This window comes from Oreochromis niloticus, linkage group LG6, assembly GCF_001858045.2.
Source record: "Oreochromis niloticus isolate F11D_XX linkage group LG6, O_niloticus_UMD_NMBU, whole genome shotgun sequence".
Classification (NCBI taxonomy): Eukaryota; Metazoa; Chordata; class Actinopteri; order Cichliformes; family Cichlidae; genus Oreochromis; species Oreochromis niloticus.
The window spans coordinates 9,233,240-9,368,119 of record NC_031971.2 but is presented as its reverse complement, the minus strand read 5'-3'; the positions used below and the strand labels follow the sequence as shown (position 1 = coordinate 9,368,119).

Genomic DNA, 134,880 nt, shown 5'->3' with positions numbered 1-134,880 from the left:
AGTGACACTGCAATAGGCCTAGGTGGCAGCGAGTCTTTCTTCTTCAACACTATGTGTTTATACGCCACTCTGCATTTATTCATTGGTTATTATATATAATCTCTCCTCCTTTCCACAAGGAGTCTTTCACTTTGTTTCCCTCCCCTCATCCCCAACTGGTCACAGCAGATGGCCGCCCCTCCCTTAACCTGCTGGAGGTTTTTTCCTGTTAAAAGGGAGTTTTTCCTTCCCACTGTCACCAAGTACTTGCACAAAGGGGCCGTCTGATTGTTGGGGTTTTCTCTCTATTATTATGAGGCCTTTACATTACAGTTGAATTGAATAGAATTGAATTGAATCTTATAAATGGTGCTAACTGAAGTCTGGTGTGGATCTTTGGAAAGTTTCTTCATCGTTGTCGGATAGGCCACTACTGGATATTTCACATCAGATCTTCAGAAATACAGATCCACCATCTACACCATCTCTCGGCTCGTTACAGGCTTTAACACCACCACAAACATGGAAGTTGGATAAGCAGTGAATAAAATAGGACGGATAGACGAATAGATGGATGGAAGCTATCTTCTTGATGTTCTCAAGAAAATGTCACAAATTAATCTGGATCCAATGACTCATTCATTCCTGGTATGAAGGGAATTTTCAGTCTTATCAAAGATAAGCAGGCTGTGATTGTTGTTGTTTTTTGACAATATATCTCTAAAGACCATATTTCCTAATTACTTCCTACAAACAAATTTGCTTTTCTGAAGAAAAATAACATACAAAGGCTGCTTACAGGATATTAAATCCCTGACTAAACATGTAATACAGCAAGAAAAATAAATAAATAAAAGACAGCATTTCTGTCAAATCCAACCTGGTGGTAGAAAACATAAAATACAGAAAGGCTCTAAAGATCTGGTCAATGTGCAGACAAAAATATCCATCAACTCCAGGGTGTCAGGGGCCAAACATGCAGAGCAGACCTCTGATGAATGTTTGGCTGATTAACTTTCTAGATAACTTGATATAATACTTATGGTTAATTGAATAATAATTGCAAAATTAGCCTATTTTACCAAAACCATTTATTTCTATGCAAGTCAATGGCTGGCACTTTTTAGCAAAATATATATTGTGCATTTTTTTTATTCAAAAATTGGAGTGGGCAACACTGGAGCCTATCCCAGCTGTCTTAGGGCAAGAGGCAGGTATACCCTTGATAGGTTCCCAGTGAGTCACAGGCCAGACGTATGTAATAACTGCAATCATTTAATGTATTTACCGCATATGCACATTTGGCTTTCAATTTTTCTTTAAAAGAACAAGAAAAATATCAACCGAAGCTCAACAATGAGACAGACATCCGTCATAATTCTCTCATCCTTTAAATGTCCACTGCTAGAGTCAAAACAACGGCAAATTTGGAGTCCAAGTACAAAGGTAGAAGCGGAAATGTACCATAAACACACTGACATTTCTCTAAATAAACTCACACACACACACTGAAATACACACACGCATCCTCACCTCCACAGGAACTGTCTGTCCAATCTACTGACAAACAGGAACAGACGTGGCAGATTTCTTTGTCGCACACATACACGCATAAGAATAAACTGTTATCACCATAACATACCATCCCCACTCATCAAAATAACCGTCTTAAAAATATCCCCCCACACACACACATGCGTGCCCGTGCACACCCGCACATGGAAAGTGTTCAGACATGGGTGTGGGTCAGCTGGCCTCCTGTCCAGTGCAATACAGAATAGACCATTGTTAACAGTAAGTGACAGAGAAAGGAAAACAATTAGGAAAAGTCCCCCTGACACACACATGCACACACTTCTGATACGTCACTTTGGTGGAAAATGACACAACTCACTTATAAATTATGTGAAATAACTTTTCTGTGTTTTATTATTTTGGTCTTCTTTGTCTGGTCCACCAAACTTACTCACATTTACGCTACGCTCCTCAGATACGTATGCACACTCCACCACCCGTCCACCCTACATCCATCATTCTTATCAAGTTTCCATTTTTTGTTCATTCTTGTCTGTCACCTTGTCTCGCTACGCCATTTTTGTCTCCACTATTGTCTTCGTCCGATTCTTTTTTTTGCCAGCGCTTTCTAAATCCCGTTATCTCTCCGCCGTTTCCTCCTCAGCCTCACACTGCTCTCGCTGTGCTGGCATCTGAAACAAAGGGAAAAATGAAAGCCTTTGTACTCCAGTGACTTTGTATTTGATGTCAGAGCGGAAGCCTTTTCATCATGGTCCAAACTGTAATTAGGGTTTACCCGTACAAAGAGCTGCTGCCCTTGATGGGCCTTGTGTGGATATACAACTGACAAACTCACACCTTCAGTGTTGTTGGGGGTGGTTAAGTATCTGTGGCCCCTGACAGAGGTGTCTTTGAGCCGGTTTCTGTGGTTGCCTTGTTGTGACACAGCTGAGTCTTCGGCTTCTAGCTCTTTAATGTGTACACTGCTTTGTATCATGCTAAATGTTTTATGTGGTTAGTTGTGTTTGCTATTTTTAAAGAGATTTTCAGATAATGAAAATCAAATAAAAGGGACACAAATTAAAGAATTTTTTTTAAAATCAGAAAATTAAGTGCAGTGCAAGAAGTCATGTTCCTATATTCTATGTGTAAAAATGTCTAAATAGAAGCAACAAATTTAGTCAACACTAATTAGACCATCATCAGCATAGCCCACCTGTCCATCCATCACCTGCCACATCCCTTGCTGTCTTGGTCTGGGTTGCAGGTGTAATAGTTGCACAAGATATGACTCGACCTCCTTCTTCCAAGACACCTCCAACTCTTCTGAAGGGATACCAAGGCATTCCCATGACATCTAAGAGATGTAATCTCTTGGCTTGATTGGGTCTGCCCTGCACCAGTAGGAACACCTCGCCTATGAGGTGGCCAGGAGATGCCTGAATAACTATAACTGGGTCCTTTTCATGAATGACCGAGCTCCTCATCCTATTTCTCAGGGCGAACCCAGCTGCCCTTTGGAGAAAGCTAAAAAACCCAAACTGCCACTTTTATCTGTAATCTCATTCTTTCAGTCGCTACCGGTAGTTTGTGTCCAAACGTGAGGGTAGATCGACCTGTTAATCAACAGCTCTGCTTTCAGGCTCAGCTCTCTCTCTAGTCTTGTAGGGACTTGTTCATGAGTGAGGAGAAAGTTCAGCAGGAGAGTGACCCTCAAACAAACCACATGTTGATTGTGTTTCCCTAGAGTCAGGTTAAAATCAACATTCTGCCAATGAAATTCATCTGCATATACAGTCATCAGAGAAAATGAGCTGAATACTACTGCAGTAATGTAGGGCTTTACTATATAACCACTCAGGTCTCTCAGGGAACTAATGACTAAATTTTACAGAGTTTTGCATTTTACACATTCTGATGCTCACAAATACCGATTTAGTGAATAAAGCATAGTTGGTTTAGCATCTCTGCAGTTTAATACTACTGAACACTGAAGTGAGAAAGCTGTCACAAGTCAACGCTTGAACTAAGGTGTTGCAATTTTTCTTACTCTTTTCTCCTCTCTTCATATATAAGATATAAGATTTTAAAAAGTAATGTAAAAGCATTTTTAACTCATACAGGGGAGGGGGTCAATATGGGGATGGACGATATACAAACAAGCAATTTATTTTTATTTCCCAGTATACAGCAGGTTAAATGTAATTGTGTTTTTTTTAGTTTAGTTTTTTTAATGCTTTCCTAAATGTGTCTTTTGTGCTGCTAATGTACTGCAGCCAGTCTTCAGCACTTGTCGAGTACATTTGATTCTGTAAATTCCTGCGGTCACAGCCTTACTCTGCTGATCTTCTACTTGACCTTTACTTTAAACCCAACGTCTTCTCAGTCAGGCTGCGTGAGTGGCTCGTGGTGTAACTATACACTGTTTGTATGGCTGTGTTTAGACTGAGTCCTATTTCATTATGATCATGTTGCTGCAGCAAGGACTACTGATGAAAGAAAGGGTTGGTCACGCTCATGCTATGTTTCAGCGTTCAATGATTGCTGTTATTTGTATTTTGTAGAACAAGGAAAAATCTACTATTTCACATTAGTTATTTAAATGATTTTACACTGAGTTTACAGGCTGTTTCTGGGATTTGGATCTCTGTTTAATAAAATTTGTGACATTAGAAATCTTGGAGATCTCTAAACAAATCAGTCTAATGACATCTGTCAGAAATAGGTAAGTGGGAAATATGTCTTCTTTGTTATGGTGTATACAAGTGAACAGAAACCAGCAACTGCATGGAAAAGATATTCAACAGTCAGATGTCAATGCATACTTCTACAAGCTTTGAAAAAGTATTCCCAAGGAACTAAATACAGGCTCTTATTAAAGTGAAATATTGCTCTGCGGTTGTCACCAAAAAACAGTCAATTTTCTTCTCCTTATCTGGAAAGTGTAAAGCACTACAAGCTCTTTAAAACTGTCAGTTGCGGTTCAAGGAAAGGAGTCTCTGCTCCCACTTTCATGTGTGTTTTGTGTTTTGTCTTTGCCTACATTCAGCATGCAGCTGTGCCTGCACCAATTGCACATTTCCACTTTAAACAGCAACAGATGCAGGTTAGGATGCCGGCATGTTTGTGGGCATCAGTCTGAAAGTGTACCTGTACACACAAGAGCGAAGACAGAACGGGATCAACTTTCACTTTCAAAACATCCTGAAGAGGGAAACACACGCACAAATTCTAGTGATGCCCTCAGAGAGTGCACGAAGGATAGAAGTGAGCCAAAGTGCATTTATCCCCTATCAACAACTTGACTTGATGGGACGAGGATCCTCTTTCCCTCACAAACCACTACCACCACAGCTTTCAACACACTGAACGGTAGACACTGGTATAAAGGCCCTGCATATACAACCCCAGGAATTACCGGCTCTTTTGCTTTATAGCAAATAAACAAATCACATATTTGACATAGATTATTGTATCTATGTTAACATTTAGAAAAGTGTTGTTATTTGCATTTCTAAAACAAATACCGGCACAAATTGAATATCTTAATAGTTTCCAGTTTAAAAAAGAGTCTTTGCAGACCTTAATGAGCTGTTTCACCTGGCTGATTGAAAGGAAGCACGGCCCCAACGGCAGAACTGTCAGGTGAAACAATGGAGGGGATTGTAAAGCTGCAGTGAGAAAGAAATCCAACACAGAAAATGACAAAACATGGTGGTTGTTCTCAGTCAACTGTGTGCAAAGTCTGGAACGAGCACAAAAAATTAGGAAGGTTGTGAAAGAAAAACATACGGGTAAGTGGAAGACAAAGTCAAGTGTCAGGACAGAAAACTCAAAGCAAGATGCCTTCAAAATAGAAGATTCAGAGGAAATAAACACAGTTTAAAAGAGTCTGCATTCATTATAGAGCTGTAAGAAATAGGCTGGATGAAGCAGGATTTATGAGCCATAGAGGAAAGCTAAAAGTTAACCAGTATTAACTTCTAAATGGAAGAAAACAAGGTTACACTGGGCTAAAGAAAGGCAACCGTGGACTGTGCATTGGCCAAGGAGATAATGCTGAAACTTTAGTTTGATGCTGTTCAGTTATTTTTTTTTTTTAAATGACTGAATAAAAAGCAAGAAAAATTAATTTACGATACAAGGCTGCATGTCAGCTAAAGGAACAGATGTAGAGGTATACTCAGATTTTGAACACTGTTCTCATTTTGCTAAATAAGTTTGGTTATAATGATGCACCCTACCACAAGCGCAAACACTTAAGCTCTCACCCGAATGTCACAAAACATGGCATTATGGGCCATAAGACGTTGGGGCTGTGATGAGTGAATCCACACAAGAGATTTACTGAATAAAAGATATTTTATCAAACATAAATCAAACCCCCCGAAAAACTATTACAAAAAACCACAAACAGTAAAGAGGGTTGATCTCAGGTGGAGTGGAAGAGAGAGTGAGGAGTTCATTTGGATCAGCCTTTATAGCCTAAAGGTCCAGGTGAGCATCAGCTGACAACCCTCCAATGTCAACTACTACAGTAAGAGTAGGCCAGGACTCCCACAGGGACAGAGAAAGGGGCGTGACGCTGAGATTGAGTTGAGGCAGCCGGGCTCACCCTAAATCAATTATGTCAGTCACACATAGACCAAGCGCTGCTGTCTGGGTCCTGTATAGGTAAAGTCAATGTGGCGAGGATGGCGGACTGATAACACTTCTTCTCATGGTATAGTTTCACAAATGGGAAGAGCTGCCTAATTGGATATCATTGGCCTTATGATATGAGATACAATAGCGCAGTGTTTAGCATTGTTACCAGCCAGCTATGTGGAGTTTGTCCCTGTTGTACGGTTTCTTTTCAAGTCCTGTATTCCTCCTGCAGTTCAAAAACATGCAGGTTAGGTTCACTGGTGACTCTAACGTGGCGATAGGTGTGAATGTGAATATCAGAGGTTGTCTGTGTCTCTGTGTCAGCCCTGCAACTGCTGCCATGTGCAGAGGGTACACTCTGCATCTCACCCTGTGGCAGCTGGCATACACTCCAGCAGCCCCACAAAAACTGAAGTGGATAAGCAGAAGAAAATGGGTGGCTGGTCTAATGAGACTAATACGGTCAAATCCTTTTAAAGCACAGTTTATTAAAACCCTCTTCAACTTCCCTCTTCAGTTCTCACAACTGGTTTTCTTTTCAAAGACAGTAGCTTGCATGAAGTCACTTGGACGTCTGATGAGTTAGCCTGAAGTCGAGATTTTTTAAAGTCTCCAGCTGTCAAGTAAAGCATTCAACATACAACTCACTGCCTTTTTCTTCCAGCTCTGAATGTGAGCAGATATTATAGAATCTTATCATAATAGAGAGACTAAAATGCTCACTTCTCTCCCTGCTTATTGGCTTCATTCCTGCTTAATCTTGACAAATTCCACTCTGGGCTTTTAAACCTGCGTTTCAGACTCTGCAGTCATCTTATGAAACTGTGTTGACACACGGTGATAGGCAATCCTCATAAAAGCACTCTTTCCAACACTTGAAAAATAATAACTGTGATGACATTTTGATCCACTTTTGCATGTGTACATATCATTGTGTTTTCTATTGGATGAAAGATAACAGCACCTTGAAATAAATGGTAATCTGAGCTGTTGTTATAGGAGATGATAGTGGAAACAGAGCTATTACACCAGCTATCTGTTCCAATGGACTCGTAAAGCACAACAGCTTCCTTAAAAGAAGCGGTAAACATACCTTGTGCCGTTCATCGCCAAGCAGAATGTCTTTTGTGGCAAGAACATTAGACTTATTTTTAATTTATTTAAATAAACTGAAAAACATAGCAGAGACAAGATATCGCCTGCTATGAGCACTTAGATTACCACTAGAGTTCTTTGTTAGCGTGTAATTGCAATGTTGTCTAATAACTTATCCACAGAGCGTACAAGCTCAGACTTGAAGGGAAACATGCTCTCCTGAACTCTAAATCTCAACCGTGATCGTGCTCCATACAAATAAACAACTGCAACAACAACACCTGACGGTTAAACTATGAAGCAGGTTTAACATACTCAGGCTTTCCAGTCAACCCCTGCTTTTTGTTTCAGGCTCTGTGGATGCTCACATTAAAGTCACTATTTGACTCTTTTCCCACAAAAAATGGGTCAGTTGAGCACCGCCACACAATCAGAGTCATTATCAAAAGAAAAGGTGATAGAGAGCTATAAAGAGTATTAAAAAATATAACAAGATGTAACAAAATGGAGCCCTTTCAGTGCAAATAAAAGAAGACTAATGCTGTACAGAGTTGTTAATATTATTGTTTAATAGAGTGGAAAAAGGAGGAAAGCTGCGTTGAGGTAATTATACTTATTTTACTGCTCAATGGGCTGCATGTTACAGTTACAAATTACTGCTCTGAAACTTTAAAGTGTGAACATTACAGGATAACTCAGTGTGTTCGGGTCTGACTGTCCCACAGTCTGATAAAGTAGATGCAAAATCACTTCAAGGTGGAATTAAATGCACTGACTGAATATTATTGGTTATAATTAGCCTACAGACGTAACAGGGAGATCAATACCCATAACTTACTCCACATGAGGCACAGATGTTCCTGTATACAATCTCAGCCACTTAGTGTGTGTCATCACAGCTTGCTAATATATGTTGGATAGTCCTGTCAGGTCTAAGCCAGCCTTTTCTAGCCACTGGCAGGATTTCTTGATGTTAGCCACTTCCTTTTTTATTTTCTATATGTCGATGGCTCTTGTTTATTCAAGGGGCTTGAAAGTTTCTTTTCCTCTTCCTCATCGTCATCTGTCTTCAGCTGCCTGAGGCATTCTTGGAGCGGGTCATCTCAGGGGGCCATCTTCATTATATCCAAATTGCTCATTATTGTTGCCACTGTGCTGTAGTCTCCGGATCTACAGCTTCGGTAGTATCTATTGATGATATTGCACTGAGCTTCTAAGTGCTTCTTAGTAAGTGTAGCTCAACACGTGGTGTCGAGGAACCTCGGTGGTATGGCTCCAGTTATGTATCTCTCACTCCTATTCAGAGGTAGGCTTGGGTAGCACGGGGGTCCTAGCCTTGGGTTTTTTTAAAAGGTAATTGTAAATTACAAAATACAATAACCTTTAAAAAGAATGGAAGAAAACATGGATGGAAAGAAATTCAGATTCAATGATTACACAGGCACATTTGTACTCCTGGCTGCTTTCTCCAAAAAAACCCCAAAGACACAAAAGTGAGGAAGAAGAGCTCGTTTACTCAGTTCAAAGCTTTTTATGATGCTCTCAATGAGTCCTAACACCATCTGCAGTGTGTACGCCAGTGCGTGCTTGTGTATGCATGTGTGTTAGTGTACTGTCTTTGATGTGTACAGTAATAGGTCTGTGCATGTCTCCTGCTCTGTCTCTCCAATGACATCTGGATGGGTGTGAAACAGCTGTGCCTGCTGCAGTCCCTTTTGGGATTTATTGGCTATACACACACACAAATACTTCTTCACGTAACCCCTCATCCCTTATCTTTCCACAACATCCCACCTCACGCCATTCCCCGCCCTTACCCATCCTCTACCTCTCTGAGCCTGTTTGAAGGAAAGTATTTGGGGATTTTAAGATGCCTCTGGATATGATATCTTAACGTGTGTCTCTGTGACTGAGTCCATGTCTCTGTATCGGTGCATTTAAACATTTCCACAGAGACACAAAAACCCTAAAACTCCTTCCGTATCTTTTTAAAATGTGTATATGTGTGAGCACATGCATGTGGACATGCACAGTTTCATGTGCTCAGCACTCATGCACCCCCATGGCGAACATTCCTCAGCCTCTGATCTTCCTCGCGTCTCCTCCTTTCATCCCTGCCTTTCCCTCCTCCTCTGCTCATTCTCCTCAGGGCAGCCATTCATAATCAAGATCATTTTGGAAGAAAAGAGGTCTGTTGGGGGGAAAAATACTATTCTTTCATCTTTTGCCCTTTTCTCTTTCTGCCATTTGGATTAAAATCAGAGCTGAATAATTTGTTACAGGATTTATGGGATGAAATTGGCACGATGAATTTATTGTGTGAATATTAGTATATACAAAATATAACAAGTCTGATTAAAGAAACAGGGAAAATAATGTATATTTTGATTCAGTTGTGTAAGTTAGTAGCTGCATGGACCACGTGCACATGGATCTAAATTGTTCTGCCTCATTCTGCATTCACAGTACCATGAAACTATCTGGCAGAAACAACAATGACACAGCCACACCTCAACCACAAGTATTAAAACCAGTCAGGTTGATGTGATTAGCAGACGCTCTGTCTGTCCCCGACATCTCCTCCGTTACTTTGAAACTGTCCAGAACCAGCAGAACAAACCAAGCTTCCCCTTGGAAGGTTATCCCTTATCCACTTTCCAGATCTGTCCTCCCTTAACTTCTAATTCTTTTCATATGAGTGGACCAATAATGAGAAAATTTTACAGCATGGCTAATGCTATTCAAAGTTTTACTGCTTCATCCAACAGATGCTTAATGGAGTTCAATTCCTGGCCAATAAAAACTGCAATAAAAAAGAAGTGCAATAAACAGCAATAAAAACATTTTGCTGTTCCTGGAACAATATAGAGATCAAACATCTCTTGAACTGATGTGGGATCGTTTCAAAAACACATTTATTACTTCAACCCCAAATCACAGTGTTCTTTACAATCTGTAAAACATCATAAAAATGCATTCTGTAATATATGCACCACACCCTCAGTACAGATACACAAATAACTTTCTGTGGTCTTGTGCAATAATTCTGCAGGCTTTCTGAAGGTCCTTCGAAGTTTTCATTGGACATCGGCTGCTTTTTCACTCATTTATAGCATTCAGTCCTTCTACCTGAACATTTTCAGAGAAACACTGACCTGACTGGATGAACCGACCAGTGTTGTGTCTACACATAACAGATAACTTAGCAAAGAATCTATTTTAAACTGTATCTTTAGTGACTGACGAGCAGATTTACTGTTACTAGCAGCCTGATACAAAAACACATTATTTGTTCCAATTTTCATTTTAATCTCTGAAAAATGTCACTGTTTGACAGACATGACAGTGTGCTTGTACCAATTAGGTGATTCCAAAAGAGTTGTCAGGCACAAACTTGGCATATCTCAGCATGATGTGCAGTGAGACTTTAAAATATTTGAGGAAACTGGATGAATGGAGGACAAAAGAAGATGTGTCAAGCGTCAAAAACTATCAACAGCAGATGAACAGCATCTGAAGCTCTTTTAAAAACAACAAAGAAAACCAGAAAAGATTCAAGAGATGCATCTGACCCTCCATGGTTCATTTAAGGTTCACCAAAGCCGCATCAGAAATGGTGTAAAGGTGTAAAGGTGGCTGTCAAGAAGCCATTCTTAAGGAAATGAAAACGAGAGAAAAGGCTGAAGTATGCAAATTTATACAAGAACTGGGCTGAAAATCAGTGGCAACAGGTCTCAGAGATGAATGAATCCAAAAACCCCAGCAGTGGTGTTGATGGTGTTATGAAGACAGAAAAGTACCATCAGATTTGGATCCACCATCTAGAAATCATCTGATTGACAACACTTTCATTTTTCAGAAAGCCAATGATCTAAAAAAAACCTGCGTATGCAATAAAAGCATACCTGGGTAGAAAAACACATGGACCAGCCTCACCAGAGCCCGGACCTCAACATTATTGAAGCAGTGAAGCAAATTTTCAATTTCCTAATAAAAGATATAGTTACTTAGATATAGATATAGTTAATTGTTTAAATAAAGTCTAAGATATAATCGCTTTACAGTAATTCTTGTTCTTTAGGTGAACAAAAATAAAAACATTTTAAATACGTCCAAACTTCTGAACGTTAGTGAAACATTGGAATTTAAGAAACCGACAACACATCACACTTTTTTAAAGTTCATGCCAAACACATAAAACTGTTTTTGTCAAACCAAGACATGAGCTGTAACTGTAATATTTGTTACCATGGTGTTTTTGTTTTAGCCATAAAATCTGAATAATCTAATGTGCCACGCTGCGAGCAGACTACTTGAGTGAAACTCAGCGTCCTCATGTGAACCCCAACCTAAGCAGTTTTTTTCTATAAGCTGACTCTGAGTAGTTAATTGTCACATCCTTCTTAGTAAACACTTGATACTCTTAAAAGCCCGAGATGAGAGCCGTTTAGGAGATAATGGGGTCTCATTTTTCGTGAAGGTCACACTTTTTGTTTGTTTTATATTTTACCCATGAGCGCACATCTGCCTGACTTCCAGCACACACACCGTGATAATGTGATGCATGGCTCTTTGGGATGAAATTTTATGTTAAAGGTGGGAGGTACCTGACAAACTGCACACTATCGTGTACCGCAGTTTCTATGAAACAGCATTTCTGTACGAGCTAAACTTTTTATTATGTGATTCATGGGAACACAGTGTACTGAGGGAGAGAGGAAGTGAACGACTAATTAGAAGCCGGTGTGTGTGTGTGTGTGTGTGTGTGTGTGTGTGTGTGTGTGTGTGTGTGGTTTGTGTCTGATGGACTGCAGCTCCCGTTATAGTCCCAGTGCAGCGATTAGACTTGTCCGTGAGCTGATTAATATTCCCCAGAGACGTCGGGTGAGGTGAGGGAAATGATTATGGGATGGACAGATAATGGAAAGATAATGCCTCCATGGATCACACTGTCAGAGCAGAAAGAGAGTGAGGGAGGGAAGGAGCGAGGGATGCAGGTACAGCAGGCTAGCCAAATGGAGAAAAGACTTTTCAAAAGATTTTTAAAATGCTCTGTGAGAGGAGGACATGCTGAGGAGGGTGAAGAGGAAGCTCTGAGAAGATAAACAATGGTCTATATTATTTGCAGCTTTTGGATGTTTTTAACCCATTTTCTCTGTTTGTTGCAGAAGAACTTGATCAGCCTGCATAGGGTCCTAACTTTACTTACCATTTGCAGGCTGAATGCAAATGCCAAATAGAAACCACGCCCTGCTGTCCATTGGTGGACAACTTAATCAATTCTGTTGTTATCAAAAAAGTTCCAAATTACTGTGACAAACCTTGTGCATGAGGCTCTTAATCAGACTGAGTCTGACTGTTTGTCTTTCAGTCTTAATTCTGGGCACCTGGATCAATGATATCTCTTTGCTTTTCACTTTATACAAGCCATTAAAAAAGAAAAGAAAGAAATAAAAAGAAGAAATCCTATAAAGTAGACCAGGCTCCATCAAACACCTCTGGGCCTGATTAAAAAGACACAGTATAAACAGTTTTGCAGAAATCTGCCAGCACCGCTGACACTATAAACAACACATAATGTAGCACCTTTTATATTAGTAGCTGATGTGATACACTAATATCTCTATTAAAAATGACCATATGTTGTAAATACGCATTGACCAGTGTGTGGATATAATGCAGCAGATGTCAAATCCACACCAACACACTATTTCATATGTTCTATATGTATGTGCTGTGAGTGAGTGACACGTGGACGGGGAAAAGAAGAACAGAACTAGGGGAGAGGAAGCAGGAGGAGAAAAAAGGTGTTATAGCCGTCAAGGAAGATGAGGAAGGGAGGAAGTCGGCAGAGTGGGAGGAAAGAGGAGAAAAACTGGTGGAGATGAGGTCAAGAGGCGAGAAGTGGAGCATAAGATAATGGAAGAGAAGGGCCGCTGAAGAGACAGCGAAGGTGAAAGTGAGGGGGGGTTGGATGCAAGAGGAGGGTGGGAGAGGTACAAACACTGAGGTTGAGCAGCGAGAAGGGATGTGGAGAAACAAATGGGACTGCTCCGAAAGAGAGAGAGGAAAGATGAGAGGGGAGGAGGGCAGCTGCAAAGGAGTAAACCCAGCTGGTGTTTGGCCTGGCATAATCTATGCCAACATAATAACGTCAGCCGCAAGCCGGGCTGACAAACAACGGGGATGAGAGTGCAGAGAGGGGAGGAGAGAAAGGGCGGTGGAGTGAGAGATGGAAGACAAGAAAAAGGGTGAGTGAGGTGATGCGAGGGCACACAGAGGAGGAGGGAAGCTGTTTGATTAAAGCAGAGGGAGGTCAGAGCACAGCACCGAGGAACTGCAGAGGAACACAGCGGGTTTTGTGGTAAACGACATGTCATTAGACTTAAACGTTAGAAGAACGCAGTCGCTGTTAAGAACTGCTGGCAAAAATGTATCCTCAATGCACGCGCAGCCAAGTGGCTAAAAATATGCAGGTGTAAATGCATCAAAGACGCACCGAGAAACTGATCAGCCACAGCACACATGGATGAGCTCAGAAATGCACTGATGAGTCCAGCTGAAAGTGATTGCAAGCTGTCCACTGTTGTAAAAATAAGATGATTTCAGTCTTGTTTAATGCTGAAAAAAACTTCATTTTCAAAGCTCACGCTATAATACGCAGAATCCTTCTCTGAGAGCAGGGATGGAGTCAGGCTAATCATTTGAAACAAGTCCGTATAACATATTGTGTTTTGACGAGGCAGCAAAATCCAATCACAAGTGGTCATGGGATATTGAGTTTGAGAAGATAGCTGATGCCAGGAGTAAATGCAGTTGATTCTCAGTGAATACATTCATTAAAAGTTTGTTTCCTGCTTTTTTTTTCTTTATCCTTTTCTGGTGTTTTAACACAAATGTGCCATTCCTAATAAATACTATGAAGGTGACATAGTATAGAGGAGTTGTATACATATGGGGGTGGGGGGTGAATCGTATGTTTAATAAAAACTGTTCTTTTTTGCTTCCATGTATGTTCAATGTAAAGTGGTTTAGCATCACGGCTAAATGTGCACGTTTTGGAAACTACATGTTTCTTCTTAGGAACTAGGTTTTTTTGTTTAGTGAGTAAACAACTAGCTCGGTGTTGGCTATAACTGATGCTTATTTTTATTTGACCAGGAACTAAGGCTCTGACCAGGATCATTATCATAGCACATGACTTTCTAACACAAGCTAGCCAAGAATCTTATTGCCAGGAGCTCAAAGCACCAAACCCCTACAGCTCCTCCTCCTACAGTTGTTGGGCCCACAGGGGAGGTAACCCATGCGGGGTCTGGGTAGTGTCCAAAAGATCGAGGTCACAGATACAAGTAGAGGACATGAGTTTCATTCAAGGGCTGGCTGGGCTCTCCCTTAGAAATAGGATGAGGATTCGGCCATTTTAGCAGAGCTCCTTCACACTGACAGGAGATAGTTGAGGTGGTTCAGGAATTAGGATGCCTCCTGGACGTGTCCTAGGTGAAGTGTTTTTAGCATGTCCTACTAGGAGGAGGCGCCAAGACAGACCCTGAGAACTATTGAGGACTCAGAGATTATATCGCTCAGCTAGGTTGTAAACGTCTTGTTGTCCCCATGGATGGATTGAGGGAAGACTAGGTCACATGTCACATGTTATTAGATATTAAGAGTAATCAATGCTGCTGAAGAAAACCTGGGAAAACCTTAGCCTAGGTTCTAACACAAGAACTTCTTGCTTTGAGCTTAACAGTACTAACCGATGAGGTGGGATTTGTCGCTGGTCAAATGTGTTACATTTGCCTCTATTAACTGGACATTAAAAATGCCAACCCACAGATGATAGTGGTTATGTCTTTTTATACAAAACACAGCAAATGATGAGCCAGGGACAAATAAAGAACCATGATTTAAATGATCATTTCATTCAAAGTTTCCATTAAAGGATGAAACTTTACTTTTTCTGAAAATACATGTGAGACTGGGATCATTTCTGTTGATGTATTGTATTAGCACACTGGATTTATTATTACTGCAGGGCAGCAGTGACATTCCTGCTGCGACTGTTTCTGCAGATACAGTATGTGTGTATTCGCCCATATCTGCCATACTTGCCTTTTCTGTCTTCAGCTTCATAATTGACCTTTTGTCTGTGTCTAGTCATCTGTGTGACTCGAGCCCTCCAGTTTGAACATTTGTGTCTTTTTGGTGAGGCTGTGTGTGCTGCTCATTGTTCTCTGTCTTTCTGGCTCTTGCCCCATCATGCTGGCGTAAGAAAATGCTGGAATTTGAGGCACTCAGTTTGTACTTCCTGTATTTTCTTCATGTTGCTAAGGTAGCACTTCCTGTCTGGGAAGCTGGAAAACGTTGCTCCGATGCAAAACACATACATGCGCCCAAACAAGCATGCACATACATATTAGAGTTTGCCAGTGTGAGAACTTGAGAGATATTATTATTATTGTTATTGGATTTGTTCCAATTTAACAATGCAAGTTCATACACATTCAAATGTTTAACGACGTGCAAAAGATGTCCACCATGAATGACATCATTCATTAGTTAGTGAGTTCCTGTTATAAATACTTGCCATCACCATCTGGACTAGATGCCACGAATGAGGGTGGAGCTGACATCACACTAATACAGAAGCTTGTCAGTCACAAAGCAGGCTTCCACCAAAGCATGCCCTGCTTCACTGTTCCTTTTTAGGGATCATAATATACATAATTAACATCATGGTTTATTCAACAAGACTTTTGAATAGTGACTGAGAATAGAGGATATCAATATCAAAGATAGAAGATCTTCATTCATTTAAACCTTATAGCACATGTTTGTCTCCAAGAATAGAATAGAAATATCCTTTATTGCACTGACTTCATTTCATAGACTCCATTTGGTTCTAAGCATTTCAGTAAAAGAGCAAGAGTCGGTGGCATCAAAATGAAAAGCGCAGAGATAAAGGTTAAATTGCTTACAGTTGTTTGATGTGGTTTTGTTCAGTCTATATTTTCGGTGCCTCCACAGCTATAAATGCACACCACAAACACCACAGAGACAATAAAAGACATCAAAATCAGGTTGTTGATGGCACAGACGGATCGAGGCGAGAACACAATCTGAAAATAGCAGCAGAGCAAAAGGAGAAAACCTTGAAGGGGATTCAATTTGGTACAATTTTTGCAATTTTTTTGAACCTTTGGATTATATCTAGAACTGTAGCACTAAGATGGGTTAGTACAGTTTTAAAAGGACCATGCAATTCACTTTTAAAACATGTCTATGTCTATGATGCATTGCATTGCAGTAGTTCTAAATAATACTGCTTTTGGCTGCTCCCTGGTTCAGAGGGGGTAGCCAGAGCAAATAGCTTTGCATATTTGATTTGGCAGATCTTTATGCCAGAAGCCCTTCCTGACACAACCCCAACTGGGAATTTCGTCTCCTCCCAGGATCTAACTGAGGATCTTTTGCTTGTTAGGCGAATGTATAATCCACTGAATTATGAAGCCGTTCATTATAGCAGCTACAAATCTGATATTTACTCTTTGCTTTATAATAACACATTATTACTCGCTGAGATTTCCTTATTACTGTTCACACACATAGACCTAAAAAAACCCTCTTTCTGTGTTTTCTCTTGGACTCTTTTTTTTCTGACTGTCACACCAGGTTCATGCCCCCTATTTGGCCACAGCGGTAGACTGAGATATCGTCCTGCTGTCATTTTGTCAGACTCATCTTTCTCTCTCTCTCTCTGGCCCTGACAGCCTGTGACAGTACGGAGGGCGATGCTCACAGAGTCGCACACAGACTCACATTCTTTGTGTCTTAGTCACTTGCGCACAGAAAATGTCATTGTCAACATCCAGAGAAACAGACCGAGGGGGAGCGGTGGGACTGGGGGGGGGTGAGAGAAACAGAGGATGTTAAGTGTTGACTTGTGGTTTTGTGAAAAGCCTGCACTTGTGTTTTTAAGTTATCAGCAGAGAATGGACAAGGACAAGATAAGTATAGTGGTGAAGTGCTGAACAGCTGATAGTATGTTTGAAGTGAAGCGTGCAGTCCTGGTCAAATTGATGGAGAGACGACGTTTGGAAGATAAAGGGTCTGGAAAAAACAAAGCAAGAGAAGAAATTCTCTCTGGGCCTTAGGTTTGACCTCTTACAAGTGATCCTATTGCCACTAGAAGATTAGGATGTACTTTTTTCACAGTTACCCATGTTTCAAGGGGTCTTTGTCCATCTTGCTGCACTTCAGTAGTTTGAGGGATGGAAGGTGGTGTGGAAGGTAACGGGGATTACTTCTTAGGGCTATTCTCACACAAGAGGTAAGAGTATTGACACCAAAGCTGGTACTGGTATCAGATTAACACTGGATGATCAATACTGCTCTGTTTTATTTATAGCCTGTAGCATATTTAAACTCAGAAGTTGAAATTTGCAGTGTTGCACACAAGAAATTACAAAGTTTCATTATGATTACACTCGACTACTGTCGCTACTGTCTATTTTAATGTGCACCACTGAGTTTACAAATCCACCATAATGGTTATTCCCAGTAGAATATATCATCATGCATCATCACATTTGCTTCTTCTCTTCCCTTTTAAAGCACCACCCTGACAGGCGGTAAGAAGCAGCTGGACTCAGATATTAAAGAAAGCTGGGCATGCAACCACTGAAATGAAAAATTCAGCGCGTATACTTGTCCAAGTCTTTTTCTTGTCTTTTCTTTCTCATATTTCACACTAAAAGTTAAAGGTCCTCAGTTTGAGGCAGGGAGGAGAGCTTGAGTACTCCCACTGCTGATCCCCCGCCTGGATAAATAGGAGTGTTGGGCATCTGGCACAAAATCTGTGCCAAATCAGGTATGTGGATCTATCCATTGTGGCAGCCCATTGGGAAATAAGGGGGCAGCTGAAAGTACCTATAAGGCTAAATAAGTATGGTTTCTCTGTTAATAGATATTTGGTACGTTTGTAATCAGGGCAGCACTCATTTGTCAAATTTTACAAGGTTTTCATCACTTACTTTTTGCCCTGTGTGTTTGTGCCGTGTGTTATAAACAGATACACCTGGCTCCTTACATAAGCTAAAGCCTCCAAGGCTGCGGCACACCTCCACTGTCAGAATTTCCACTGCACTTGCCTCACATTGTTTATGCAGGCATGTGCATGTACACACAGGGGTACACAAACACATACACGTGCAAGTTCAGTACAAGGTTCATTAAAAAAAAAGTAACGACAATACACAATAACATGGGCTAAACACACACACACTCTTACTTACCTCTGTGAGTGGGTGGAGGTGTGTGTGGGTGTTTGTTTTGTTTGTGTTCTCTTGGTTTTCAGGTTGTGGATTTATATGAATTTGCTTATTAATGTGTGACTTCATAGTTGACGTTTTAACCAAGTCCACGTGCTAAATCAGCAGCGAGCACTCTTTAATCATCCAGAGAACCCAAACACACACAAAATGGGACATCACATGCACGCACACACACGTCCTATAAGGAAAGGGGCAGGACAGGGCAACTGAGCTACAACATAATAACCACTGGGCCAGAGAGGACAACGACGGATTAGAGAGTGACAGAGAGTGCAGAAGAGAGATCAGGGTCATTACAGAGTGACAGTGCTGAGAGTTAGCTAGAGCTGATAACAACACCAAAGAGTGAGTGATGATGAGGCTGGTGGTTACAAAAAACTGCAACACTGAGGGTTTGCTTTTTTTTGGAATGTAATCAACACTGATAATATGTTACTCATATTTGGACATGCAATAGCCACATGCATATGTACTTGATAATGTCATTCCCTTCCAAGCTAAACTAAGGCTACTTGAACAGCTTGAGTTTTTTGTTTTAAAGGATCCATTTCTACCATCTATCTGAGTCCAGGTTGTAAGGACAGTCAAGGCAGACATGTCAAGAAACCTCTGTCTCCAGCCATCTCTTCGAGCTCTTCTGAAGGAATGCCGTGACTTTTCTAAATCAGTAGAAAGACTTACAGTCTTGTGTAAAAGAAAGTTTTCACAGGAATCTCTGCAGTCCAGTGAAAAACTCACTGCTTCCAAAAGAATTAAAAGGAAAATTAGTAGCCAAGTGGTGCTAAACAAATAAACTTGACTAATTCATTATTACCAAGTAAACCACGGACTCTTCTGTATACCAAAGTATTCTAGAGTCAAATGTGAAACCCTCTCTCTGCCAGCCAAAGCTTGGCCAAAATTGAGTCGTGCAGCAACTAGAGTGGGTCTAAAATCCTCCACGTTGATATCAAAGACTGACAAAGTCATACAGAAAACAGTGTATGCTGTATGCAGTATATCAGCAAAGGTGCACTGGGTATAAAGTATCTTCAGTATGGTGATGTGAAAAAAAGAATTAAAATTGGCTACCTTTGCATGATTAATGAGGCTAAAGACTGATATCAAGCAATATGTTTTTTCCACAGTCAGAAAATGTGGTTCTACAAGTTGCGTATTATGGAGTGAACTTAGTTATTCACAGCACTGCATAGAGTCTTATGGTGAAAACTTTCTCTTTCACTTGCCTGTAACTCAGAAACTCAGTCCAAAACTGCACCAAAACAAACACGAGCACGTGAATGTTGTCATGTGGAAGCAAGAACCGTCCTTCCCCAATTCTTTGTACAAAGTTGAAAATCGAACTGCTGTCAAAAATAGAATAATTATTATTTTTGTAGATATTTTTCTTTATTAGAGAAGCATGGTTTTACTTAATCCAATCCTTAGTTTGAAAAGATCAGAATTGCCCTTTACAAGAAACCATATAAGAGACCATATAATTACATAATATCATACAAATATACAGAAATTCAGTTATGTTTTGATGTGCTTTGCAGTGAAAAACTGTCACCACCAAGAATGCCACCACCTCTCTGCAACTTTTCCAGCTGGCATCGGCGAAAACGTGTGCAATAATCGTGTGCAATAATCGTGTGCAATAATCGTGTGCAATAATCATGTGCAATAATCATGTGGTCATAATGAGGATTTAAAATTTTAAATGATATAATGCAGTAAAAGATCATTTTTAATGCATTTATAGGAAACAACAGAATAGATGTTAGTTTCAAACAAATATGTTTACTTGGTGGAGACTTTCTTTTTTAAAACAGTACATACAAATACTTGTACATGTAGAAACCTGGCAAGAAAAAAATGTGACAATATTTTCCCATAAAGGTTGTTTTTCACGTTAGTTGATTTGGTTCCTTTTTTTCACTATTAAGTAATCTTCATGTGACTTTTTGAAGATGCACTGTCACAAAAATTGACCGGTTTTCTTTAGAAGCAATTGAGCAAAATAATTTTGAGGTTACTGTCGGATATTCAGGAATTTAAAATTTTCAATGGTTCGATTTCTGCACAATAAGCCATAAGGAAACGTATGTGTGGGTTTTGAGGATGTGAATACAAGCAGCGTGTTGCAATGAGGGTACCACATTACAACACCTTTCCCCAAGAAACCAGATACAAATATAGTTCTGGTTAGAAAGAACAATTCCTCATTTTAAGTTACTTCCCTTCCAATTTCATGAGAAGGGCAAGTGCACAGCAGCATCTTGAGAAGGCTGTGATAAAAAAGAGGGAATGGAGGCAAATTGAAATGGATTTTAGCATGTCTCAGAGAAAAACAGGACAGGGAGAAGAAATGGAAGAGCAAGCACTTCATGTTTCACTTCTGCAAACCTCACTGGATATCTGGAAATGAGATAATGCCTAGTTACTGTAACTAAGAGCCCAGGGACAAATAAACTGGTTCTTAAAATACTTCTAGCTATCATGGGGATCTGCTGGCTCCAGTACAACTCCAGCTTTTTTTTTTTCTTTCCAAGGACTGAAAATCAGGGTTAATGAACAACTGACTTAATGTCCCGGAGCAAATAAACTCTCCAAAACCATTTTCACTCCAAGCATGAGGACACAGCCGATACCCTGTCCAGACCCTGTGAACTGAGTTCTCTGTGCAGGAAAGTTAATTTCTCTGTGGACCAAGGGGGAAAAAAAGACACCTTATACATCCACCCTGAAATGACTGATTTGTGCAGACATGATGTAGAAGAGAACAGCGATTTTGAAATGGACAGACAGATGGTGGAGAAAACACTCTTACTCTATTGATTTTCTCACAGATATGTACAGTCCTGTAAGTATGACTTCAGCTCTTTGTAAGATAATAACAGGAAACTGCGCAAGAGGATGTGCGGGAAAACCGAATACCAAGCCATTGTATAAAGAATTAGAATGATGACAAATATGGAGCATAAGATTTTGGACATATTTGTGCAATCTTTGGGAGGGCCTGATATTTTGAGTTTGTACATTTTTAAAAAGTGAGGTCATTTGGGCGCTGCCTGCTACAAAAGGATGTTGAATTAATAGTCTGTTCCAAAGTATTGGTTAGAATTGAGCTTTTTATCATATCACAAACGTGAAATTTCCTGTGTTAATTTGGTCTTAATTGTGACCCTAAACACAGATATGTAATTTGTTGACTTACAGCTGCTGTTTTGGATAAGATGGATTTTTCCAAGGATACGTTACTTCATTATTAGTAAGCTGTAACTAAAGATGCTGTAGTTCTCTTATAGGCCTAGCTAGCGGCCTATCCCCAATCCCTTATAGCGGGGGTGTCGAACTCCAGGCCTCGAGGGCCAGTGTCCTGCAGGTTTTAGATATCACCTTGTTTCAGCACACCTGTATCAAATGATTAGTTCATTACCAGGCTTCTGGAGAACTTCAAGATATGTTGAGTAGGTAATTTAGCCATTTAAATCAGCTGTGTTGGATCAAAGACACAATGAAACCTGCAGGACACCGGCCCTCGAGGCCTGGAGTTCCACACCTGCGCCTTATAGCCTACGTTATCCAGGAGTTGATTGGGTCATTTGGTGGGCACCATGCTTCATAGGTGTTTTGATGATAGGCCCACAATACCTCCAGAGTGCTCATTAGCAACATCTGGTGTCCCAGGTGTGTCCAACCAACTCCCACACCCACACCCACACCCACACTTTACCTCCCTTTATTTGCCTTGTTGTTATGGTTATTGCCATTAATTTGGGGTCCAGGTGGTGTCTCCAAAGTCAACGAATAGGCTGTTCTGCAAATTTAGTTGGAGGTTTACCACTCAGCTTTTCCTTGAATGCCCACGTCCTTCATCAGCCTAATAGTTGAATTGCCCTCAAGTCCTCTGCTGCCAACCTGAAATGGACAAATTCTGGCTTTCCACCCACTTTGCTCTGCATCAGCTACTGGTTCAGCATATTTCAGGCTCTTGTATTCCTGGGCCTCTTCAACTGCTTCCTCCCAGGTCATAGTCAGCTCTACCAAGCAGGAAGTTTTAAGAAGGATGTTCAAAGTACGTGATCAGGTCTAAGGCTTGTCATGATCTTTGTTGGGATCATGACACTGTTGGTTCTGTCCTGTGTGGATGTTTCAGCCTTGCTCAGCTCTGTTTAAAACCCAACCAGGAATGTTTATGTCAAGAGTTAGAATGACACACTTACAACACTTGGGCTGGGCTGGATGTCTGTGCAACCTGACTGTCTTACACCTTACACCACTAAAAGCACAGGAGCTCAATTTTACCTGGTAAGACTTGGAACTAAATTAATAAGTATTTAAAAATGTGGGGCTAATTGTTGTTTAGTGGCTGCAGTTTAACAACTGAAAGTCAGACTGGAAACTTCACTTTCAAAAGACATGAAAATCCCCTTAACAGGAAGCTTGGCACAATGCAAATAACTGGAATGATTAAAACTGGGGAAGATTATGTGTTGGGGCTTTCCTCCAGTCAAATTCAGCTCCTCAGTTTGTGTCCATAGCAAAGCCAGGACGTGTTTTGTTGTCTTGTTAAACTTAAAAATGCATTTTCAGAATAATGTGCACATTGATGTGCACGTGTGTGGTCTCAGACAGAGGGTGGACTGAGGACAAAGTGTGTGTGTGGGTGGTTGGCTGGTGGTGTTAGACAAGGCCGCACATGGAGCCACAACACCCTCACAGCAAACAACAAGGAGACCAAACTACCAGCCCAGCCCATACAAACTCACTCTCCCCACTTGACAACACTATTGTGGCAGAGGGAAGAAGGAGTGTGTGTGTGTGTGTGTGTGTGTGTGCGTGTGCAGACTCTGGGGTGGGGTGGTCATCTGGATTTCCTCCACAGAGTGAAACAAACGGATTGAGGGAGATTCACTTCCCCATTGGGACAGACAGATAATATTGACACAGTCTGTCACAATGAGAGGCAGACTGAGCAAAAATTTCTGACCTGCCGTTTACTGAAAATCTGCCTGACGAACAAACTAAATCAGAGTTCTTATGACCCATCACCCACAGGATGTGTTTTGCAAGTAAACAATGCAAATTCAAAACAGCACCCAATTAACTGCTGTTACATCATTGTGAGCAGATGACATCTCCTCATTCTTCTTCCCTGAAATCCTGACATCTGTCTGCTGCTAAAAACCCAAATCACTGCCGGGATGTAGGAGAAACAGTGTATCAAGCACTCCTTCACATTACTTCTGCTGTCATTCCTGTAATTCTTGCTATTCATCCTTTAGAGATAATGAACTGCTTAAGCTTTAAATCCTCAAATGCACCTTTACCTGTTTTGTGCAGGACATTTTAGATTTTAATTTCAGTTGTTTGAGTTTATTTTCAATACACTGGCATGACTAAAAGTGTAATTTTATTGCTGCCAGCTTAAATAAAGCTTGATAATTTGGCAAACTGCATGAATTTCAAAGGTCAGACGCTGCTATTCAGTCAGATGCTGCTGTCATCACAGAGACAAACGGAAGATGTACCTTTGTAATGGTACCTTGATGAAGGTACCATTACAAATATGATATACAAATATCAATAAAGGGAACCACAAAGACGCCACAGTGCAACAGCAGAAAACTACCCATGCCTCCTCCAAGGGGACTAGAAATCTGCCGTCCACAGCTGTCCACGTGCATGTGCACAAGATAGTATAATCCCATGCTTATGGCTGATTTAGACTTCTGCAGTAAATCTTTGTAGAGCCCATCATATGATCTACGCAAGTGGCCAATGCACTTGCCAGGAGTCATGCTTTGGCATTATGCAAGTTTTTTATATGCGATGCTAGCCACAATAGAATCAAAGAAAATGCTGGGAGTTTTTTTCCTCCTGGGTCCCCACTACTTGTTATAGTCTTTTTGTGGCAAACTAATTTCTCAAATGTTTTCACTACTTTCTCTCACATCCATTCTGATGGTTTCAGCAATTTCTCTCCAGGAATTTGCTGGCATGTGTTAGTACTTGTATTGAGCAATGGTCATTATTTTTTCTATTCTTAAACTGTTGTGAAAAATTTAACTGGGTGAGTTTAGGAGGGACTGATGGTACTGGATAGGCCAATCACTAAGCGCAATGTGTAGTGACATTTCCAAGGAGGTGCACGTCAGGTTACAAAGTGGGGTCTCAAGCACAATTTACATCATCAAAGATCCTGACAGCACAGATGACATGCTCTAACTTTGCTCTTCTCTGTGGCTGGCTGATGGACCAACAACAACACAAGCAAGAGTGCCCCACAGACTAGTTATACCACATATTTTGTACACTGCCCCAGAGCTGTCTGCACACAGACATCCCTGGACTGCTGTCTGCTAGCATAAAGTATAGAGGATAATATAAACCCTGTGTCAGAGTGATAATGGTCGTGACAAAATTGGTATCACAAGAATGTCACCCAAGAGACTGTTTCACCTGCTGTTTCACTCTCTTCACTACTTAGGTTTAGATGCTAAAAACTAGGTTTGGTTTGCCTTGTGCATATTTAGGAAATGCCAGCAGCTTTGACAAAACAGCAGCCTTTGACTTCATGGGAATGAAAATATCATGTGAAACTTCAGAGATCATGGGAGCGTAGTTCTTACTGTCCTGAATTTTGGTCAGGCACAGATGATTGCAGAGGAGAGTGACCCAGATAATCAGCATCATGTATTTACGTTCATCATGTAAAAGTTGCATAACGTGTTTGTTTATACTCCACATTCTGAATAAAATTACACACAGCTACCCTTTTCCACAGCCCACAGATATTTACTGTTAATCCTACTGCAAGCAAGCAGACTCCCTGATGTACTGGTTTGCATATTACCCTCATTCAACCTGTGTATTTCAGGTGTGTTTCTTTAAAAAAAAAAAAAAAAAAAGCTGATTTATTTTGTTAGTTTTTTTGTGTGTGTCTTTAATTTCTCCTCTCCTCGCGCTACAGATATTTATACACTCCTACCTGGCGTCCACATATGTGGACATCACATTTTGTGTTGTCTAGACCAAAATTTTGCTCTACAAGGACCTGATATCCGCTTACGAGGACGTTATACTGACACTGTTCTACCGAAATTTAAAGCGAATATCCTCATATGTGGATCTCATTTTTCTCAGAAATAAAAATCAGGTTAAAAAAAATCACGTAATTCTTTGTTTTTACATTCATCAGGTTCCAATCAGCCCAAATAGCAAAGGGAAATTAAAATGCATGCCATGAAAGAGTTCGGGTCTTAGAAGGTTAAACACTCTTCGTGTAGATATTTATACAGAAACAAATGTGTGTAAATGTTTCTAGCAAGTGCAGTCAGCTGGGATAGATTCTCTGTGAGTCACATGCAATGAAACCTGCTGTCTGTGTCTCTCCTCGCCTCAGATACAGTGATGGCGCACACAACACAAACACACATAGTGGTGCGTCAGGAAGGTGTGTCTACTCGTGTGTATACTGTCTGCATGTAATCATCTGTGCATGTTTATCTGCTAAAACTGTGCCCTAACCACCGTGACCTCTAGATAAAGTGTGTGTGTGCGTGCGCGCATCTTGTCAGGAGCGTGTCAAATGTGGGAGTGACCGCTGCGCTGTTTACACACGACGCCTTGGTGCGACCTCGGAGGTTGCCAGTGACCGTGATTGGCTGCCAGCTACCAGCTCATTAAGCCGCTAGCATGGGGACATCGTGCGAGGAGACACACTCTCCATTTGTTTCACAACACATGAACATAGTCACACAGAGCCGTCACAGGGACACCACAGGCATGGCAGGCGGCCACACGCACATGCCCGGTCCTGCATGTGCGTACACACATCAGAGCGCACCGGTAGCAGAGAGTCTATCTGGCCCCGGTGACCCGGCTGAACTTTGGCTCACCCTCACTGGTTCTCTCCACCACACAACCTCACACCTAGATGCCTGTTGGCTGCTGGACCAAACCACGGGGTCATGACTTAGAGAAGAGAACAGAACAGAACTAAATAATTACAACAAAACTGGAAATGTCATGTTTAAGAAGGAAGAAGAGGTGAAGTAAATGTATGTAGTTTGGTGAAAGTCATTAAAAAATGGGAACTTTAGCAGAACTAAGAAAAAAAATGAAAAATGTTTTATCCTGATGACCATGTCTTTTCTTGACACCATCCAGTGGGTGTTGAAAGAGTGCTGTCAGCAAAACCACTGAGAAACTGTTGTCCATAAAAGATCACCTCAGGACAGGAGAATGAGAGGCAATCAATGAGTCTGAAGGACGGGTCCTGCCTGTTAGAACACAGGGCTTATTTTCATTCCTGTCACTAACAATATCACTGTACTCACCAAGTGAAATTACAAACTTTGAGAGCATGGCATCGTGGTGTCCTTTCTAACTGTCTGACTGCTTTTGCTGCTCCCACTGTTGATTTTCTGCCACTGATTCTGAGAACAGAGCAGTTACCTTGGAAAGTAGAGCGACAGCCGATAAAAGTTTTAGTCCACATTATATAAATTAATATCAAGGTGCAACCCAATGCAAGTATTATCCTGTAAGAAAAGAGCAAACCTTATAACCAACATGACTGATTTCCGAGCAGAATAAAACTTTATTTGTTTCCGAGTCATAGTCCACAACATGTTTATCTGAATTTGTAAGAATGAAGGAGTATTAGCACATAAATAATGGCACCTTGCACCTTTTTATTTATGTTTGCTTGAGCCACATTTTTTTTTTTCTGCTTTGTTATTTTGTTTGCTTGTTCTCACAGGTTGTTTTGAACACGATGGGTGGATGGGAGAACATCAGCATCCACAACTCCTTGTCTGTTTCTCAGAAAAACCATTGTCTTCATTTTACTCGCCTCAGTCGAGGAACAAACATGCCATTGCTTCTGCTCAGTGCAGCCTTTGCTGTCTATGGCCCACATCCAAACAAGGCCCTACACCATCTCACTCCTCCACATTTACATGGCAAGTCTGCCACATTAAGTAACCTACTAGCCTTGAATGGGAGTGAGTTATAAAGCCTGAGCCTTTATTGATTTGATGGCTGTTTACTAATGATGTTCTTTGAAGGTGTAACACCTGGTTTTTGTCCACTACTAATAAATCTTACGAGAACCTGGCCAATTAAGAAGCATAAGTCCATCAATCAATCAGCAAGAGGTGGTACAGGTGGCGACCACAGACCATTGCAAGAGAATAGGGCAGCAGTAACAGACTAGCAAGATTGGTGTTCTGGCAAATCTCAGTCGATCGGCATGGTGCTTCTGTTCCTCATTACACAAAGGAGTAGATGCATTAAATGCAGCACAAATATATTTAAATATACATAGCAATTTTTGCTGTTCTTATAAGGATTGCTACGAAATAGTAAGAAAGGTGAAAAGAAAACGTGAGAATGAAATTGAAACTGAACAGATGTGTTTTCCCTTAGATCAATGGAGATCCATCTTCTAGTTGTATAATACTGCAGGAGACACTGACTGGGTTTCTGTTTCTGTCAGAGAAAGTGAAGGCTTGTGTTGTTTCGCCCTGCTCCTTACCTAAGAGACCCTCCAAAGCCACAAGTGTGAAACCAGAGAGTTACACTACATTATTGAGTGGGAGGTATGTAGGAGCCAGTCTGGAAGTGGGCCTTTGTGTTGGAATTCAATTAAGAACTTTCCTGGTTACAATGACTGAGGTACACCCTCTGGTTTATGTGGGAATGTTCTAGAGGAAGTGCAAAGACTCTTTTGCCTTTCTCCCTTGATTTTACTTTTTTTGTGTTGAAAACATGCAATATCTTGTTTATTACTATACTAAATACAGCTAAACACAGTAATCTTCAAACTTAGATTTGCAGCCCATGTCCAAGGCAAATTTGCCACATGTAGGCTATTATGAAGTGTTTATACATGTCAGGTCCTGGTAAAGCACATGCTGAGTCATCGTCCTTAAAGAAGAGAATTTGCTGACCGAATTAGCTTTCCAAGGGGAAACCCCTGTTACACAAGAGAATGACATTTAAACTGCTTCTCTTTCTTAAATCATCTTTATAACAAGTCTCCATGTTGCCGTCTCTACTTGCTATAGTTTCACAACTGTATACTTCAATGAGTTGATTATTTTACTACTCAAATTTCCTTTTTTTCCTGTTTGGATTCCAGCTCTTTCTCTCTTCTTGTTTTTTCTCTGATGCCATTTCTGCTCCACTCCACCCCCAGCTGAGCCCTCACCCGCTCCCTCCCTTGTCGTTCATCTTCTGGCCATTCCTGCACTGACACCCTCCCTCCCTCGTCTCTCTTTCACCATACGATACTCCTCTGTTGACATGGCCGTCCACGAGTTGCTATAGCAACCAGACATTTCTGCTGACCCCTACCTTGCTTTGCATGACAGAGCTGCAGGAGGTGCAGTCATAGGGTGAAGATTAGACGTTCGGTCTGATTTATTAGCGCACGCACACAGCTGAACATGCACGTGAACGTGCACTTGTATTAGGCATGCATTCACGTCCTTTTAGAAACACATGCATGCATGAACAGTCAAATGAAAACAAAATATTCCTTCAATATTTTTATTTTATATTAAAAATAACATTCATTACAGTGACAGTTGTACAACCAATAATTATAATCTCAAACAACAATAATTACACTTGAGAACCAGAGGATTTCACATCCCCCCTTTTTTAAATAAGTTAAGAAATAAAAGTTTTCTTTTTCCCCGTGGAGATCATTTTCTAAAAGCATTTATACAATACAGTGTTGGCTATAACTGGCTCACAGCGATCTCTAACAGGCCAGGTCTTTAATGTGGATATTCATAGCAGGTTATCTAAGCAGGCATTTAGCTGTTATTCCATTCCATTTTGATCTGGCAGTAGTACAAAATGAGCAGGTTATCGATATTTTCCAGTACATTTAGCTACAGTACACGGTAGAGCACTTCTCTAAAGTCAGTGTTGTATGGTCAGTGTATGGCTACTCCAGTGTTAGATAACATCAGACATTTTAGGATAACAGTAAGGTTTGGCATTGAGGCCTGAGCTGCACTCTGCAGTTTCCAGTTGTCACCCCAGTGTAGAAATCCAGTTCTCCACGTCTCCAGTTTCAAATTGAGACCCATACACATAACTTGCAAGTCCAAGTCGGGTTCTCCATCTGATGAACCACAAGATAGAAGTATAAGGTGTTACAGTCGCCAATCAATGGCTGCAAACTGCAAAAAGAGATCGCCAGTCGAGTCTGTTTCAGCACCTCACACACTTCCACTCATCAGTCCAGATCAGCTGGACTTGTGGTTCAACCAAATGAAATCCAGTGTGTCAAACACCCTCTGGTCCACAGAGTTCATATGATTGCACTTTTATAAAATCCTTAACGCTGGATGGGCTGCGGCATCTCTGGAGCGGGTGACTCCGTGTGAAGCCGTCCATTGAAAACAGCAGCACTGTTTGCACCCTCAGCTCTGTCCACACAGTCTGGACTGTCCAACGTTTAAGAAACCCATTCTTCTGGTGTTTCCACATTCCTTTGGAGCAATGTTTCTGGCTGAAATCTTCCTGTTAGAAAAGCAAAAGAACAGTCGGATAAGTCACATACGTTCATTGTCAACTTTTTGTCTACACTGATATAGTATTTACCTAATAACTCTCGGGGGTACAGTGTACGTTGCATATCCCTACATCACAGGTTTGCCCTTACTTTTACCAAATTTCTGTTTTGTTATATCTGCTTATTAGCTTTTGAAGTCTGCTGCTGGTTTAAATGCTGGCTGCCACAAAACTCTGAAGACTAAATATGGATAAATTCCTGTATTACTAATTATTGACAGAACCCAGCAGTGGCAGATGGATTTCAGAATTTTTATATTTATCGTTTTATCGAACAAAATATTAACACTAGTAATTAAAATAACGGCTCAATTATTTTATCAGCGATCCCAGCACCCAGTCAGCCGATAAGAATTCCAAGTACCAATGCACAGACTACCACCCTCACGTTAAACAATATTGTCCTTTCTACAAAGCTTTACATTCACCTCTCTCTTAACCCTCTGTCTGTCTCCTTGATCTTACCTCGCAGGTTTACATGATCATAACTCTCATGGCTGCTTTGCTGATGCGTTTGCGGTGCTTCCTCCTGCGGCGTGGCGAGGCGGGACGAAACGGAGCCTTACGGGCTGAAGGTGAAATAGGAGCCGCCGTAGAGGAAGCTGGAAGAGATAAAACAGGCAGTAGAAACAAAATGAGTCAACTTTTTTCTGCAGTTGTTTAGCCAAGTTTGTTACAAGTTTTATTGTACAATTAAGTGAAGCAAATACAAGGTGTAGAACTTGTGCAGTGGCTCCAATTGTACCCTGAAGGGCACCAGATAACTTTGAAGCCTGTGTAACAAAGCCTGTGGCTGCCTGCAGGTTTTCCCACAGTCAGAAGTTCAGCCTTCTGACTGCAGAGCTCTCAGGGGATTGAGGAAGAATGGCAGGACACATGTGGCCATGTTGTTTAGTCATACATGTACTCTGAGCTGCTTCCTGCCTGGGAACGCGCACGAGGCAAAACTTACAGCGGAGTTGTGTGACAGGTGGCATTTGTTTGTTTGACTGTCAAATTGCATGCAACTTGCTGGAGTGGTGGAACACGAGTAAAGAAAGAGCCGACTAGATTTTAATGTGGATCCTGATCCATGTTTATTAAAGGTGCAAAATATGAAAAAACAGAGCACTGGCCACCAAGATATGTCTTTCCAGTAAAAACTAAAATGATTGTTAACACTGAGTACAATCCACACATCCAGGGTGGTGGTGTGTATCCAAAGATCTGTCCAGCAGTGTGTTTGCTTTTCACACCTTTCACTTAAAAATGTATTAAAAAAAACACTTTGGTTTTTGAATTCAGTTTTCAAAAATGCTGTTTACACACACACACACACACACACACACACACACATTTGAACAGTACCTGTTTTAAATGTAGTTGGCTTTGGTCTCTGGTGAGGATGAAGCGGATGAGTCTGCTCATTCGGTTCTCTCTGTACCAGCTCCAGAAGTTTCTGCCTCCTTTCTGCCTCTGTTAAGTGACCGTCCTCACCGGTCACATTAGAGTCTTTTTTCTTCCCCTGATTGGCCAGCTCTGCGGTGGCCGAGTCCCCGCTGTTGGCTGAGCCACTTTCCTCCCTCTCGTTCCCTTCTTTTTGACTGGCTGTTTCAGTCTCAGCCTGTTTGTGATTTGTGACCTCTATACTTTTTTGGCTGGTCACAAAGTCTTTCTGAATGGTTGTTAATGGAAGGGTGGTGGTTTCTTCAAATTTGGGTGGCTCGGTTTGGCTGGCAGGGGGTGAGGCACTGTCTGACTGGGGAGCGTTGAGGCGATACTGCGTCCTCAGCTCTCGGTCCTCCGTTGCTCCGTGGTTGTACTGCTGTGGATAATGTGACTGGTGATGATGCTGATACTGCTGCCTTTGCTGATGCTCTAACAACTGTTGCTGCCTCTTTGTGTGATCGGGGTGATGCACTTGGCCCCCACTGTTTGATGTATGCACACCGCTTTCCTCCCTGCTCCCTTCAAACCCACTCCCGTGCCCCACTTGCTGTGTACTTCCCATGACACTGTGCTCCGCCCTCGCTTCAGATGGCCAGCTGCTGACCGGCCTGAGCAACCCAGGTTGGGGTATCTGATGCACCCTGGGCTGGGTCAGGTGTACAAGCTGGGTGTAACTGCCATGCTGCCACTGCCTCACCGCCGGCTCACGCTCTTCAGGACCGTAATGCTGCTGGTTGTACTTTAGGTCATCGTGGCGATGGAGGTCGGCCTTGGAGGTCTGAGTCTTGGGTGAAGGGGGCTGAACGGGCCGGGGAACGTGGGAGGAAGGTGGCGGCTGTTGTGGGGGAGGTGGAGGAGGAATGGGGTTAGAGGGAACAGATGAGGAGGAAAAGGAGGACAGGCTCTGGCACCTGCAGCTGACGTGATCTTCCACTGAGATGATGGCTTTTTCATAATGGGCCTTCCTGTTAATGTATTGAATCTTTATCACCTGGCAAAAAAAGGTGGAAAAAGATCAAAAAATTAGCACAACTGATTGTGATTAAAAAAAAATCAGAAATACAGAACCTAAACTATGAAATTATTTCTGTATTTGTAATGAGGAAGTTTTTGAATGAGCTCTAACTGCTGTTGACACTTTCAGACACGTTAGCATTTCCAGGCTATTTGATGGATCCTAGTCAAGACTTGTTTTCTCTTTTTAAAAAGGAAAAAATGTTGATTTACCTGTTCTTTAAGCGTCATGCATAGACTCAGGTTGCAAATGTAAATTAACAATGTCAGTCTAAGTTACTTCAGACAATCATATAAAAATCACAACACAGACCTTAGGGCAGCTTTTAGCCTTTGTACTCCTTTAAACTGGCTAATATGTTATATAATTCTGTAAATGTGCATCCAAAACCATATATTAGACAATATTAACCACTCGTGACTTGAAGTAGGTAAACTCAGTTACTCCCTGAAGTCATTAACGGCAGCTGCCTGATCTGCATACCTGTAGGTATCTGGTGGAGGTGACTGTAGGGACACACTCCATCCGTGGACTGTTGCAGCAGCCTGAACATCGCTGCACCTCCACACATGGCGGCCACAATAGGAAGTTGGCATTGCGGCGATCTAGCATAGACCTCGTTACTTCCATCACCTCTGTTCGCACTTTACAGGCCGCCTGCTGGGCTGGCTGCGCCTCCACTGTTAGGAGAGAAGAGAGGCAAAGGCAAGGATGAATGTGTGACTTATAGTAGAACTAGCATACGAGGTAAAAAAAAATTATTTTGAGGGATAAAAAGGTAGATGCAGAAACTTACCAAGACTTCTAATATAGCGACCATGGGTGCGGTTTGGGATTATATCATGCACGTCCTCTTCCTCTTCTAGAAGAGAAGAAAGGAGAGGGGATCAAAAGATGAGAGTTAGCAGTGAACTTAAAAGCAATCTTGGGTAAAATTAAGCAAGCACTTTCACAGGCAACAGAAAGCCTGTATAACACGCAAGTCCGTTAGGGCAGTTTTTAGCCAAACGCATTGTTCACTACACAAAGGAAGCCATTTTTTTCCTCCACTAAAACAATTAGGCTATTTTCTGCTACAATTTGTCTCGCTGCTGTCAAGAATACTGTTGAGGCGAGATATGAGTAGTTAAATATAGCTCATGCATGGAACTGTGAGCGTATGTTTGCACTCTCACGTATGTCGTCATTTCACACTCTACCCTCTAAGCCCTAATTATATCCCTGGGTATAGATTGCATGTGGCTACTCCGTGTGTCTACGTGCAGTACATTAATGTATGAAGTGCTATTTGGCAGCACAAATTAATTGCCTGGTTCAGACAGAGAGCAGATCGTTATGTTCTCAGAAGCTAATTTCTCATTTTATCTGAATATTTGTCTGTTTCTAATTGGATTGGAGAGCTGAATCTTGTTGTCCTCATTCATATATTAATATCTGACTCATTTAATTTTTGCTAGCCGGCTAGCCAGCAGGCTGTATAGCTCATTCTGCTAAGTCTGATAGCATTTTATGTCATGTTAAATCTCTTTCTGAGGGCCAAGACTTTCATGTTTTTATTAAAGTGAGTACATATATTTACACAGCGATACCAAGAAACTCTTCTGCAGAGAAAATGGAAAATGCAAAACTGAGAAAAATATATTTCTGAGCATAGCATAATGCTAATGAACGTGTGCCTAAATGCTAACAGTAACAATACTAGCCTTGCTAGCATTTTAGCTAACAAAAAGAATGGTAACAATAGCATTTCACATGATGGTGTTTACGCCAGTTTCGCATCATAAAGCAGTCAGTGAAAACGTTTTTCAACTCTTTGCCTCATTGATTTTAAACACAGCATTATTGTTTATTATTGTGTATTGTATTTATCAATACACAGTAAAAGTTTATTGGATAATTTGCATTAAATACAAAGTACAGCTCCGGCTTACGTCACTCATTCTGAAGATGTCAAACAACTTTTGTACCCTATTTGTGCAGGAAAAAGCCCAAACGTTAACCATTTGGTAGTACCAGACAAAAATTCAGTGATTCAAGTTTGGAACAAAGCAAACTTAAATAAGATAGACCAAAGCAGAGTTCCAACATCCACTGAGTCATGACAGAATTTAAGATGCTGAACAATTAAATTTGAACACTCGCATTGCTTAAAAAATTTAAAAAAAAATAAGCAGTAAAATGATTCATTCGTACTTCGTCATCTCAGAATCTTGATAAAACTAAAACTCAAAAAATAACTGGCTTCAGCCAAAAAAGGGAAAAAATAGTTTGATCTACCATAAAAACAAACTTTGAGTCACTTCCTTGTGTCCTGTTTCTGAGCATCCTTCCCATTGCTGGTTCCTCTCTGTGGTTTACGTTATGTCACTGCTTTATTTATGTATTATGGAATGATCAAAGATCCGTCTATTAATATATGTATCTGTGACTTGAGTCCTCTAAAGGGGTAAGACTATAATTAATTTTTTAATCACCCGCTGGTGCGCATTTGTGGGCAACTTAGTTTGGACTCTGTTTGAGGGTGGAGGCATAGCGGGGGGAGGTCTGTGTCTGTTATACAAACATCCATAACTCAAAACCAGGAGAGGAATCCAGAGCAGGAGAACAATGTAGTGACCTTGTGTTGAAGGCTTCTCTCTCTCTCTCCTTTTCAGTTTGTCAAACACACAAGGTCACTGCTACTCTCTCCTCCCATCTTTCCTCTTGTCATCAAACTGCTCTGTGAGTACACCCAAATGCTTACCTCCTCCACGTCAGTCTTATTGCTTTCTGTATATGTGCGTGTGTGCATATGTGAGTTGTGGTCATTAGTACCTATTGCATCGGTCTCCTCCTGCAGAAGCAGCTTCAGGTCTTCCACAGAGGAGATGGGAGAGTTCCTCACCAGGTCGACCAGAGATGAAGGGAGTGGATCCCCCTGTTGAGACAAACACAGTCATTTGTAATATATCATAACAATTTGTTTGGAAACAACTTCTATTGTGAGGTAAGCCCTACGCCAAATGGAACACGCATGGATACATGGAGGAGGTTTTTGAATTTCAGCATCTTTCTCAAAGTGACTTTGATACGCAAGATTTCCAAACCGCTAATCAAAGTGATAATGAATTCTATTCAATTCAAACCCTAAAGAGAGACAAAACCTCAACAACAGATATCCCCCCCAGTGAGCAGGTACTTTGTGACAGTGGGAAGGAAAAAATCCCTTTTAACAGGAAGAAACCTCTGGCAGAACCATGGAGAGCCAGAGATGAATGATAAAAAAAAACTAATGACTAAATGCAGAGTAGTGTATAAACTCACGGAGAATGAAAAGAGGTGAGTCAAGAAGATACACTCAGTGCATCATGGGAAGCTTAACTGATGTGTATCCCAAATCAGGACTTCTACACCAAATACATCGTCCTTCTTGTCACATACTTTGCTAAAGGTTGAGGCATGTTTAGGTAAGGGAAATGACTTGAGGTGCTTCATATGTTCATATAAAGATATATAAAGAAGTACTGCCTGGGATCTGTAAACAATGATATCTGCTTTAAGGCAGTTTTTTCTCACTTTGCATGTTTGCCTATCAGGAGATAGCTCTACAAGTCAAACCTAAACTGCCCTTTCTTTCCTTCTCAATTAGCAGCTTGGCTATTTTGCTAGTGAAACAAAGCTGGTGTCAAATGCTTTGTCACAAAACCTGCACGACTCCAACACCAGCACAAGAACTTTATTGGCTGTTCAAGGGCTAAACTCAATCTTGAATTGCAATTAGCTGGATGTCTTGTTTGGGAAGGAAATGCAGGTCTAGTCTGGGCTTCAAGTCCAAGAGCCTGACCCTGAACTGTGGCACAGTTATTATTTTACACAGGAGGCAGGGAGTGTCCTCTTTGTAGAGGAAAGAATGCACTCATGGGAAAACAGCACCACACATATACACCATGAATACACGGGCTCGCTGTGCTTTAAAGATTTCGGATCGTCGATTAATTTGGGTGATTATTTCCCACAATGCCAAACGAGCAAGAGGATTGACGTGCATGAAACAGCAGAAGTCAGTTGCAAATGTGTCACAACAGTTACACAACTAGACAGAATTGTGCACTGGCGGATTGAGAGAGACACGAGGGCTGGCGTACAATATCTCACTCCTTGATCTCCAGTCGAAATTTGCTCCACTTTCGCTTCCTCCATCAAAGGAAATGATGGTTGTGATTGGTGTTTGTTGCTCCGTCCTTGGCCGTTCACCCACAAGGACTATTTTCCTCTTTTCTCTGAATCAGTCCTGACCATTTTTGTTCTTTTAGTTCAGTTGCAGTCCACCAGCCTAAACCATGAAGTTTGTGTTATAAAACAACACAAAAAGGAATGAAAAATATCCTTCAAGTTACGCAAGAAATCTCATTATCACTCAAAAAAATAAAAAATAAAGAGAGAGAGAAGTCATGTAATAATGAATGAAGTTTTAATGAAAAGTACTGCACGATGTCATTACGGATTCAGCGTGGCTGTTTTTAAACCCTTGTGGTTTCTTTATCGAGATCAAAGGCGGATGACTCAGAAGTCATTGGCACATTTTGCTTTGGTTGGCTCTAAGTTCGCGCTATCTCCAAGCAGTTGCAATAACACTTCATAGTGTCACATGCCAGAAAAATGCCAAAACAAATCAGGCAGTGTTACGAGCATGTGGATAACTCTCAGAGAGAGGCGGGAAAATGAAAGCAACAAAGTAGATACTATCGCTTTAATGATGATGAAAAAATGTGTGGCCGTAAACGTGTTTATATTATCCGTTTTATCTCCCGTGAACACTTCAACTGCAGCAGTGATCAGGATCAGGATCTCTCCTGACAGCTAGTCAGGTGAGTTTTATGTAAAACCAGACTTGTGTCTTTACAGATTTACTGTCCAATTTCTCAATGTGTTTCCTATGGTTTTGTGAACCTTATTTGCAAATGCAAAGGTCCCCAAACTTGAGATGTTTCTTGTGATTTTAACAGTAAACCGATCTTTCTGATGAGGTGGACTCGAGGGGCATCATCAGTGTGCACCCTCTCTGCTTTAATAAATGCTTTATTCCTTTCTACCTTTCAAAGCAGCCGTTTTCAGTTAAAATTCTGCACCATAATAGAACAGAAGCATCATTAATGTTGTTAGGAGCACCCGTGTTAGGTTTTTACACACACACAAGTGCAAAGATTAAGATCTCTTCACTCTGATTATATTTGATTTGCGATACAATTTGAACAGGGCTTAAACTCAGACTGACAGCTGTAAGTCTGGAACAGCTGTGTTAATGCTGCAGACATCTAGAAGAGGGAGAGCAGCTCATCTGTTAATTAGAAGGTTGGTGGTTCGACTGGCTCCTCCAGTCAACGTGCTAAAGTATCCTTGGGCAAGATCCTGAGTTGTTCACCAGAGTGTGAATGTTTAATAGAAAGCACTTGGACACAGACAAAGAATCCTTGTATGAATGTGTGTGTTTATGAGAGACGTTGTACAAAAGAGTAGAAGAGCACCACACAAGAATCAGTCCACATTTACCATCACAATAAAGAACCTTCCATCTCCATATTTCACCTTCTAAGCCTTTCCCACCAGACACCAAAGGGTGTTACACTTGCTTCATGCAGGCTAAAAATAAGTCAATACGGACTTAACAAGCAATTGAAACCCTACCCTCCCAGGTAAGGCCCTGCTGGGCTGCTGAACCTGCATTTAGCCAAATCCAAGTTCACCATCAGTGGACAAGATTTTCTAAAGCTTCAAAACAAAGCTAAGAGGCAGTGCAGCGGCCTAGTTCCTTCTCGAACTACCTGATGACAGTAGGCTCAGTGATCACTGTGGTTTTTATTTGTTTGCCTGTTTGTTGCCAAAAAGGTTCTCCATCACTTTTTTTGTCATGAATATACCAAAACTGTCTCTCAGACGAGCTGACAGATATGACTGTATACACTATGAGACTAAACAAATTAGTCAGTGTCACAGCTCCTTCTCCTCACCCCCCAACCGGTCACAGCAGGTGGCTTCCCCTCTCTGAGCTGGGATCTGCAACATGCTTCTTCCTGTTAAAAAGGAGTTTTTCCTTCCCACTGTCACCAAGTGCTTCATAATAGGGGGTTTTCTCTGTATTATTGTAGGGTCTTTACAATATAAAGCTCCCTGAGGAGACTTCTGTTGTGATTTGGCGTTATATAAATAAAACTGAATTCAAATTAAAATCAATGTTTTCCTAAGGATGATCACCTGTTTAAAATCTATCCTCTGTCTGATCCAGAATGATTTCTTTTATCATCATTTCTTAGCCTCCTATATGTTCATTTCCCCAACTAGCTTTCTGTTCTTTTGTCTCCTTCTGTCTGCTTTGTGGGCATTGATGTCTCAGGACACCTGGATGACTTTCACGAGCCATTGGCTGACCTAGTTAAGCAAACACACATACACACACTCACAGTCTCTTACACACACAACCTCGCCCCCTCTTTTCCCGTTTATGTACAGATGCTTAACCACTTAACTGTCTGCCAAATTTGTCCAGCGAGCCCTGCCACGCACTTGCACTCACACAGGCTGTTTCCACCATGCAAGAAGCTATCATTACAGCCCTAGTGCTAATTGCAAATGCACACAAACACATGCAGGCACAAACACTCACAGAGAAATTAGAGAGCAGAGCAGCGAGACAGGGAATAGTTTCTCACTTGGACATGCAACAACCAACCCCCTGGTTAAAAAATAAAGAATACGAATGAGAGGACAAGTTAAAAACAGTGGTTTGAGCAGAAAATCGCTCAAAATTCTCACCACAATAAATAACTATCCTGTCTTATACAAATCTATTTTCTGTTGAGTGTGTGTGGCAGAGCGTATGGGTTAAAATAAGCGTATATAGAATGTCATGGTCCACGAGGAGGTCATACACACATTCATGATAACACACTGCATGGGAGGAAGCCTGGAAGGCAAAGAGTCTGCATGGAATGTTTGAGGAGAAAGGCGAAGTGTAATGGAATGTAATTATGGAGCCAGCTGACTGCTCTCTCACACACACACACGCACACACACGCAATCAGAAGCACAGACCCTGGAAAAAAATAAACACAAAATAACAGCAAATCTATATCTGTGACTACTGACTCATAATCACGCCGTGGTATCACAACACATGCCTCCTTTTATCAAAGATGAGGCAGACTGCCAACTTACTACCGCATAAACTGATAGACTTGAAGAGACCAGTGGGAACTCTCTCACTTAGGCACAAATATACAAACAAGCCAAATACAAAGATCACGACCGCCACCCAACACCCACACACAATCCAACCGTGACTGCAGAGATGAGGGTACAGATGATGGATGGAGAGCCAACATGAGGACAAAGGGGAGCGGACGGGCGGGAGAAGAGATGAGCTGAGATGGGAAGAATAAGAAGGAGGAGGAGATGTGAACAAAGTGACTGCAGCTACACAAGTCTGATCATTACAGCAAGTGCCACTTCTATAATTTGGTGGTTTTTAAGTGAATCTTGTGTTTGCACGTTGCGCAATAAATTAATCAAAGTGCACTGAAAACTCAAGGGAGTTCTTCTACAGACACATTATTCGCACAGTAACCAAAAGGAGGAAATAATAACTTAATTAGCTATTTAATCACTTGTCAAACAGAATTGAGAGATAGTCTTTCCTCTCAGCTCCTCACTTGTCAGCTGCTGCTTCTCTTTGTCTCAGTAGTCTTGTTTGGATTTTGTCCTGGCAGTTCTGCCCAAGCAGTTTTAAACATTTCACTGCGAATACAGTTGAATTAATGATAAAATAATAATAATAGACTTCAACAGCATAAATAGCTCCACTGCTCAGGATAAGTCTTCACTATGTAAGGGGCTAGTAACCTGTTTCAAAGTAAAAGCCTGACTGCTACTTTATTAACTTTTTTTTTATCCTTATGGGATAGCTCAGTAGGTAGAGTAGTGGCCCCATGATTGGAAGGTCGGGGAGCTGAATCCACTGAACAGCTACCCCGAGGTATCCCTGAGCAAGGTACCGTCCCTACACACTGCTCCCCGGGTGCTAGATTGGTGGCTGCCCACTGCTTCACTGAGTGAATAGGTGAAATACAGAGAGGAATTTCCCCACGGGGATCAATATATCATTATTATTATTATTATTGTTGTTATTATTATTACGGTGGCCCTGAGAGGTCAAAAACACTGTAACTTAAGAAAACATCACCAAATGGAAAAATACTGCAAAAATAAACTGAACTATATTAGAGGTGGTTTTAATGCAATCATCTTAAAAAACTAGAAGTGAACCCTCCAATGGTAGCCCACAAAACGTGTTACCGCCATCTTTTATATACAGTCTACAATATTTCCATTGTTTTTCATTTTCATTCTGCATTACATAAAATTCTGTGAAGTCTGTGTTTTTTCTCTAAAAGTGAACTGCACAGGCTTACAAACAAATACTCTTATGTGCCACTGCACTTTTTCTATTTGACACACATGCACTCACTCAGAGGCATAACCCCTCTGCAGTACACACAAATACAAAAAAACCAAAAAAACACAAGCGCATATGTCCGCTAACACATACACAGCTACGCCCGGTCACGTATCCAGATGTGCACACACACACACACACACACAGAAATACACACACCGCTACACGGCACACAAAGTCCATGAAATCCCTGGCAGATTAGTTGTTGTTCTTATGTAAAATGGATCAAGCCGACAGGCAGCAGCAGCAAATCATCCCCGCTCGCCCGCAGAGACAATAGACAACAACCTGTTCAGGAGCCACCAATCAGCATCTGTGATTTGAACAGCAGAAGATGAAAGAATTAAGGTCTGACCTGATGCGTGGGGGCTTTTGTGTATTTGACTCCAGTTCCATTTAAGTGGATTTAAAAAAAAAATGAAATGTAACAACTCTGTGTGTGCATTCACACTTGTACCTGTTTGATGCATGATGATGCAAAAGAAGTGACAGTTTGACTGCATTACCCTCAACAGCAAGCAGAAAAACAATTCTTGCCACATAAATTAAAATAAAGATTTCGTGTTTTACTGATGACATCAACCTGCAGTGTCACGATGTAGCTGGATTACCTGCGTGTGAGTGAAGTGTTTTCCACCGACAGATGTGACCAAACTAAGACAGCCAAAGATGTCCTTTTGCAACGAGTGGGCCAAACACTGAGAGATACACTGACTTAACAAGTAAATTCATAATGCTAATTAACCCGAGTGTGCTAATGCTTATAATGACTGGCCTACAAACTAGGGGCCACAAATTTAACTCCCACTGTACTCGGGTTCAACACAGTGAAGTTACTAAACCCCTGAAGCAGTAGCACACTGTCAAAGGTGAACTGTGCAGCGTTGAAGGCTTCGTTTTCAGAGTATGAGATAAAATGTTCTAAGTGTATAAAGGAAGACTCCATTTGTTGGTTCCAACTCTTACAGGATGATGTGCTTTTGAGGAAGAGAACCTGCGATTGGTAAAAAGGAGATAACACAAAATTTCAGGTCAACTAAGGTCTACTCACACTTTCATTCACCTCAACGGTATTACAACGCATATGATATATATACTGCATATATGCATGTACTGAGTTGCCTTGGACAGAGCTAACCATGTAGGAGGCTATCCTGAATAGAAGTGTTAACACGACTAAGTGTGACATTCATGCAACACTGGGCTAGATCTTTTGGCATGGTAACTGTGACACTATATTTCTTGCATCAACTTAATCGTTGAGTTTAAGCACAGCTAAAAATGTAGCTTGACCTTAATCAAATAACACTCACGGGGTGTTTTGAAGGTGCCAACATTTTTTGTGATTTAGATGTGAATTCTTTTTTTCCAGGGCTCCAGGGAAACAAATGACGCTGCGAAACACTTGTGTACCAAATCCCAGCAGGTTAAATATTCTTCTGATCATGATTATGTGCTAAAGTGGTCCACAGCAAGTCCAAATGATTACAACTACTATATATGTATAAGATATTTACACATTATGTTTGTTTTTTACTGTAATTATACATGTACAGTGTTTATTTGGCCAACTATACGTTTCTGTTCGCAGATATATATATAGCAGCTGGAAAAATGGGTATCCTTAAAGAATCAATTCCATAGAAAGATGATTTTAAAGGTGTGGCGACATAAGCCCTTGGTGCAATTGCCGTGACAACAAAAACAACAGCCATGTTGATGGACGGATTTTGGCTCCAGCTCCTTAGACTGGTATAACTCCTGATGCTGGGCCACTAGCCAAGGCCCACCCTCAACATGGCTTTCCCGCTCTCTCTGTGACACTGTTACTCTCAATACATCTGGAATATGACCTTCTCGAAACGTTACAGAGAGAGAAGCAGATATTGCACAAGCTGCAGAGGCACTGAGAGATAATTGAACAGACTCATGCACAGGTTCTCCCACATAAACACACAAACTGTACATTTTCTCTTTTACTTGGCCCATAATGTGTAACAGAAAACATCCACCCACCATTCATAGAATCACCTCAGGGAATAATATATGTCAAACACTTACTCACAAGTCAAGAATTCACATTGGCTCACTATGTGATATATCTAAGTCTGAACATGAACTCACAACCGTGTTGACTGTTGTGTTCACTGATATTAGATCCTACCTTTGGAAAACTGTATTCTCAGGTTAGTAACGATCAGAATAGGAAAGATATCCCTGCCAGTCCCATCCAAAACATCTACGTGCTAATGGTTTCAAACTCATGACCTTTTGCAGGCTTCTCAGTGTGTCCTGGATGTCTCACGGGGGCCCTAAAGCCAACCATTTTTCCCACGCAGACAGAAATGTTTAAGCCATTAAATTAAAAAAAAAACAAAAAAAACTGACAAAAGTTTTGCTACTAATCAAAATACTAATCTTAAATCAAGATTCATTTTGTTGCGGTTGCTTTTCTAGACAGATCACCTCGGTCTTACTACCTCCATCATCCTTAAATCAACAGTGCGACTATATTGATTCTTAACCCGTGTCCTCTCGTAAATATTTACCGGCACGTCCCAAAGTCTTACCTCAGCGCTGCCGAGCCGGAGACGGGCCGCTAAAAGCGCAGCCACCAGCAGCACCAGGACCAAGGACCTCATGTTTCCGCCCAGCCAGAGGAGCCGCAAGCGACCGGCTGGGCATTTAGCACTTCGGTGTCCAATCCCCCGGCTGCACCGAGCGTCCTCCCGGTGTCGTGTGCTGACCTCTGGTGCAAAGCACGCACTGTTAAATATCCCCAATGTGTCACTGCCTACAAGCGCCAAATGTCCAAATGTTTGCTCACGGTGACTCACGCGCAGGCTAGACGTCTGACTCTGTCCATACCGCTTTTTTGGAAAACTCGGAATACGTCAAGGGTACCTTACAGTGCGATAAGTGCGTAACGTTGGGAAACAACAAAAAATGCAGCTACACAGTTCCTGTTATATCAGCATGTAATGCAAAAGACAGTCCAAAAAACGTCCTCCAAATATGCAAATAAAAAGATTGGTGCGCGTGTGCCAAGGTGTTCGATTCGTCCACTTTCTGGATAAGAAAAAAAAAAATCCAGTAAAACTGATTAAATCGCAAGTTCTCGCTCCAAAACTGCAGTTAAATGTAACAATGATGCAACTTCATAGTTACATTTTGAGTCCCACATCTCCAAAGGTCCGTGCGTAAAAGTTGGTTCACCTTGGACTTGCGTCGTGCGTAATTCTCTGGACTCTGCTGTGAAATAAAAGTCAGATTATTCTCATCCCAGCGAGGTTTATCTAACTGCAAAACCCGAGCGTATTTCTCGTTGATAGCGGCTCTTTTATGTCTCGTGCTTGGCTGCGTGTCTGTTCCTCCTCCGGGCGCTCGCACGCTCGTTCATCCGCTGGATCAGGTTGTTCTCTCCCTTCGTGCCTCTCTCCTCTCTGATTGCGACTCGAGCGGCGAGTAGCTTTTCCAAATCGAAACAGCTTGAAGTTTAATAATCAAGCTGGGCTGATGGAGTGAACACGTACCGGAAAGAATCTGATTTGAAATTTTAAAAATAAACTATTCGTGTTTTAATAGTCATTCAGCCTCGTATTTATCATGATATAGCGATATTCTACGTGGGAATCCACTCAAATCACGAATTTCCACAAAATTCTAGGACACAGCGTTTCATTTATTAATATATATGACGCGGGAAAGTTTTATTTTGAAAGCTTCTCTGCGGAAGTCTGTGTCCTTATGTTGCCATGTTGCGATTGACGCAAAAGTCGTGAAATTTTCTCCGGGGGTTCGGTTTTCTCTTCTTGCCACCTTCTTATTAGTCGCAAGGAAACCCAAGAGCCTGTGGGTGCACTTAAAGGGAAAGTCTGTACTTTAATCTCCAAAAGTTGAATCTGTTCATCTGGACGTAGCGTTTTGTGGGAGAAACGTTTCGTCACTCATCCAAGTGACTTCTTCAGTCTCAGCTGACTGCAGGTTTCCCCAAACCTTATAAACAGTACATTTGCATAATGACTGAAACCAGCCCACTGAAGGAACAATGGGCTGTGAGGTCAGTTCCTTAATCATAATTATGCAAATTCCCATGACCATTGATCAACAATCACTGACCAAAACCCACTGATCAAAGACCACTGATCAATGGCCATGAGTACCATTCACAGAGAGTTGGGGAATGGCTGCAATCACAGCGTTGTAAGATGTACTATAATAGATCAAATATTATTTTCCATCTGCATAAATCTCAGTCAAAGATGTCAGCTCTGTTCATAATGTCAAACTGTCATATTTGGTGACAAACTTTTTATGCCATATATTAAAATGCAGCTGTGTGGTTCAGATGGGAAATTTTCCCTTTCATCTCAGTTATAATCCTCTGCGGCACTTTTAGAATATGAGAAAGAAAAGAGAGATTTGTCCCCTGTAGTGAAAAAAAACCTACTAACTGTGTTGCATCATCAGCAAATTCAGCCCACTTTATAAAGTTAAGAGTCAGAGCTCAAACAAATAGTTTCACTAAAAAGTCTAAGCATTTGCTGTAATCTGGTTGGATTATAGTTTAGATTGAACGACTGAGGGTGGGGGTTAGCAAACAGCACAAAACAAACAGAAGCAGAAAGTCCAGACAATCCCTTGATTGCATTTTGAAAGCACTTCACTGGCTGCACTGCTTCAGTTGTTTAGACAAGGTGAACTCCACCTGTTACCAAGATAGAGATGGATTCTGTCAGACACATTAAAAAAACTACAAATTCAGGTTTCTTGCTCTACCGAGAATGTCAGAATGTGCAAAATATGCAAAACGGCTTGGTTTGTCCTCACACACTGCTGCAGCATCACGACAAGCTGATTCTTATCATGTTTGTTTCACATGTTTTCAAAAGGACTGCAGGCAAATTATTTTCATCCTGCTGAGATAAGCCGTCAGCACTTTGAATATCTAAAAGTACTAGTAAGATTTACATTATCCTCTGGTACAGAACTTTACCTACAAGACTTAAAAAAGGGCATCAAAGGGCTTTATTTTATTGGCCTTTAAAAAGTCATCCTGCTCTATTGGGGGGAAAAAACTATGTTTTGTTTTGAACTGAGAAGCTCGGCGACTTGAAGATAAATGCACTCTCGCTGTAGACAGTGAATGTTTTCCAGGAAGCTCATTTTGGGGTCATGGCTGGATGGACCACTATGGAAGCCGGGGGTCACGTTAGATTCTTCCTCACTGCTGAGGGAAGACAGAGGAAGCAGGCATCCCTCTTTAGCTATTCTTGGAACGCAGGCACACACATACACGTACTCACACACTAGCAAATTGGCAGACTTTGGGATCACTCTGCTGTCAATGACAGGATGAAGTGTGACCTCTCAAATGTAATAATGAAAGCTTGGTGCATATACAGTTTGTGTGCATGTGGCAACTTGAAAGCATATCAGGTTTACAGTGCTGCTTGCTGTCAGTTCTGAAGGTTCATCATAAAATTCCTGGTATGTCAGACAGGAAGGATACAAACCACACACATGCACATGTGTTTGAGCAGGTGAACTACTGCAGAACAGCTTGCACAGCTGTCTGTGACACTGGGAGACACAGATGTGCGAATACAGCCTCTGTTTTTTGTGTCATCTCAAAGCCAGGGGAGGCACAAACTCACCTGCAAAGTCATTTTGATAAGACAGTGTAACAAAAGCAACAGAGCTGTTAATAGCTGCACTGAAATGTACTCAATTCAATTCTATTTTATTCAGTTTTATTTATATAGTGCCAAATTACAACAGTCACCTCAAAATCTCTGAAAGAAGTCTCAAGTGGACATTCAAGGTACTGCAGCTTGTTGACATTTTGTGTGTTCATTATGAATTGGAAATAAATGTGTTCACAGGAGGATCCACATTCACGTGGTTGCAAAAATAAGATCAGACCAAAGAAAACCCCTCAAAAACTGAATAAGGACAAAAATACTAATTCGTTTCCTCTGACCAGAGGCAACAAAGAAGTAATCGAAGGAGGTTTCAGCCTCAAATTTCGTAGCTGAAGTTGGTTTAATTCAAACAGCATATCTGGGTTGTACCACATGGTTGTCGTACTATTCGTTTGCTTTCACTCTCACACTCTCTTTCTTTTTTTAAACCTTGCTGCACATGTGAGTCTGTGTAAGAGCGTTAATTAACTTCCTGTCTAATATCCTTATCTAATTAAAAGGGGAAATTTCATCCCCTCTCTCCTCTCGCTGACTTCCTCTTTCCCCACAGCCAGTTGTAGAATGAAGAAAACAAATGCTGTGCTCCTACCAAAGTTCAAGCTCGTGTCAAAGATTTAACACACGACATTGGAAACTTGTCCTGCTGCTGCCTCGGTGGGCTGACTCATTTAGGGCTTATTGAATCTTAACCAAGATGATTTTCCTGCTCTATCCTAGAGGATCAAAAGTTGAGAAGTTTTGTTGGGATAAACGAGTTATCGTTAAAAATCTGTTGCTTTGTTTGAAGCAACAGCTCACCCCAGTGAGGTCACAATGAAGAAAAATGGGCAAAGCTAAACCCTGAAGTAGGCATTTAAGGATCACTGAAGACTTATAATAATTTATTTTCATCCCTAATATCTGCTCTGTTTTTCACTCCATAAACTCATCCTGTGCAGTGAAATATTCTGATGTATTTCCATTCAAGTTTTCTTGTTGAAGATGAATTCAGTGACAAAGACTCTAGTAAATAAAATGTTATAATTATTGTTATGATGAAATGATGCATTCAGATGGTGTTACATTAGCCAGAGGACTGCGTTATAGGATGAAAATGGAAGAAAATTAGAAATGTCACAAAGTGGACTTCAGCGAATGAAACATAAAAGGCTTTCACCTTAAGCTTTTACGTTTTATACAGAGTAGTACAGACATCAGCTTTGGTCTCTTTGTCTAATTTTTCCTGCATGTCAGCTGTCTTTGGGGAAAAAATTACAATAATTTGCGGTCTTAGGGGTACGGTTGATATAAGCGACAGGTGGCTGCTAATAGCTCTCTACTAGACATTGTTTTAGCTAATTGTTGTCACTGAAAAAGAGCTCTCACCCATGTTTGTGGTATTTGTGCCTTGTGAAGCATTTTTAATTCAATTATCCTTCCAATAATATAGCGAGTCATTATCATTGTGTGATTAATTAGCAGTGAATGATTGTAAGTCAGAAGTGTTAGCATTGCTAACACTAAACTTCCCAGAGAACTAAGCTAGCTAGTGTTAAATCTACCTCACGCACTCTTGTGCGGTGAGTATGAGTCACATCTGGTATTTTTTTCCAGGTTTTCATGAGGAAGAAAAGGAAAATGTTTTATTTTGGGTCCCTACTTTGTATTGGAATTGGTGTTAATCAAATACTAAGTGTGCTCTGGAAAAAAAAAAAAGCGTACCCATTGACATTGTCACGGCTCTGTGAATCACTTTACAATTTTTTTTCTCAAACCAAGCTTTGATGAGATCGAAAGCGAATGAGAGACCACTGAGTCAAAGCAAGGGAAGAAGGAAAAGGCAGGGGGATGCTGAGAGGAGAGGAAAGGAGAGGGCGGGCAGCTGCCTCACAGCTGTATTGTTGTGTGTGTTTTCCCAACATCAACAGCAGGGGAAGTGGAACAGAGCAGCTAAATATGCAAACGGCACAATGAGGCAGCGAGTGTGAAGCAGCTGTGGAGCACAGCCGTCGCCAGGTCCATGAGTATGAAATGCTGTGGACCGCCTTCGCTTTGTACAGGAAGAGCTGACAGAGCGTACACCCTGCTTTTCAGACAACAACCCCACACAGATAACATTGTTCCTAATCTGAGCATCTCTTTTACCGAGGGAATATTGTGTTAACGAGACTTTGTGAATCTTTTGGTCTTTGTACAGCCAAGAAACAACACATATAACCCAGTCCTGTGCAGGTAACACTGAAATCTCACCAACAAAACTCATATTTGGCTCAGATGCCTTTGAAGATGAGCCTAAATAGTTGAATTTTTGGGAAATTTACTCGAGATTGTTCCTTCCTGCCAGGCTGCATACGTGAGGGGGTATAGCTCAGTGGAAGAGCATTTGACTGCAGATCAAGAGGTCCCCAGTTCAAATCTGGGTGCCCCCTGACAGGCTGTAGCCTTGTGTGGTTTTCTGTGATTGACACACTTTGATCCCACATTTAGATGTTACAGGGATGATAGTTCCTCAAATCAAGGTATAAAAGTTATGTTTCTCTCTGAGACACTCCGTTTTCTGTTGCACAGCCTACCAGTCTATCACAGGGAGACAGAAACCAGCCGCTCAGACACCCACAGCTAATTTAGAATCACCAATTAATTTAATGAGTGTGGCTTTGGACTGTAGCAGAGAACCCACACAGGCATAGGGACATGCAAACTCCACTCAAGAAGGCTTCACGCAGCCAGGAAATTCAGATCATGATGCTGTGATGTGACAGAACTAATGACCGTGCTTCCAAGCAGCATATCTGACATTCAAACCAGATGGATCATTATTAGCATATTTGTTTGTTATCAGACATCTGTGAGTTCGGGGAAACAAGTCTGCAAGTAGTGCATACGTGACAGTTCATCTCTGCCAAATGTCCCTTATAAAAACAGCAACAACAGTAACAATAATACAATCAGCCCCTACCTTAGATTGCTTGCCACCATTAGTATGTGAGTAAACTGGTGAATTTTATTTACCACATGTTGTGTACTTAATCTAACGTGTAAATACGTAACACTAGTACATAATTCATTGTGTGTGTCTCTTCATGTGATAATTGGTCGCCTTGGCTAATGCAAAAACAAAACAAAAAAAGGAAAGCACGCAGTAGATATTTTTTCTTCATTACCTTAGCAACAACGAATGCAGTTGTCTGTAGGGGTTTTTTTTTCTTAGTGTTTATTTTTAGACTTGTTGTGTTACCTGATAAGTGATAAACTTGTGACATATCTATTGACACATATGTGCCGCTTGCTTTTATTTGCAGCGCCTGATGGCAGCAACGTGTGATTTCCTGTAGAAATGGTCCGTGTCATCACCATCATCACTGCTGTCATTATTGTTGTCATTGTTTTTTTTTAACCTACATCCTCCATACCAGCTTTTCGTTATGTTCCTCTTTCCTTCTCCTCCTCCTCTTTGCAGCGTTATTATAAAACAATAGTTTCCACCAACGGTTTCCTGCCTATCCATATGTTCCACCTCAGTCTCTCTTTCTAATCCCATAATAACAGTGAAAACCTCGTGTTTGCCGTGTAATCATCTGAGGCCAGCTGAATTGCTTGAAAGGTCTGATCAAATGTGCTGCTTCAGTCCTCTCCCTGATTTTTATGAGTGAAAACACTCGCTGTGTTCCCAAACACAGCTGCCTGCCGAGTGAACGACTCTCAGCAAGATGATCAGACACCAGCGCTCAGTTTATTCATCACTGCTGATGTTTCTGCTGTTTCTGGTTAATGAAGCACTGTGCCGGTCCTGCCTCACCAGCTGTGCCGGTTTGCTCCAAGGCGTGCCAGTTAAATAGAATTATGCAGGTTAAACTTACGAGAGTGTGCTTTCAATATTTAATAGCGTCGTGTGTTTGCTTTGTGTTTTTATCGCAGTTATCTTTCTTGGGCAAAGAAAAAAAGAACAGTAAATAATATACATATGGTTTAAGAAGGTCATACTCTTTTTCTTGGCTCGGCTTGCAAACCAAGAGAAAAGTTCTTTGTTCTTCTAGTATAAACAGTATTACAACAACAAATGAAAAGTAAATAAATAAAAGTACAGTAATGAACAGATTTAAATTCGTTCGTTCGATCGTTTTGTTTGTTTGTTTGAGGTAAATTTCTGAATAAATCAATTAAGTATAGCTCAGTGACCTTGGACTACGTTTTTACTGCTCCAAAACTACAAATGTGGCAACTTTGCTTTACTCTTAATTGCATGTTGCCACTCTGATCCCAACAGTATATGAAAACATAGGATTAAAAAGTTGACTGATTGCTTCCTTTGCAAAATAATGATCTGAAATCTGCTGACTGCAGTTCCTTCATATCAGTCAGGTATTATATTAAACATGGTGCTTACATAACAGTCTTCTACTCTAACTGAGCTCTCCTCATGTTTTTTTTAACTATAAACAGGTCACACGCATTCATCGCAGTGTTTTCTTCTATACCTGAGCATCTCATCTAGCATTCACACACACTCACATGCTGATGACATCAGCGATCCACTGAGCTACCTGCTGACAGTCACTAAGTATGACGAGGTTTAGTTCAGTGGTTTTACTGCTTATCCTATATTGTATTGCGGCTATAGTGTGGGAGTATATTCAAAGTGATAAAGTGACTTGAAGAGTAAATATGAGTAGTTTGACAGAGTTAATGTGCCTGATGGTCATGGTTGGGGGTATAGCTCAGTGGTAGAGCAATTGACTGCAGATCAAAAGGTCCCCAGTTCAAATCTGGGTGCTCCCTAAACCACCTCAGTGTAGGAAAAATAATTGTTCAGAATGCTTAGAAACAGCTCCCGATAACACTTTTCTCCAATGACTTGAGTGCGTGCAATTATTTGAGTATCGAATGTTTATAACCTCATACTTGGGTGATGGGTTGTGGTTTTATTGCTCAGGAAAAAGTAACAACGGTTCACCACATAAGACCTGTGCTTGAATTAAGAGGGAAAAAATATTCTAATTTTAAGTGAAATTAACTGTTCTCATGTTGTGCTGTAGTTAAATATCTCTTCACAGGGGAATCTTTGTTATATTGTTGAATCTGCAATGGCTGAGCAAGCACTGATCTTAGACAGACTGTAAGGCTGCTCAGAGAAGCGCCATGCAACAGTCATCTGACTAATGTTAAAACAGATATTTTTCTCTTCTCCTTCTGAGTAAAACCATCTACCTCATGGTTTGAGTGAGTGAATGTCTAAAAGCATTGTTCTGCAGCATCAGCCACTGTCTGCATCTGTTGGCTGCTGTGTGGTCATCTTAATGCAGTCTGAACATTTAAGAAAACGTTCAGATGATGGAGTCAAATTCATGACCGTTTTGCTGTGAGGGAACAGTGCTAACCACTGCAGCACCGCACCCTTGTTGCCGCTCACGCCACCAGTGACGTTTAAATATACTGAGCAAAATAAAACAGAAGCAGAGTGTGTGAAGATCAGCAGGGTAAACTGTAACAAACTGCTCTGTTGAGGTGCTCATCGGGGAGTGGAAAGTGGTGATAACACTCGTGAGTCTTGTTACATTGAGCTGAAGTTGGCTGTTAATTGTTATAAAAAGGGTTTCAACAGAAAGTTCAATTGTAATTAATCTGTTACAATCTGTTGACTTCACATTTTCTGAGCTCTTTTATGAGACTTTTCTGCTACTTCTGCAGGGTTCCACTGACTACAATGTGGTGCTCACACTGAACATAAACAGTAGAGCACTAATGCAATGTTCTTATGCGCTCTATTTTACACAGTATGATGGCATTGGTGGAGTCCGCCTGACCAAATCTAGCCACAGCCCCACCTTATATACCCAAGATATCTTGTGAGTACTGACAAGTGGTCAACATTTAGCTCACCCAACATTTGCCGGTACACTGACTGAGTCACTAATGTCAAAAATGCCAGGATTTAGCCCTAATGTGTGTCTGCTATTTTAGTTGGTGCAGCTGTACCAATGGAACAAAAGGAGAAGCTGGAAAATGTTACCAGCAACAACTTTCAGGTTTCTAATATAGCACCTGCTGTGATAGAATGCGATACAATATAAAAAGAAATTCACATTTCAAATTGTGTGACCACTCAATTACGTTCAGTTCAGTGTTATTTTTATAGCATCTGACAGGTTGGAGGTGTAGGGAGGGAGAATGGGGAGGAAAAAAAACTCAGACCCTTTTGAGTTTAAGGTTTTTTTCTCCCCATGCTAGATTTTGGCATTAAAAGCATCTTGGTTAAGGTTAGAATTATTGTGCATTTGGGTTAAAACAAGTTAGTTGACAAATGACCATCACTCTCACATATAGTATAATCCAGTGTAAAATACATCTTGAAAATAAATCAGCCAGATGAGCAGCTTTGTTTTTACAAGAACAGGGTAGAGCTGAATTATGGTTATGGCAGATGGAGGCCCCGCCCCTGAGCCTGGTTCTGGGGTTTTCTCCGTATTATTTTACGGTCTTTACCTTACAGTACAAAGCGCCTTGAGGTAACTGCTGTTTATAATTGGTGCTATATAAATAAAATTTAGTATCCCATTGTTTTGGGTCTGCTTGTCAAAGGTGCAACATGATGGTGTCTGTTTCCCACAGTGTATACGGCCCTTATTATTCCACACCTTTAAGCTTTTTTCTAATAACCTTCTAAGGTGCTGATGCTCCAGACGCAGGTGCAGAACTGGCTTCATGCACACAGACACACACAAACGCACACACACATAGACACTTTGATCTGAGAGGTGGATGTTCAATTGGTGGGAATTTCCCCTTATATCGCTGTAGGAGGCTCTTCTTCCTTTACCTTCCAAGAAAGTAAAACATCTTCTATTCTTGCTTTCGTCTTCCAGCTCTTCTGAAGCTCAGTGAGATTGCCCTTTGGGGTTGGAAGCCTTTCACACTGCATATTCAATTTTTTTCTCCTTCTTCTTCTTCTCCTCCCTTTTGCAGACATGCTCAATCCAGTCGTTGTTCGTAGTCCTGTGATCCTTTCTCAGTGAAGCCAATGAGTGTTTTCCATAGGTCTCCTATAAGGTCTTGGTGTCACACTTCAAACAGCCACTTTAAGCACTTCCACGACACTTTGTTGCTGACAAGTGCTTATAGGATGAAGTGGAGCTGCCAGCTGTGAATGAGGCTCCCTGTCTTTCACCAGAGTAATGAATGTGAGGTTTTCATTCGAGCAGTGCTTACAGCACCTCATCTACAAATTAGCCCTGTGACAATTTGACGTGATTTTTTTGTTGTAAAGACAAAATGATGGTCTTGAAAGAGGGCGCCATTCTTCCCCCCGTCTCCCCTCAGGTGGAGAATTTCCTCCCCGAAGGCAAAATTGGGAACTTGAGAACAACAAAATTAGATTTAGCAAAGATTTCACACGCTCTAGCTGCAGTGGCCTCCCGTCTTTTCAAATTAAAATAAATACTTAACTAGTATCCAGTTTTCAAAATCACATTTGCACTAATTAGATCTCGTCGAATGTTCTCACTGAACCTCACCGAACAAAGACAGCGTTTGTGCAAAGATGAATTAAGAAATTTCAACCTATACTATATCATGATTGAATGGCTGCGTTGTGAAACATCATGCCCTTACATAGCAAGAGTCAGGTTTAAGTTAAGGTCGCTAAGGTTGTGGTTAAAGAGACTGTTGTATAACTGAAATGTCACAGGTGCAATCTGTGCAGCAGCCACGCAGAACCAACTGTCCTGATAAAAGCTCCTGCAGCAGAGTCGCTTTCTTTCCTCTCCTTATTCTTCATTCATTGAAACATAGTTAAAAATGAGAAGCAGACTGTACCGACATCTGAAATATCTCAAAATTTTCCTGCACCTGCGTTTCCCATGTTTCCAGCAGTTAACCTTTTTATTCTTTTTCTTTTTTTTTCTTATGATGAACGACTCTCAGTGAGGCACGACCGCAGTTCTTTCCAGCTAGGAGTTATTTTGCCATCACGAGGTCAAAAAAAAAGCAACAAAAAAAAACCTCTGACTCAAGTTGTCAATTTTTAAGGAAAGCGTCATGAGTGCAAGAGAAATAGCACAAGCTGGTGTGAAAGATGAACACACAGTGTATGAAAAGTGCGCACACAAGATGCAAATAAATATGACACACACCTCGAAGGGAAGCCACTTCCCTGAAAGTTGCCATCTGGGGAAGTTCTCGTGGTTTTTCTGTGTAAATTTACACAGTTGTGGCTTTTACAGAGTTGCTAAAAAAAAATCTGAACTGAGATGTGGAGCAGAGGAAATGCGTCAGCACAGGAGAAATGCTAACCTCTCAGTACAAGCTCATCCATTCACGCACTTGCATATGGGGCCTGTGTGTGTAAGGGTGTGTACGACCCTGTATAGTTAGGGTCATTGTCTTAACAGGCTGACTCTCATCTGGTCAAACAAGTGAATACTATAAAAGCTGTTATGCAACTCTTTTTAGGTTAAGGTTGTGCTAAGCCACTTTTTTGTTCTGTTTATTCAGAGCGTTTTTTTTAAAGATTTGTTTGATTTGGTCAAAGCAAAGATCCATGATAGATTTCAGTGTTAAGCCAAGAAGGCAAACACAAGCAGTAACGTGCTGCCCCAGACATCTGAACCACACTACTTGATTTAAGACACAAAATCAAATAAACTCAGGTTCGGGCAGGTCTTGCATATTGAATTATCAAGACTTGGAAAGGACATAATGCAAGATATTAAAAACACTGTCATAAAGAAGAAAGTAAATATAGTTTTAGAGCTGAAGAGCTGCTCCCTGGCTTATTTTAATGCAATTCAAAGATGACCTGAAGGAACTGAGAATGGACTTGGGAGTGTATTTGATTGCTTTTGCAAACCCGGTGTAGGGTAAGTGCAGTCTCTTTTTCCATGTGCATTGCATGGATTCATTCACTTAACCCCAATTTGATTTATTTTTCCATATATAGGCGTGTATCAGTCATATCTTTATTAACATGCCTTATCCTGTGCAGGACACTTCCAAAATCCAAATGTGCAAGACTGTTTTCAAAGGTAAAAAAGGACTATTGTCATCCTCAATAATTCAACAGGTTAGCATGGTTTTCACTTTCATACAGCCTTACAATAGTTAGAAGTCTTCTGATTCCCAGAAGAGAATCAAAGGTTGGAAGTGGAAGGCAGGTGATGTGGATGATGAAAGATGCAGAGGTAGGAAGAAACAGAGATAGAGAAACTAAAGGAGAAAATGACTGTGAGATGAAAGTATCTGTGGTATGCACCTTCACCTAAAGTCTAACCAGACAACACACACACACACACACACACACACACACACACACACACACACACACACACACAACCTAGCTCATTTCTGCAGTATATGATAAGGTAATAGGAGCATTAGGTTTCCACGCTTTTCCCCACAAACATTATCTGATTTAGGGGGCTTCCTGCTTACTCTCGCCTCCCTGCTCCCTTCACTCTTTGATATTTATACTTCACAGTGCATGCTGCTGCGTGCTGCTGCACATGTGTCCATGCCAAAAGCAATATACACCTTATAAAAGTCAGTCCGGCGCTAAGGTGTGTCAGTGAGCCGGGTGTGTGCATTTCTGTAAAGGTGTTTGTGCATTTTAAGATTCGCACGCATGTTGCAGGGATGACTTGCTTTATTTATAGATAGATAGATAGATGTAAGTCAGCATTGGATAACAATTTATGATCTACACAATTTTTGTTCTTACAAATTATGCATACCATTATGGGGTGATCGTGGCTCAAGAGTTGGCAGTTCGTCTTGTAATCGGAAGGTTGCCGGTTCGAGCCCCGGCTCCGACAGTCTCAGTCGTTGTGGGCAAGACACTTCACCCGTTGCCTACTGGTGGTGGTCAGAGGGCCCGGTGGCGCCAGTGTCCAGCAGCCTCACCTCTGTCAGTGAATCCCAAGGGCAGTTGTGGCTACAATGTAGCTTGCCATCACCAGTGTGTGAATGTGTGTGGGGATGACTGAATGTAGTGTAAAGCGCTTTGGGGTCCTTAGGGACTAAGTAAAGCGCTATACAAATACAGGCAATTTACCATTCACCTGATCATCTACATCAGCATTCTTTATGAAGGGGGAGATCTGCAAAGTCTTGAACTGCAGTGATGCCCCGGGGCTGCTATATGTGACATTCTGCTAAAGCCTTGATATGAAGGTCATCTCTGAAGAAACGCTACTCACAGCTTGTTGGCTTTGCAGCTGATCTTGCAGCTGCTACAGTGGAGCAGCCACACTTTTATGTGAAAAGATCAATCCAGCAGCATGAACCTCATTCACATGCATCACAGTTAGAGCAGATGCTGCTGTATTAAAGTAATCTAGAGAGTGTATTGTGCAAAGTTCTTTAGACACCCCTCATTTTGTTATATTTTCCTAGAAAAAATGGCAAATAGGTGCTGCAACTTAATGAAACATGGGGCAAAAACAGAGCCTGTACAATTCAAACAAGCTTGTATTATTAGTATGACCTTTATTCTTCAACACACCCTGAAGCTTTATTGTTAGTTCTTCGAGTAATCTCAAAGAATAATTCTCAAAGCTTCATAAAGGACGTTCAAAGCTTTTCTTTGGATGTTGGTTGCTTTGTTCTCTGTCAAGATGACCCCAGTGCTTCAATAACCTTATAGAGTTCCACTGTGTGTTTGTCTATCCAGGTATGTTTTTACCAGTCTGCCAGTGTGTTTGTGATTTTGTTGTAATTATTGTTGTGCTGAAAAATGCAGCCATTGCAAATCCCACACTTTTGGTGGAATCTGATAGAAATGTCCACCAGTTTTGTCACAATCCCCAACACCACCTCCCCACTGGCTGAAACGCAAGCACAAACTATGACATATCCTCTGCTCTGTTTTACACATAGAGCCACACTCACGGTTGTGCATGTCTCCTGACCACTTTCATACATATATACAACTGGAACCACTATATCAGACCTGTTGCCACTGATTTTCAGTCCAGTCCCTGTCTCTCTTCCTTAAGAATGTGCTCTATACAACTATATACTGTTTGTCTATAATGGTGGAATAGCATCATAAGAAATAGCATGTGAAGAGTTCAAATTTCAGTCAAGTTGTATTTTCAGGCTGGATGTAGTTCTGTGTAGGTGTGTGTTTAAAATTGGATTGACTTCCACTTCCTCCGTTCCTGTCATATCCACTGTCCTCACTCTTTCCTGTTTACATGAGGCGACTTCCGCCTGAACATCGGTAGGACCTCTCTTCTCTCTTTCTCTTTAGATCCAGATAAGTCCCTTAATAATAATGAAGGTTGATTACAGTAAGAAGGCTGTTCTCTGCCTCTTTTGTCCCCCTGAGAGAATTGATCAATGAGCAGGAAGTTGAAAGTTAAAGCAGCTCAAATGGCCAAATTTTCTTTCATCTAGCTTCCTTTCAAAATGGTTTAGTGCGTAATGCACATAAACACACACACACGCTATTATGAGAGCCTTCTAATGTCCTGCCATGCAGGTGTGTGTTAATCTTCTAAATCCAATAATAATGGCAGTCCTGATCTTCATATGAGCCTATCGGGATCAGTGGAGCAGCTGTACAGTGTGTGTTTACACATTAATAGGCACACAAAGGTATAAAAAAGTACTGTAATACAGTACTTTATATGTGTGCGCTCCATCTTAGAAAGAGTATGTTAGAAAGAGAGGTGGGGCCTTTTTTTCTTCATAATCTGTTAATTGTAAGACAATTTAGCTCCTTTTATACTGGAACTTATATTGCAGGCTATTTAGTGTTTCAGTAAACTGTCTCACATTAGCAGAAGACTCCTTTTTTAATAATAACTTTTCTGTGATAGTATTATACTAATAGCAATAATATCATCAGTTAATGTGCACTTCTAAAATGACTGACCAGTACAATGAACAAAAGTTTTGTAAAGCTTCTGTATTAAACTAGAATCCCCTCCCAAGACTGAAGGTCATCTTTAGCTGTATTTTTAGATCTAAAACGCTTCCAGCAGATAACCCACGCTGCTTCACAAGAAGCTGGATCTTTTTTATGTGAATAATTCTCTATGAAGGTGAGATCTGCAAAAAATACGAACAAAGTGAAATAAAAAACAGCTTCTTACACCATCAGTATCATTGCTGTTCTATAAAGTCACAAGCAACGCTACAAGGACATTTATGCTGCACACCTACTGTATCACTATGCATATTTCAGAAAACACACACACACACACACACACACACACACACACACACACACACACACACACACGAGTTTCCATCTGGTGAACTTTTTAATCATCACTTTTGGGGACCACCCTTTCTCTAGAAGCCTTTTGTCCCCATAATGTCATGATTACCAGAACACAGACACGCACACACAATTGTAATGGCCCACTGTATGGAAAGGACTATTTGTTCATAATAGATGGGGGGAATTTACAGCACTGAGACAATGGAAGAAAAGGTGAGAATCAGAGGCAGTGACATCACTTGCTAAACCTCATAAATATATCAACGTGTGAAAGAAAGAGGGAAGATGAAACAAAGAAGAATGATATCATACATCTCACAGGAAAAATATAATAATATATTTATTATAAAGAGAAAATAATGGAAACTGGGAGGACAGTGATAAGAATATCAGCAAAACGACTGAGTGACATTACAAAGTACAGAGTGAGAAAATAGTGCTGATTAAACCAGGATAGGACAAGGGAATGGTTAAACAGAAGACAAGGGTTACAGTAGATGTGATGGAGAGATGATAAAACATGACAAAGAAGTCAATAAAATCAGTTAAATATTATTTATATAGCACTAAATCACACCAACAGGTGTGTTATATTCCTATATTACTACTATGGTAAAGACCCTACAATTAGAGCAATAAAGGAAGGTGGACATTACTAAAGGAAAAGAGAGATCAAAGAGTGAAGTAATGATAAATGATGCATTAAAATGCATAAAAAATAGTGTGTATATCCAGTGTATAGTGTGTACTGGAAGAATGACAATGTTTAGCAATTCATTTTTTACATCTGTGAATCAAACATCATCTCAACCTGTTTGAGTACAGGAGCAGCTTTTACAATAACGTGCTGGTCTTCATGATCTGATCAGTGACCATACAGGAGTGCAGTGCCTTGGAGATGTTTGCCTGTGTGGTCATCAATTCAAACTGCTCCAGTCTGTTTGTCGACATCCTGCCTCTAAGTCTGCTTTCATATTGAATTTGTGCTTTGAGAACAATTCTTCACAGGAAATCAGAGTCAGGGAAAAGGTCAGCAGAAACATGTGCGCATCTCTTTTTGGGGTTAGAGTTTTTGAAGCTTCTCAACTACTTGACAACTTACAAAAAGGAGCAACTTAGCAAATTAAGTTCAGCAAAGCAGGGATAATTTGTTTTATTACACTGCTACAATGTTTTTTAATGGATTTCTTAATAATCCGAGTTGCATAGTCTATCATCATGTCTCTGTCCTGGTAGTCAGCAGCCAAGTTCCTATATGATTGTTCTCGGCCCTTTTAATGAACATCATACATTTCTATATGTCCAGTACATATAATCATTAAGAACACTGTTCTAACATCTAACCAGCTCAGTAGGTTATTGTCATCTAAGGCATTCAGTAAGAATATATGATACAGGAGACACTAGGGTTGTGGGAATAAGTGGGAGTAAAACTCTAGTGGTAATAGTCAAGGTAAGCTAGCAAATGGAGCCAAAGGTTGAGTTCTAGTAACAGTTGAGTACAAAGGATGGGTGCTGAAATGTCACAGCTGAGCTTTGGTTTCCAAATGTTTGAACACACCATCCATTACTTCTGCTCAGCAGGTCTCAGTGGGCAGCATTCAATGAAGAGATTACTTGCTAGTGACAGGAGGAGGACGCAATGTACTGGTAATATGTACTGATAAAATAATAATGGCCACTCTGTGTGCTGATAAGACTTGAAACAGGAGGGTCTACACTCTCTTTACTCTCATTCTCATCTGTCTTGTTCTTAAAATCCAACTTAGCCATCACCAAATAGTGATGCCAGTCCAAAAGGCACAGTCCCACTCTACCTGTCAGTCCTTCCATGGTTATGTACAATGACTTCTCTGCAACTCTTAGCAGCCTTCCCTGCATAGCTTTGCAAAGACGTATGTCTCAGCAAACACAACTGCTTCTCAAAGATGGAAAAGTTGGTAAAAGGAAAGAAGAGTAAAGAGAAGAGAGGAAAGGAAGCAGGCCATAAAGGATATAGGGAGGGAAAAAAGAATCCAATTAAATGGAGGGAGGGAGCGAAAAAGTGGGAAAAACAAGCTGCTCATTAAGTGAAGGCAGAGAAAGTAACACCGCAGCTCTTTCAGCGGTGCTTTGGTGTGCGTTTCCGTGTGTAAACGTGTGCATATCTCTGTAGCTGCATGCCTGATGTTACGTGTATTTGGTCACAGCCCGAAGGCATGACTGGGAGAGTGACTAATTGTGCCGTCTGCTTAGCATAACACGCATACATGCACACACAACGAGATTATGCAATCGCCATCAGGATAATCTCTGTGGCCTGGTATTTTTCCCCACCAGAGGATGACTATCGACACGTCTAGATTACTCGCTCGTCTAAAAATCCTTCTCTCTTTTTCCCTAATCCCTGACCTCACTTACATTACACCATCCATCCGCGTATCCATGCCTTCTCAGTCCATTCCCATGCTCATCCAGCTCAGAATAACTAACCTGACACTTAGTGGAAAATGTCTATTTCATCCACCATGGGAAAACTATTTGTCCAGCAAGGTGTTAACTCACAGCTGTCATCTTGTGGTGCAATATTCAAAAGAACTTTGATGTAGCCTCTTTTCTTTTGTTTTCTTCTGCAACAGCTTAGTTTCATTATGGGGATCATTAAAGTGTTATCTTACCTCTGATGTCACAAATAAAAGCTTTATATAGTTTGCTGACTCCTCTGTTTAATGTGGAGTGAAACTCTTATCATTAGTCACACAACGCCAAGTTTGGAGGGAACAATATCTGATTGCTATCGATTTCAAGGAAGAGCATGAAACATAGCAGGAGTACACATGAACTATATTGCTAAAATAAAAAAGATTAGGGGTTTTTAATCAGGTAAGCCCCTAAAAATATTTCTGAAATGTTGAGTTTGATGTTATGATGTCTGTTTTCATCTTGCATTTTTCACATCACGGCAATTTCCTGCAACACCATCACCTGCATCTCCTGGCTTCACACTGTTACCTTTCTGTTCCACCTATTTTCTAAAGAAATTAGCAAAACAGTGATGGTCCTGGTTATGTGACATTGGTGGGGTTAGGGGTTGGAATTAGGTACAGTTGAGGGGTTAAGATTGAACATCGAGTTGTTATGCTTAAAGTAGTAATGTTTGAAGTTTTCCTTGAGGGTGGGTTTAGAGAAAAGGCTATGTAATCATCAAATAAAGTACACTAATTAACATTACACTTAGCCAGAACTGGACTTTACAGTACCCACAGCGTGGTTGTTCATTTTACACCACATACTGCTTGTTCTTCTCACACTTATCAACCTTTGTGTCATGAGTCAGCAAAAAATGTTCTCAGCACAGTTTTGGATGGTCAAGGTGTTCACTGGAAAGGATCAATATTCATGTAATTTGAATCTGAATCACAAATTTAAATGAGTCTGCAGTACTGAAAATGCATATATGCCAATAAAACACAACAATTCTGAATCAGCACCTGATCGTGCGCCTGCATCAGCCAATCACAGCTGTTCCCTGCACCGTGCAGTGTGAATGTTTCGGGACTAGTGTGGACAATTAAAGTGAGGAGCTTCTCCCTTGAAGTTGATCTTCATCCATTGTTTGGAAATACTTTGGATTTAGTGCAGGCGACTTTAAACAAGAAGAAATCATATGCAAAGAGTTTTGTGTGTTTGCAACACAAGGCAACACAATTTAATTATTCAAACAAGTGAGTTGCACCATGATGCTACTTCTTACATTACTTTTGTGTTACTCCGTAAAATCAACCTCTTATAATTATCAGAACTTTAAAAACCTGAAGCTGCAGTCCCACACACTGATAAATCTCCACCCTAATGACCATACATAAGAGTTTTCTTTCAGTACTACATACAAACTCAAAGTGGACAACACAAAGCAAAGATGAAAAGAACACAAAGAGACTTTAAAGCGATTGCCATGATTCTACTTCAGAAACATGAACACTGACTGCTCATTGCTGCTTTTGTTACCTGTTCAGGATCAGGGTCTGGCTGCTGGGCTGGGGTCTGCATTCATTTAGCTTCATCACCACTCTGGGTTCTTGGCTCGCTTTGTGTAAGCATGCTGTCTGTGCAGATGCTTGCAAAAAGGCAAAGTTGCACTACTAGTATAATATGGTTGTTTCTGTCCTATTGGCAATTTACTCTTTAAAAACAAACTCTTACTGTTTTGTGGAATAAGAATATTAGTAGTGTCCGTATATCTACTCCTCAAAACTTGAAGACCACATCAGCATTTTTGTAATTCATATACAGGAACTAAAATTAGCTGAGTGCAATGGCGCATCGACACATGTTTAACTTTTTTTTTTAATTCTATCTGCCTGTTGTGTGGACAATTGAAGAGCCTTTATAACACAAGCAACAACATAATCGTAACTTAAATGTGACTGAACAACTGAACAACTGTACAATAATGTGTTACATTACTGCGTTACTGCAAAATGTGTAGTGGAGTTAAAAAACAACAAAGAGGCAAGACAGTGTCATATTTAGAGAATACACATTTAAAGAGAAACTAAAATACAAATACAGATTCCTCTAATCATTCCTTGGGGTTGAGATACTCATAAGTTTCAAATTCAATTTATTTTTGATTAAAAAAAACTTAGAGTGAGCTCAGCGAGCTCAAAGTTAGAGAAGGGGTCACTGCAAGTCGATCTGAATGATCACCTTTCTCCTCTGATGAAATGTTCCTTCCAGATGGGAGCGGTCTGATCGAGGATGTCCCTATCCGTAGGACAAAAAGGGGTCACTGGGTAAATATGCTATCATCTTAACAGTCACAAGATCTCAACCCAACGGAAAACACATGAGAGATTTTGTGCCACATATTAGACAGCGCTCTCTATCAACAAGAGTGTTTAAGGTTAGGGTAAGGGTTACTGTGTGAGTGTGCATGTGTATGTGCTGTCCTTGAGGTGTGAGATAAAAGAGTGTCAGCCACAGTTCAGGTAACACTGAAGAACAGAGCAACAAGGGAAAATCAAAACACTGGCAGGTGGTCCCACACACGGAGCGGGCAGTTTACTGTGGAAGAGTTAGCACGGACAATTGGAAACTGCAAAGCAGTGCAGATGAGATAGATTTGAGGAGGTGACAGACTGGACAGGAACAAACAGGAGGTACAAAAAGAGTTCAGTGACTAAATGCACCTATTCGTCTCTCTGCTAGTGCTGTGCGATACTGCAAATGTCAGTATCGATCCTATGCCAAGTAAATACAGGGCCAGTACTGATACTTTTGAACTTACAAAGGCAGCTTATGTAGGGCAGGGCAGTGTGGAATGACTTATGAGATGAGTCATCAGCTTATAAAACCCCTCAGATTTTCATGTATTTTGAAAGTTTTGAACTTTTCTCTAAAGCACTTTGGGTCTACTGATGTTGTTTAAATGTGCTATAAAAAGATGTGACAGTCAACACAATGATTTAGACATTGTTATACTTCATGTTTGAGGTAGATTTCTTTCATTCACAGTAAGAGAACTTATTTAACACAATTCAATGGTCTGAATATGTTATTTGAATGAATATAGCCTATAGATAGTACGTCTGCCAAAGTAAACTAGGATGATACTTTATCCTTATCAATAATTAATGTTAAAGTGGGACTGCGTGAGAGGAGCTGTGTTTCCACACACTTAAGACTAAGATGACAGAAACAAACTAAAGTATCGATCCTATTATGCTCATATCTATCTGATACCAATACCAGCATTGGGATCAATACAGCCTTTAGTGTCTGCAGCTCAGTGTTTCCCACTTAAGACGGGAGGCGTGAAGGAGTCATGACAACAGACATTTAACAAAATAAGGCTCGTTTTCTTGTGAGCTGTCATTTTAAAGAGGCAAATTCGGGGGTGGGGCACTGCTACATCATTCTCTTCCAGCTGCTACAGCTGTGCTTTGCGATCTTTGTCAGAGGAGCAGAAATAACTTTTATGATCAGTAATGTGGATGATAGACCAGCTATGCTAATGTGTTCTGCCTCATTGCTCCTCCAACCAACCCTCTCTGTCCCGTGCTCTAGATTTAAAGTGAGACATCCTTCAACATGTCATGCTGACATGCACTTCTTCAGATCAGACGTATAAGAAGGAAGACAGGATAATAGCTGACATTTTTTCTTTTATAAGGAAATAATGTCAGCCATGTTCTACATTCAAGTTAGTGCAACGTGCAATGGGCTTCTCACAGAGTGATTCCTGTAATGAGCAACATGAATGCTTCAGAAAATGCTGACAGTCTAAGGTTTGTGATAATGAATCAAAACACTGAAGGCTGTTTCCATGGCTTTGACTGTGTGGTTTTATGCCATTTAAAGTTGTAATTTAAAGAGACTAAATTAAGGAATTGTTAAAAGTGGTGTCAAGATAATGAAAGTCAGCCAAATATTTTAAGTAGCAGCAAAACATGTGAACAATGTTTGGAGGTCAAACTCTCTCTGAGGTCGTGACCCAGGCAAACATGAATGTCTGGCCCTTGCTTCACACTCTACATCTGGAGGATTTGTTCTCGTAAATCTTTTCCCCTCACATACTCAGACACTCGCGCCCTCTCATAGTCTCCCTCCATCAGTCGTGGCCTTTCATGTATCAATGGCTCCATTGATAGGCCTGCATGAGTGTCTCTGGGTGGATCCTGCTTTTTGGGATTTTAGTCCTCTGTTAGACATCCTTACCTAATGTTTCCACACACAGACACACACTGTCCCTCTGTTTATCTACCAAAATCAACGACTGCTCTTTACAGTCACTGGGTTTAATTCAAGTGCACACTTTTGGGGTCCAAAAGATAAAACCAAGTCATAAAACCTGCAGTTCCTTAAATGGCCACACGAGGTTTGAGTCAGTCCCTTTGGACTCCTTTGTTAAAAAGCCAAACTCTACAGTAGAAATGAACACATTTCCTGACAAATTTAAATATCAATAGTTATACACAAAAATAGCATGAAATCTTTGCTGCAGTTTGGGAAGTGAAACTGTCGTGTTTTGCTTTTACATTACTTTGCACTCATTAGTAGCTATCTCTATGTAAATCAACACAGTTTATTAATGTGCTTGGCTAACCAAGTTAGCTAGCATTTACTGATAATTTAATACTCCACCTTCATCCATATATGGTCATTTCTGCCTCCAAAAAACTAAAATGTTAATAGACAAAATACTAAACTTCGGTCCACAAAGCAATGGGTAATGACATCATGGTGGTTACTTTCATCCTTTATAAACAGTTAATAACTAAATTTTTTGATACAGTTGAGAAGTTAGAAAAACTGCAAACATTGTTACAAGAATCACAAACAATGAATACATATGTTTATGATTCTTTACGATGAGCCTTTTGATTTATTTTTATTTTTATTTTTGTTGCAAATGATTCTTATAAATACAAACAGTGTTGCTGTTCTATCCCTTTATCGGGCAGGCTGTGGCAGAACTCCAGACATGAGCTCATAAGGAGACTCCCTTTGTTGTGGTGGTAAGGTGAGAGGTGAAGATTTGTGGTGTCTGCAGCACCCAGGTGGAGATGCACAGTTTAATAACTTGTATACCGTCGTGACGCTCAGAAACACACCCACCGGGGTCTATGCGTGCATGCACTTGCACATGTGCATTCATCCGTAAACTAGTACTTCATGTGTGCAAAGGTAACTCAAACACAGTGAAAAGTGCAGGAAAGTTTGGTGACCCGAATGCTGACCATTCAAAAGGAATGTGTGTCGTGAATAGACAATATTTTCCACTTTCCCAAACACACATTCGGCAAAAGCCCCAAAAACCTGCAGCTGCCCAGTTTCCAACAGCAAGCTTGTGGTGTTCGTAGGTAAATTCCAGGTAGAATCCAGTTTATACTCCCTCAAGTCATTATGGTTAAAAAAAATAATAAATCGTCTCCTCTTAGTCATACACTCTCTCATGCAATCATCAGACATATGTCAAATTTTCCCTGGGCATTGTCTCAACACATTTTACAACCCACTCTTCCCCTTGATGTTTCTAAATCGCTGTGTCTGTGTATGTTTACTGATGCGGTCGTGTCTGTCATTAGGGTACATCTTACTCCAGCTATTCGTAGATTAGAAGAGGCTTATTGTGATGCACCCCGTGTTCCTTGTTCACACCCCGTCTTTATTTGCAGTGAATCATGGAGTTGTGCAAGTATGAATCTGAAGATGACTTTTACCTACTGTATACAGGAGGTGAGTGACAGGCTTATGCAGTGTGCAGTTTTCTTTTTCCTCTTTTATCCAAAAGTCAATCTTGCAGAAGAAGAACTCTGAAAGAAACTAATGATACCCCACGAAACAACAGAAGCAATGCAAACCAAATAGGCTGAGGGTATGTGTAACACAGTGAGCTAATATTGGCTTTAAATGGTACATTTTCTCAGTTTACAAACTTGATATTATGAATAAAATATGGGTTTATGAGTTTTACATGTCATTGCCTTTTCCTTTCTCCTTTCTCTGTATTTTCCATTTTTCACCTTCTTTTTTTTCGTGAACAAAACCCTCAAAAAAATTCATTAGCTCTAAATGATGATTTACTGTGACATTGATGGTGCAATTACTTAAATGTTTAAGCCATTCTTGACGGCGTAGCTTGCAGATACATACGTGTAGCGGCTTGTAAAATAAGTCAAACTGAGAGGAAATGCTTACACCTTCTCCCTCAGTTTAAAAAAAAAATGAAGCTAATTATTTTCACAGTCAGTGACTTTGAAATAACACCGAGGTGACCTGTACTTTTCTTCCGGTCTACTCATCCTGAGGACAATCTGAGGAAGCGGAGATGGTGTTTCTTAACGGGGGTAGGTCCAAACAAATAACAACACTGATCTCCTTTTAAGGATTCTTTCCTCTTATTGCCTGAAACCCTCTGTGCCGCTTTTTTGTCACGGTCCGTCCACTACCTGTGACGTCGGTGATAAAGAAAATTCCCCACTGGTGAGATAGCAGGGAGGCTCCGGTTAATAAGTGACAGTATCTGGAAAGGACTTACTGGCCCCCTGTAACACAAAAACACACAAACAGACAGTGTCTCGTTTTTCTCATTCGCTGAAGGCTGTCTTACTTAGACACATAAAATCACACACATAACAGTGAGTAATGTCTTTCCTCATTGCTCATTAGACCTTTTTAAAGCAGTAAAGGTAACACTGACACATTCATAAAGACCATCATAAAGTTGTGTGTCATACAAGTTTCACTCAGCAGACTGGGGTTAGACTCCATTATGGAACCATTGTTTTTTTGTTTTTCCTCCTGGTTTCAAACATTTTATTTTCACTCTTTATTTAGTTCATTTGCTGCTTTATTTAGGAACTAAAATCACTTAGCTGGGTGAACAGGAAGGTCATAGTTTGGGCTAGCGTAGAGCTTTTCACTATGTTAACCACATTAAAAGCCTACCAGAAGTACTGAATCCAACACTGTCTACATCAGCGGTCCCCAAACTTTTTTGCACCACGGACCCGTCTAATGTCAGACAATATTTTCACGGACCAGACTTTAAGGTATCGCAGTATAACTTTATTAGCAACGTCCTCCTGAAACAACAAAATTGAGAGTAACATCCTCCTCTCTGCCCCTTAATGCTCTCTGGTCGCTGTGGTAACATGTAAATATTTCTTTCAGAATAAGACACACAACTACAACATGGGAAAAGACCCAGGGAAACTGAGTTAACGATAAAAACCCTGAAAACCATAAATTTCACACCCGAGCCTCAACTCCCGCGGCCCGGTACCAAACAACTCACGGACCGGTACCGGTCCATGGCCCGGGGGTTGGGGACCGCTGGTCTACATGTACCATGGTCCTAGGGTTTTATGTTGCTTTTTTACCTCCGCTAAGGGACCTTTGTTTTTGATAGCGCTTGCATAACGATACCTTGAAAAGTTCAAATCTGATCAAACTTTGTAGGGGTCATGTTAACAATCCACAGAAATTTGGTCAAGGTCAGTTTATTGGTCAAAAATTGATCAATTGATCAAATAGAAACTATGATTCTTAAAAGTGCAGTGTGTTGGGAACATTTAGAAAGAACCATATGAAGATTTAAAATAACACATTTGACCTTTGACCTCTCCTTAGAGGCCATTAGATTGATCTGAAGGTTAAAAGATGACAATGCAACTGGAAATGAAAGCTATTTGCTGTTTCTTTCTGCCACTGTTTGCATTGATAGCACAGAGGTATATATGAGGATTCTAAATATCACGTTACTTTTGACCTTTTTCCTCTTCTTCAAGGTCAAATAAGGCCAAACTTTCATAAAATGTCTTTTATATTTAAAACTGTGTTAAAAATTCTACTGTTTTTGTGTTGGCAACATTTAGGAAATGATAGTGTTATATGGGGATTCTATTGACCTCTGACCTCAATTTTACATTTCTCATCTGCCTGTTTTTCACGTTGACCCCAAAATGCTTTATATCTTTAAAGAAAGTACAGTCAAGAGAAAGAGCTGGTTAGAAAAAGTACAGAAATTGCATAATAAGCTCAACTTATTCATTCCCCCTTATTTACTGCCTTTTCCGTGTTTGCTTTTTTGGGCCTCAGTTTGGTTTTAATTTATATTATATTATGAGCTTTGTTATACCCATTGTGTGCTTCTTCTTCTTGTTATTCAGCAGAGCTCCTTGTCTTCTCATTTTTGGCTAGAGAAACGGCCAAAATAGATTTTTAGATTTCGAATAGTCCACTAAAGAAAAACTATAAAGTAAAGATGCTCTGTAAAACCAACTCTGAGGAACTTATTTGATCCATTTTGATATAAAAGCACAGATTATTTCAGGTCAACCAGAAAACAAGAGACCTTGTTAATCCTGTACCATCCATCTGTCCCCAGATGGAAAGTAAGTCCTTTACCTTAACACTGCTCCTCCTCCTCCTCCCTGGCCGTCATTACTCTCAGACTTGTCTGACTCACCTTGATGACATCACCGCAGTGAGGTCAGTGTCCTGCTAGGCTGGGAGCGGATTAAATTGGTGGCCTGTGGCTGTTGTCGCACAGGTCTCAGGGTAGCTTAAGTGTGACTACATGCGGTCACTCTGTGAGGCTCAGCAGATTAAAATGTGTGCCACGCTGCTGGTGATGTCATGAATCTGAGCCCTGCACCTGACCCACACCACCTAACATCCTTTTTCTTTACTTTTTGCACAGTTTCCAAAGTCGTCTGTTTAAAAAAAAAAAAAAAAACAACAAAAAACTGATTTTTAAGAAAAGATCTTAGTTAAAGTCTTTCATATGAAAATAAGGGTCAGTGTTATTTTGCAGTTTTGCATTACTGTGTGTCCCCATTACATAATGTGCTGTCAACACCTTTAATTTGAACAACTTCAAATGAAAACACACAGCGAGGTAAACAACCACTATGTGTAAGTGAGTTGTTTTTGGGTATGGGGTGGGGAGAAGGGATCCCTTTAAGTGAGAACTGCTTGTTGGCTGCTATGAAAAGAAAATCCATCCTGTTTTTGCACATTCCAAAAATTCCAAAGGTCATACTTGGTCATTATGCTCACAGAAAAACAGATCGGGAGATGGAAATGCCCCTTGGTTTTCTCAGGAAAGACCATACAAGGGAAAAAAAGAAGAAAATAGCAGACGCTAACATGGCAACACTAGCAACAATGCATCGGATTTTTCTTTTTATGTTTCGTTGTTTGTTCCATCAGGGAAACTCCACCGATGTTTCATGGTCATCATCACGGACGCAGGAGATGAAGCAGTTTCGGCAAGTCATCGGACAGGACAGGAAAAAATATTGCTATCATGTTAATTTATCATCGTGTTTATTTCTGATAGCATTCCATGCAAGTGCGGTAGTCGGCTGCTTTTAATTCCTCTGATAATGAAGTAAACATAACTTCAAAGAGAACATCACTGTTTGGCTGAATTCTGGATAATTTTTCTAAATTTGACTTTTTTTTTCATATGTGCTAGAAAAAAGAAAAAAAAACAGCCAAAAAAGTCTGTTGGGAAGTTTATATTATCTTAATTATATGTGTGCAGTCAGTGCTGCAAATTCTTACTCCAGCATTGCAAACGCTGCCACACAGGTGGGATCCAAAGAGGTCTAGATTCAATCCCAAATCTAACCATCTAAATTTAAGTGTCTCACCAGACTCTGTGCCATGAAATATTTACTGAATGTGACCCAGAATAAATGGAGCAAAGCCAGTGAGCCAGTTCAGGCAGACAGTGAGCTGCAGACACTCACATGACTGTTCCACTGCAACGTACGTCCAAAGCACATTTTCAGCAAAGGTGTCCTCAATCAGCTGTGCTCAGACACTGCTGGGTACAAGCTGCAGTCCCTCTTCAGTTCGCCTTCAATTTCAAAATGATGCCCCACTCCCTTACTTCATATAGGCAGGTTTCTAAATCATCTATATTTGTAGGTGTGCTGTACTGTGCCAAACTGCAAACGGGCATCAGAGATCATTCAGGGTGCTAAGATCCCTCCTATAGGTGGCTCAAATGAGGTGCCTCAGGTGAGTCCAGGTGGGAAGAGGCCTCAGCACAGACCCGGGACATGCTGAAAAGTTTATGATTATTTTGGTAAATGCCCCTGAAAGACCAGGAGGGAGTGCAAGGAGAGAGGGAGGTCTGGGCGTCACTGTATAAGTGCCAGAAGAGATGGATATCAAAAGCATTGCAGAAATAGATATTTTGCCCTGGGTTGAAGGTATAACAAGTCCACAAACGTGTGTAGTAAGTTTCATGTTTTGGTAAAAATAGCAGTCATCACACACAACATGTAATCAGCATCACAATACAGAGTACAGTCTGTGCATCCAATGCCCTGTAATGGATTTAATGCCCGGATCTAGATAAGAAGTTGTGGTGATGACTCAGACTGTGTGTGTGTGTGTGTGTCTGTGTGTCTGTGTGTGTCTGTGTGTGTGTGTGTGTCTGTGTGTGTGTGTGTAGGTGTGTGTGTGTGTGTGTGTATGTGTGTGTGTGTGTGTCACCGTCTATAGGTGTGCCCCAAGTCTGTTTAAAGATTTCACTCTCTCTTTCCCTTTTTGGCTCTGCCCATGTGACGCCCCCTCCCAGATCTTCCCTCCACCATGTCCCCCTTTTCTCTCGTTGTCATCCCGCTATCACTCTCGTGCTCTTGAAAACAAACCCACCCTACACACACACACACACACACACACACACACACATTTCACTCACTCTATTTCTGATTGCATTCCAACTCAGTGACTTCAGCTAGAAGTGTGTGTGTGTGTGTGTGTGTGTGTGTGCCCATGACGTCAGCTGTTTGTTTGCGTACTGTGGTTGTGTCTGGGGCACCAGCTTGGTAGATAAGCAGGGTGGGAGTGTGTGTGTGTGTGCGTGTGTGTGTGTGTGTGTGGGGGGGGGGGGGGGGGGGGCAGGGTATTGGAGGAAAGAGGGAAATGCCAGACATGAAAGTGTGCATAAAAAAGGTTTTGTTTAAAGTCAGTGGGGCTGGCCTCAGGAGTGATGGGCTTGTCAACTTTTATGGACTCTTCATTGTTGAGCGACTGATGATTGAGTGTATTCCCGTGTCTCTGTCTCTCCTGCTCTCTCACCCCGGCCAAAGGAAACTGCTGCATAATGAGAACACACTCTGAGACAATGGGTTCAACTGGCATAAATACACGCGCGTGTGCACACCCATGCACGACGCGTAAACATGCGCCATAACTGCCAGAGCTCAAGGGTCAGGGGTCGGGCCTGTGCTGCTGATAGTCTCCAGACCTTCTGAAATTATTTATCAAATATGGAACAATCCGGACATACCAGCAGCATTTCTGAGCTTTTTTTTTTTTTTGGTCACTTTTCCTTAGGTGACTGTTGGAATAAAGAATTATCCCTCTCCCACCTTCCCTCCCCTGCCTGGACCTGGTCTGCCCAGTGATAAGGTCAGATTAGATTTATTTTTGGGCTGCTTGCAGTATTGCAAAGAGTATCAGAGCCCTGAGGGTTTCGCTTAAAAGCATTTTGTTGTGTTTTTGGGGAATTTTTGCCCGTCACGTGTGATGAAGACACTCAGAGGGGAAAAAAAGAAAAGAAAAATAAAAAAAATGGCCTATTTTTCTGAGTAGTTTGACCTTGATCTGGTTGCATTACCTGTTCCTGGGGCTGCAGTTTTTCTCTCATATTTTCTTTTAGTCTTCTGTGCGTACATTTTAAAAGAAATGAACAAAACAGAAGCTGCATAATTAAATCAAGAGCAGTAATACCAATTAGTGTCACATATCCAGTAAGCAGTTCTAACTATACCAGCAGCCATTCTAAACTGAATTGGTATAAAGCTGAATTTATTATTCTAAGGCAGGGGAAATAGACGCAGTGATGCAAGATTACAAATGGATAATAGATAAGTGTTATCAAATGTTTGAATTGCCCTCACACCTAACCAAAACAAATAAAGAGGCTGTGATAGGCAATCAAAGAGTTTAGTGTTCTTCTAAATAAGCTGTAATAAAACATGAAAGAATATTTTGGAGATTAAAGATTTCACAGAGAGTCGTGTGTGCTTATGAGTAGTTTGTCGACGTTCTCACTTGAGTGGAAATCTGGATTCCATGTGTCTTCTTTCTTTTTAAACTCAGCTTTCAGTCTGCTATTTAATGTCCATACGTCAAAAGCATAATGCATGATACAGTATAGATTTAAATGCTGTTCTAAACGCTGCAAACTGCAACATGACGGTGCAACAGAGACATTAACTTGTGGCAGGCCTGCTCAGCACGCAAGTTACTCGCGGAGAACTGGCGCCACCGTGTGGCAGCAGGTCTGAATAGCAGCTTATGGAAAAATAGTCCCGAAGGAGCACACTTGTCGCCGCTAGATGGAGCCATTCGTGTATCTGATGTTTGCTACCGCTGGAACGAAACCGGAAACGGTTTCAAAGCGTGCCGCATCATAGCTGCGGTCGTGTACAGAAAATAAAATAAATAAATAAAAAGCTTTAAAAAGGCACTCTCTGAACAAATTTCCGGTCAAAATATCTCTTTAATCTTGCCATGTTTCTTTTTAAAAAATAATTGAAACAACAAAAGGAAGAAACACGACTTTGGGTTAATTATTATTAATTTTAGAACATAAATGATCATATGCATGCAATAGAATAATATGTCTCTCAATTTCGAGAGAACTAGACGGATGTGGTGTCTATTATTCAAAACACACTTTAAATGGAGTTCATTGTTTAGCCCACGGTCAAATTTATATTCCCTTCCGGAAGTTATATATGCAGAAAAAAATGAATTTACATTTGTTTTCGTTGTTCAACTGCGAGGATCGCGTGGGCGACCGCTATTTTGCAAACCCTTACCGGAAGTACTTCTCTTCTTCGCTCTAGCTTGACTCAGCTGCTGTCAACGTTTGTTGCGGTGAAACCTCCGAGCTGTCACAGCAAGCGTCGGTTGATCCCACAGTCATGCCATCTAGGTTTAGACTTTACTTGTGGAATTCCTCATGCACCAGGCTGCTATTTTGGGATTAACTGAACAGAGTTGAACAAAACGGGCATGTTTGTTTAAGTCCAGTCTCCGTGCGGATTAATATTTCTGGTTAACCGTCTTTGCTGTTCGTTGGCGTGTTTTTTTTATATTATTATTTATCTGCGACGGACTTCACAGTTTAACGAGGTAAGTTAAGGGCATGGGGTTAAGAAGTCCAAGTGGTGATTAATTCGTGTTTGTTCGGTTTCTTAAGGTTCAATTTTGGACTTTTCGTGTCTCCCTGCATCTCAGCTGCGCTTCAGGATGCTTTTGTCCGTTGGCTGCTCGTTGAGTTTAGTGACTACAGTTTATTGTCAACATTAGCTGCCTGCAGATCCTGCTCACTCTGAAAGCATGTGGGGTTAGCTGTCTGCTGGAAATGTGTGTTAATTTAGCGATGAATGTAGTTAAACAGCGAAGTTAAATGTCAGCGTGTTATATGTAAGCGGAACTGGTTTGTTGTAAAGGGTGGAGTAGCTGAATTAACGGTTTCTTTAAACTAGGTTATTAGCGCATGTTGATTAACTAACCTGCCATAATTTTCCGCATAGGCTGCGCTGCTAGTCACCATAACACCACCAGTTAACAAGTTTATGAGGGAGTGTTTATGTCTTATTACCATTTTGTAATAATAATAATAATAATTAATATTATTATTATCATTATTATTATTATTATTATCATTATTATTATTATTAGTTGCCATATATTACTTAAGTAGCATTTAGTCTTATTTGTCCACAGCAATACATGACATGAGCCATATTGAGCTTGGTGCAGGTGCACAAAAGGGTAAACTGCACAAAAAGCAATTCTTTTTCTGTTTAACAAAGGGCATGCTGCGACCACCGGGGAATATTTAAGGCCCTCAGAGGCTGGGTCAAAGAAAGGGAAGTGCAACTTGGCCAAACTGGCGATAACTGTTTTGTTGTAAATAACACGTTTTAACCTTATTGCCACATCAAGTGTATTGTGTAGGGAAGCATTGTTACATGTACTGGCTAAACAGGTGCCTGCAGGTATTTGGACTAGCAGACTGTAGTTAGACTATGAGCAAATAAGCAGTGAATTGAAGGCTGACATTTACCAGTGGGGGTGACTGATGTTTATCTTTTGTCTCACATCAACCACATCACAACACCAGAAAGAAAAAAACTACTGGGATTGTCTGTCGTTATGGTGTCATATTATTTTCTCTCAATATGTAACCACATTTTATTTATTTATTTATTTTTTGTAAAGGTTTACTTTTAGGTATTGCAAAACCTAATGTGGTGCATAAATCATCCCTGTGGGATTTTCTTTTTGTTTTTGTTTATTTCATGTAAGGATCATAGACTGTATGTAAAAGGTAGATGTAAACTCTATTTAGACTAAGTTAGACGGGACTAGTGAGGGCTTGATCCGACAGAGCAATCAAGGGACCATTCACTCTACTAGGGTAGCAACCCCTCAATCTTTGAAGCACACCCTGCTTCATCATCCTCTGACTTTTAACTAGAGTGTAGTTTAGAAAATGAATATCGTGTTGTATTCAAAAAGTCCCCAAACTGCAGATTGAGATCATAAATATATGCGTGTAGTGTTTACTGAGGTCGCATCTTTGAGATATGTTTACCATAGACTTTCCCACAGTCTTATTTCTTTTTACTGTCAGAGCTGTTGTCCCCTGCTGGAATTTAAGAAGAGTGCTTCAAAATGAGTTAGCATTTTCTACTTCTGGTTTCCTTAGCCTGAAGTTAACATTTTTAAATTTTTTTTAGATGCTTTAATATGTTGATCTATAGGATGTATTTCAATAAATACACAATCATGAATGTTGAAGCCTTAAGTGTTCCTGTAAAGGCAACTAACAAAGGACCATGGAGACATTGAGCACAGGGTCGCAGTGAAGTCATACAATTGTCATGTAGTAATTTTCTAACCTAACATTGGTCTTTTACTTTGGGGATTGCAATTATGTGTTAAAAATCAGAGTAGGCTAGAAAAACACATCATTGCTGTAGCGGTCTATATTACGGATAAATGCTACTATTAAATGGGGGGAAATTTTGGCAACATTGTATCAATAATCAATACAGGGACACCAAATATTAATATTTTATTAAATAAATATAAATACTCTGGGAATACTATGAACAGGGGTCATCTAACCATCCTGAGATAACAATAATTCGGCTTAACCAAAATAGTCATCCAGCACTGGACACAAGTAAAAACAGAGCAGCAGGAAAATTCTGTAAACGGTTGCAGCCTGATTTGGACGAATTTGGATCAGAGCAGTTCATGTAATCCAGCTGTTGTTCAGTGTAAGGGAAGTTAGCCTTTTTTAACAATTAAAATTGTGATTTTTTTTATGCAATAAAGGGCTTGATTTGGAAATATTAGTATGGAAATGGAAGGAGATTAATTCAGAAAATCTTTAAAATAAAGATTGTTTCAACACACTACTTGAAATAAATGAGTTTTCTGTGAGGCTGGAGGAAAGCAGATGGGCCTGCCTGAGAGTCTCGGGCAGGGATGGTAAAACAGCTTCGCAGCCCTGACAACAAAGTTTCTTTCATGCAGCAGACTATTCAGAGAGACACTGAGAGAATGAACAGACCTGGTTAGGTAGCAACTTAGCTAAAAAACTGTGCTTAATTATTTTCTCCCCTTAAACTTTACAAAGAGATTGCGGTCCTTTTGTTAGAAGGCAGTGCACACTGATGACTCACCCACTCTCTGTGAGTGAGTCATATTTCACTGGCACGGTACTAATGTTAGCCACAAACCATGTGCCAGGCCGGTTTGGTTTGATGAAAACTAATTCTCGGCATTCCTTTCTTCCCCCACTCCTTCTTACCGTACCATTTTCCCTTCATTTCTACACTTTTTTCTTCTTCTTCTTCTTTTTTCTGAATTGTTTCAGTCATTCATAAAAGTATGAAATCATAAAAGTGATTTCACACCTTCTCCACCACCAGCCAAGCTTTCATCTTTGTTGGTCTGCACGCTCTGTCTCTTCTTTTCTCTCCAGTGTCTCAGTGTCTTTGTCTGTCTGCATCGGCTCTTACTCTTCCTTTCACTCTCTACATCTCTGTTGTTACAGGCCGTGTCAGCTTTCCTTCTTTGTCGGTGTCCTGGCAGTGAAACAGTGCCCCTCTTTGCCCAGCCCTGAGCAAACAATGCTACTACATCTCAATCTCCGCTCTTTGATTTTATCCAATAGAGATTCCTGCCATCAGCTTTAAGGGCTCACATGTGTTTTTACATGTGCTTGTGCTTGGGCTGTAATGGTCCTGAACCATTTGGCTTGCACAGTTCAGTTTGGTATGAAGTTTCCTCCCTTTTATACAGCCTGTGAGTCATACTGTTACCGAAATATAGAAGTCTATTTTTGCTGGCATACTTGGGTTTCTGGAACTGACATTTGAGGCTTTATCTGTAATCATCTGTTATCAGCTGCTGATAGACAGCCTTAGCATGCTAACAGGGGTGGTTGTGAAAGCTGGACAGTACTTCCACTTTTACTAAACATTTATGCCTTCATTTACACACAAACAAGTTTGGTGTGTGTGTTTGGACCTGTCCCACTTCAGAAGCTGAAAAAGTTCATGCAACACACTGATTATTGATTATGAACAACAAAAAAATACACTTTACTTAAATAAAGGTGCATCTCACCAGTGCAGCAGCATCAGGAAACTCTTGGTTAAAAACTAATTTTAGCTGCTTCTTTATTCACCAGAGGTCTCCACAAAAAGTAGTTCAGCATGTTTAATTTTGACACCAAATGTCCTTCCTGACGCAATCGCAGAGTGATTTGTGTCTCCTCATACTGGGGATTTTATACTTGTTAGATTTGTAAACCGCTTCACCATGGACCCATCAGCAAACCTGTGATTCATTTCCCTCAAAAACATTAATTTACCTTAGTTTCACTCATATTTTTCACCTGGCTGTCCTTACCGGACCTATGGTGGCTCCATGCTACACCATGTTTGCCTGTGCCACAGTTTGAGAACCACTGACTAGCTTAGAGTCCTTTCTTATAAACAGTAGGCTTGTTATGATAAACTAAATACCTGCACCCAAGACAATACTTGATATTTAAAAAAAGGGTCATTAGTGTCTCCATAGTGTAGTGGTTAAAACATTGGCTTAGTGGAGTGAAAGGTTAGTGATATTTTATAAATGAGTAATTATTTCTCCTAGGTCGTGCCAAAAACAGCAACAATATTTGAGGTTGTCTGAGGTCATGCAGTGCCTCCGATGACTTGGAACCATTGCAGATTAAATAGTGATGGGAAGGTAGACATGGCACTGACTGTGTTAACATTTACAATAACTGTTTAATACTTCTGTGCTGATGTAACAGGAGATTTACTGGCCTCTTCAAATTCCTCTTTAAGAGTTGTTCAGTGTTGTGAACGTCAGCTGGTTCAACTGTTAGCGAGGGAGGGGCTGTGTGTCTGCAGCAGTACCGTGTCAAGTCTGCTGCTATCAGTGATGTCGCAAATGGGTGTCTAACCTGATAATAATTCTTAGTATTGATTAGTATCGGAGCCTGTTTTAATAGAAAGTAACAGCTTTTTTTGGCCTTAGCGTTACAGGAAGAACTGCAGTAGCGAACTGTGGTGAAAACGGGATCCCAAAACTGAAGCACATACCAAAAGGGTTTTTGTTGTTGTTGTTGTTCTTTTTTTTTTTTGCTTGTGTGATTATTACAGCTTAATCAATATACTGGCCTATTACAGATGTAATAGTTTTCCCGTATCCAGGAAACCACATTTTCATCTATTGAACCAGATGTTTGCTGACCCTGGTATATTTTTACATCCCAGATCTTAATTGTATTTACTGCTCAGATGTCTCTTTTAGTTAAAACTGTGAAAGCGAAAATGCTCATATTGTTGAGCCCTGCTTACTATCATCAAATCCTGTGTTATGTTTTCCACAACACTGTTGCCCTGAGGAACACTATAAAGATATAATTAATTCATTATCAAACCCTTTATCAGTCCGCATGACACTGTCTCCGCTACATGTAGCACAGCAGGCATCATAGCCGAGCAGGGCGATGTTGTGGCGAGGCGACGTGAGACCTTTGTTCCAGTAAATTTTCTTCTTCTTCTGCTTCTTTTGGCTGCTTACTAGTTTGTTTTACACTATAAGAGACTACACTAATTACTAATTACTCTGACATTCTGACATTTTTGAATTATTTTTGTTGGCGTTGAATCTAAAACATCTAAAACAAATTCTTGTTATAGTTGTTTATAAATGATTCCAGTACAGTAAATCATGTGATGGGATGTGGATCCAAATGGATAACTGGTGGATTTCCACACTGTTCAGGAGACTCTCTCATTTCACTTTTTCATCTTTCATTTTGACTAAATGGCTGAATGTGATGCACTTGTCACTGTTGTCCTTCTTCATGATTGAGACAGATTTATTTCTGTGGGAGCTGTGCAGTTTTTGCTGCCTATTCTTGATGAAAAGCAGCTTTTGTGTCTTTCTGCACATGATTCCCACAGGACCTGAATCAGGCTTCTCTGTCTCTGACGGGGGGGATGTTCTCATCCTCACATTTGCACATTATTGGATTCCATACTGCACATTCTCGTGGAGGAATCATACCTCAATGACACATCCTGTGTGCAGTGCAAGGGTGACCAAGGCAGAACATGTTTTCTCAGCAGTTCTATAGAAGAGAGATGCTTAGAAATTAAATGAAAGGCCTCAAATCAGTCATGCGGGCATTCCAGGACAAAAACAGCTCTTTCAGTTTACAGCATGAACAGACTATTGTAAGATGTAATTTGGTTTTAGATCAAGCGGATTGGACGACAAGCCCCGAATAAGGAAAGTAAACCTACACAAGAATGTGGGACGCAGTCAAACACAGTGGAATTCAGTGGAATGAGCAAAAGAGGAGGGACACCTTGGTGCAGCAGTGTCCTCTGTGTGGGGTGGGGGTCAGTGATGTTCAGGAGGAGAAATGTGCTGAGCTTGGCTCCACTGAGATGCCACTTAAAGTGTAAGGGAGGCCTTGAGGGAATTAAGTCCAAAATGCTCCCCCTCTCTCTACGCTCTTAGCTTAAGCCTCTTGACGTATTTGGAAGAAAGAAATACTTAATGTGTGTTTCCTCAGCAGCAGGTCCAGGCTGCTTGCACTGTGTAGTCTAAATAAATGTGACCCTTGTTTGTCTGCTTTGTTCTAATGATGGGATCTGCAGATTAGATTGTTAGACATGATGGGATTAAAAAGAAAGCTCTTGCCTGCCACATGCTACAAGAGCCCCTCCATCTAATTTAAATTTAAACAACCTGGTTGTTTGATAGAGAGAAGAAGGTGCAAGTTACAAAAAAATAAAGAGATTTAATATGCATCTTCATAGTAAAGATGTATTGGAAACGTAGCTGTCTCTGCAACAGAGCAGTTTCAGTATGATGGTGTGTTTTCCTTATTCACAGTAAACAGAACAGGCTGTCTGTAGCAACCACTGCAGGGGCTGCAGGGCGTCGTCAAGTACAGTGTTGCTGTTATTAGCTGTTTACATCAAAACGGTGCGGCTGCTGATATTTACTCTTTTCTCTCTTTCAGTCTTTCACCCCCTCGAGTCTTGAATCAACAGACAAGCAGAGGGTGACAAAACTAGAGGAAAAGTATGTAAAGAGTTTGTGTGGTGTTGTTGAGCGTGTTTGCAAGTTTGTTTGTAAAGCATGGTCATGATCTATAAGTAATTATATTAAATATCTAACAAGACAATCACCCATTTTTTTAAAGTGAGGGTTTCGGCGCGCATGTGTCCTCGTGCATCAGCTTCCTGTCTGTTAGATGCACAGACGCAGCTTCCCTTTTTGTCATCTTCTGCCGCTCATTTCAGTTGCACAAGTCTGTGGTGATCGCATCCCCGGCTAATGACATCAAGGCTTTTATTGGATGTCAGCTCTGATTGCGTTAAAACTTCAGAGACAGGAAGGCTGCTTTCATGAGAACAGTCAGAAGCTAAAAGAAAGGATCGCAGAGAGAATCTAAAGGCTGGTAGATTTCCTGGGGGCCTCTACTTGTCACCGAGCTGAGAAACGCCCCGTGCAGCTAGCATTTCTAACTTTCAGCGTCCTGTTACTGTCGAATGCCTGACTTTATTCAAGGCATTGTCTGGCACTGTAGCTGCAGGTATGTACTCGAGCTCTTCATTTGGTCTTATCAGTGATGTGCAGCAGGAAAGAGGGTTAATGTGGAGTTGAATGTTTTGGCCCCATCGTCAGAGCACTGCTTGTGTTTTGTGTTTCTGTAATGAATTAAATGTGTACCAATAAACTTGCTGCAGGAGCTGACAGGCAGTAAAGCTGCTGCTAATTATCCACACTGTAAGAGCACATCTTGGACCAATGGGATCATTTAGCTTAAGATGCTTGTTACATAATCTTTGCGATGGCTGCAGTGCTGAAAGTTAACCTCGTAGATGTTTTGCAACAACGTAGAGCTGTTCAGACCCGATCCTTCTTGCTACCTGTGATAGTCTCTGAAGATTTTCTGAACTTTAAGTATGCGGGGTCTGTTAAGGTATGCAGAATGTGCATGTGTGTCTGCATGTGTGTGTGTGTATCATGTATTCTATACTGTAAATGTGTCTGCATTGTAGCGCAATGAAAGTGTATGTCCTTGTCTTTTAAGCTTTGCATGTACAAATGCATTCATGGCGTTTTGGGGGTTTATATTTACTCTGTAAATCTTGGTGTTGTCGAGTGTTTGTGCAGCAGGACTGATTAGCTGGATTACAGGCAACCAAGATTAACCAAAAGAGCATCTGTCAGTGACATACTACTAATATTACTTCTACCACACCTACCGCATCCCTATTACTGCTACTGTGTGTTTCACTGTGCTGCTGCTTTACTGTTTTATTGTAATAATGACTGCACATTCTTAAAGGTGAACATATCGTCTTATTTATTTAATGTGATTACAGGAAATATCATTACTAAAACATGCAAGCCCTAAAAGATGCATTGAGCTGCCAGTTTGACTTCCTGGGGTCACCAGTTCTTGACTCCCCGTAGAAATATTTATGAAATGAACAAGAGAAAAGTTGATGTGAAAATGAAGAAATGTGACAGAGGCAACAAAATAAAAAAAAGAAAACACATTGCTCAGACATAGTAGATGGAAATAGTCACTGCAGTCATTCACTGGTTGTGAAGTCCCATTTTGAATTTGAATTGGCATTATAGTAGTCACTCTCTGTGTGTTCTGCAGCTAGAATTGAGTGTATTTGAATAAGAGGGTGAGTTTATCAGCAAGCTTCATTAGTAAGCTGTGCCCAGAGCCTTATTGGAGTAAAGATTATTTGATGGTTACCACGCAGCAAGTTGTTTGTCAGAAAGTTGAATTAAAAATGCTCCAAAGGGCAACAACACCACAGACTTCTGTGGGAGGTCCAATTCAGTGGCTCAGAATTGGACCTCCCACCTCAGGGTCACAGTCACCGGAGGTGGGAGGTGACTCCTAGCAGAAAGCTACTAGCCCTCTACTACATCACTGTTTTATATGTCTGTCATATTTGAAACTGTCTTTAATTCTTGAAACGGTTTGATTGTGCTTCACTCTACACCTTCACATATGACACTGAAGTCTTGTTCCACAGTATCTGTACATTGACAGTAACAGTTTATCTTATCTCATCTTTTTCTTGCAGATGATTTCTCATTTTTAATCCAAGCATATTAAGTTGTATAGAAAAGGCACAATTACTAATTCTATTATGGGCAGTTTCTTTGTTGGCAATGGTGTATTCACTCTATCTAAATTAAGCTGGCACATGAGGTTACTGTAGCTGAAAACTGCAGTTTTATGTAGGCCTAAGGATTATGTATTAAGAGTAGCTGAAAACAGTCTAAACACAGTGCAGCAGTGTTTGCTGTGTTTGTCACAAATCACCACACTGAAATCCTAATCCACTGCTCTGACTAGGTCCTGCTGATTACAGGGATTATCCAATTTCAGTAACTCTGTTATGTATATAAATTGAGACTTACTATTTTTCCCTGTCTGTGTGTTTCAGTCATGTCTCGCAGAAGTTCTCGCCTGGTTTCTGGTGGCTACTATAACTCAGATGAAGAATCTGACTCAAGCAGCGTGACCAATATATCCATATCGTACCGTGAAAACCCTGTTAAGTAAGTTACTGGTTTCTGTGCCAGTGCGCCCTTGTGCTTAAATTTTTTTTCTACATTCTGATGGTCAGTCTGTAATGTAACACCTTTCTCTCTTACCAACTTTTTCTTCTTCAGGGTTTTCAAGAAGAAGGCCGGGACCCGCAAGCCCACCTCCCGTACCTCCAGCAGAGCCAACAGCAATGCTAGCTCTGCTGCCCCTGACACACCTGTCACTCCAGGTCAGTATGCTGTGACGGTGCATGAGTGGTAATGACATAATATCACAATCTGAAAGTTTTCAGAGTAGGTTAAAGAGAAGGGTTCCAAACTGTTGCATATAACAAAGCTCTGGCTTATTTCTAACCCCTCATAGGTATTTTACTGACTGTGAATTATTTAGTTACTCTTTGTAATAATGGACACAGATGGACTAAATACCACTTAATAATGCCACATGCATAAGTATGCCACCAAGTATTGGTGTAAGGAACCTAATTTATTTATCTCATTTTCTGCTTCTTTCTCTCATCTGGCTCTTAGTCCCATCTCCATTAAGCATTGAGAGCCAACCTACCATGAGGACCGTACCTTTCACCCCATCTACAGCCACCCCGCGGCCTGCCCTGACCCCATCATCATCATCAACCCCGAGGCAGACACCCCCTCGTTGCCACTTAGCATCTCCAGGAAACAGCTCTCCTGCAGGGCACTGCAGCTCTAGCACGCCAGGATTACACTTTAGACCCAGCCATAAGGAGCTGAGTCAGAGTGGCGTGGACAGCTCAGGGTACTCGTCCTCTGAGGGTACTTACAGGAAGCCCATGGCCGCCCCCTGCAGCACTGGTAGAGTCAGCAGTAACACTGGGGATCCCAATACTGGATACAGAAGCAGAATCAAAAGTGCCTTCAACAGCCTGAGCGGTGAGTGCTGAAGTTTGCTTGTGTTTGTGTGTCTTTGTGCTGCCATGCAATAATCTCTTTGTTCCTGTTTGTTCTTTTGGCAGACTCAGCCCTGATGCTCGGTGCGACAGTATGTGCAAAAACCCATGATGTGGCAGTGTTAGGTATGGTGTTTGTATTTGATCATTCTTCCTGCTTGTAGCTGAAGCTCAGTATGCATCTACGTGTGCTCGTGCATTATATACAGATCCCACATACTTGAGTTTTTTCTCAGTTGCTGCATGTGATTTGGCTCTAGCTTATCAAAATCCCTGCAAATCAACTTTCCTTCTCTTCCCCGCAGCTAATTCTCTAATCAGCAGTCGCATGAAGAAGGCTTGTGGTTTGGCTCTCCTGCTACTCCTCATCTTACTTTTATGTAAGTAACATAAACATAATTGAATATATTCTGTGTTTTCAGAAAGCCGCTGTATTTTCTGGTTGATCTACTTTCCTGAAGACAGTACAGTAATTTTCTATGAGCTCGGGGTTTCCCCTCAAAAGTAGAAGGTGTGGTAGGTTCTGCCACAGAGGGTTCTTAGACTTGCAAAGCAGCACTGCTTAGTCTGCTCCCTGCTCATGTGGTGGGGTTTTACTCCCTTCTCCACCTTGTTGTGACTGTATGAGTCACTGTAAATGTCAGTCACTACGACAGGCTTTCATTGTTGAGTATTAGAGTTGGGTGATCTTTTTTTTTTTTTTTTTGCTTTGCGTGCTTCTGAGTGCTGTTGTTCAGGAACTATCCCTTCTGTTTTCTCCAGGTCTTTGGTTGTTCCTTCCCTTGCTCACCTCTTTCATCTCCCGCATGAATGTCACAAAGAGCCCATCGCAGACACAGCCTGTTGTCCCTGCTACTCCTCCTCCTCCTCAACCCAACAACATCTATTCCAAACCTGTGGTGGTAAGTCTCTGCAACTGACTGTTTTTCTTGCTGGTTAGATTGATGAGTGCTGGATCAAGCTAACTGTCTCAGTGACTAAGTAGATTGATTAATTACAAATGACAAGCTTTTATAATAGTGCTCAAGCTCAAATCTTCAAGGCCTGCACTAGGGGTTATTTAACAATGCCAAACCACAGCAACAGTCATCTCAAGGTGTAAAGTACAGATCCTACAATAATACAGAGAGAACTCCAACGATCAGACGACCCCCTATGAGCAAGTACTTGGCGATAGGGGGAAAGAAAAACTGCCTTTTAACAGGAAGAAAGCTCCAACAGAGGCAGAGGTAGCCATTTGCTCCTAATACAATAAATATATTTTTAAAATTAAATCTTGATATTGTTTACATAATGGTAATAATGATATAAATAATTGTGTTGTTGTTTGTTTATATGCAATTGACAGTCCTGTCTCACTACATCCGTGCACTTGTATTTTGAATTTTATTCATTTATCCAAAAAAAAGCAGACAGTGAGTTAAAGATGAATTTGACTGTTAGCAGTCATGGTTGTTTTCTTCAGTGTAATCTGGTATTATGGCGGCCCAAGCTTGAGATTTGTTAGTGTAGTATTTTCCCAGCACACATTTGTGCATTTTTAAAGGTTCACAGAGTCTGTTTTCTTCATAATGCTCCACTGTGGGTGGTTTACAAATTGAAAGTGAAAGATCAGCAGTTTGATCCTGAGAGGAGACACAAATCCCTTGGGGGATGTTTTAGAACGGCGTAAAAATCAGCCAGCAAAGCTACCTGCTGTGGTGGCGATGCCTTTGTAATAAGGGAGCTGCTGAAAGGCGCTTTTTACTATATTTTATTTATTTATTCTCAGTTAAAAGAGTTACAGTTTGAGAACAGTGTCACTCTCATCAATGTCATTTCTCTCTTACCAAGCTACCTTTGGTTGTTCTCTTATTCACAAGGGGTTGCAACAGCAGGTAGTGCCACATGTTTGATTCACAGGATATTTTGCACCAGATACCCGTCCTGACACAAACCCAAATGCAACCACCTGCAAATATGTAAAGCACTACACTTTGGAGCCCCACTGTTCACTTACCAGCTAAACAAAGTCAACACGGGATGGGATTTATGATGTTTATGATGAAAACTTTGAGACTTAGTTGTAAGTCCTTCAAGAAGTTCACCGGTTCAGGGACCTCTCAGTCAATTCTGAAGCATTTTTAAAGGTCACAAATATATTTAATGTAATAGCTGTTCTGATTAAGCTTGCTGTAATGAGGCTCTTATGATGTTCGTATGAAAATTTGGGGGTTTTTTTGTTGCAGTAATAGTTTGTTGTTTTTGTATTCTCAAACAGGATCCTACCATTGTGTCTGCTGTAGTAGATGAAAAGATGCAACGTCTTCTGGTAACAAACCATTTCCTTGCAGTCAGAAGTAAAAAATTCGGCGCCCTCCCTCCACACACGCACATGCACAAACAAAAATTAAGCTGCCTAACCATATCAGAGTAAAACAAAGGAAAACTAAAATAAATGCATTGGTGTTACTCTGAGACCTTGCATGTTGATCTGTTTTGAGGTGAAAGTGACGTGTTGCATGTGTTACAGGTGGAGCTGCAGATGAAGCAGGAGCTGCTTCTCTCCCAGGTGAGAGAACCTCTTTCTGGTTAACCCTGTGGGTGGTAAAGCTTCTGCCCACGGATGTGAGAAAGCAACACAGGCTAATAGTAACAGGGTCAAAACTCAGGTATGCTAGAGTGACATCTAGTGGTTGACATCTAGAGCAAATGCAGAGGTTTGTTTACTAACCTACAAGCTCTCAGGAAGTGCAGTTGCTGAATAATTCCCCAAAGGCATAATTTCTGATTTGAAGATAATTTATTTTAAAGAAATTTTAATTTGATTTAAGGTGAAGAAACAACAAAAAGGCTTTCTGATAAACTGTTAACCATGGTTAGCTTTTAGGATGAACATATACGACTTAAAAACCTGGCTTTAAAACGTGAGATCTAAAGTGTATGAAAGAGACAGTCTGGTATCTATGAGCTCACTTCACCTATCAGCACGTCGTGTTTTTCCTTCACTCTGAATAAAAGTCCACTCGACTTGGTTTTTCTAACAGATGAAGGAGAAACTCCAGCTAGAAATGCGCGATATGAAGGCCAAACTTGAGGCCACAGACTCCGACGGTCAGCAGCATCTGGAGCAGGAGGTCGCAGGGTTGAGCAGGCGGATGGCAGATTATCAGTCAGACAGCAGCACTGCTGCTGCCAGCCTCAGCCTCAGAATCCAAGCTTTAGAGGATCAGAATAATAAGGTAAAAGTCCTGATAGGTTCAACTTATCTATTATTAAAACAGCCGCAGGTTAATGAATGCAGCCTGGTTTGAATGAATAGTCTTTTCTCTTGCAGCTGGCCCAGGAGTTGTCATCCATCCAGGTGATGCCTCCTCCAGCCCCCTGCCCTGATCCTACCAACACACCCATACACAATCACCTTACACCTGAGCTCCAACAGGCCATGGAGAAGTGGCTCACTGACCGCATCAAGGTAACTAGTAGTAACTGTATGTGTGTGTTGGCTTATGCTGCTAGATACGAGTTGTTACACCCATCAGTACTTAATAGTATACTCTGTGAATGTGAATAAGGAGCAGGATGCGATCAGGCTCAGCAACACTGGAAGCTGCGCAGACTGTGGACGTCCCATGGCTGATAAAGTGGCTGACTTTGCCCTGGAGACTCAAGGTCAGGAATGTTTGGATAAAGACCAAATTATTTTTGCTAAAATTCAGTGTGTGCATGTGTGTGTTTGCTGTTTTTGCACCCAAAAAACACTTTTTATCATAAATATTTAGTTATTGGTTGTTTAATTTATTTGCCTGTTGATTTGTCTTCTGTAATTAGTCATCAGCAAAGATTGTTGTCATTTAATGTTACACTCTATAACGTATAGAAGATTTAACAAACCATTTCTTAACTCTTATTGCCCTTTGTGTGTGTGTGTGTGTGTGTGTGTGTGTGTGTGTGTGTGTTTGTGTGTGTGTGTGTGTGTGTGTGTGTGTGTGTGTGTGTGTGTGTGTGTGTGTGTAGGTGCCAGTGTGATCAGTACCAGGTGCTCAGAGACGTACCGTATTCGTTCAGCATGTGTGACCCTGTTTGGTTTCCCTCTCTGGTATCCATCTGAAAGCCCACGCACTGTCATTCAGGTATAATGGTCATCAGTTTGCTTATCTGTCCCCTTATTGTCATTTTACCCTCCAGGGCTTTTCACTTTAGACTGTTAGCCTTGTCATTTTTACTAACTACATCTCCCACCGTCTTCCTCCCCAGGGTTACCCAGTGCTGCTTCCAGGGAAATGCTGGGCGTTTCATGGTGTTCAGGGGACACTTGTGATCTCTTTGTCCCACCCCATACGGATAACTCATGTGACACTGGACCACCTGCCACGCTACAACTCTCCCACTGGCCGAATTGACTCAGCTCCCAAAGACTTTGAAGTCTATGTGAGTGTTTCCAGTTTAGAAACAGTGTGGTGACCCATGACTGCCTGTGCTTGCTTTAAAAAGAAAAAAAGCTGCCTGCAAGTCAACATGAAGCAGGAAAATAACCAGTAGCTAGCAGTCAGTTCATCATTAATGAGAGTTTGTGAGATTGTGGGTCTTAATGGCTCAGATCAAACATAGATACATGGAGCAGGGAGGGTACTCGTGGTAAGGAAAGAGCGAGCCCACCAGGTCTTTGTCTTCAGCCAGAGCATCACGTACCCTTTAGGATTTACAGATGCACTAAAATATCTGTCAGACGTAAAGATGTGAAATTATACCTCAGAGGCAGCATTTGTGGTTGAGACATTTAAAGCTGCTGCTAAGTCATGCTGGTTCTCAAATACACTTCTATGCATACACAAATTAACCAAAACATCAGAATGAACTGCACACAGTACACATGTGATCACATTTCCAGCAATACTTCAAGTAACACCGCACACTCTGCATTTGTCCACAGTGACAGCACACACTGGATTTTAAAGCTTTAGCGTTTTGGCCTCTGCCATGTTGCATTATTGGTCTCAAAAAAATGTATATGGATGAAAGCTAGCAAGCATGGTTTGCAAGCTGGATCTTAACCTTGTACAGCCTGAACCATGAAATAAAAATCTTATTTATTTATTTATTTCTAAATAGATATTAAATCTTCTGTAATATTAATTGAAACAATATTGAAATATCAGTTTGCATATACGAGTTTTCATATGTATCAGGTTTGCTTTGTCTGGTAATCTATTCAGGTGTTTGAAGACAAAAATCCCACTGATCATGTAGAGGTTAAGACTGTTAAGACTGGTTCACTCACCTTAACTGGACCACAGCTGTTTGTAAAAGTAACCGTGCAGCTCAGATAATTCCATGAAAAATCCCCCAGAAGGCACCAAAAGAGCATACCCATCTCTAAGTTTAAGCCTTTACAGTTAAAGGTTAATACACTCCATACACTTGTTGTAAAGGAGGAAAGTAGCTGCAAAACTACGTTTGTACCAGGCTGTAAACATGTTGCATTCTGCTGTAAAGTTGGGCTTTTGACCACAGGAGCCAGCTTAGAGTGGAACATTGAGCAGCTGCAGTTTTTTACTTAATTTCTGTTTTCTGCTTGACAGACATGCATACCTGCCAACTATTACATTCATTTTCTTCCACTTCCTATTTAAACACTTTGGAGCAATATGATACCTAAAAATTGTAACTTTTCAGATATTTGTGGTTCATGAATTTGACTTGTTTCTTATTTCACTTGTCATTTTTCAAATGTGGATGATCTAAATCTGCCATTTAACAACCGTAGGACCTAATGTAGGAGTACTGTATGGAATTAAGTCTCAAAGAAAAACTTTGGGAGTGACATAAAGCCAATTTTAATTTTGAAATCTGACCCAAGTGCCATTTGTCTCTTTCCAGGGGATGGAAAACGATACAGAAGAAGGAACACTGCTGGGGACGTTCACTTACGATGAATATGGAGAGCCAACGCAGACGTTTAAGATTCCTGTGAGTGCAAATGAACCCATCTTAATATTCACCGCTCATTATATTTACAGAGACACAGACCACGAGCCGACTACTTCTGCTTCTTTATAAAGTGTAGTAATCATAAGTGTTTGTTGCATGCTCTCCTTTACTCTCGCATTTTGTTGTTTAACTTTCTTTCCTATCTTTTCTTTTCTTCTCTTCTCACACAGAATCCGAGCGACATTGTTTACAGAGTCGTGGAGCTGAGAGTTCTCAGTAACTGGGGTCACGTCGAGTATACGTGTCTTTACCGCTTCCGCGTGCACGGGAAGATCGCCACCACGTGAGGCTTGAGACTCACTCAGACTTGTTGATGCGAAGCTTTGCTGGTCTCAGGGCCAAATGCTACTGAAAAAGTGTTTCAGTGTTCACACGCACACCTCTTTGTTTCAGCTGTGTTTTACTGGTGTTTTTGTAACTGCTTGATATTAAAGGATAAAAACGTGTAAGACCCTTGTTGTGCAGTGCACATTTAGCTTGCCATCACCAGTGTGTGAATGTGTGCGTGAATGGGTGGATGACTGGATGTGTAAAGCGCTTTGGGGTCCTTGGGACTAGTAAAGCGCTATATAAATACAGGCCATTTACCATTTGCTTTGATAAAAGTTTCTAAAAAACAAAAGTCTACATGGAAGTTTAAGGTTCTGGCAACTTTATGCTTCAATTATGTGATTGTGCCACAAGATCATTTTGAAGCTTTTCTTATTACAAACTATTATTATTAATAATCTTTTTCCTACTTTGCATGTGTACAGCACTCCATCCCACCTGGGAGCTCCCTGTTAAAATAACATCTCTTTCCGTTTTGTCGCTGGGAAGCCACAGAGGACTTGAGTGTTAAACACCTTGCTCAGTGGCACAGTGACAAGTACTAGAAACAGTCTCTTATTTTATTTACTTGTCCTGGTTTCCATAGCTGGTTTTTGGCTTTATTCATCTTTCCATCTTAGACCACAAAAGAAATGAAGTGACGTTAACGAAAGCTCATTTCTAACACGCTCTGTTCATTCATGGGAATTTAAATGAGTCTCAGTATTTTATGTTTTTACAATAAAAACACAAAAAAATCAAGTTTGTCCAGCGCTCAGTCACATATGTTGCCTGATACCTGAACAGGTTGAAAACACTGTTTTGTTTTGTTTTGGGGTTTTTTGGATTTTTTGTTTGTTTATTTTGAGGCTGAGGTGACATCAGCAGGTGGAAAAACACAGAGGGCAGCAGTGAATGTTTTCTAATCAGCAGTGTTTGATGTTCTTAAAGGAAAATGTAATTTCATATCCCTATGAAAGGTAAAATATGCAGCTTGGTAACATTTCCCTTTCAGCGAGTTTTGACACATCAGTGTGGATTTTCCTTCTGGTACTTGAATACTTGAAAAGCTGTTTTTCTAACCTCTTTGACAGACGTCGTGTTGAAGCAATGACAGCTTTGTTTTTTACTCTGTACATAATGCTTACATTTGTATGAAATGTTTAACCAGGATAGAAAAAAGTGCTATTTATTCATAAAACAGAAATTCTTTTTGCTCCGTCCATTTTGTAGGACCAGCTCGAGAATCATTTTGAATTATTGTCAATTATTATGTCAGACCTTTGGATTGTGTCATTCAAAACCCAGAAAACACAATTTCACACAATGACATTGCAGAATTTTTGTTTTTATTTGTTGTACATTTAGACAGAAGATGAGAGAAAGTATCATTTACAGAATGACGTGAAATGTTCTTCCTGATTTCAAGCAGTTCAGATTTGGATAACTTAACAAAGGATTTCAGAAGTATTATTATTATTTGTGTTTTGTCTATTTAATAGATGCTGATATGTACAAGTTGTTAAACAAAGGAGACACAGTGTCATTAACACACGTTTTCAAAAAGTAATGTTAAAATGAAATGAAGATATATTTTTGCATTGATGGCTGTTTTATAAATGATTGTTTACATTCCTAACAAGCTTAATAACCACTCTCCTGGTGTACTGCGGGCTATAGATAAACTGAACATAATTGTAGACAATACAATACGCGCAATAATACACGCTAATTCTGTTAAATGTGTTCAACATGTTCACTTACAGTTTTCACTTTAATCCTTAAATAGCTTGATTTTGCATAACTAAACATTACAACATGTCTAATAGACTCACATTTGTTTAAAAATGTAGGTATTGATGGGAGTCTAGAGCCTCAGAGTGTATCATTCCTCTTATTTGACCAGTGTTAAGGTTTAGGTGATCAATCAGGTTCATTTTCTCTTGCACAAATGTTAAATTGTGTTTTTTACGATCAAGCAAAACACCAAAAACATTTGTTTTCCATTTGGATTTTAGAAATATCGTCTCACACGGAGCCCTATAGTGTTCTGCATTTGGATATTTGTGTTCTAAAATAAAACAATACAATATGTCTTTGTTGTTGTACTTATTATACATCCTGTGAAGCTCGTCGTGGTTATTGACAAATGTACTTCCTGGTTCCTGAGTCGAAGATACGAGAGGGAAAAATGTCAGGTTTGCATACAAGCATTTAGAGGCATAAAACAGCTACCATTAGATTTTTTTTTAAACTGTAGAAACTACCAACAACTTAGTATTATGGTTATAAATGAATTTCTAAATATTGCTGATCACTGTGCAGGTTGCAGCTCAGCTTTTCCCTCACGTTATCAGCTGCTCTGGACTCTTGTAGCAGTTTTAGTTTAGCTGATTTTGGGCAGCTGCTTCGTCCGGATGAGATAAGTCAGAGGCTGAACAAAGCTGCTCATGGAGAGAATCCAGTAGGCCACACAGGTGACAACTGAATATGGCTTGAAAGAAGTGGGACCAAGCTGCCTCAGCAGGTATTCTCCGATGGGGGGGAGGTAGTGGACGTTGATTATGACCAGCGCAGACAGCACTATTTTGAATGCTCGCTTTTTAACCGGGTGGACCTCTTTTTTGCTGGGCCCTGACTGGCGGAGAGACTTGAGAATCAGGGTGCTGCAGGTTGTTACGACCACAGTGGAAAAGCTTATGATTGCTAGTATCACATTCCACTTATACCCTGCAGAGACTTTGACCAGAAGGCAGCAAGCAGCAGTGATGGCACTCCCCACCAAGCACAACGACAGCCGCAGTTTGGGATCTTTGAGCCGCAGAAAGAACAGAGGATGGCAGACTGCTACGTAGCTGTCCAAACTCAAAAGGCAGAGAAAAAGCGGCCCTCCTCCCTGGTTTAAACCCCACGCCAGGAAGCTAGTGGCCTCCATTGACTGATTAAACCAAAGATCAATGTATTCGCCCACGACTGTGATACAGAACAGCATATCGATTACTGCCAGGTTCAGTGTGAAGATCTCTGAGGTAGAGCAAATACCAGGTTTGCCCAGCAGGAGGTAAATGACCCAAGCATTAGTTGGCAGTCCTAGTGGTGGCACAGTCACTACTGTGGGCAGGAAGTACCACAAAAATATTTCAGTCTCTGCCGTGGAGTTTCCCATGTGTCTGCGTTGAGATCTGTCAAAAACAGAAGATATTTTTCAATTTGAAATCTCAACTAAATCCTAAAAATGACTAAAACACAACACTGATACATTATTACCTTACAAAGTCTAACAACGTAAACTCCACTGGGCACTCGCTTCAATTCCAAAAAACAAATCTTTCTATTGTAGACAGATAATGACTTTGACTCGTCCAAACAAACACTTCTTTATTTTGCATGTCACATCAATCTTATGCCAGGTGCTGTTTTGTGCACTTTGTTTTGTATATAGAAATGATGCAAATTCACTCTATCTGTCACGTATTTACCAGCTCTACTGTTATCATAGTTCTGGTTTCAGCTTCTCATTTAGGTGATGCATTCTCCTGTGAGCTGAACAACAACACAGTTTGATGTAACCCACCGTTTGCTGAAATCTAATTAACATATAATCCTGATTAATTAGTAAAATCTTGACTTTTAACAGTCTTATACAGTACTGTGCAAAGTGTTGCTTATATTGTGTTATGAAAATGTGATATTGGTGCAATAATTTATAGAAATCTGTGCAAACAACTGCAACAAGCAGTATGTAAGACAAAAATAGAATTTGTACAATTTTAACAACCTTGTTAATATTTGGTATGACTACTTTTATTCTTCAACACATCCTGAACTCTCATAAACTAAAACTACTAGTTCTGGACTATGTGCAAACATCCTGAAAATACCCTTTTTTGTGTAGACACAACATACATAAAGGTTCATTCCTGGTGAGGTCCATTTTTTGTGATTAAATGATTCATTGGTTAATTCTCAGTGGCTTAGCAAAACAATAAATAAATAAATAATGGTCAGTTTTAAAATGATTGCAAAGGCAGCCAGTGTCCAAAAAACACTTTGAAAGACCTTGAATTGGCGCTCATAGATAGATAGATAGATAGATAGATAGATAGATAGATAGATAGACTGCAGTCAAATAAGCTAGCATAAATTAGATTTCTGTCAATGAAGTAACCAGAAAAGGGTTTAAACTGGAAGTTAAACCACAGCAGACATGTATTTGAAATAAGAAGACATTTCTACAAATTGTAAAAATTCTTACATTTGCTTTTCAGAAATCCCAGTTTTTTCTCCAGAAGTCCATTAATTCAAGCTTGGATCAGTTTTATGACTAGCCACAGACAAACTCCTGACCGAAACCAAGCTCTTCATGGATATTCATTTTATTCATTTGAATATCCACAGCCAGAGCTGGCAGATGGGGCATCACACAAACTTCCTTCCTTATTAGTGAAAGTGAAGGGCTGTTTTAAAGTTTGTGATCTCTATGGTTCTCTATGTTTTTGCATAAAGATGTCATAAAAAATCATCATATTTTCCCAATTTAAAAATATTACATTTCAATCAGGAATTTACAAGGTCAATTCCTGATTGACACTGGCCTCCCAGTGTTCCTGTTGGTGTGATCTCTTTTGGTCAATCAGTACTGGGAGAGGCAGCAGTGGTCTTGAGTGGATTAGTACACAGACTGTCAGACTATAGATGTTGAGGGCCAGCCTCTTCAGAGATGGTTCTGTTAATCTATCTTACACTGGTGAGCATCAGTAACTGTCTTTCTGAGACTGAACATTCACTTCACTTACATTAGTGTTTCAACATAACAGTTAGATATGACGTTAGCTTCTCTGTCATTAGGAGTCAAACGATAATGTGCATAAACTGTGTCAACTGTACCGTTTGTACCAAAAAGGTTATCTAATAATTTTATGTTGGTACTACATAAAGGTAAACGATTGGCATATGTGTCATATATGTAAAACATTAACAAACATACAGGATAGTTAGTATAAATGAGTGTCTTTCATGGCTTTGCAGGCTCATATTTCCTACAGCATTACCCTTTTTAAACTTTGTACAGGCAGTTCAGTAACACCTTGCATTAGATTTCTCATTGACGCTTACCTTGCATCACCTGTTTACAGTGTACAGTTGCATCAGTGAGATGAATATTTCGCTGCAGTTTTACTGTAGGTAAATTACCCATAGGAACAGACCTTATACACCCTATGAGTCATAAATGAAAAATATGAACGCACAAACCTAGAGAGGCAGTTTGGTGCAACTAAAAGACCAATGTCTTTATAATAATGTAACAGCAACAACACAACTTACATATGTCATGTTCACAGTACAAAATAAGGTTCAACAACTACAGACCCCTGATGGCGTCTAGCCTGTAAATCATTTATTTTTACCTCTGAAGCCCATATAAGTACTTTTTAACGGACACAATAACATTTCAATCTAGCTCAGCCAAAACAGGCTGTATGTACGCTACATATCTGAGTTATCCAATCGCTGAAGCTGTCCAATCACTGGCCAATCACAGCTTGGACAAGCCATGATTTTCAAAAGACATAGTATATGTCATCCAGATTGGCCCACATCTACTATGTGACATTAGTCCTTGTGGAGCATGTTTATAAGTGTTCTGTTGGTAATTAGGGGAACATCCTGCAGTGAGAGGCGAAGACTAGGACCACAAGACAAATCAAAGCCTTTTAAGGTAAGATATCTTTGTGTATGTTTCATTTTTAGATTTAAGCCATAAGCAAGGACATATCTTATGTGAAATTTTATACTTTAAAGGGGGCCACTGTTTGGAATCAAATAGCAATCAGTTCCTCCATGGCTCTATTATTTGTCAAAATGTAATATAGATTGTGAAGAACATTATAATGACTAATAGTTCTTGAAACAACATAATTTTCTGGTGCAAAAACATTTTAAAAAAGCAGATCTGTGGAATGGGCATGCCCTTCAATCTATTTTTTATTGGCTGCTTATTTTCAGCCGAGCATCTACCTATTTTATTTAAATACTTAACACTAAAACCTAATTGGTCTTTCAGCTCCTTAGTTCTGCAATGTCCAACAACACTCTGAACACTGCCTTCAATCATTCTGCAAACTCTACCAACCCCAGTGCGGTCTACGTTCGTCCGCTATGGTACGAGTTCCCAATATGCGCCGTGGCCCCTTATGGCTACATTTTCTACTATGGAGTCAAAGTGTTCAACCTGGCAGTAGGGACTCCGTGTAACATCTTGGTCATCTGGCAGATCATTACCAAGAAAAGTGAGGCTTTCACATCTGACACCTTTATCCTCAACCTGGCCATACTGGACGCCTACTTCTGCCTCATGACGCCCGTCGTCCTTGTTAACGGCTTCTTGCTGAATGACAACGGCATCTGGTACTTTAAGAGATTGGCATATGGAATCAAAGACCTAGCGCCACTCTTTCTGGTGAGTTTTTCATTTGTTGCACTAGTGTATCAGATGTTTTCAGATAGTTTGATGTGCAAAGAAGTCAGACCACTCGAGTGTTCTTTGTTTTGTTTTGTTGCTCTGCCATTTCAATAAAAAGCTAAATCTATAAAGTTATTAACATATTCTTCTTGTCTAACAACCCAGGTGTGTATTTGTCTGGACCGCTACATGGCTGTGGTCCACCCCGTGCTTTTCGCTGGCATCCGTAACAACAAAATCCGCATCGGGATTTCTGTGGTGGTCTGGGGCCTCATATTGGCTTACGCCCTGGTGAAGTGCATCCTGGGAGGCATGCCTGTCAATGGCGTCTTCAGTGGCATCATCCTTTTTGCGTTTGCATTGATGATCTTTTGTAACATCTCCATCATCTGGGCCCTTCGGCACTCTGTGACGGGAAAAGAGGTGATGCACCCGGTGAAGAAGAGGGCCTTCAAGATGGTGCTGATTAACCTGGCCATCATTGTGGTCAACTACCTGCCGCCAGTGGCGCTCATGCCCTTTGCATCATACTACACAGCTGTGGCGTTTCAATGTCAGATCCGCATCAGTGTGTACTCCATCATGGATCTGAGCTGCAGCATTGAGCCACTGCTCTACATCACAAAGATGGAGCGTGTGGAAGGCACATGCTGTGGAAAGAGTGTCTGTGAGAAGCCGCTTGATGTCACCACATAACTGAACCTCTAGTCATAAATCCATCACAAAAGTTTTTCAGAGAAGACCGTGCATGTACTGTCATATTTTAATTTGAAGAATTGTGTTCTGTGCTATCCGGAGAACCGGTAAGAGAACAATATCAAAGCTTGAGCTGGTGGATAAACCTAGCTTTATCATCACTTAGATTAGGCTTTGCCTCTAATGGAACTGATGACATTTTAGTTTTATGTAGTTAAGCTGTCTTTGTGTCAGGAATTTAAATTTAGTAAATTGTAAATTCAGACCTAAAAGTCTTTAGGTGATCCAGAATTCTGGATCAACAGGGACTAGAAGAGAGAGCATATTCCCATACTGACATGTCTTCATTGGTTGCCTGTTAAAACCAGACTTTAATTTTAAATCCTGCTCCTCACATACAAGGACTTGAATCATCAGGCCCCATGTACGTCATAGTACCATATCCCCCCAATAGAGCACTTCGCTCTCAGACTTCGTTCCAAAGGTGATAGTTTTCATCTAGTAGGCATCTCTGCAGTGGAACCAACTCCTAGCCTGGATTCAGCAGACACAGCGTCTCTAGATTTAAGATCAGACTTTAAAACATATAGTTAGGGCTGTCTTGTCTCCATCTGCTCTCTTCCCTTTCTTATGGCTGCCCCTCCCTGAACCTGGTTCTGCTGGAGGTGGCTTTTCTGATAAAAAGGAGTTTTTTCTTCCTACTGTTGCCAGGTGCTTGCTCATAGGTAGTAGTCTGATTGTTGGGGTTTCCTTTCTAATACTTAAACATCGCCACATTAAAATATAAAATGACTTGAGGTGATTGTTATTGTGAACTGGCACTGTGTAAATAAAATAGAATTAAATTCATGTCTAATATTAATTTCAATGGGCATAATAAACAAACAGAGACAAAACAGTGAAATCTATGACCTTATGATCTGGAAATAGATATTTAAAAAGATTTAAAAAGTAGATTTTTTTTTCCTTTACGTGCCCCTGCAATGAGGATGAACAAAAAACAGGCACTGAAGCAAACAGAAGCGATCATTAAAGAATTAAAAGAAGCTGTTGGCTAGTGAGCACACCAGACGAGTAAATAAATTAATTTGAACCATGGAGATTACTCCTTGAAGACTTTAGCTAGCTCTCTGCTTTTTCCCATTGCAACCAGCAGCAGAAACCCTCCTCATTAACTCATGAACATCTTTTGGACCATTATAATGACAGCCAGTGGCACTGCCTGTATTACAGAGCACCGATTAAGCACTTTATTAATTAAGTTATTAATTAAGTCTTACAACAGAATCACACAGAGGGACCAATTAGTAGATGTGTAATGAGCGGGCACACAGATTATGCAAGCAAACGAACTAAACACATAACAATCTAATTAATACAGGAACATAAATAGCACAGTGTAATGATGCTATGACATAACTGAGCTTTTTGTTCTGTATTTCTGAGGTAAACTGTACATGTTTACGGGTTTTTGGCAGAGTACAAGTGTGCAACGACACTGATGTTTTAATCTTAACATTGTTGGATTTTAAACAACTTATTTAATATGTGATCATTTTTGGCTTCTAAATAAATCTATAAACAAGTAATTTAGAGTAATTTGTAAACTTTAATCAGATATTTGATGTCTGAATCAAATGTTTGTCTTGCAAAAAATGAACAGAGTCACTTAGAAGTACTTAGATAACCAGCTCGGATGTAATCGTTCAGTCATGATTGTATAAAGAGAATGGTGATTATTTGGTAAAAACAGTATCAGAGTCAGAATCAAACAGCATTACATTTGAGTGATTTTAGTGTGCATTATCTTCAGACTCTCTAAGCTGGCTTCAGGCCCATCTTCTGATGTCACATATCCCGGGTAAGTGGGGTAAAACTGGGGAGACGGTGGTTTATCTGGTTTATTTTCACCCGCTGACAATGGCGGGAGGAATAGTGGTATCAGCTTGGCGTGAGCGTAGTCGATCTCAAAACCCTCAAAAATAAGCCCCACCCCCCAAGCGCCCAACCCATCCTCCAGGAGCCGCGACACCTTCTTGGCAGCCAGCACCAGTCCCTCGTAATCTTCTTTTTCCAGTCTGAATATATCAGAGGTCAAAGGTCGGCGTGGGACTAACACAGTGAATCCAGGGGAGTTGGGGAATGGAGTGAGAAAAGCCACATGACCTTTGTCCTCCCACACGCGCCACTGCTGCTCCTCACCACGAACAATACGTGAGAACAGGGAAGGGTGAGCCGGATCGTCCCCGAGGAAGGTCAGATCAGGGGGGGCATCAGGCAGCGGCAGTTTGGCTCGAATCCTGGTCTGGATTTCAGTCAGACTGGAGTCACTCCATCGTGGGGCAGTCCTGGAAGTGCAGTATCCCGGGTCATGGGCGTTGTGCTCTTCTTCCCCAGCCAGATGAGGGCGCCACTCTGCATCCAGACCACACAGGGGGAGGATACGGATCTGTAGTGAAGACACGTGTGTTTGCTAACTGAAATTTACACAGAGGGAGCTGTCTACATGCGTTTACATATGCTGTTAAAATGCATCAGCAGCCTTTCAGATTGCCACTGGTTACATTTTACAGTAAACAGGTCCACCCAGTGTTCAGACCCTCACCTGAGCAGGTCTATCTCTGTGGGGTCTGCTGACCAGCGCACACCTCTGAACTCCCAGCCTGTCACAAAGCAGCTCTGCCACAGCTCTCGCCCCAAGCAGCCAGGACAAGTACTCTGGCTCCCCCAGGTGGAAAATGCTGCCTCCTTGGGTCCCGGGGGTGCTGCTCTCCAGGATGACAGAGCCCGGGGTCCAGGGCCAAGGGTGAAGGTAGGCTACCAGCCCATCTGACTCCCAGATGACGTGACGCCGAAGAGCGGACGACATGCTGAGGAAAGGGAAGGACAGAAATATGAATCAGTCGTCTTTTTTACTCATAGATGAAGTTTGCATAATCATTAAATAATCTTTCACATATAAAATTTTTCCTCATCTTTCAAGCCACAAAAACACTCTTCCCAATAGTCTAAGATGAATTTACTGAAAACTGCTGTTTCTGACTACACTACACATCTGACTCAGGCGCACGTGCCGGGTATTGGAGCACGTGACGGTTGTGAAATTTAGTCACTAAATCAAAAACGCATCATTTTAGTGTAGTCAGCCTTTTAATCGTTTATGTTGAACTGTGTATCAGACAGCTGCATGCCATTTATATAACATAAATAAACAAACAAACAAAAACCCTGAAGTAATGTCTGTGAGGTGTAAGTAAGCGCCACGTTACGCTAAACTACTAATTACGCTCACTAAATTATTTCGTTAATGCAAATAAACGTTATGCCGATAGAAACCTTTGACTCAAACAAACACGTATGAAAGTTGTCACTTGCGCTGAGATAAAAACATGTTCCTGGAATAAAACGACAGCTTTCAGAGCAGATGGACATGAATGTTTGCGTAACTTGAATCGACATACCTTCTAATAATAAGCCTTGTGAATAAAGTTGTAGTAAAGAAGGGCATGCGGACAACACCGACCTGCCTTCTTCTTCTTCTCCTCTAAGCTGGTTGTCAAAGTTCATGTAATAAGCACAAACAGCGACGAAAGCAGTGGCAGCGGCAGCACTTAGCCACATCAGTCAGACGTGCCGACGATACGAAACTGGGACACTTGAAACCAACTTTTACACAATAAACAAAAACACAACAACTAGAACTCCTAAATTTTTCAGCTCATGCCTCATACTTCCGCTCAGTTGACAGCAGCGGCTTCTTCTTCTTCTTTCACCTCTGTTAGCAGTTTCCAACAAATCGGCACATTACCGCCACCACCTGGAGACAGTTTGCAACAGCCCGTCTATCTATGACACCTGCTTCCTGACTCTTTCTGCAGTGCAGAGAGCAGTTTTACTAACCTCATAGCCTTTCCATCCATCCATTTATTTTCTGCCGACTGTCAAACAAACGAGTATGTCTAAGATACCGAAATGTTGCTGGATTCATTCAGTCATTCATTCATTCCTTTAGCTCTTTTGTAGGATGTCATTAAGATCCACATATACATATCTATATTCATCTTTTCTTCTTTGCTTTCTTTTCAGCTCCATATTTCTAACAGCGTAAGATAATCGACTAAAAAAATAGCTAGTGAATAAAGGGGTTTTTTTTGTTGTTTTTTTTACACACACACACATATATATATATATATATATATATATATATATATACACACACACACACACACAGACAGACACTGGCACCTATACTCAATTTAGGTCCACCAGTTAACCTAAGAAGCATGACTGCAGGAGGAAGCCACACAGACAGCATGCAAACACATGTGTAAGGACCTTCTTATTATGAGGTGACATCACTAATGACCACACCACTGTGCTATCTGAGAGAAATCAGTATTTCAGTATTATCGATAATTAATATATTTATGAATAACTGAAGCGCATTTTCAGCATTTATTAAATAAAAACTTGAAAAGTAAAAATGCTCTATCTGAGTTCAGCATCAATGCTAAAAGTGTGACTGAGACAAAAATGCAGCTTTGGCGAGAATGCTGCAGATCACACTTTGGGGTTCATTTTTAGCCTACAGTCTAGCAGTTATCTCTGTCGGCCTCAGAGCTTTAAAAAAAATTAGTTTAACAGCAGCACTGTGTATTTTAATCTATTTTGTTGGTCAATGATAAAAAAGCATGTATATGTTCTGTTGCATCTTGTATGTAAAAATGAACAGAAAACTCTTTGCAGTGTTCTGGAACTTGCGCAGAGGACTTGTTTGAGATGATTGAAGAATTCCACAAACATAAATTATAGAAGGGAGAAAATTTATGTAAATTCATGTAAAACAAATCAACTGTACTTGAGCTGAGAACATTTGAACTGTGTGAGGACATTTTTCATGGATGAGTCTGCAGACTCATGTTGCCTTAAGTGTTTTGTGATGTTATCACAAAATGTTACCAAAAAAATAACTTCAATTTCAGATTTTTAATTAATAAGTTATTTTTTCCAGGCCCTCCTTTGACTTATCCTTTTATTTTCTCCTAGGAGCTGTTTCGTCTCTGACTCAGGGTCCTGTGACCTGTGCTCGCCTGATGATTGTTGGTTTTCAACAGAGACAGCAGAGGGAGCCAATGAAGCGCAAACAAATGGGAGTGCCTGATACACAAACACCATCACACACCACAGACATTTAAACTGCTTACAAACTGCACAAACTGTCTGCTATGGAAACGCCTCTTTATCAGATCACACATCTCAAGTGTGTTGCCTTTCATTTCTGGCCAACTGCCAGCAGTGTCAACTCGCTTCCTCTTTCCGAGGAATGTCAATAGACAAAAACCCACAGAGCACTTCTCGAAATACTGTCAGATGACTCATTCCACACTTACTATACAGATACATGCTTTTACCAGCAGCGAGAGGGCAGATAGTGCTGTAGTCTCTGTGCGTGTATATATGTGTCATCGTGGTAAAATGTACTACAACTAAAACATGGCCACGTGCTTCTTTGTCTCTATGAGTGACTCCGTGGCAACAGTACAAGGCGCAGTCACCAAACTTTAGGTGTGGATTTTAGAATTAAGGTTATGATTACAAACTAATCCTAATTAAGTTCTAAATGCATGTGTTGGCGTGGCAGTTGATAGGTGTCATGAGGATCCTTATTGAGATAATGGATTCCTAATCCCTAATCCAATCCCTTTTCATATCACCTACCACCTAACCCTAATCCTTAGTCTTAGCCTAACCCCCTAATCTTAATTCTGCCTTTAACCTTTAAGTCAAATTTTAATGTTGAAAGAGTGATTTGAGGAAAGGAGGAGCAGACAAAAATATCATCACTCCCTCAAATGCCCTTTCAACCTTTAAAGGTTCCTCGCAGACATGGACAAATCAAATCACAGATTTCCGAATGTCTGCGTCTGGTAGCAAAAAGATTCCACTGAGCTTGTACACTTGAACTGCTCCACGTAAAAGTATAAAAAAGTGCACAAAAATTTTAAGGTAAAGCATGACTCTCTCATTCAATACAGTCACTGTAAAGCAGCTATGGAGTGTGGTGGTATTATATTTCAGAGGTGTGCAAAATACAGTTTCCTCTGCTCTACTTCATACGGGAAGACTTTCAGAAAGTTTGCATGTGGTTTCCTGTGATAGACAGTGAGGCACGGTGAACAAATGTGTCGTCCCATTTTATGGAAGTAAATCTGTCCTAATCTGCAGCCTGTGACCTCAGTAATGAGCTCAGCTGCTCGGGGATCCTCTGTGGGCATAGTCAGCTGAAGACCAGTACAGTGAGTCACTAAGTCAGAAGGGGCAGAATTTAAAGCCCGAGTGAAACACCGAAGTGTAGTAGGAAAACACCAAAACAGTAGAAAATACTATATATGATGCAAGTTGGTTTTAAATGAACTCAGACTAGTTTCTGGTGAATGTGTCACAGTTTCTTTTCTCGCTTCCTACAGCAAGGCAGAGGTGTCAAAAAAAAGGAAATAAGCCAACAAAAATGCACTGGGGTCAGAGGAGTGTTAAATCTTGAGGAGAAGCTGACATGAAAAAACATCCAGTATATGAAGCAAAAACAGAGTTTGTGAATATTCTAACAAGCCGGACAGTCAGTATTTAGTATGACCACCTTTATTCTTCAACACAGCCTGAGGTCTCTTAGGCAGCTTTCTTAGTTAATTAATTCTTAATTAGTCTTTTGGAATAGTTCTCCAGTCTTCTGGAAGGACATTCACAACTCTTGTTTGGATGCTGGCTGCCTTTTGTTCTGTTTTCTGTCAAGATGAAAAAGCACTGTTTCAATAGTTTTATGGTCCAGGCTCTGGCGAGGCCAATCCACGACTGATGTGTGTCCCATTCTGTGTTTCTCTGTCTAGGTATGCTTTTATTTCCTCGGCAGTGTGTTTGGGGTCATATCATCCTATATATAAAGCCATTGCCAATCAGGCCCTTTCCAGGTGGCATTATGTGGTAGATTAAAACACATCAATGGTACTTTTCTGTGTTTATAATTCCCTTGATTTTGACAAGATTCTCAAATCACTGGGGGGCTGGAGCCTATCTCAGCTGTCTTAGGGTGAGAGGCAGGGTACAACCTGGACAGGTCATCAGTCTGTCAGGGGGCTAACAGACAGAGACAGACAACCATTCACACCTATGGGAAATTTAGAGTTATCAATTAACTTAACCCACATGTCTTTGGACTGTGGGAGGAAGCCAGAGTACCTGGAGAGAACCCACAAAACACAGAGAGAACATGGAAACTCTACAAAGAAAGACCGCAGCCTGATGGTAGAATTGACCTAAGGAACTTCTTGTTGTGTGGCAACAGTGCTAACCACCATGCCACCATTCCTTTGCAGATGGCCTCATACAAGGACTGGAGTGAAAAAGTGTAAAAGCAGTCAGTGGCCAACAAAAGCTTTTGAACAGGCCTCAGAAGTTCTGGAGAAGTGTTGCTTAAGACCACTTTAAATCATTACAAGAAAGTCAGGCTCCTTGGAAACTTAATATGGAGAAATGAGTGGTGGCTCAAGACTTTTGCACAGTACTGTTTTCAGTTGTAACTGCAATTTATTGACGTGTTTAATGATTTACCCACATGTGGCTTGCGTGTGTATTCAGCTGTGTTGGTCCTGCTCACAAATGGCAGGAGCTAAATCCTGAGGCTCCATCACACGCAGTGTAGCTGTCACGCTACCGACTGTTTCCCCACTCCACAGTTCACATCCCATTTTTAATTTTGATGTAAATGTAAAAAATAGTCGGCTGCACTTTGTTATCATCACGGCTTATATGGGTTGTTGGAACTTTCTACCGAACTGTCACCAACTGTGCTTGTCTTGTGAGCAAAGGAACAACTTTAATACATTTTCCTGGTATCACGAGTGGGGAAGAGCTGAACTCACTGTAGTGTGAGTCGCTTTTATGGTAAAATAAACAAGTTAAATAAAACATTTCTGCAGAGTGTAGATGAGTGAGCTTTAAGATAATAAGATAAGATAAGTCTTTGGTGTGGGCTGTAAAATCAGACTACTTTTGAAGACTACATGTAAATGTACAATAATAAAACAATGTGGCAACATTTTGTTTTCAAGCCAAGCAATATAATGGAGAAAAACAAAACTATTTAATCTTAAGGTATACAGTTTACTTATGCTTATGTTACATGAATTTACAAAGTCCCTGGATACAGTGGCCCTGAGAGGTCAAATAGTAGAAAAACATAGCAAAAGCAGGAAAAACAGAAGTTCAATAAGAAACAACAAAAGTAGGAAAAAAGGCCATAAAACACAATAAAAGTGTTTTTGGAGACACAAAATTTAACGGACCAGCTACACAGATACACAAAACATGTGGAGGACTGCACAGAGACACACTTTAAAAAAAAAAAGAGCAGAGGATTAGTCTGTCTTGTGAGAGGTTTTTTTTGTTACCACTTTGGTTTATTCTGTAGTTTTCTGTTTGCCAGCGTTTTCCTAGGTTGCAGTGCATTTGACCTCTTAGGATCCCCCCATACACGAAGTGCCAAAAATTGATATATTTTTTTGTTTTAACAACAACAACAATAATTTAGTATAAATTCATCTATTCTTGCTGCTCTTGCCCTTTGCCACCATCACCTGTGCATACTGAAGGACAGCATTTAAAACTGCATGATGCACAGCTGCGCAGGAAGTGCTTCTGGCTCGTGATCATCCTGTGTACACATGCAAAAACAGCAGAAACTGAAAATTAGAATGAGGCCTCTTTGTAAGTTATGTGGATCATATGTCACTGGGCATGCACCTGCGTACACATGTTAGCCTGTGTGCACAAGATAAAAAACACTGCTTCCAGGACCTCTGGTTTTCTAAGCCATCTTCTGTTTTTGATTGGTTAAACTTTTAGTCAACAGCAAAACTGTATGGATAGTGGTAAGAGGTAAGTGTTAAGTGGTTGGCCAGTTAGACTTTATATACTGTAAACTGTAATGAACTGTATCCCCCAAACCCTCAGGTTCGGGGGAAGATATAAAGGTGGAGTTGCCTCGCTGACACGTTCCACTGCTGTTCGTTTTTCCCGTTGGCAATAAGGAAAGTGAGTCTGTCACTTATGTGTTGACTAATGGAAATGTCATCTTTTCACTCTCTATGTTTGTACACAACTTTCAGGTTAATCATTACTTAGTATTAATATCTGCTTTTTTTGTCCTGTCACCTTTGGCTGCTCCGCCCTGAGCCTGGTTCTGAGGGAGGCTTCCTCTGTCACCACGTGCTTGATCATAGTGGGGATCATCTAATTGAAGGGGGTTTCTCTGTATTATTGTAGGGTCTTTATCTTACACTATTAAGTGCTTTGAGGTGACTGTTGTGATTTGGTGCTACATAAATTAAATGAATTTTAACTGAAGTGAAGTGAAAAGAAAAGAGAACTGGATTTCAGTTTGGTATGCTTCATTCTCATATCATCTTACAGTAACTGCTACAAAGCAGTCAACCTTCAGATTTCATTTTATTATCCAAATATCTGCAGGAGGAGTTCACAGTGGAGTAATAATCCATAAATAGGGCCGTGAACGAATGTGTCAGTTTGCTTGGCTGTCACTGACTTACAGTAGACAAACTATGAATAGCCTTAAACCCTTACTAGGTTTCATGCCCTTGGTCAGCCAGATACCATGAAGTCTTGTGATGCAATGTGAAACAGAGTTGCCTGCGCTTTAACATTCAAAGTGTGGGCTGTATAAATGTCCGTGTCAGAAGTGTCTTTTTTGTGTTGTAGTTTCAGGCCTCGGGGCAAAGACGACACTGGAGGAGAGCTGCAGTGTTTGGAAACTCACCTGCCCATTTCTTGTGTACGCTTAGTCAATGTGTACTTCCTGATTTACTTTGGAGGTTCCTTATGTGGTTGTCTGTGTTTTTTGCTTTCCTCATTTCCTTTCTCCTGCCCTCATTATTGTGTAAATCAATCAGACATTACGTTACGTTTTCGTGATGGCTGTTCTTTATTCTTTCAGTTTTTCCCTCATTTTGCCTCTTTGGACTTTTACTTTTCATGTTTTGGACTGTCAAGGATTAGCTTTGTAGCTAAAGTTTTGTCTCCTCTGGTGTCTGCAGCCGTCCTTGTATGTGCACATATGTTATCAATTTGGCTCAAACTGGTAACAAAAAAGGAGAGTCCAGACATACATAATCAATTTATTTAAGTGTGTCACATCAGTTGTCACATGCAAGCGTGGATAACGAAACATGAATGTGACAATGTTTTGTAAAAGCTTAAACTACCAAACTGAGAGTCTGGTCTAACAGAGAAAAACAAGGCCACTTTGGCGACCTGCCCAGGTTAGTAATGAAGGAAAAGCCAGGGCAGAGCAGGAAAGCTGCTCTGCCCTGGCTTTTGCAATAGAAAATAGAACATTGGAAGAGACAAAGATTTTGTGTCACAGTTTATCCGGGCTTGCAACAGTATCAGAGCTTAACACGCAAGGTCATACAGGGAGTGCAGAATTATTAGGCAAATGAGTATTTTGTCCACATCATCCTCTTCATGCATGTTGTCTTACTCCAAGCTGTATAGGCTCGAAATCCTACTACCAATTAAGCATATTAGGTGATGTGCATCTCTGTAATGAGAAGGGGTGTGGTCTAATGACATCAACACCCTATATCAGGTGTGCATAATTATTAGGCAACTTCCTTTCCTTTGGCAAAATGGGTCAAAAGAAGGACTTGACAGGCTCAGAAAAGTCAAAAATAGTGAGATATCTTGCAGAGGGATGCAGCAGTCTTAAAATTGCAAAGCTTCTGAAGCGTGATCATCGAACAATCAAGCGTTTCATTCAAAATAGTCAACAGGGTCACAAGAAGCGTGTGGAAAAACCAAGGCGCAAAATAACTGCCCATGAACTGAGAAAAGTCAAGCGTGCAGCTGCCAAGATGCCACTTGCCACCAGTTTGGCCATATTTCAGAGCTGCAACATCACTGGAGTGCCCAAAAGCACAAGGTGTGCAATACTCAGAGACATGGCCAAGGTAAGAAAGGCTGAAAGACGACCACCACTGAACAAGACACACAAGCTGAAACGTCAAGACTGGGCCAAGAAATATCTCAAGACTGATTTTTCTAAGGTTTTATGGACTGATGAAATGAGAGTGAGTCTTGATGGGCCAGATGGATGGGCCCGTGGCTGGATTGGTAAAGGGCAGAGAGTTCCAGTCCGACTCAGATGCCAGCAAGGTGGAGGTGGAGTACTGGTTTGGGCTGGTATCATCAAAGATGAGCTTGTGGGGCCTTTTCGGGTTGAGGATGGAGTCAAGCTCAACTCCCAGTCCTACTGCCAGTTTCTGGAAGACACCTTCTTCAAGCAGTGGTACAGGAAGAAGTCTGCATCCTTCAAGAAAAACATGATTTTCATGCAGGACAATGCTCCATCACACGCGTCCAAGTACTCCACAGCGTGGCTGGCAAGAAAGGGTATAAAAGAAGAAAAACTAATGACATGGCCTCCTTGTTCACCTGATCTGAACCCCATTGAGAACCTGTGGTCCATCATCAAATGTGAGATTTACAAGGAGGGAAAACAGTACACCTCTCTGAACAGTGTCTGGGAGGCTGTGGTTGCTGCTGCACGCAATGTTGATGGTGAACAGATCAAAACACTGACAGAATCCATGGATGGCAGGCTTTTGAGTGTCCTTGCAAAGAAAGGTGGCTATATTGGTCGCTGATTTGTTTTTGTTTTGTTTTTGAATGTCAGAAATGTATATTTGTGAATGTGGAGATGTTATATTGGTTTCACTGGTAAAAATAAATAATTGAAATGGGTATATATTTGTTTTTTGTTAAGTTGCCTAATAATTATGCACAGTAATAGTCACCTGCACGCACAGATATCCCCCTAAAATAGCTCAAACTAAAAACAAACTAAAAACTACTTCCAAAAACATTCAGCTTTGATATTAATGAGTTTTTTGGGTTCATTGAGAACATGGTTGTTGTTCAATAATAAAATTATTCCTCAAAAATACAACTTGCCTAATAATTCTGCACTCCCTGCATTTCCATTAGGCCAATTGATAACTGTGCATGAAAATATGATTGTGCAAAACAAACAAACAAACAAACAAACAAAAACGAGGCCCACAGTGAAAGATATCAGCATCTATTTAACGATTGTATATAAGTGCCAGGGTATGTCCTTTTCCTACTCAGTTGTATATAGTATTTGTATTTCTATTTTATTCTATTGTATATATTATTTTATTTTATTTTATTGTATTTTATTGCATTCCAGTGTTTTCTAATTTCTGCTACATAACTTTGCACTTTTGCTGTAACAAAACAAATTTCCCACCTGTGGGACTAATAAAGGCCATCTTATCTTATCTTATCTTTTCCCATCTACAACCTGTGGCATGACATATGTAAAACAAGGCCTCAGTTTAGACCAGCTCGGGCATGAAAATCTCACAAATGGAGACACAAGACTGCACAGATTCTGATCTGACTCTGTTAGTCTGGGAAACAGCAACACGATGTACAGCCACTGTTGTGGGAACAGATGAGAGCGATAAAACTGCCACTGGAACAGAGGAATATAGGCCAGTGCTCTGCTTAGAGCCAGTACAGCTATCACCTGCTTATAGAAAACAAATGTTTCTATCGTAACCTTTGTTTAACATTTCAGAAGTTCTACCTCAGAGTATGACGTTGAATCAACATGTCTCTTCTTGTCTTTCCTTTCAGCTCAGCCACACTTCTTATCTGGACCACAAGCAAATGTGAAGTTCACGTCTGGATTCAAATAAGCCAATGCTATTGGACAGAGAAATGTCCAATAGCATTGGCTTATGCTACCCGGATAATGGAGTTCAGAGCATGGTCATCCTTTAGTGACAGGGTTCCTAACACCATCTGCTAGGCTTCACCTCTGCTAATTGGAGTAACTGAACCGGAACTCTCTCCTTCTTATCTGCTGTGGGCACCTTCTGAAGCATTTGTAATGGGATTATTTTACAAATAATAAGCTTGCTGTATGCTACAGACCATCCAATAGGTTTGAGTTCAGTTTCAGTTTGATTTTTTTGTCATATGAAAGTCAGCACAGGGTCAACATTACAATGAAAAGTTAAACAAGAGGAATACAAGTCACAAAACTTCACAAGATAAAAACTAAAGGAATAAGAGTTTAAAACCTAAGATGAAAAAAAAGAGAGAAAGAAGATGAATTTACACATGTACGTCAGGTGTGCGGTATTCAGCATTACTGCACATGAGAAACCTGACAGCAGCAGTACCAGTGTCAGGTTAGATAACACCCAATATTCGTTCCAACCATACAATTTATGAATGCAGATGCTAAATTTGCCAGCCAAGCAGATAAATTGGCACTCCACCCTGTCGTCCAAATATGGTAACTTCTGTCTCAAGAAGACCAAGAAGGGGCTGCGCAAAGCATTGCTCCTGCTACTGCTCACATAAAAATCCCTCTTAGCTGGATCAGTGATGTCATCTTTATTTTCAGCTGTTGTTAAACAGCCAGGAATAGTGGAAAATACATAATCTATATGCTGCTTTAGAACCATCATTGGTTATAAAACACTAATAAAGCGCTTATATAGAAAACAACTTCAGCACCATAATAATATGACAAAAATGTGAAGTCTGCAAAGTCTTAATAACTCTTAAACTTTCTTTATAGCATTAAAGTATTTCATTCCCTAATAGATTTTTAGCATGTTCACAGCTAACCAGTAGACCATGCCGTGCCTGGTATAGCCTTGTCATTTGCACTAACCTGATTTTGTGTGTAAATACTCACTAGATGGGTCATATTGCATACTACATCAAAGCTGCTTTTCAGGATGTGCATGGTAGAAATGTGGCGATGCGTCATTCTTCAGTGAGGTGTTGCTCGGCATCGTTCCAGCCCAAAGGAGAAAAAAGTCAAATTAACCGTGCGTGTGAAGCTCCACCAGCAAGATCAGATAAATAAAATTATTAACGACTTCGCTTTACTAACAAGTCTTTCAACTCTACAAAGCATTTTTTATGTTATATTATTATTTTCATATAACTGGGTATATGTGTGTTAGCAGAGAGGTGAGGTGCATGTGACCTCCACAGTGATAAAAACAATTTGGCTGTGGATTGTGATGCTTAGAGTTGATGTCAAGTTGATTTGGTTCTAGTTTTTAATAGTTTTAAATACACTGCTTTGTTTCTGTAATAGTTAATCCACTTGCATGCAGAAGCTCTTTAACTGAAATGATATTTTAATGCTAAAATGTAATTATTGTTGTCCACCGTTCATTTTGAAATTTACCATTAAGCGAAAAGGCACAAAGAACAGGGAAAACACATTATTGTTATGTTTTGATAAGTGACAATTCTTTACCAGTGCCAGTGTGTCGGCTCAAATTTGGGCATAAAAATGTGAATTTAGTTTGTTATTTGTCTCATAAATAAAAATAAAAAGGCCTAGGGGCCTGTAACTAGAAAACTATTCATACTCTGAAGGTAAAGGTTTGCCTAAGTTCATTCAATATGCAAAGGTTGCTGTAGAAAGAAAAGCAGCTGATTCTGCACGACTCAGTGGGAAGCACTGATAGATGTTTTAAGAATGACCCTATAACAGCCTAAACAGCGACATAAAGGCCCTTTGAAAGTTTTCAAGCCTAACTGTAACAATTAAACACAACAGAGAGCATGTGGGTAATACAAATCCTGAACAAGGACTGCAGGGTCCACATCATACTAAAGCAGACCTTTTTCCTCATCTCTCGTCTTTCCTTCCAGCTTAGCCACTCTTCTTATCGGTAGCTTCCCAGGAAGGGAAAGCCTTGCTACTGAGGAATCTGTTAAGGAGGAGTGTGCATGTGTGCATCTGTGTGTGTGCGCCTGAGGGGTTTTACTGCCAAGACTAAATTTACACAGCTGGTCAACACAAGTCAGCACAGTGAGTTGGCTTTAAATCACACACACTATGAATCTTTACATCGACTTAACTGTAAAATACTAATTCATGCTTAATACACAAGGTATGATCAAATTAAAATGTTTCCAAATGTGGCCTATAACACACACACACTCTTTTGGAACAAACTGTGCAGACATCCCCCTCCCCGCGTCATATTCCCTTCCCCTGACTCTCTCTGACACCATGTGCGAGCCTAGGGAGTGTTGTCTAGTTTCACACTTACAAGGACTTTCCCATAAAACCTTGGCCCACCTGTTTCTTTCTCTGTCCTTGTCTCTCATTTCCTGACAGAAAAGCTGCTCTTGCAGCTCCAGATGGTGTGACACAAGTTTCAGTTTTTGTGATTAAACTTGTTTAGCAGCTTAAGTCAAGAGAAAGTTGCACACACTCATTCTTTGTATACAGCAATTTTTTACTTCTGCTTAAACATGGGGTTTATGTTGAACACGATGCATCGTGCCCTTCAACTGATAGAATGTGTTACCCTCACTCTTCTTCACATATTTCTGAGTAGTAAACCAGCCAGACTTCTTTAACACACTAACATTAAGAGGACCTCTGACTAATACAGAGGATATGCAAATAGTACTATAACACAGCTCTGTGGAAAGAGATTTGTTTTCTGATTAACATTCCAAAAGCTTGAGGCATTAGCAGATCTGGTCTGTGACAAGGCAACACAAACCAGGTAAAGTACAAATGTAACAGAAAAGGAAATTTTCTGCATTTGTGCACAACTTGTCCCAATAGAAGGCACCATTTTTATTATTGACAACATTCACTTTATAATAACCTTGAGTTATAAGATGACATTCAAGTCCTAGTCTCTGGCTTAGTAATCTATCCTTACATGACTCATTGTCTCATTGTCTTCTGCAAATGACTCCGCATTTTTATAAACATATCACAAAAGGATCTCTGTGTTAAGATTTTATTTTTGTCACTGAAAATGCATCATTTTAAAAAGCTCATTTTTATCTACCCATGTGTGTTTTACAGTCTGTCATATCAATTTTCCAGAAAAGCCTGACAGACTTAACTATCAAATGTACTCACAATAAAAAAAAGAACACAGATTATCACTGGAGTACTGATAGATATTTAATAGAAAAAAGACCAGCAAAGCATTTTTACAAGCCAAACACCAGTGCTAGCAGACAGAGCTACCAAAGACGTGATAAGATTTTATCCAGCATTAAATTAAAAAAAAAAAAAAAAAAAAAAAGGAAAATACCCACAATCTGCAAGCAAATGAGGATAAACTATATACATAAAGGTGAGTCGAGTGTAATATCATGAATTCACAAATAGGCTGAGGCCCCTTACTGGAAGTGAAGCTGTTAAGAAGAAGGTCAAAATCGGGTTGCATGGGGTTAGAAGGTAATAGGAATGGGGGTAGAAGCGGTGTTTAATTTTACTGACAAAATGTATTCAAGCCCATTCGATGTCTGGTGATGAAGTGGTGCTGGAGCGAGGGGATCTCGGTCAATGAGTTACAGGTCTACAACAATACCAGGAGCTACGGTGACTCGTGCTTTGCATGCCTAGTCTACAAAGACAAACTTACACCCTGCTTTTGTACCAGGAGTAAGACAGGGGGACTGAGAGTCAAGCATGTACAGATGCTTCACCTCACAAACTCCCAGCCCCCTAATCTACACTACTAACCTCAACTTCTATACGAGTTTCACTTTTTATCCGGCTATTCATTCTATTCCACCAAGTGGCAGGTTTCACGCGCAGCTCTTTTACAATTTTCTTCAATTACTAGTTTGGATTCCCTTTTAGCATGCGATCACTGAAGCAGGAACACCACTCTCTCACTACTTTCTGTTTAAGCCACTGAGTTGGTCTTCACACGGCGGTGCTTTCGAACCTCTTCCATCAGGTCCTTGAGGTACTGGATCTCTCGGCTGATGGACTCTGCTTTTTCCATCATCTCGTGGTTCTTCTTCTCCAGCTCTTCGCACTCTTTGTTCAGCTCCTCCTGCTCAACCCTTTTCTTCTGCCGATAACGTGTGGCTGCTGTCTTGTTCTGTTCCATTTTCTTAAGCTTCTTCTCCACCCCTCTGGGAGCACCAGATACTGATTTGACCTTGGAGGTCTTGGGAGAGGTGGAAGCTTCAGATTTGGAGTAGGGTTTGGTCCTGGAGGAAGCAGCTGCAGGGGGTGGGGTAGGAAGAGGAGAAGGAAGGCGCACGGGTGAGCCAATGACTGACTCAATGCCAGAGTCACTGTCGCATTCGCTTGGTGGAGAGGTTTTAAGAGCTTGATCGGGGAGAGATACAAGGGAGGGCTCTTCTTTGTTGGAGAGCACCACCACAAAGTGACCAGAGGTGGGGATGGAGAGCACAATGGGGGCCGACTGAACGCTTCCACTGGGGTCTGGGATGATGGTGAGGGATGTGGTCTGCTTGTCAGCATCCAGGACATCTACTTCGCTTCCCAGCTCCAATGTGTAGACTGGAGATGGGGGAGATGGAGAGGGAGGTTCAGATTTAACCTCATGAGCAGGAGCAACCTCCGTCTTCTTGACCTCAGGTGCCACAGGGAGGGAGGGCTCTAGAGGGGGACTGGGAATGTCGGGCACAGGCAAACTCAGCTCAAGGCTGCTGTGTGGGACGGGGATGGTTGTGTTAAAGGCATCTAGATCTAAATCCATGGAGGAGTCCAGGGAAGCCAGGAGATCTTCAGGGGAGCTGGGAGACTCATCAGAGGAGCAGGATCCAATGAAAGACTCCAGGTCAAATTCACTCAGGTCGATTTTCTCTGACATCCAGTCCATGCCGGCAAAAGCATCATCTGCTGACAGATATTATTCATTAATACTCGCAATAAACATTAAGAAATTTGGATGATTATTCTTACAGTGAATCATTTCTATGCAATACTCCATACAGCTAATTATTTGTTAAATACCAGGGTTGTGAATTGTACTGCATCAATTTTTACAGCATATTTAAAAAGCCGTATGACAATATCAACACTGTGGGTTATATTCATGTTACTACATATCACAGAAAAAGCAATGCACGGATGTAAATTACTGATGTGGTTACACGGTGGAAGCTGCTATTTAAAATCTTGACCCAAGATACAATATCCAAAAATATTACGATAGCTGCTGGCTGCAAGCATCAACAAAACATCAAGTGTTTATTTTTTTTTATATTGTCAGAAACATCACAAATTTCCTTGAACTATTGCGATGATGTTTTGAGACTTTATAACCCAACCCTATTCAACACATGACCTCAGGCACATATTTGATCTCTCCCTCGATTATGTGTCTGACGTTTACAAATACTCAAGTGAGACTAAATCCACAAAACAAGGAACTTCAACTGATGCCAGGAAGCACAAAGGGATAAATGTGTTATTGCACAATGACGTCTAACAAAACCAGTTTGAGCCGGTCTTTGCGGCACAACTCTGAGCCACACCCGCCACTCAAACCAATAAAAGTTTGTTGCCCTACAAACATCCAGGTTGCTCACCCACGGCCTTAACGTCAGCCCTCAGCCTGCAGGCAAACCTCAAATACTTAACTGACAGTGGGCCTCTCCTCTGAAATATTCACAGCACAACAAATGCTCCCAACTTTATAGTCTAATGAGAGCGGAAGATGTAGTTTGGTCCTAAACATACTCCAATTAGTAACCTTCCATCATTTCTTTTATTTGGTTTCTATTCAGTTCAACAACTTGTCAAATTATTTGCTTTTGAAAAATAATTGTTAAAATTTAGGACTTGCCCCCTGCTCATTAAACATGTATTTTAAGGCACTCACCTTTGCCATCATCTGCTCCAACATGGGCGTCGAGCAGGTCGCCGGCACCCAGCCAGGAGAGGGACAGCGAGTCCGCTCCGGCCTTGGTTCCCAGGAACGAGGAACAATGAGTGGGAGGAGGAGAGGGAGATGGGGAGGCCAAAGACAGCGGGGAGAAAGACATGGTCTGATAAGGGGACGAGGAGGATGGATAAGTGGACAAAGAAAGGGAGGGCGAAGCTGGCGCCTTCCCCTCTAGGGAGGAGGGAGAAAGAGCTTCTTCTTCATCTTGGTCCAGAAGGGGCCCCATGGGGTCAGCCATCAGAAAGGAGGGCCCTGAGAACAAAAGATCAGCCCGTCAACTTCTAATTTGGGGCATCCAATACATACAAATCTGTCATTCATCCAATAACTCACTAAAACATCTAACCCATCTACAGATAATGCCATGCTGACCATATGAAACTGTACTTCATTGGCTTTAGTATTGTTGGGAATGGTATTACCATTACCAAATGTTATGCAAACAAAGCGCCACATTCAGCAATGTTTGTACTAGTGCTTTGGCAATGTGTGTCATCACAACACACACCTAAGTACAGGGCCTCCACGTCCTCCAGGGCTAGCTGGGAGAGAGTCATGGCTGCTGCTGGTCAGTGGTAGCCGTGAAAAGGTGTACAAGAACAATGGTGAGTCGAGAGGTCCACGTATGCTGTCGACGGCAGCAAAGCTGAGGGTGGTTGCCGGGAGAGACCTGGTTGGAGGGAAGAAAACAGAAATCATGTTAATGAGAGAAAAATGAGGAATATAAGCAAATGTTAGTGTTGATTCATATGGAAACTAAAATGAAGTGACACATTTTATTGTCAGAAGTTGTGAAATGATATATTCAAACTTTATGAAAATCTGATGTCTGGCAGGGCCAAGTTTATTTGTAAATGCAAAGTTTCCCCAGTGCAGGTGTACTTCCTGAAACAAGCACATTTTTGACTGACAACCCTTGTGCAGACAATGTAGGCTTCTCTGGTAGTATGTACTAGGGTCATTAAAAGGAGTTGACATCCCTGTCATGGGGGAGGGGGGTGTCTAATTTTGGCTAATCCGTTCCCCTTGAGCGTCAAAGCTGTATTGATGGGAAACTCCGCCCTCCACCGGGGGGGATAACTTTGCCTAATTTGGTCATGCTTTAGCTGGTAACTCCACCCACGCCTATGAGTCATGGCGGAGATGTGGGAGGGCAAACCGCCATTTTCACAACAGAGCCATCTGCGCGAGGCGGGGAACGAGCTAAAAACCCACAGCGCGCGCCATTTTGGACGCCACGTTGCCAATGTGAAACGTATACAAAACACTAAAAATGTTTTTAGTACCACACTGACAACCGTGTCGCAGCCACTGAAGAAAATTAAAAATTAAAATGAGAAGTCTAAAATGTTTTCAGTGCCCAATCGACGGCTCGTTAGCATGATTCACAACACAAAGTAAGGCGCCGGCTCGGACTACTTCAGCTGGTATACTGTAATTTGACACCCTAGCTCTAAACAAGGAACTATGACTCAAAACACACTTAGCAAGTTTTTTTCACAAAAACAAATAGCCTTGATCAACAAGTTTAATAGCCAGTGACACATTCTAGTTGACAGATTAGTTACTACAAGAAGTGGCTATAATTTTTTTCTCTTTAGAAGACTGCAAAAATGTCGATAAAAAATTACTTACGCCATTTTGCCAGAAAAAGCCAGTGCACGTAGCCGTTGCACTGCCGGTTTGTTGCCGCTGCAAGGTTAGCTGCCGCACGCCTCTACACTGCCATTTTGGCCCGCTACAGCTTCTACGCGTAATGTGTGTTTACTTCAGGAGCTGTACGAACGAAGAACAGGTCGAGCCGTCGCGTGGGGGGTTATATATGGCCGAAGTACTGCTGCGTATATCGCTCCGCACCCAGCGCGAGGGCGTTTGTTCACTGTGAAACCAGCAGCGCGAGTGGGAGGTCTTCACAACAGTCAACAAAAGCGTGGCCACTCGACCATGCTGGTTAACTTAAACAAACGAACATTTTTTGCGAGTGGGATCCCTCCGCCCGACTGATGTTTGTAACTGGTTGGATGAATCGCATCAAAGTAGATCCACATGGATGCTGTGACGTAAAATATAGGTCAAATCCAGAATGTAAACATTGAGACGAGGCAGTATTTTATGGGCCTGGAGCTGTTTTATTGTTTGTAACAAAACCTTTCAAATCGCATTTTTGCCATAATATTCATTGTACTGGAGCGCAGGTGTCTATTGTTTTAACAGGTCGACGGTTAATTTAGATCACAGCGTGCCCCATTTTATATTTTATTCACATACAGACGGACATGATTCACTGCTCATGTCTAACAAATGTAGGGTCACACCCTTGTCATTTTAAGCAGTCTTTCTCTGGTCGAACAAGCCTGGTGACTATTATTTGGACTGAACAAGACTGTGCAGACTACAGAGCGAGGCCCACTTCATACATTTCATCATAATTATTTTGTTTCCACCCTACATGATGGTTTAATGTGGCTGGAATAATTTTGTAAAGGGAAAATATCATTTTAGATGACTGTCAAAGTAGTCAGTGAGGTAAATAAAATGCTGATTGTAGCTCAAATGCACTGTTTCTTTTTTCAAACCAAAGATGGTGTTGAAGCCAAATATTAGAGCAGCCCCCTAAAACCCAAAATTGGTGTCTGAATAAAATCTTCAGTTTTGTTTCTAGATACACTTGTTAGAGCCAGCCATGGTGTAATAAACAAGGAATGATAATAAGGCAAACATAGATAAAACAACCTCCATCCATAGTTGAAATAGGGGTGAAAGATCCCGATATAAGCTGCAGGACAGCGGATCTGAAAGTACACCTGGGTCTGGTTTGTGGTTCTCCAAAAACAGTTTCTCTTTCCAAGTTTTTGTTGTCGTTTTTATGTCACTGAGATTTTACCCCCACGATAGGTGAAGGATGTGAGACTGGTATCAGGAAGTAAAAGAGACCATTTCTGATCATGGCTATTTTTAACTATTCATGTTATGAGGGAGCCTTAACTATGCTGTTGCAAGGGATTCAATAAGACACTATTGGTTCTGAAGGTGAAATTAATTTGGACCCAAACTCTTTTTTTTTCAAGTGACAAATTTTTCACAACTCAAAGAAAATGATAATGATAGAGTGGAAATGTAAAAAAGTTTATAGCATAACTAGGTTAATCAGTCAAAAATTGAATGATAGAATGATAGGCAGAAATATTTGATTATACACTGAGAAAGGGTTTGACTGCATTTCTGTAAATTATCATATGGTTTGTATGACACACAGTCAGGTCTGGTGCCTGAGTAACTTTATGGAGAAGTAACATTTAAAATGTTTCATTTTAAGCTTCCAGTTAACAACCACTCACATTTTTGTGTAAATTGTTTTTAAATGCGACATGTATAACTATACCACATATAAAGTCAAGCTAGGAATGATAAAAGTCTATGTATTTTAAAAATGTGTACTCAGCATCAGCTGAAACTTTTTAAAAGAAGGACTACACTGCCCCCTGGTGGATTTTGTCGATCTTTAATCGGTTTATTTAGTAGTCTTTTTAAAAAACATGTCATTCGATTGCGTTTAACCCTAGAACACTATCGCTATAAATAGTAACACAATCACTAATGCCGGGTGATTTTTACCCGATATAATATAACCAATAAAAAGTAATCAAATATATCAAAATATGACAACACATGACAAATTAGAGTGGTCTTCTTTTACTTTCAACTGTGCCATGTCTAACAAAATGAAAAAAAAAAACAACCCTCCTAAAACAAAATAATGACTCTGGAAAGCTGGTCTTTGGTCCACCCATTCCTGGGAAATTTGAGACTTCCCTGGTGAAGGCACAGGCTCCTCGACACACAAACAGCTGCAGGAGAGAGAAATCATGTAAATGTATTTGCTCGGGTGTAAATCACCCAGCGATAGTGTTCTAGGGTTAACAATGCGTTTGCATAACACCTTATCTTAAGGTGTTAACTCATCTTAATAGGTGAAAACAGCTAAATTAAGGGAGGTTAACACAATCTCAGTTTTATACAGCATTAATAACCATAAACCATTTAAAAGAAACTGCTTGAAGTTACAATTCCTAAAGTTGCACTAAAAGTTTTGTTCTGTTTTCGAACCTGTTGCCAAAGAGGAAATATATGTTGATCAATAAACTTTCGTAAAACTGAAAATTAACATTAAAAGACAACCCCCAAACAAAAGATATTCAGGTGGAGAAAAATACCCTCCTAACAATACTTCTCAAACAGTTCTTTCATTTCGATGAACTCATCCAGTCGTTCCTGGAGATCCACCGCCAAGGAGCGGAGTTTCTTTGCCAACTTTGACTCAAAGCCCTTCTTCACCTTGGTTCCATCTTTTCCTTTGATGAAGTACATATCCATGCCGAGGGCAAAGCCTTCTATCATCCCAGATGGCTTGGAGTTTGCCTCCAAGACCTTGGCACATGGCCCTCCTTGACCAAAGAACTCCAGCACCTTGGAGGCCCTCTCTGACTTCACCTTGGTCCTCTCAAGCATGATGACACCATACTGCCTCAGCTGCTCTATGCCCTCATGGACATAAACCAGTTTCTCCTGAATGCCCTTACTGAGTGACTCGTAGTCAGTAAAGATCTTTTCAATTTTCTTCTGGTCCTGGTTGCAGTTCACCTGGAAAAACATGCTTCACAATCAGTTCAATACTAGAAATTCAGATAACTAGAGTGGGTAGTTTCCAGTTAGTACCCTTTTTTAAAAATTGTGATAACATAAAAACAGGGCTTTTGATCTCAGGAGAGTTATTACTGTAAAAGAAGACATTCAGCATTTTAGATTGAAGTCCTGGAACTCCAAATTAACAAAAGAACAAAAACAAAAGTGAACCAGAATAGATTTAAAAATGTATTTTCTCTTAAAAAGTTAGGAAAACCTATCAACCTACAAAAACCATGAACAAAGATGTTTTAAGGCGGTGCCTTAAAGACCATCACCTTATTTGCGATGGCTGCTGATGCACCAGTAACACCGCCGGCTGCAGCCACGCCGACCCCGACAGCAGTTAGTGCCAGCTGGATCTTTTTACTCACGTATTGACTTTTCGTAGGAGTTTGACAGACTCTCAGCATCCTAATTAAAGAGAAATGATTTAAAGTGTCTAAAACATGACAAAACAATCACCTAATATCAATTTAATGCTGTATTTATTTTAAGTAATTACCAGGGATTCATTTTCATCATCAAGCTGCATTTGATGGGGTTTAGGAGGCAGTGGAGGGCGTTCACCTTCATCCTTAAAACACTGATCCAGCATCTTAGAAAAAGAGAAACAATCCACGTTTGTTAGATGAACCTTAAACACGTTAATCCTGTTTGAACAGTGCACATATTTTATGTGTTATCTCACATGACAGAGAGTTTGATCAGAGACACCAGTTTCAGATTCTATGAATGCACTTCAACTGCTTTCAGATAAACTACATTTCTGTGACACATTAAAAGCATTCATTGTGTGAGTAGATGCTGAAAGAAAAAAAAAACACACTAGATATAGACCAGTGGTACCTTCATTTTTTCCACAAAAACTTCATTTCCTGTTGAACTCTTTCTAACAGTCCACTTCTTTGGTGGGACTGGTGGTGGACTCGAGCAGATGTCCTGAGTTTAAAATAGAAACAAACAAACAAAAAAAAACAAAACAATCCACCAAATAATTAAAAATGATTAGAATGCAACCATATATGTTTATATATAGCCACTGCTTAAATTTCTGAGCGTGTAGGCAACTTAACCCAAACCTCTCCAGATTTCGTGGGAGACAGGGGAGCACATTTTCCTGGCTCATCAGTCTTAGGACTGATTGGAAGGGAAATGTGTTTTCTTGGCAGGGGAGTCGGATGTGGTAAGGGAGTTGGAACCTTTGGCTGGAGAAAAGAGGGAGTATAATTGAAGGTGGTCATTGAAGATAGTTATGTAACACAGAAGAAGTTTATCAGAGTAGAACTGTGGTCTACAATTTCAATGGCCCCCTCCCTGAACGTATACTTTTAGAGACCATGAGTGCATGTTCATGATACAACATTGAGTCAAATCTAGTGATCTATATATTTTTACAGCGAAATTTGCCTCAAGATTTCTAAGGAACTACAAATCTCAACACATTATATTTCAAGTCAGAGTCAGCTTGCAGAGCTGAAATTCAAGACAACCAAACTGTTAATCAACCTGGTCAGGCCCGCCAAACAAGGCTGCTTGCATCTCTGAAGCTAACATGCCCATTGTGGACTGCTTTCGTTTTTGCTTTGAGTGCAAATCTAATCTAATTCAAAATTTTTCATGATTCTGGCAACTAAACCTTTGCAGTTCTTTTGAAATATTTTGGAACAAATTCCAGATAGGTAGGATATTTTGACCAAAACAATATGCATGGCAGTTTGAGTAAAAGTTGTTGTCGTCTGAACTTAAATAAAATTCAATTTAAATTTCTTACCTGTGGCATTGTGTAACATTGCCTGCTGTCTCTGTGTCACTACAGGATGCTGCACTTTGGCTGGTTGATCCACTAAATGAATGCTCATCACACAATCCAAACAGATTGCATGACTGTGACTGAAACGTCATGGCATGGTATCCATTCACCTTTTTTCATTCACTTCTATTGTTGGATTGGAGAATGTTGTTTTTAGGATAACAACACCTGCCACTTGTCACAAGAAATATTAACGGAAATAATTTAAAGGAACACTTTAGGAATACTGTGATGAATAAATAACAATTTTCTTTCACCACCTTTTTAAGACTTAGATATCAAATTGTTTTTTACTTTTATCAAAACCTTACTCACTTTGCAAAGGTTTCTGCAAAAAATGTAGGGATAATTCAGAGTAAAAAGGATCCAAACAGAAAAAATTTAATGTGATGGATTTATGTGAAAAATTGCTGAAATGGAGAAAAGCAAAATAATACTCGTGAAAACATACAGATCAGAAAACAGACAAAGAAAATATATACAGCCTGAGAACATAGCACCAACTACTGTAAGTCACACATTCAGCAGCCACTTTATTAGGTATACCTGTTCAACTGCTCAACAATGCAAATACCAAATTAACAAATCGTGAGTCAGCAATTCAAAGCATTTAGGCATGTAGACATGTTCGAGACAGCCTCATGAAGTTCAAACAGAGCATCAAGAGGTAAGGTATGATAGGCATGGTTTTTGGTCTGAGTGTGTCAAAAACTACTGGTCTACCTTCTCACACAGACATCTCAAGGGTTTACACAGAAAAGTCCAAAAAAAGAGAAATATCCAGAGAGCAGTAGTTCTCAGGGTGAAAATAACTTGTTGATGTCAGAGACCAGAGAAGAATCACCAGAGCTGATAGGAAAACAAGCAATCACAGCATTGTAAGATGGTGATAGATGTACCCTTAGGCTCCCTCTTTAATTCAGAGATGGTCTTTCCCTTATCACGTAAATGGCCTCGTTGACTCCCCACTCAAACCAGAGTTCCTACATATCCAGCATGTGTTCATCATGCCTGTAGGCATAAATAGACTGCAGAGTCCTGGCCTAATGAATTAGGTCTTCTGTGTTGTCCTAGCTGCTTAGCCAGATAGCATAAGGGTACATCTTTTTCCATCTTACAATGCTGTGATTGCAGCCATTCCCCAACTCCCCAACCCCATTGTTAGTGTCAGTCATTATTGTTCGTGTTGGTGTCAGTCATTATGCAAATTTGCTGTTTATAAGGTTGGGGAAACCTGCAGTCAGCTAAGACCGAAGAAGTTACTGAGTGATGATGTCACGGACCCGGCTCTGGAGGACTCGGGGGTCCGTGAGCAGGATGGACCGTTATTATCTTTATTATTATTATTATTAGTAGTATTGTGGTTGTTGTTATTTGGGGATGTGTGTCTTTCTGTGCTATGCTGTGTTGTTCTGTGTTCCACTTATTATATGTATAGGCAGGGTGTGTACATGTGTGTCTGCGGGTGTGGCTGGAGGATGGAGAACAGCCACATGCAGGCCTGATGGGTGTGGCCCTGCAGGAGGACTGGCCACACCTGAAGTTCCTGCCACACACCTGTTGGTGATCAGGGCTCGTCAGGGGAGCTACTTAGGAGAGTGTTGGAGCTCCCACCGGCGCGGGATCATCGCGTTGTCATCCCAAGTTAGTGTGTGTGAGTGTAAGTCAGTTCGAGTATGCCGCGGGGGTCAGTGTTGATGGCTGTTTCTGTGGTTTTCCTGCAGGAGGAGAAGTGGACCAGAAAGGCAGCACGCACGGGGTGTGCGGAAACATGACAGCGGGGAGCATGAGCACAGACGTCGGAGGGGAGCACACACACGGGAGTCAAGGGAGCGACGGGGAGTTATTGTGTTTACAGCCTTCACTGTAAATAAAGTGCACTGTTTGCATCGCAGAACCACGCGTTTTGGGTCCTCATTCCCCCATATCCCCACGGTCTGCCTGCCAGACCGTGACAGATGAAATGTTTCTCTCACTGAAAATGTTATGTCCAAATGAACAGAATCAACTTTTTGGAATTTCTCCCACAACCACCTCCTCCAGCTTGGCCGGGGGAAAAACGAACACGTTCCCAGCCTGGCCGAGAGATATAATCTCTCCAGCGGGTCCAGGGTCTACCCCAGGGCCTCCTCTCGGTGGCACATAGCCAGAACACCTAACCCAGGAGGCATCCTTATCAGATGCCCGAACCACCTCCTCCCGGATGCCTGAACTCCTCACCCTATCTCTAAGGAAGAGGCCAGCCACCCTTCGGAGCAACCCCATTTCTGCCGCTTGTATCCGTGATCTTGTTCTGAGATTGACCGGTAAATTGAGAGCTTGGCTTTTGCACTCAGCTCTCTCCTCACCATGATGGACTGGTACAGCTTCATGGCAGCCACAACACCAATTCATCTGTTGATCTGGGAGGTAGGAGCGGGTGAGGGAGCTGGTCCATCAATCGTGAACAAGACCCTGAGTTACTTGAACTTCTCCTCTTGGGCATGAACTCGTCCCTGACCCGGAGGGCACTCCATCCTGAGGACGATGGCCTCAGATTTGGAGGTGCTGATTCTCATTCCCATACTTTACACTCAGCTGCGAACTGTTCAAGTGCGAGCTGGAGGCCATTATCTGACGAAGCAAACAGAACCACATCATCCTCGAAAAACAAAGATGAGATTCTTAGATCACCCAAGTAAAAGCCTTCCACCACTTGGCTATGCCTAGAAATTCTTTCGATAAAAGTTATCAACAGAATCGGTGACCAAGGGCAGCCCTGGCGGAGTCCATCACCCATCAGCTATGTGGGCCAAGCTCTTGCAATGGTTATATGTAGATTGAAACACCAGTAGCACTGGGCCAGACACCCCGTACTCCTGAAGCACCTTCCACAGGACACCCCAAGGAACATGGTCGAATGCCTTCTCCAAAGTCCACAAAACACATGTGGACTGGTTTGGCAAACCCTCAAGTATCCTTGAGAGGATAAAGAGCTGGTCCAGTGATCCATGACCAGGACAAAAACCCACATTGTTTCTCCTTTATCCGAGGTTCGACTAAGGGACAGGCTTTCCTTTCCAGCAACCTGGCATAGACTTTCCCAAGGAGGCTGAGGAGTGTGGTTCCCCTTTACAGTGGCTTGCAAAAGTATTCGGCCCCCTTGAACTTTTCCACATTTTGTCACATTACAGCCACAAACATGAATCAATTTTATTGGAATTCCACGTGAAAGACCAATACAAAGTGGTGTACACGTGAGAAGTGGAACGAAAATCATACATGATTCCAAACATTTTTTACAAATAAATAACTGCAAAGTGGGGTGTGTGTAATTATTCAGCCCCCTGAGTCAATACTTTGTAGAACCACCTTTTGCTGCAATCACAGCTGCCAGTCTTTTAGGGTATGTCTCTACCAGCTTTGCACATCTAGAGACTGAAATCCTTGCCCATTCTTCTTTGCAAAACAGCTCCAGCTCAGTCAGATTAGATCGACAGCGTTTGTGAACAGCAGTTTTCAGATCTTGCCACAGATTCTCGATTGGATTTAGATCTGGACTTTGACTGGGCCATTCTAACACATGGATATGTTTTGTTTTAAACCATTGCATTGTTGCCCTGGCTTTATGTTTAGGGTCGTTGTCCTGCTGGAAGGTGAACCTCCGCCCCAGTCTCAAGTCTTTTGCAGACTCCAAGAGGTTTTCTTCCAAGATTGCCCTGTATTTGGCTCCATCCATCTTCCCATCAACTCTGACCAGCTTCCCTGTCCCTGCTGAAGAGAAGCACCCCCAGAGCATGATGCTGCCACCACCATATTTGACAGTGGGGATGGCGTGTTCAGAGTGATGTGCAGTGTTAGTTTTCTGCCACACATAGCGTTTTGCATTTTGGCCAAAAAGTTCCATTTTGGTCTCATCTGACCAGAGCACCTTCTTCCACATGTTTGCTGTGTCCCCCACATGGCTTGTGGCAAACTGCAAATGGGACTTCTTATGGTTTTCTGTTAACAATGGCTTTCTTCGTGCCACTCTTCCATAAAGGCCAACTTTGTGCAGTGCACGACTAATAGTTATCCTATGGACAGATTCCCCCACCTGAGCTGTACGTAGATCTCTGCAGCTCGTCCAGAGTCACCATGGGCCTCTTGGCTGCATTTCTGATCAGCGCTCTCCTTGTTCGGCCTGTGAGTTTAGGTGGACGGCCTTGTCTTGGTAGGTTTACAGTTGTGCCATACTCCTTCCATTTCTGAATGATGGCTTGAACAGTGCTCCGTGGGATGTTCAAGGCTTGGGAAATCTTTTTGTAGCCTAAGCCTACTTTAAATTTCTCAATAACTTTATCCCTGACCTGTCTGGTGTGTTCTTTGGACTTCATGGTGGTGTTGCACCCAATATTCTCTTAGACAACCTCTGAGGCCGTCACAGAGCAGCTGTATTTGTACTGACATTAGATTATACACAGGTGCACTCTATTTAGTCATTAGCACTCATCAGGCAAAGTCTATGGGCAACTGACTGCACTCAGACCAAAGGGGGCTGAATAATTACGCACACCCCACTTTTCAGTTTGTAAAAAATGTTTGGAATCATGTGTGATTTTCGTTCCACTTCTCACGTGTACACCACTTTGTATTGGTCTTTCACATGGAATTCCAATAAAATTGATTCATGTTTGTGGCTGTAATGTGACAGAATGTGGAAAAGTTCAAGGGGGCCAAATACTTTTGGAAGCCACTGTAGTTGGAAAACACCTTCCAGTCCCCGTTCTTAAAGATGGGAACCACCACCCCAGTCTGAAAAATCGAGAGGTACTGCCGCTGATCTCCACGTATAATTGCAGAGGCGTGTCAACCAAGACAGCCCTACAACATCCAGAGCCTTCAGGAACTCAGGATGGATCTCATCCATCCCGTTGGCTATGTTACCAAGGAGCTGTTCCAAGGAAAATGTGCCAGTGGGATTAAGGAGGTCCTCGAAGTATTCCTTCCACCACCTGACAATGTTCTCAGTTGAAGTCAGCAGCGCTCCACTCACACTAAACACAGTGCAGGTAGAACACTGCTTTCCCCTGCTGAGTTGCCTGATGGTTTGCCAGAATCTCTTCGAGGCAGTCCAAAAGTCTTTTTCCATAGCCTCTCTGAACTCCTCCGACACCCGAGTTCACCCGAGATCATTGACCTGCAGCCTATGGTGTCCTGGTTCCACGTGCACTTATGGACACTTATGTTGGTGTACGTTATGGATAAACTGTAGTTTCCAACAACAAAACATCACTCAGGTTCAGATCAGGGAGGCCGTTCCTGCCAACCACACCCCTCCAGGTCTCACTGTCATTGCCCACATAAACGTTGAAGTCTCCCAGTAGGACAACAGTCACCATGTGGAGCACCCTCAAACACCCTTCCCAGGGACTCCAAGAAGGCTGGATACTCTGAACCACAAATCTGCCCATAAACGCAGACGACAGTCAGGACCCGTTCCATGACCCGAAGGCGCAGGGCACAAACCCTCTCATCCACCGGGAGAAACCCCAACGTACAGGCAGTAAGCAGAGGAGATATCAGAATACCCAGCTAAGCTCACTGCCTCTCATCAAGCGCAACTTCAGACTGAGACAGAGTCCAGCCCCTGTCCAGTAGAATTGTTCTAGAGCCCAAGCCATGCGTTGAGGTAAGCCTGACTATATCTAGTCGGCATCTAGCCAGCCTCATGCACTAACTCAGGCTCCTTCCCCACTAGAGAGGTGAAATTCCATGTCCCTATTGCTAGTCTTGGCAGCCAGTGATCAATCCGCGAGGGCCAATGCTCCTGGCCGCTGCCTGGCACAGATTGCACCTGAGCCTTACGGCGCCTCCTGCGGGTGGTGGGGCTGCAAGAGGATGGGTCCATGTCTCTTTTTTGGGCTGTGCCCGGCCAGGCTTCATGGACTAAGGCCCAGCCACCTGACACTTGCCCTCGGGCACCCTCCCTGAGCTTCGCTCCAGGGTGCAGCCCCAGTAAACCTATCCCGGGGAAGGGTGAACTGTTTCCTTGATCTTGCACTCATAAGGGTCCCCTGAATCCCTCTTTGTCTGGTCCCTCACCCAGGAACAATTTGCCATGGGAGACCCTACCAGGGGGCAGAAGCCCCTGGACAACATAGCCCCTGGGATCCCTGGGGCACCCCTCCGATACCCCAAAAGGCCCAAAAAACCTAAAAAGGTGAGAATCCAAAAAACTAGCAAGAGGACACACAGTTTAAAAGGAGACATTATGGCATAATAAAGGCACAAGCACTAAGAGAAGAGCTTCATCAAAAATGTAACTTTTTTTCCTTTAGGTTTTTTCTCCCACTCCTTCCAATAAATAACAACAAACTTAAATTGCATTGATTATTTATTTTAGTATCATTCTGTGACTTTAACCTTTAGGTAGCATATAATGTTTGACATTTTTTCAAAATTTTTCTATAAAATACAGTAAATAATTTTAAAAGGATGCTGTTACTGAATGAAAATTCCTAAGATTGCAGGTCTGGATTAAGCCCCAGCGTTTCAAGATCCTATTAACACTCCTGTTTATGTATCTTACAGTTTTTCTCGATTGGTTTGGCTCATTTCCTGAAACCGAGATGACATTATCAAAATAACATGGACAAATCTCCAAACCACCTTGCAATTGTTCACAACAGAATGTCATTTTTCATTGGTTTAATCAAATTACAAATGCTTTAGTACATGTCTCAAGTGGCTCTGTGCTTCTTTTCAAATGATTATGTACAAGTAGCTACAGTTAGCACAATGAGCCCACATTTAGCACATTTTCCAAATAAATAGATCTTGCCGATCTAAACTGATTAGTTGATTTTTCAGTGAAATGGTCACTCACTCCAAAACATATCAGCATGGTTTCATTGTGTAAGTCATCATATGCACAATTGTCTGTTCAACTGTCAAAATTAGTCAAAGATATAATACCATGAAAGAATATCTTGGAACATTTGATAAAGTTATGACAGTACTTGACAATCAATCAGGTGAAATTAGAACTAACGAAGGAGCAGTTTCCCACATCTCAGATGACCAATCAAACAGGTTGTTCAGATACCTGACAGGTGTTGTCTATGATTATGACTGCTGCCAAAAGTATATAGACAGAGCTTGGCCCGGGGCCAGTTTCATTTGCAGTGTGAACATGGAAGCACCTCGCCAAGTACAACAGCAACTTCCTGCTCGAGGAAGAGGAGGAAGAAGAAGAGGAAGAGGAGGAGTGAGAATGCGTGGAGGAATAGGGGGAAGAGGCCGAGGAGCACGGAGGCACCATGATGTCCCAGATGAAATCCGGGCCACCCTTATTGACCACGTTATAAACCATCGCCTCACAATGGCAGAGGCAGGTCGCCGAGTGCAGCCTAATGTGCCTCGGTCTACAGTCTCCTCAATCATCCAAACCTTTCGCAGGGAAAACAGGTACAGAACTATGCTATTGAACTATTCAGTGTTGGTGTGTGTGTAGGCCTAGAGTACTGTAATATCGTCATGTGATGTTATATGATACTATAAAAATGACAAAGACAAAAAATGGAGAAAATACTGTGAATAGTATTCCAGTCACTGTGCAGTGCATCACACTTCTAGTACCATAAGACAGCAGTACAATTACATTGGTAACTCATTTTGTAACAAATTTACAGTGTTGACCTTTGACTTGTATGTCTAGGATTGGACGACAGCCTCAAGTGGGTGGCAGAAGAAAACTTCTAAATGAACAACAAGAACGAGAAATATGCAACATGGTCATTGCAAATAATGCCATCACACTGAGACAGATTCGTAATGCAATCCTGCTAGACAATGTAATGTTCCAAAATATAAACTCTATCAGCATCTCCACAATAGACCGGGTATTGAAGAACCATCAGATGACCATGAAACAGATTTACAGGGTACCATTTGAGAGAAACTCTGACAGAGTGAAAGGGCTGCGGTACCAGTATGTGCATGTAAGTCAACTACTGGTTGTCTATCATTGTAACACTATTACAGTAAGACATGGTTACCACTGTTTTTTTGTTTTGCGTTATCCTTTTCACCTTCAGAATCCAGCTTTGTGTGACTAGAGCATTTTGCCTAGAAATTGTCTTCAGTTTTCCACTCCCTGTTTGTACAGTACTTTAGATCCTCCCTGCAGTATCTGTCTCTACTTGACTGATTAGATTTATTTCTATTCTATTGTAGAGAATAATGGCATTAGAAGGCAACAAAACCCCTCACATCCTAGTGTTTGTTGATGAAGCTGGCTTCAACCTGGCCAAAGGTCGAAGGCGTGGCCGTAACATCATTGGCCACCGAGCCACTGTGGATGTCCCAGGCCAGCGAGGAGCAAATATAACAATGTGTGCCGCTATATCAGAAAGAGGTGTGGCCACACACATTCCCAGTTTAGGGCCCTACAATACACAAAAGCTCCTCAATTTTTTGGACCACCTTTATACTGATCTGATCCCAGAAAATGAGAGAGGTGTAGAAGGACCTCAGCTACCACATTATGTCATTGTGTGGGATAATGTGAACTTCCACCGCGGCCCACGCATCAGAACCTGGTTCACCACCCATCCCCGGATGCTAATGGAGTTTCTTCCACCTTACTCTCCTTTCCTAAATCCAATTGAGGAGTTTTTTTCAGCTTGGAGGTGGAGGGTGTATGAGCATCAGGCTCAAGACCAGAGGGCCCTGCTGCATGCAATGGATGCTGCATGTGAGGACATCACAGGGGATCAATGTAGGGGATGGTTGAGACATTCACGCCGTTTCTTCCCTCGCTGCATCGCACGAGAAAATATCCGTTGCGATGTGGATGAGAATTTATGGCCTGACAGAGAGCAGCGCGTCGATGGCCAGGAGGATGAGGATGGTGGCCAGGAAAGAGAGGGTGACAATGGCGACCACTGAAAATATTACTGTACTATAGTTCTGAAACTTTATTTACAGTATGGTAGGCTAGAGTTTTTTTTTGTTTTTTTTGTTTTTTGTTTGTGTTTATAACTGTTCACATTTACAGAATCCTGTATATATTTTCTTTTCACAGTATGTTCTCTAATGTTAACATTTCTTTGTACGAATAAAAATGTTTACAGTTTCCTTGAGTATGAGTGGTTTATTGGAGGCTGATTTTACTGTAAAATCTTTTGGTTTTATTCATAGTGGTATTCTGTTGCTAGACCTGTGCCTCAGTGACAAAACGTCTAAGCATTTTGACTTGCAGTGCTTAAACAATGCCAAAGGTATAATGCATTTTGGGGGCATTGACTATTTATATGGGAAGGATATTTAGTTTTGACACATGGATAAACTCTTTTGGGAGAGATATGAGCTTTTGCAGGGGATCCATGGTGTTGTGCTAAACCATCCAGGTTATTCTGACAAAAGCACTAAATGAATGCACATGTGCCAAGGCAATTGAGAAGGATCTGTGCTATTTTGACTGTACTGACCTTTTATATGGGAACGGAATCTGCTTTTGAAGCATGGACGAAGAGTTTGGGGAAAGATATTTGATTTTGCTAGTGAGCTATAATGTTGGGCAGCACTGTAAGACTGTTTGGCCAAATGACCTTATGGTTTTGAGAATGTCATCTCAGTTTTAAGAAATGAGCCAAACCAATCGAGAAAAACTGTAATATGACACCCTGCATATTTTAGGCATCAAGATAAACTTCAGATTCCACTGAATTTGTGTTAACATTGCCTTGATCTTTTGTTTCACACCAGTGATGATGATGGTAATGATGAAGCTCTATTTGTCACTTGCAGTTGCCTGCAGCGAAATTGGACCTTTTCCGACCATACATACATTACATAAACATCACATCGGGGAGGCAGGTCAGAACAGGTAGCGTAAAGAAAAACAATGTTAAACTCCAGCCGTGCACCTTCTTTTCACATTGATTCACCCCCACTGAGCAGAACTACGAATTCGGGGATAGGGAGCTCCGGGCAATCAAGTTAGCCCTGGAAGAATGGCATCCTGGCTGGAGGGAATGGAACAACCATTTCTCATATGTACAGACCAAAAAAATTTAATTTATCAATGATCAGCTAAAAGGCTTAACTCTTTGCAAGCCTGCTGGTCACTGTTCTCTGCTCTTTTTAACTTCTGTCTCTCCTATCTCCCAGGCTCTCAGAATATCAAGCCAGATGTGCTCTCCTGCGAGTATTCTCCAGACACCGAACCATCTAAACCGGCTCCCGTAGGATGAGAGCACACACCTGGTGTATAGAAGAGGTCATCCGCCAAGCATTCCTGGGGGACCCCGATCATGGTACCATGATCCGCTGCTTAGCACCCCAAAATCCCACCACTTGGGCCACATAATTACCTTGGATGGAATATGCACATACCTCACTTATATCTTCTACTAGAGCAGTGGTTCCCAAACTTTTTTTGCTAGACCCCCCTTTGTTTTGCAAGAAAAATGTTCGTGCCCCCCACCACCTAAACACCCCCGCCCCCCTGCACAAACACATCCTCCAACCACACACGCACATATTTTGTTTTCAAACTCCATTGCGGTTTTCAAACATTTACTAAACAATTAAGCAAATACAAGTAAACTGCAATAAATTACAGGTAGTAATAAAATACACTACTAACTCTTTTACGCTACGTCCGCACCTACACGGGTATTTTTGAAAACAGCTTTTTCTATGCGTTTGGGCTTTTCGTCAACACGTAAACGGCGTTTCGAATCACCAGAAACTGAGATTTTTTTAAAACTCCTGTCAGGTTGGAGATTTTCAAAAACTCAGTTTTTGCGTTTACGTGTGGACGAGGATTACGGAGTAGTCACGCAACGTCAAAGGTATGTGCCTTTTTTCTCGTCACGCTGTGCGCCACATTATTGTTTACATGAGATAAATTGCAGAATGGCAGATAGAGACAAAATACTGTTAATCTTACTATCTTCATGTTTTATATACACACGCAGTTACTGTCCCTCCGTTTAGAAAGGCAGAGGTGTCATGGTGTAATTATTTTACGTGTAGTTTTTTTCCCTGTGTAATAATATTCAACATTGCTGTCAATACATTTTTCAAAAAAATGCCTCTACGCAAAATGGGTTAAAAAACATAAACAACTGTGGGATACTGTTTGTCCGTGATTTAAACCGGGGGAACAAATTGTGGCAGGATCAGCCTGATATTATTTGTATCCCACTGTAACTTTACTGTATAAAGAGCTAACATGTCAAAATGTCAGGAGTAGTTAGTCATTACAAGAAGTGTTTGTGAACTAAAAATCAAGAATTTGGGATACTGTTTGTCCGTGATTTGGAGAGCCCAGCGCTGCTCCCAACGCAGGGAAAACCAATTCTGCAGGGGAGACCTACCTCGGCACTTGTGCAGATGAAGCCAAAGGGAAGATATGCTTCACCATATTTTCTAGTCTTTGGCTTGAAAACATATTTGGCGATGCTTCATCGCCTGCTTTGCGTTTGTGTGGGAGCCCCATCAAAAACCTGTCCATTATGCTAGCAGTGTCCAAGCATTCTTTTGTTTTTTCTTTTCATACCGCGCCCCCC

At 41.0% G+C, this 134,880-nt stretch overlaps 8 protein-coding genes and 2 non-coding genes across 13 annotated transcripts; 5 read left to right on the top strand and 5 right to left on the bottom strand.

Moving 5' to 3' along the window:
* Positions 1–29,357: 29,357 nt before the first annotated feature.
* On the bottom strand, positions 29,358–44,563 carry LOC100712331 (uncharacterized). The gene is made up of 7 exons (XM_003459358.4): positions 43,654–44,563; positions 35,410–35,512; positions 33,392–33,457; positions 33,079–33,275; positions 31,500–32,571; positions 30,618–30,754; positions 29,358–30,101 (listed from the first exon to the last, which is right to left on the bottom strand). The coding sequence occupies exons 1-6, from the start codon at positions 43,723–43,725 to the stop codon at positions 30,627–30,629; spliced, it is 1,638 nt and encodes a 545-aa protein (XP_003459406.1). The 5' UTR covers positions 43,726–44,563; the 3' UTR covers positions 29,358–30,101; positions 30,618–30,626.
* Positions 44,564–49,124: 4,561 nt separating this feature from the next.
* trnac-gca (transfer RNA cysteine (anticodon GCA)) lies at positions 49,125–49,196 on the top strand. The gene has a single exon. It is a non-coding gene; the product is annotated as a tRNA-Cys (tRNA).
* Positions 49,197–51,474: 2,278 nt separating this feature from the next.
* On the top strand, positions 51,475–51,546 carry trnac-gca (transfer RNA cysteine (anticodon GCA)). The gene has a single exon. It is a non-coding gene; the product is annotated as a tRNA-Cys (tRNA).
* A 22,739-nt stretch (positions 51,547–74,285) lies between these two features.
* On the top strand, positions 74,286–92,958 carry sun2 (Sad1 and UNC84 domain containing 2). The gene is made up of 16 exons (XM_005464872.3): positions 74,286–74,444; positions 83,554–83,668; positions 83,783–83,886; positions 84,188–84,568; positions 84,652–84,711; positions 84,891–84,965; positions 85,348–85,487; positions 86,846–86,896; positions 87,098–87,136; positions 87,612–87,806; positions 87,902–88,039; positions 88,140–88,236; positions 88,582–88,697; positions 88,822–88,995; positions 90,445–90,534; positions 90,726–92,958. Exons 2-16 carry the CDS (start codon positions 83,556–83,558, stop codon positions 90,840–90,842), a joined length of 1,890 nt encoding a protein of 629 aa, XP_005464929.1. The 5' UTR covers positions 74,286–74,444; positions 83,554–83,555; the 3' UTR covers positions 90,843–92,958.
* Positions 92,959–93,250: 292 nt separating this feature from the next.
* On the bottom strand, positions 93,251–94,030 carry LOC102077356 (B2 bradykinin receptor-like). Its single transcript, XM_005464881.1, has one exon. The coding sequence runs from the start codon at positions 94,028–94,030 to the stop codon at positions 93,251–93,253; it is 780 nt and encodes a 259-aa protein (XP_005464938.1).
* A 1,932-nt stretch (positions 94,031–95,962) lies between these two features.
* Positions 95,963–99,899, top strand: LOC109202530 (G-protein coupled receptor 4). The gene is made up of 3 exons (XM_019360224.2): positions 95,963–96,583; positions 96,929–97,324; positions 97,493–99,899. Exons 1-3 carry the CDS (start codon positions 96,494–96,496, stop codon positions 98,021–98,023), a joined length of 1,017 nt encoding a protein of 338 aa, XP_019215769.2. The 5' UTR covers positions 95,963–96,493; the 3' UTR covers positions 98,024–99,899.
* On the bottom strand, positions 99,251–101,845 carry LOC100712062 (uncharacterized). 3 transcript variants are annotated; one of them, XM_005464869.4, is made up of 3 exons: positions 101,755–101,845; positions 100,629–100,893; positions 99,251–100,472 (listed from the first exon to the last, which is right to left on the bottom strand). In XM_005464869.4, exons 2-3 carry the CDS (start codon positions 100,890–100,892, stop codon positions 99,801–99,803), a joined length of 936 nt encoding a protein of 311 aa, XP_005464926.1. In that variant the 5' UTR covers position 100,893; positions 101,755–101,845; the 3' UTR covers positions 99,251–99,800. The 3 variants fall into 3 exon arrangements, with proteins under 3 accessions (XP_005464926.1, XP_003459405.1, XP_005464925.1); XM_003459357.5 differs by having other exon boundaries at positions 101,485–101,809; XM_005464868.4 differs by having other exon boundaries at positions 101,547–101,809.
* Positions 101,846–113,906: 12,061 nt separating this feature from the next.
* atf4a (activating transcription factor 4a) lies at positions 113,907–118,661 on the bottom strand. 2 transcript variants are annotated; one of them, XM_005464867.4, is made up of 4 exons: positions 118,480–118,661; positions 117,353–117,514; positions 116,782–117,096; positions 113,907–115,796 (listed from the first exon to the last, which is right to left on the bottom strand). In XM_005464867.4, exons 2-4 carry the CDS (start codon positions 117,399–117,401, stop codon positions 114,826–114,828), a joined length of 1,335 nt encoding a protein of 444 aa, XP_005464924.1. In that variant the 5' UTR covers positions 117,402–117,514; positions 118,480–118,661; the 3' UTR covers positions 113,907–114,825. The 2 variants fall into 2 exon arrangements, with proteins under 2 accessions (XP_005464924.1, XP_003459404.1); XM_003459356.5 differs by having other exon boundaries at positions 113,907–115,793; positions 118,480–118,660.
* Positions 118,662–120,830: 2,169 nt separating this feature from the next.
* LOC106097202 (uncharacterized) lies at positions 120,831–122,471 on the bottom strand. Its single transcript, XM_019360466.2, has 4 exons — positions 122,377–122,471; positions 122,033–122,125; positions 121,806–121,941; positions 120,831–121,485 (listed from the first exon to the last, which is right to left on the bottom strand). Exons 2-4 carry the CDS (start codon positions 122,101–122,103, stop codon positions 121,063–121,065), a joined length of 630 nt encoding a protein of 209 aa, XP_019216011.1. The 5' UTR covers positions 122,104–122,125; positions 122,377–122,471; the 3' UTR covers positions 120,831–121,062.
* An 8,745-nt stretch (positions 122,472–131,216) lies between these two features.
* Positions 131,217–132,931, top strand: LOC112847028 (uncharacterized). The gene is made up of 2 exons (XM_025907628.1): positions 131,217–131,301; positions 131,537–132,931. Exons 1-2 carry the CDS (start codon positions 131,221–131,223, stop codon positions 132,248–132,250), a joined length of 795 nt encoding a protein of 264 aa, XP_025763413.1. The 5' UTR covers positions 131,217–131,220; the 3' UTR covers positions 132,251–132,931.
* Positions 132,932–134,880: the final 1,949 nt, after the last annotated feature.

Bases quoted from the DNA above. Each gene is read 5' to 3' on its own strand.
- LOC100712331 (XM_003459358.4), bottom strand. From the start codon at position 43,725: ATGAGGTCCTTGGTCCTGGTGCTGCTGGTGGCTGCGCTTTTAGCGGCC. The intron at 33,458-35,409 runs GTACTAATGACC...CTTCTCTTCTAG, and splicing joins GGAGGAGACCGATGCAATAG to AAGAGGAAGAGGACGTGCAT. The intron at 33,276-33,391 runs GTAAGTTTCTGC...CTCTCCTAACAG, and splicing joins TCGCTATATTAGAAGTCTTG to TGGAGGCGCAGCCAGCCCAG.
- sun2 (XM_005464872.3), top strand. From the start codon at position 83,556: ATGTCTCGCAGAAGTTCTCGCCTGGTTTCTGGTGGCTACTATAACTCA. The intron at 88,237-88,581 runs GTCAGGAATGTT...GTGTGTGTGTAG, and splicing joins CTTTGCCCTGGAGACTCAAG to GTGCCAGTGTGATCAGTACC. The intron at 88,698-88,821 runs GTATAATGGTCA...CTTCCTCCCCAG, and splicing joins GCCCACGCACTGTCATTCAG to GGTTACCCAGTGCTGCTTCC.
- LOC102077356 (XM_005464881.1), bottom strand. From the start codon at position 94,030: ATGGGAAACTCCACGGCAGAGACTGAAATATTTTTGTGGTACTTCCTG.
- LOC109202530 (XM_019360224.2), top strand. From the start codon at position 96,494: ATGTTTATAAGTGTTCTGTTGGTAATTAGGGGAACATCCTGCAGTGAG. The intron at 96,584-96,928 runs GTAAGATATCTT...TTGGTCTTTCAG, and splicing joins ACAAATCAAAGCCTTTTAAG to CTCCTTAGTTCTGCAATGTC. The intron at 97,325-97,492 runs GTGAGTTTTTCA...CTAACAACCCAG, and splicing joins ACCTAGCGCCACTCTTTCTG to GTGTGTATTTGTCTGGACCG.
- LOC100712062 (XM_005464868.4), bottom strand. From the start codon at position 101,644: ATGTGGCTAAGTGCTGCCGCTGCCACTGCTTTCGTCGCTGTTTGTGCT. The intron at 100,894-101,546 runs GTCGGTGTTGTC...CCCTTTCCTCAG, and splicing joins GGAGAAGAAGAAGAAGGCAG to CATGTCGTCCGCTCTTCGGC. The intron at 100,473-100,628 runs GTGAGGGTCTGA...TCTTCACTACAG, and splicing joins ACAGAGATAGACCTGCTCAG to ATCCGTATCCTCCCCCTGTG.
- atf4a (XM_005464867.4), bottom strand. From the start codon at position 117,401: ATGACTCTCTCCCAGCTAGCCCTGGAGGACGTGGAGGCCCTGTACTTA. The intron at 117,097-117,352 runs GTGTGTGTTGTG...TTTTGTTCTCAG, and splicing joins CGTGGAGGCCCTGTACTTAG to GGCCCTCCTTTCTGATGGCT. The intron at 115,797-116,781 runs GTGAGTGCCTTA...AATATCTGTCAG, and splicing joins TGGAGCAGATGATGGCAAAG to CAGATGATGCTTTTGCCGGC.
- LOC106097202 (XM_019360466.2), bottom strand. From the start codon at position 122,103: ATGAAGGTGAACGCCCTCCACTGCCTCCTAAACCCCATCAAATGCAGC. The intron at 121,942-122,032 runs GTAATTACTTAA...CTCTTTAATTAG, and splicing joins ATGATGAAAATGAATCCCTG to GATGCTGAGAGTCTGTCAAA. The intron at 121,486-121,805 runs GTGATGGTCTTT...ATGTTTTTCCAG, and splicing joins CAGCAGCCATCGCAAATAAG to GTGAACTGCAACCAGGACCA.
- LOC112847028 (XM_025907628.1), top strand. From the start codon at position 131,221: ATGACCATGAAACAGATTTACAGGGTACCATTTGAGAGAAACTCTGAC. The intron at 131,302-131,536 runs GTAAGTCAACTA...ATTCTATTGTAG, and splicing joins TGCGGTACCAGTATGTGCAT to AGAATAATGGCATTAGAAGG.